Raw genomic sequence first — 144,179 nt, 5'->3', positions numbered from 1 at the left:
CAGGGGGTAAATCTGACACAGGTGGATGGTCACTGGCTTGTGCTTGAGTGAGCCAATCTCAGAAGTAGCACTGGTGGGAGCATGGCAACTGACCTCAGTATCCAGAGGCCATGGGAAAAGGGGGTGCAGTAACTAATATTGTCTCTGGCCCCAATCAGGAGCCTTGCAGCAAAATCTAGTTGCAGGATCATGCTCAGTTGTAACGAACACTCCACCACTGAGAAGTCAGTATGATGTCTTACAACACCAGGTTAAAGTCCAACAGGTTTGTTTCGATGTCACTAGCTTTCGGAGCACTGCTCCTTCCTCAGGTGAATGAAGAGGTATGTTCCAGAAACACATATATAGACAAATTCAAAGATGCCAAACAATGCTTGGAATGCGACCATTAGCAGGTGATTAAATCTTTACAGATCCAGAGATGGGGTAACCCCAGGTTAAAGAGGTGTGAATTGTACCAAGCCAGGACAGTTGGTAGGATTTTGCAGGCCAGATGGTGGGGGATGAATGTAATGCGACATGAATCCCAGGTCCCGGTTGAGGCCGCACTCATGTGTGCGGAACTTGGCTATAAGCTTCTGCTTGGTGATTCTGCGTTGTTGCGCGTCCTGAAGGCCGCCTTGGAGAACGCTTACCCGGAGATCAGAGGCTGAATGCCCTTGACTGCTGAAGTGTTCCCCGACTGGAAGGGAACATTCCTGCCTGGTGATTGTCGCGCGATGTCCGTTCATTCGTTGTCGCAGCGTCTGCATGGTCTCGCCAATGTACCACGCTTCGGGACATCCTTTCCTGCAGCGTATGAGGTAGACAACGTTGGCCGAGTCGCACGAGTATGTACCGCGTATCTTGTGGGTGGGGTTCTCACGTGTAATAGTGGTATCCATGTCGATGATCTGGCACGTCTTGCAGAGATTGCCATGGCAGGGTTGTGGGGTGTCGTGGTCACTGTTCTGAAGACTGGGTAGTTTGCTGCAAACAATGGTTTGTTTGAGGTTGCGCGGTTGTTTGAAGGCAAGTAGTGCGGGTGTGGGGATGACCTTGGCAAGATGTTCATCGTCATCAATAACGTGTTGAAGGCTGTGAAGAAGATGACGTAGTTTCTCCGCTCCGGGGAAGTACTGGACGACGAAGGGTATTCTGTCGGTTGTGTCCCATGTTTGTCTTCTGAGGAGGTTGGTGCGGTTTATCGCCGTGACGTGTTGGAACTGTCGATCGATGAGTCGAGTGCCATCTTTCAACGAGGGCATCTTTCAACGTCTGTAGATGTCTGTTACGCTCCTCCTCGTCTGAGCAGATCCTGTGTATACGGAGCGCTTGTCCATAGGGGATGGCTTCTTTAATGTGTTTAGGATGGAAGCTGGAGAAGTGGAGCATCATGAGATTATCCGTGGGTTTGCGGTAAAGCGAAGTGCTGAGGTGACCGTCCTTGATGGAGACGAGTGAGTCCAAGAATGCAACTGATTTTGGAGAGTAGTCCATGGTGAGTCTGACTCACTGAGAAGTCAGACAGTTCTCTCTGCCGTTAACTCACAAACTAGTTAGAAAGCAAGGATAAGCAGGTGGAGAGTATTGATCATGTATGTTGAACAGACAAAGAGGGACTGTGCCCCTTTAAGGGATTGAACCTTTAATCACGTGTTTCTTGTTTATTAAAAAAAAAACATAAGACTGCTGGGATACTGGGTTGATCTGTAGGAAGCCGACATATGTAATGCTGCATTCTGTAAATAAAGGAACCATCAAGCAAAGAATTGTTATCTAGTTTCGCACTTCATCTGGCTTGGGGTCCATTTTTTTTTTTTAAATTTAGAATACCCAATTCATTTTTTCCAATTAAGGGTCAATTTAGCATGGCCAATCCACCTACCCTGCATATCTGTGTTGTGGGGTTGAAACCCACGCAAACAAGGGGAGAATGTGCAAACTCCACACGGACAGTGCCCCAGAGCCGGGATCGAACCTGGGACCTCAGCGCCGTGAGGCAACAGGGCTAACCCACTGTGCCACCGTGCTACCCTGAGGGTCCATTTATCAGACAGTTACAAATATGGCAGTGTCTCATTATGTTTTACAGTATGTATAAGCACTTAAGATTAAGCTGTCAGAGTACTCAAAAATAATTGGAGGATCACCCTTTGTTACTAAGCAAGCTATTATTGAAAATTACATGTTTCAGAGGCACACATCCATACTCATGTGGGTGAAAGACGGCAAGTGTGGTAGTCTTCCAGTTTATTTTGTTGAAAAAGGAATTCCACCCTTTTGGAAACTACCAATTAAAAAAATCCACTATAATCCTCCTGGCAAATATCTAAAATGTTTAAAATTGGACTAAGTCTTTAAAAAGACAGAAGCGATGTCTGCCTGTGACCCTGAACAAAAGGAACTTTCTGACAGTATCAAGAGAAGCTGACACCTCATTATCTCTTAAGAGACGCTAACGACCCCTGTGACTGCAGGGTTTGGTCAAAGAGAATTATACAAAGACCATCTACATTTCATCAGCCAGGCCTGGCCACCAGAGTCAACTGGTCTGCTAGGCCAAAGGACCTTGCAACCTCCTTTGAAATTCTTAATGGTTAGAACATTAAGAATGTCAGGAACCCACACAAATGAATGTACATCTTTTGTCAAAGCCAAGTGGAGGTGGGAGTCATGGGACATGCTAAGAGAACCAGTTATATGTCTTGCTGTACTGCAAATCAGTCTGCCATCTTCCATCTACCAAGCAGGAGCTTAGAAAAGGAATGCTATCCATTTTGAATGCCTGATCCCCATCCACACCTTTTTAAATTGGAACTTCTATATCATTGCCTATACGGCGAATTAATCTGCATGTGCCTATCTTATCGTGGACAACTCGACTGGAAAAAAGAATAATCAAGTTTTTAGCCTGCCTACTTCTGAAGGATTACACCATTGGACTTTGATTCTGCACTCAGGTGAAACAATAAATGTTTGTTCTGCAGTCCTTCCCTGTAACCCTTTCTTTCTCTATCCCTAGTGTATTGTATCAATGCACAGGGAGCCACAGAGCTACATCCCCTCCCATGTTTAAGTGTGTGTGAATAAACTAACTTCCCTGAATTCATCCCATCTCACTGTTGCTGTGGGGTTAGGAATTGAAATTCAACAATACCAAAACTATGGGGTTGGGAAATATGCCGGTGCTCATAAAGGGGGAAAACAAAATCCCTTTCTGATTAAGGGTAGTGGTGAGAGAATTAATAAGGCATGCTTAAATTAACCCCCCTCCTGTCCATATCACCATTGACATGGTGAAAAGGTTAAAAATGGAACGGGGCAAGTTGTTGATTCCCCAGAGCAGCAAGAGTATTGGAATGGGAAGAAGAATGAAGTGGGGCTGGAATGAAGAATTGTTCCATTTGAATCCGGAGAGGCGAAGGAAGAACTAAAACCATCATCTCACCTGAACCACCTTATACAGGAAAGCAAACACCAGAGACACACACGCATTTTTCTTGGAGGTTGCAACGACTGCAGAGATTACGGTCAAGGCATTAAACTGACTGGCTATAGATTCTTCCTCCCCACTCCACCCCTCTAACCATGTAATTTCCTGGGAGAGACAAAAAAGTGCCAATAGATTGTCTCAGAAATTGAGTTGAAGAAAATAGGAAGAAGAGCATAAGGTTCAATTCTATAACAGAGCACAAAGAAAAGACATTGTAGATCATGGGGATTGGTCTCACTTTGTTGTAGGAGTAGAAAGCTGGAAGGTTCTGTGGTTTTGAGCAAAGCCTAGAGAGCCTTAACGATAAAAATACCTTCAATAACAACTAGGGAGAGATAAGAAAGCGTTTAGTCATAGTGCTGCACCAATAATGGTGTGGGGCAAGGTAAGTGGACCAGCTAGCAGAGGAATTGGCATTTGGAAGCACAATAACTGGAGGTGGGGGGGACCACATATGTTTGGGATGGAACACCTCTGTTTATTAAAGATTCAATGTCAGGATAATTAGCTGCCATTTAGTGACTGATGGATAATTGAGTCATCAAAGTTTGATCTTACACAATTGACAAATTAAGCAAGGTAATATGCAGAATGCAAACAAACGTGAAACATTCTGAGGCTGAGAGGCTGACTAGGGTTGAGGGCTGCTCTCAGGCTGTGAACTTGACTGGTGTTAAACAGCTGTGCAACGAGGTGACATCAGTTTTAGATTTCTCCCAAACTTTTGGAAAGAAAATCAAAGAAGTGAATAAGTGAAATACGGGTAACAAATGTTCCACTGCATTATGAGCTGTCTCTCACTGACATGATGTGGCAGGTGAGACTGGGTCTACAAGTGTAATTGATACAGACTTCCAAAGACATTTTCCAAAGTTTCACATAACGAGACGGTCAACAGAATGAGTGCTGACGGATATTGGAGATAATTTGTCTGCTTGGTTAGGGAATTAATGAGGAGGTGGTAGACAAAGTATATTAATATGCATGCACTCAAATTGGCAGGATGTGACTAGGGGTGTACTCCAGGCATCTGTACCAAGACTGCTACTTTTCATTATATCCATAAACAATTTGAGAGGAGGAATTGGGTTGCATATATAAATTCACTGGCAACACTTAGTGTAGGCCGGGAGCAGAAAGTTGCCAAGGGACATTAGTACATTAGAGGAGTGGAAAAACCGTGGCAATGAGAGAGAATGAGGCAATTCACTATGGATCTAAGAAAGAAAGTTCAGGAGCAGTCTCTAAATGATGAAAAGCTGGAAATTGTGGAGGGGCAGACAGATTTAGGAATTCAACCACAGAAATCACTAAAGGTTAGTGGACGGGTACAAAATGGCTAATGGAATGTTGTCCCTTATCTCAAGAGGGTTAGAACCCAAACAGATAAAATTATTATAGGGTAAAGAGAAAAAACCTCTTTGTCTGGTGGAACATCTCAGAACAAGGGAACATAATATTTAGATTAGAGCCAAGTCATTCATGGATGATATCAAGAAGCACACCATTTTTTAAAAATGGCTTATGTCCATCTATTTTTTCAAAGAAATTTAGAGTACCCACTTCCTTTGTTCCAATTAAGGGGCAATTTAGTGCGGCTAATTCACCTACTCTGCACATCTTTTTAGGTTGTGGGGGTGAGACCCATGCAGACATGGGGAGAATGTTCAAACTCCACATGGGAGCGAACCCGGGTCCTTGGCACCATGAGGCAGCAGTGTTAACCACTGTGCCGCCCGCATCCTTCTATGAATGGGCAGGCACGTTGTAATAATCCATTGGGTGTGACGGCTGAAGAGACCAACCCTCGATGGGCAGATTCTGCCAAAGTGCCACACCAATGATCCAAGTGGTCATCTGACTCCGACTACCTCCCCGTAGAGAAGTCTTTGGGTATGCAATTGTCTTCCACCTTGTTGGCCTGCCTGAGCCAACGAAGCCACCTCAGTCTGATGAGTGCAAACAGGAGAGTTCTACCTTGGAGAAGACTCCAGCATTTGTGATTTTGTCCAGCTAGCTGGCACCCACATTGCGTAACGGATAGCAAAGATGGAAATAGTTGAGCTGCTTTTCTTCTTCTCACAAAGGATAGTCGAAATCTGAAACTCTCCCTTTAAAAAGCCTGTAGTCAATTGAAGCTTTCAGAACGGAGATTTGTGCACAAGGATATTAAGGGTCATAGATTACGGTAAAAGTAGATGGAGAAAAGATACAGATCAGCCGTGATCTAACTAAAAGGTGAAATAGGCTCAGCAGGCTGAACAGCCTTGAGTTCCTATCCTTGCAACTGCCTTTAAATGATAAAGACAAATTAACTGGTGGAGACACAGGATAAAAGAGAGCAGGAAGAATAAAAATGAAGTATATTATCTAACTGTTGAGAGATGGCAGATCTCGGAGATGCAGAGGGATGAGTGTCCTAGCGTATGAATCACAAAAGGCTAGTGTGCAAGTACAGTAAGTAATTAGGAAAGCTAATTGAATGTCATCATTTATTGCGAGGGGTATTGAATACAAAAGTAGACAGGTTTTGCTTCAATTATACAGAGAATTGGTGAGACCACATCTAGAGTATTGCATACAGTACTGGACTCCTTATTTAAGGAAGGATATAAATGCATTAGCAGTTCAGAGGAGTTTTACGAGACTAACACCTGGGCTGGGTCGGTTGGCTTACGAGGAAACGTTAGGCTTGTATGCACTGGAGTTTAGAGGAGTAAGAGGTGACTTGATTGAAACAGAGGTCCCGAGGAGGTATGGACAGGGTGGATGTGGGGAGAATGTTTCCTCTTCTCGAGAATCTAGATCTAGGCGTCACCTTTTAAAAATAAGATGTCGCCCATTTAAGACAAAAATGAAGCAAAAATTCTTCTCTCAGAGTCGAGAGTCTTTGGAACTCTTCCTCAAAAGGGCATGGAGGCAGAATCCTTGAATACTGTTAAGGCAGAGGTAGATAGATTCTTGAACATTGTGATTTGAAACCTATAAAAGCAGAGCTCGCCAAGTGCTGGCTTGTCTGCACTGAAAGTGCTTTTGGAGTTGGGTGGCAACAGGGAGTTAAGTGGAACTGGGAGAAGAGGCTACAAGAGAGAGAGATGATTGGTAAGTAGTGGGCAAGGTCAGTATATGTTTACAACTTCTACCACTTTTATAGTTTGAAAATGTGGTTCATAATCTGTAAGGGCTACAATTGGTAGTTGCAAGGAGGACAAGGAAGGGCCCCAGAGAATTGATATAATCTGATATGAAGAATCTTCTAAAGGTTTCATTTAAAGGGTTACGTCGTGGCAGAAGATCTCAAAGCCTTGGTTTGCTCCTCTTGCTCCATGTGAGAGGCAGGGAACATTTCCAGTGCCCAAGCCCAGCATGTGTGCAGGAACTGTCTCCAGTTGCAGCTCCTGGAAGCCTGGATTTTGGAGCTGGAGAGGCGACTGGTGACACTGTGTCCAATGGGGGATTCATGGCGCTGAGGACCTGGGTTCAATCCCGGCTCCAGATCACTGTTTATGTGAAGTTTGCACATTCTCCCCGTGTCTGCATGGGTTGCAACTGCACAACCCAAAGATGTGCAGGTTAGGTGGATTGGCCACACTAAATTGCCTCTTAATTAGAAAAAAAACAAGGGGGTGAAAGGTTATCAGGATGGGGGGGGGGGTTGCAGAAATGTGGAGTTGAGGTTACAATCAGATCAGCCATGATCTTGTTGAATGGTGGAGTAGGTTTGATGGGCCGAGTGGCCTGCTCCTGCTCCTAAATCATACGCATGTGTGTGTAATTTACATGATGGCTGCTGATAAAAATTCAATAAATCTTCTTCGTGCAATGATTCAGAAAGACTTCATTTGACAGCAAGTCTTCACTGAACAAGAAACTTCAATACTCAAAGAGGTTGAGCCAGTGTAACTAAAACAACATTCTGTATGACTCAATTAAGTAAATCCATCACGGGTGAGGCACAAAATCGAGTAAATATTGTAGAGAAGGCACGACATGCAGTTTAGTTATGATTCAGGGTGCTCTGATTCATTGGGAGCTTTAGTACACTGGGAGCATTTATAAAGAATGTGCCAAAGGTTAAGATGTATCTCGGTTATACTACTCATCACTGAATGCACACAACACAAACATACCTATTGCAAAACAGAGTCTTCACGGACACACAAGAGGCCCACAGTGCCCCAAGGTTTTGGATTTGTGATTAGCTATCTTTCACTTTTGACTTGATGCTCTGCAAGATTTCTGCTATGTGAACCGGGTAGGCCTTCAGTGCTAACAGGACCAAGGTCAAACTGACATGACATTTGAGGCGGGAGGAGGGCTCCCATTCGGGAACAGAATTTTCGGGGTCTTAATGCCCGGTCCCAGGGGCAACAGAGGCTTCAAAAGCTGTAAGAAGGAACAGGGAGGAGAAATGTTCAAGTTGGGGGAAAAAAACGGCCGTGAAAAAAGGGGTTAATGAATGTCCGTCGGAGAGTGGAAAAGTCAGCGCGGGGACTGCAAGGAAAGCGGAGGCTGCGGCACCAGGGAAGGCCGCATTGCTCACGGCAGAAGAAATTACCAAGGTGATGGCCGTGGGACTTGAAAAACAGTTCACAAAGCACATGGAAGCGATGAAGGAGATGGGGGCGGTATTGAAAGTGCTGGTGGAGGAGGCGATTGCCCCGGTGAGGGCGGCGGTATCGAGCGCAGCGGCAGAGGTGCGGGAGCAAGGCGAGGCGCTGAAGGAAGCGAAATGAAAATTGCTTTTTGTCACAAGTAGGCTTCAAATTAAGTTACTGTGAAAAGCCCCTAGTCGCCACATTCCGGCGCCTGTTCGGGAAGACTGGTACAGGAATTGAACCGTGCTGCTGGCCTGCTTTAAAAGCCAGCTATTTAGCACTGTGCTAAACCAGCCCCATAATAATAATCACTTATCGTCACGAGTAGGCTTCAATGAAGTGACTGTGAAAAGCCACCAGTCTCCATATTCCGGCGCCTGTTCAAGGAGGCCGGTACGGGAATTGAACCTGCGCTGTTGGCATTCTTCTGTATTACAAGCCAGCTATTTAGCCCACTGTGCTAAACCAGCCCAGTGGAAGAGGCATTATCGCAGCACAGTTATCAACTCACCTCGATGGGGAAGGAGCTGCGGAGGGTGATAGACACCAACAAGTGTCTGCGAGCCAAAATGTAAGACCTTGAAAACAGATCCAGGCGGCAGAATCTGAGGATCGTGGGTCTGCCCGAAGGGGTGGAAGGCCCGAGGCCGACGGAGCATTTTGCCACGATGTTGGCGGAGCTATTGGGGGGAGGGGGACGATCCCTCTCGATACGAACTGGATCGGGCTCATAGGCCGTGGAGGCCTATACCAAAGGCGGGTGAGCCGCCAAGAGCAGTAACCATTTGTTTCCGTAGGTACAGTGTGAAGGAGAAGGTCCTGTGCTGGGCAAAGCAGAAGCGGGTGGTGCAGTGGGCTGGAGCTGGTATACGTATATACCAGGACTTTACAGTGGAGCTGGCGAGGAGGCGGGCGGCCTTCAGCCAGGTTAAGAAGGCACTGTACAACAGCAAGATGCAGTGCAGCATAGTGTATCCAGCTAAGTTGAAGGTGACCTACAAATCCAAGGACTTTTATTTTGGGATGGCAGAAGCGGCGGAGGGTTTGCGAAGGCAAAAGGACTGTCAGAATTGAGAATTGGGACTGAGAGTGGGTCTTGTACCGATGTAGCCTCATGTAACTTTATTTTTTCACTGCGTGTTAGCGTATGTACTAAATGAGTCGACGGCTGTATATTTGGACAAGGGAAGAGTTGGGACTTTCATTTGCAATGATGGTTCATTAGGGCTTGGGTGGGTATGCGGGGTTGTGCGCTAAAGGGGATTTCTTGGTTTTCCTGGGACCGGGCAAGGTAGAAGGAGACCCGGACGGGGGCCTCCACGCTGGCTGGGTTAAGCTGGCCAGTGAATGGGAGTGAGGTGGGGGGAGGGGCTGCGGCAATCGGAGCCTGGTAGAACACGTTTCGGTGAGTTTAGCCGGGGTGAAAAGTTGGGGGAAGGAACCGAGGCTTGAGGGAGGAGTCTACAACAGGAAGTGGATGGGGGGAATGTGTGCACGGTGGGGGGGGTCTACAATTCATGGATGTCATTCACGGTACTCTTTCAGGGATTGGATGGTGTTGAATATTATAGGGGGGGGATGGACTATATATGTCAATGGTGACCATAGGCGATTCTTGATTCCTTTTTCTTTTTTCCTTTTTTTTTCCTTGGGAGGTTTTGTTTTATTTGATGTTTGTATTGCCAGGCGGGCATGTGAACTGGGTAAAGCTATTATATAAGGAGCCGAGGGCGAGTGTCCGCACAAACAACATCAGCTCGAGATACTTTTTTCTCCACCATGGGACTAGACAGGGATGTCCTATGTCCCCCCTGCTGTTTGCACTCGCGATTGAGCCGATAGCCATCGCATTAAGAAGTTCTGAAGTATGGAAAGGAATAATGGGTCAGAGGGGTTGATTCCCAGTGGGTCAGAATGGAGGAGAGTTTGTGCAGGGGGTCGGGATTGAAAGCACTAGCAACAGCGCCGCCCCCGGGGAAATACTCAGGGAGTCCGGTAATAATAGCTTCATTGAGAATTTGGAGGCCGCTAATCACGTTCCTATGTTTTGGTCCTGTCCATAGCTAGAGGATTACTGGAAGGATTGGGGGGTGGGGGGGGAGAAGAGAGGGGGAGAGAGAGAGAGAGGGAGAGAGAGAGAGAGAGAGAGAGAGAGAGAGAGAGAGAGAGAGAGAGAGAGAGAGAGAGAGAGAGAGAGAGAGAGAGAGAGAGAGAGAGAGGTTGAACTGAGGGGAAGGATGGAGGGGTTCTACAATTCATGGGCATTATTCATTATGCACTTTCAAGAACTGGATAACATTGAACATTAGTTGGGGCGTGTGGGTGGGAGGGTTGCAGGGAGGAGGGCTGTGTGTTAATGGCGACTATGGGTGATCCCGAATTCCTTTTTGTCATTTGTTTGTGTGAACATGCGGGGTAATGTTTGGGGTTTGGTGGGAGGATGGGATCGTTGTTATTGATATAGGGATTGACATATTTGTTACTGATTATTGTTTATTGTTGGTGGGTGTAAATTTGGGAGAAAACGTGCAAAAGGAGAATTTAAAACTTTTTTTTTTAATATTGTCAGGCGGACCATTGCTTGGGGGGTGGTGGGAGAATGGGATCGTTATTGTTGATAAGGGGATTGACATTGTATTCGTTACCGTTTACTGTTTGTTGGTGGGGTGCAAATCTTGAAGAAAATGTGAAAATGGAGAACATTTTTTTTTCTTTTTTTTTTTTTAAATTGACATGACATTTGTAAAGGGTCCAAACCATTTGCTGAATGCTGAAACACTCTTCCCAGGGCGTGACTAGGTTTGCCACTATAGAACCCCACACCTTTCATTTTAAAGAGCAATTACTCGGAAGGATACGATATAGATTATTGTGTTTGATCCACATGAATCGAACCGCTCCATGTGACAGGATGGGCGTCAGTGAACACTCCTCCTCCTTCTCCATCAGAATAGACATAAAGTGTTCAATTTCCGACATTTCCACATCTCCCCGATAATTCCGACAAATCAGGACCTGAGAAACAGAACACACAGATGTTTCATATATAATGCTACAATCTCAAAGTGGGGTGACTGCTTGACTTATGTAAACACAAATGATTCTGAGCCAAAGAACAGTTTCATGAGTGGATATTAACTGTGTCAACAAGCTTAGCACCCTCTAAAGCACGCAATGCTAACTCAAGCAAACTCAAGCACAGCCAGTTGTAGATTAAAGCCCATCCTATCCAGTTTTAACATCAGAGAAGCATCGCATGAGCATGGATCTCGCCATTCATCCAGCAACTTCCAAATGAAATTACCCTTCACATAGAATGTACAATAGCCAATCAGTCCAATTGGTTTATGCTCCACAGAAGACTCTTCTCACTCTAATAACCTCTACCCAACTTGCGCCTCTATCCTTTTATTCTCTTCTCTGCATCAAACCTCCCCTTAAAGACATCAATGCCAACTGCTTCAACCACTCTGGGGCACCAAGGTTCACATCCTCATCCCACTCAGCATAAAGAAATTCCCCCTAAATTCTTTATTTGATTGGCATGTGTCATGCAGAATATAAATCTTCATTGGCTGGTGGAATGTGTTATGAATTGGGAATTTTAAGATTAAAAATGAAATTATGATAAAATAAAATGGGGGATTGATAAGTGCTGCTGTCGGAAGGGATGTTGATATGCAAATTAACATATCCATGAGAAAAGCAAGTGTATGTGCATAGGTGAAAAAAATTGGGATGCAGAAAGAGGTGACTTCAAAGTGGAGAGATAAGGGACTTGACACTTGTGGTCAAACGGCCACCTAAGATAATGTTCTGCAAAGGACGCTGGGAAATCTGGCAAAGTATAAGGACAAGCAGGCTGCAGTGAGATGCAAGCTGCCACCCAGACATAACACACAGGAAAACGACCACCTCCAGGCCATCCCAGGAACAATAGAAACATACTGTCAATCACGAATGTCTACCAGACACAACAGACCCTAATTGGACTTGATCGATCAGGGTGATCGAACCCTGATCAATTGAGTGGTAATGGCCCAGGGACCGTCCAATAGGACACAAAACCAATATGGTACAAAAAGTGCCGCACCACCTTAGAATGGCTCACTCTGCAGCAGCACGCAACAGGAACAGAACAACGGTGATCTTCACCGGCCACCACAAAGAGGACCATCACACCACCAAACAGAAGGAAAACGAGGGCCAGAGCATCAGACCAGACCAAGGACCGAACATCGAGGAGGACAGAAGTTGAATACAGATAAAGGCCTTCATCTGTTTGGGTACCTGCTAGTCAGTCTAAAGTCAAGGTCTAGTATGAACTTTAGTATTCTGTAAAATAACATGTGTTGGATGGTGTGATTGATTAACTGTAACACTGTGAGTGTGAATTAACACTATTTGATTAAACAAAGCCGGCTCGCAGTCATTTGTCCACTGCATATGGGTTAAAGACACACTGTGGTAGCAACACACTTGTTTGCTAAAAGTCAGGTCCACAGAGTGGGTAACATCAAAGGGAAAGAATGACATATCCATAGCATAACTGGAGAAAGGGACAGTCGAAGCAACTACCATCACAACCACACCCAGCTGCAGAAAACAGTCTCCCCTGAAAACAAGTTATTGCCAAAATCTGCTTAAAATCCAAAACTCGAGTCCAAAGTCCAAATCCAGTTCAAAGATGTGCAGGTTAGGTGGATTGGCCATGATAAATTGACCTTGGTGTCCAAAATTGCCCTTAGTGTTGGGTGGGGTTACTGGGTTATGGAAGTGGAGGTGTTGACCTTGGGTAGGGTGCTCTTTCCACAAGCCGGTGCAGACTCGATGGGCCAAATGGCCTCCTTCTGCACTGTAAATTCTATGATAATAGGAGATTCTGCCTTTGCTGAAGCGGAAGACGGTTTTCCCAAACGTGGACAAGTGACCAGTACGTGGTAACTATCTCCGGATTCAGCTCCACGTTATATAATATTGATGTTGTTTGGGAACAAACGACATCTCAAGAGTTGAGGAAACATAGGTACTTGGGAACAAAGGGGTGCCTTCATTTAATACTGTGTGTGTCTTGCCATCAATGTCGTTCAGTGTACTGTTGCAGTGTATTATAGTTCTGTGTGTTTTTCTTTTAAGTTAATAAATATTCTTTATTAATTAATCACAAAACGACTGGACTGTTCCTCCCTGGTTTGCATATATTTTCACAGTATAGCAAATTGAAAATATACACCACGAAGAACCGGTGTTCCAAGTTACCCTTCTGGATTTTGGGATACCTTTGCATTTAACATCAGCAGCATTCTTAACAAGTGTCTTTTGAAAATGGTGGCAAAAATCACCTGGTCACAAATTGGTCAGGTTTCTGGAAGCCTCTGAACATGCATAGGAATTAGGAACAGACGATTTGGCCGATCAAGCATTCAAAGTGAGGGTCACGACCAACGGGTGGGTGTAAAATGGGTCGTGGCGCACCCTGAAATCATAAGTATCCCAACGACTGGGTAAGATCAGCAGGATGGCAAACAGAAAGGATGCCATGAAAATGGCTTTTGTGAGGACATCGGAGAGAATCGATGGCCCAGGAGTGAGAAGCGGAGTGTATTGGCCAGCTGACAGACATCCCAACAGCAAGCCAAACGGTAATTTAGCTGTAATTTAGAACCGTCACACAGGCAACACTGAAGCCGAGTAAAGGGACATCTGATCATCACCAATTAATTAGATTCTTCACTGAATTGAAGTCTTTCAATCAACTAACCTTAAATTGAATAGCTTTTCAGGATCACCCACCAAGAGATTCAGTCCCTATTTCTGTAGAGAAGCGAGCACAGACCCTACACTGCAAGCCTTCCACGTGTACACACTCTCTGTCCTCTCACTGGAAGGAGCGTTTGAGAAGCCAAGATTGGAGAGTTTACGCATCCATTCAAAATGTGTTCAGGAACAATAGGGTTTAGGGAAAACAGTCTACTTTCTTTCTGGGTCTGGGTGTCAACCCTCACCCGCAGCAAAACTGGCAAAGAACAATTACACTGTTGTGGGCAAAATTTTGGAAAGGTTTATAAGAGATAGGATGTATCATCATCTGGAAAGGAATAATTTGATTAGAGATAGTCAACACGGTTTTGTGAAGGGTAGGTCGTGCCTCACAAACCTTATTGAGTTCTTTGAGAAGGTGACCAAACAGGTGGATGAGGGTAAAGCAGTCGATGTGGTGTATATGGATTTCAGTAAAGCGTTTGATAAGGTTCCCCACAGTAGGCTACTGCAGAAAATACAGAGGCATGGGATTCAGGGTGATTTAGCAGTTTGGATCAGAAATTGGCTAGCTGGAAGAAGGCAAAGGGTGCTGGTTGATGGGAAATGTTCAGACTGGAGTCCAGTTACTAGTGGTGTACCACAAGGATCTGTTTTGGGGCCACTGCTGTTTGTCATTTTTATAAATGACCTGGAGGAAGGCGTAGAAGGATGGGTGAGTAAATTTGCAGATGACACTAAAGTCGGTGGAGTTGTGGACAGTGCAGAAGGATGTTACAAGTTACAGAGGGACATAGATAAGCTGTAGCGCTGGGCTGAGAGGTGGCAAATGGAGTTTAATGCAGAAAAGTGTGAGGTGATTCATTTTGGAAGGAATGACAGGAAGACAGAGTACTGGGTTAATGGTAAGATTCTTGGCAGTGTGGATGAGCAGAGAGATCTTGGTGTCCATGTACATAGATCCCTGAAAGTTGCCACCCAGGTTGAGAGGGTTGTTAAGGCGGCGTACGGTGTGTTAGCTTTTATTGGTAATGGGATTGAGTTTCGGAGCCATGAGGTCATGTTGCAGCTGTACAAAACTCTGGTGCGGCCACATTTGGAGTATTGCATGCAATTCTGGTCGCTGCATTATAGGAAGAATGTGGAAGCATTGGAAAGGGTGCAGAGGAGATTTACCAGAATGTTGCCTGGTATGGAGGGAAGATCTTATGAGGAAAGGCTGAGGGAAGGTTAGAGAGAAGAAGGTTAAGAGGGGACTTAATTGAGGCATACAAGATGATCAGAGGATTGGATAGGGTGGACAGTGAGAGCCTTTTTCCTCGGATGGTGATGTCGAGCACGAGGGGACATAGCTTTAAATTGAGGGGAGATAGATATAAGACAGATGTCAGAGGTAGGTTCTTTACTCAGAGAGTAGTAAGGGCGTGGAATGCCCTGCCTGCAACAGTAGTGGACTCGCCAACACTAAGGGCATTCAAATGGTCATTGGATAGACATATGGACGATAAGGGAATAGTGTAGATGGGTTTTAGAGTGGTTTCACAGGTCGGCGCAACATCGGGGGCCGAAGGGCCTGTACTGCGCTGTAATGTTCTATGTTCTATGTTACTCTTTCACAACAGCTACCGAAGGAAAATCCTCCGAATGTTACCAAAACTCGCTGCCTTTGTCTGCGCTGCCCCGTCTCCAAAAGAAATCTTGCATCGTAAATATATCAATCCTAAAAGCAGCCTTTTCAAGTTTAAACCAGTATTGTCTTACTCTCAGGTTTAATTTACAGTAATGTTTTGGATTCATCTTTCCCAACCACTTATTGGCGTACTTTATCTTCTCCTGCAAGATGATCTTTAAGATCAAGGGCTATTAAGCATAAATTTCTGTAGTCTTTCCTCTGTGTTAGTCATAACTCAGTGGGTGATGTGCTTGCATCTACATCAGACCGACAGTTGTGGGTTCACCTCCACATCTAGGCTAAAACCCCAGTATGGGACTGCAGGGGTGATACCTTGTTAGAAATGATTTTTTCCAGGTGACATGTTAAATGAAGGCTCTGCCTCTATCTGGCTAAGAGCAGAGAGTTATCCCAGGTGTCCTAACCACCATTTATCCCTCAATCAACAACACAAAGAAAATGATCTGGTCATTATCACATTGCTGTTTATGGGGGGGTGCATAAATTAGCATTACAGCAATGACTGTACTTCATTGGCTGTAAACCACTTTGTACTCGTGTAGTTGCGAAGGTACTAGCAAAATGCATATCTTGTTTTTTCCCCCCATAATTCAAACATCAACATCAACTTTCTGAACTTGGAATATCTCTCGACTTTCATAGAGTCAGAGAGTTTTACAGTACAGAACGAGGCCCTTCGGCCCACCATGTCTGTGCCGGTCATCACGTGGGTCCCGAAGGCAAAAGTGGGTCCCGGGACAAAATATTTGAAAAACACGGAATTAGATCATAGCTGATTATTAACCTCGGCACCAGTTTCTCCTATCCCTTGATGTCACTAATACCCAGAAATCTATCGATTTTGTATCTTGAACATGCTCAATGATTGAACTTCCACAGCCCTCTGGGGTAAGGAATTTCAAGATTCACTATGCTCTGAAGAAATTCCACCTCTTCTCAGCCTTAAATGGTCTGCTCCTAATTCAGAGACTGTGTCCCCTGGTTCTAGATTCACCAACCAGGGAAACATCCTATTTACATCAACCCTGTTAAACCCTGTAAGAATTTCTATGTTTCAATGAGATCATCTCTTATTCTTTAAAACTCTAGATAAGGCAAGAAGGAAGTCCCCGACGATGGGTGTGTCCAGAACCAGGCGTCACACTCTGAAGATACAGGGTAGACCATTTGGAACAGAGATGAGGAGAAATTACTTCACCCAGAGTGGTCGGCCTGTGGAATTCACTACCACAAAAAGCAGTTGAAGCCAAAACATAAGACGGAGTTAAGATATAGAACTTGAGGTGAAGGGGATCAAAGGATATGGGGGGAAAGACAGGATCAGGCCATTGAGTTGGATGATCACGATGAATGGTGGAGCAGACTCGAAGGGCTGAATGGCCTCCTCCTGCTCCTATTTTCTATGTTTTTATGTACCACAAGTCTAGTCTCCTCAATCTCTCCTCAAAGGACAATCATGCCACCCCAGGCATCAGTTTGATGAACCTCGGTTGAACTCCCTGCATGGCAAGTATATCAGACAGATAAGGGGACCAAAATTGTACACAAGACTCCAAGTGTTCTCTTGTTAAGCTCTAGACAATTGCAGCAAGACATTCTTACATTTTTATTTCAATCCCCTTGCGATCAAGGCCAACATACCAGTTGCCCCCTAATTGCTTCCTGCATCAGTATGCTAGCTTTTGTAGACTCATGAACAAGGACACCAAAGACCTTTTGGAAATCAACACTTCCCAAACTCTCACCACCTGTTTTTTTTCTACCGGTGGATAAATTTACACATTCATAGTATATTCCACCTGCCATGTTCTTGCCCATTCACTTGAAGCCTTTACAAAGAGCATCCAGCCCTTACAAAGAGCATCCTACTCAAGCCTACGCATCTGCCCTATCCCCGTAACCCAGTAACCCCCACTTAACCTTTTTTGGACACTAAGGGCAATTTATCATGGCCAATCCACCTGACCTGCACATCTTTGGACTGTGGGAGGAAACGGGAGCACCCGGAGGAAACCCACGCAGACACAGGGAGAACGTGCAGACTCCGCACAGACAGCGACCCAGCCGGGAATCGAACCTAGGACCCTGGAGCCCTGAAGCGACTGTGCTAACCACTATGTTACCGTGCAGCCCAAACTATTAGTAATAAAGGAACTAGAAGACACATGTGAAAAGGCTTCTATACAGTTAATCGTTAGAACTCTGAACAGCTCGAGAGGTTGGTGGACACAGATTCAATAGTAGCTTTCAAAAGGGAACTGGATAAATACTTGCAAGAAAAAAACTGCAGCAATGAGGAAGGAGGTGAATAGGACCAACTGGATTTCTCTTCAGAAGAGCTATTTCAGACTTGATGGATCAAGTCAACTCCTTCGGTGGTATACTATTCTATCATTCTGCAAAAAACTGGATAACAGACATTCTTTAAAACATCCAATTTGTAATGTTTCAATGGAAGAAATTATGTCAATGGCGTCACTGAACAGGAACTAGCCCACCTCCTGTTTCACCACAAAGGAAATAAACCACTTCTTACTTAAAAACACTAGATGAGGGAAGGATTGCACCTTTTTTGACATTTCTGGAACTATGCTACATGAACCATGGTACATTCTGGAACTATGCTACACGCAAGATCAGATTTCCTGAAGGAATACGCTCACAGGTGGAACAAAGCTCTCAAATGGATCACGATCTGGACAGTTGTTCATTTACCCAAGAGCAGGGCAGTAAGAACATAGAACATTCCAGCGCAGTACAGGCCCTTCGGCCCTCGATGTTGCGCCGACCTGTGAAACCACTCTAAAGCGCATCTACACTATTGCCTTATCGTCCATATGTCTATCCAATGACCATTTGAATGCCCTTAGTTTGGCGAGTCCACTACTGTTGCAGGCAGGGCATTCCACACCCTTACTCCTCACGGAGTAAAGAACCTACCTCTGACATCTGTCCTATATCTATCTCCCCTCAATTTAAAGCTATGTCCCCTCGTGCTAGACATCACCATCCGAGGAAAAAGGCTCTCACTGTCCACCCTATCCAATCCTCTGATCATCTTGTATGCCTCAATTAAGTCACCTCTTAACCTTCTTATCTCTAACGAAAACAGCCTCAAGTCCCTCAGCCTTTCCTCATAAGATCTTCCCTCCATACCAGGCAACATTCTGGTAAATCTCCTCTGCACCCTTTCCAATGCTTCCACATCCTTCCTATAATGCGACGACCAGAATTGCACGCAATACTCCAAATGCAGCCGCACCAGAGTTTTGTACAGCTGCAACATGACCTCATGGCTCCGAAACTCAATCCCTCTACCAATAAAAGCTAACACACCGTACGCCTTCTTAACAACCCTCTCAACCGGAGTGGCAACTTTCAGGGATCTATGTACATGGACACCGAGATCTCTCTGCTCATCCACACTGCCAAGAATCTTACCATTAGCCCAGTACTGTCTTCCTGTTATTCCTTCCAAAATGAATCACCTCACACTTTTCTGCATTAAACTCCATTTGCCACTTCTCAGCCCAGCTCTGCAGCTTATTTATGTCCCTCTGTAACCTGCAACATCCTTCCGCACTGTCCACAACTCCACCGACTTTAGTGTCATCTGCAAATTTACTCATCCATCCTTCTACGCCCTCCTCCAGGTCATTTATAAAAATGACAAACAGCAGTTGTCTTGACTCGCTGCAAGGAAGCTTGATAGCTTGTAAAGCTCAGTCAATACTACTTCCCACAACCAATATCTCCATGGCCTGTGTGATATTGTCAATTTATGGCCTAGTTTATGCTGTGAAACCATGCCCACGGAATCATGGATCATAGAATTTACAGTGAAGGAGGTCATTCAGCCCATCGAGTCTGCACTGGTCTTTGGAAGAGCACCCTCCTTAAGCCCACCTAACCTTTTTTTGGACACCAAGGACAATTTAGCATGGTCACTCCACCTAACCTACACATCTTTGGACTGTGGGAGGAAACCGGAGCACCCGGAGGAAACCCACGCAAACACGAGGAAAACGTGCAGACTCCGCACAGACAGTGACCCAAGCCGGGAATCGAACCTGGGACCCTGGAGCTGTGAAACAAAAGCTAACCACTGTGCTACATGGGACCCAAACTCAGTTAACATGAGCCCCACCCACCCACAAAATAGAGTGTCGCCTTCCATTTCCCCATAGAATCCCTACAGTGCAGAAGCAGTTCATTCATCTCATCAGGTTTGCACACCCCGCCATTTCCTTACAATCCCACACATCTTTGGACTATGGGTGAAACCGGAACACCCAGAGGAAACCCATGCAGGCATGGGGAGAAAGTGCGAACTCCACACAGAGTCACCCCAGGCTGAAATCGAACACGGGTCCCTAGCGCTGCAAGGCAGCATTGCTAACCACCGTGCCGCCCAATGTAACCGGACCCACTGTGCTATTCAATCTCTCATCTCATTTGTAACCTTAATTTCAATGGCAAAGATTATGTGAAATAAATCCCGAGCATGAATTTACATATTCAATTTCCCGAACAAAATACTTGCGTTTCCAAAGCACCTTCCATGGCCTCAGGGCATCCCAAACAACTTCACAATCAATTAAGTATTTTTGACATTGTCGTAATGTGGGGACAGTGACATCCAACTTACAGACAACAAACTGCCACAAACAGCAATCAGAGGAATGACCAAATCACCTGTGCTTTTTGCTGCAAAGATGTTGGATAAGCGGGTATGTGTGTAATGTGATAGAGTCTGTCAGGTAAGTTTATTCAGACCGCAGCTGTGTTCAGCGCGGGAATCATTTAATCTATAATTGAACTAAACCACTAAATAATTAGTATCACACTCCAAATTTAAGTGCAAGACATGTTGAAGCCAGCTATTCCTACACAAGGTTCCCACACAAAAGGTTACTGCACCGGAGCTAATGGGGGCGGCAAGTTGTTTTTCTATTTTGTCCAGGCACGTTGGTTTTTTTAAATTTTACTCACGTAAAATTGATGAAGGTACATTCAGAAAATGTCCAGTTTTCTGAGAACTCCAATTTTTGTAAAAACTGGATTTTTAAAAAAATTTGCTCATGGGATGTGGGCGTCCCTGGGTGGGCCAGCATTTATTGCCCATCCGGAGGGCTTTTAAGAGTCAACCACATTGCTGTGGATCTGGATCACATATAGGCCAGACGAGGCAAGGATGACAGATTTCCTTTATTAGTGGACATTAGTGAACCAGGTGGGTTTGTGAGACAATAGTTTCATGGTCGCCTTTAGTCTTCTAATTCCAGCTTTTTATTGAATTCAAATCGGAGACACTGTACTGTACTAACATTGGAAGCAACTCAAGAAGGTTCATCGGGCTGTTTCATGGATGAAGGGGTTTGTCTGATAAGGAAAGGTTGAGCAGGTTGGGCTCATACCCATTGGAATTTAGAAGAATGAACGGTGATCTTATCGAAACATATAAAATTCTGCAAGGACTTGATAGGATAAATACCGGGAAGATGCTTCCTCTCATGGAGAATCTAGAACCAATGGTCAAGTTAAAGAAACTCCAAATTAAGATGGAGATGAGGAGCAATTACTTCTCCTAAGGGAATATTTAGAATACTGTGAGCAATTTTGGGCCCCACACCTCAGGAAGGACATACTGGCACTGGAGCGGGTCCAGCGGAGATTCACACGGATGATCCCAGGAATGGTAGGCCTAACATACGATGAACGTCTGAGGATCCTGGGATTATATTCATTGGAGTTTAGGAGGTTGAGGGGAGATCTAATAGAAACTTACAAGATAATGAATGGCTTAGATAGGGTGGACGTAGGGAAGTTGTTTCCATTAGCAGGGGAGACTAGGACCCGGGGGCACAGCCTTAGAATAAAAGGGAGTCACTTTAGAACAGAGAGGAGGAGAAATTTCTTCAGCCAGAGAGTGGTGGGTCTGTGGAATTCATTGCCACAGAGGGCGGTGGAGGCCGGGACGTTGAGTGTCTTTAAGACAGAAGTTGATAAATTCTTGATTTCTCGAGGAATTAAGGGCTATGGAGAGAGAGCGGGTAAATGGAGTTGAAATCAGCCATGATTGAATGGTGGAGTGGACTCGATGGGCCGAATGGCCTTACTTCCGCTCCTATGTCTTATGGTCTTTTGGACCGATACAGTCCCAGACATTTCGACGACACTCCCTGTACTAGGGAAGCGTAAACAACAGGGTCAATGACCCAGCCATCAAGGCACCCATCCCTTTATTATAGTGATCAGGAATTACCCAATTAGTTAGTGGGGTCCATTTGCCACCTCTCAGCCCAGCTCTGCAGCTTATCTTTGTCCCTCTGTAACTTGGAACATCCTTCCACACTGTCCACAACTCCACCGACTTTAGTGTCATCCGCAAATGTACTCACCCATCCTTCTACGCCCTCCTCCAGGTCATTTATAAAAATGACAAACAGCAGTGGCCCCAAAACAGATCTTTGTGGTACACCACGAGTAACTGGACTCCAGGCTGAACATTTCCCATCAACCACCACCCTATGTCTTCTTCCAGCTAGCCCATTTCTGTCCAAACTGCTAAATCACCCTGAATCCCATGCCTCCGTATTTTCTGCAGTAGCCTACCGTGGGGAACCTTATCTAAAGCTTTACTGAAATCCATATACACCACATCGACTGCTTTACCCTCATCCACCTGTTTGGTCACCTTCTCAAAGAACTCAATAAGGTTTGTGAGGCACGACCTACCCTTCACAAAACCGTGTTGACTATCTCTAATCAAATTATTCCTTTCCAGATGATGATTCATCCTATCTCTTATAAACCTTTCCAAGACTTTGCCCACAACAGAAGTAAGGCTCACTGGTCTATAGTTACCAGGGTTGTCTGTACTCCCCTTATTGAACAAGGGGACAACATTTGCTATCCTCCAGCCTTCTGGCACTATTCCTGTAGACAATGATGACATCAAGATCAAAGCCAAAGGTTCAACAATCTCCTCCCTAGCTTCCCAGAGAATCCTGGGATAAATTTCATCCGGCCCAGGGGACTTATCTATTTTCACACTTTCCAGAATTGCTAACACCTCCTCCTTATGAACCTCAAGCCCTTCTAGTCTAGTAGCCTGAATCTCAGTATCCCCCTTGACAACATGGTCTTTTTCCTGCGTGAATACTGACGAAAAATATTCATTTAGCACCTCTCCTATCCCCTCGGACTCCACGCACAACTTCCCACTACTGTCCTTGTCGGGCCCTACTGTCACCCTAGTCATTCTTTTATTCCTGACATATCTATAGAATGCTTTAGGGTTATCCTTGATCCTACCTGCCAAAGAATTCTCATGTCCCCTCCTGGCTCTTCTTAGCTCTCTCTTTAGGTCCTTCCTAGCTAACTTGTAACTTTCGAGCGCCCTAACTGAACCTTCACGTCTTTACATCTTGTCCTCTCGACAAGTGATTCAACTACTTTAGTAAACCACGGTTCCCTTGCTCGACCACTTCCTCCCTGCCTGACAGGTACATACTTATCAAGACACGCAGTAGCTGTTCCTTGAACAAACTCCACATTTCAATTGTGCCCATCCCCTGCAGCTTCCCTCCCCATCCGATGCATCCTAAGTCTTGCCTCATCGCATCATAATTGCCTTTCCCCCAGATATAACACTTGCCCTGCGGTATATACCTATCCCTTTCCATCGCTAAAGTAAACGTAATCGAATTGTGGTCACTATCACCAAAGTGCTCACCTACCTCCAAATCTAACACCTGTCCTCGTTCATTACACAGTACCAAATCCAATATGGCCTCGCCTCTCGTTGGCCTATCCACATACTGTGTCAGGAAACCCTCCTGCACACATTGGACAAAAACGGACCCATCTAAAGTACTCAATCTATAACGTTTCCAGTCAATATTTGGAAAGTTAAAGTCCCCCAGAACAACTACTCTGTTACTTTCGCTCCTATCCAGAATCATCTTTGCAATTCTTTCCTCTACACCTCTGGAACTTTTCGGAGGCCTATAGAAAACCCCTAACAGGGTGACCTCTCCTTTCCGGTTTCTAACCTCAGCCCATACTACCTCAGTAGACGAGTCCTCACCAAACGTCCTTTCTGCCACCGTAATACTGTCCTTGACTAACAATGCCACCCCTCCCCCTCTTCTACCACCTTCCCTGAGCTTACTGGAATATCTAAACCCCGGCACCTGCAACAACCATTCCTGTCCCTGCTCTATCCATGTCTCCGAAATGGCCACAACATCGAAGTCCCAGGTCCCAACCCATGCCGCAAGTTCACCCACCTTATTCCGGATGCTCCTGGCATTGAAGTAGACACACTTTAAACCACCTTCCTGCCTGCTGGTACACTCCTGCAACTTTGAAACCTTACTCATGACCTCACTACTCTCAACCTCCTGTATACTGGAGCTACAATTCAGGGTCCCAACCCCCTGCTGAACTAGTTTAAACCCTCCCGAAGAGCATTAGCAAATTTCACCCCCAGGATATTGGTACTCCTCTGGTCCAGGTATAGACCATCCCATTTGTAGAGGTCCCACTTACCCCAGAATGAGCCCCAATTATCCAGGTATCTGAAACCCTCCCACCTGCACCATCCCTGTAGCCACGTGTTCAACTGCTCTCTCTCCCCCTATTCCTCGTCTCGCTGGCACGTGGCACGAGTAACAGCCCAGAGATAATAACTCTGTTTGTTCTAGATCGAAGTTTCCACCCTAGCTCCCTGAATTCCTGCCTTACATTGCTATCCCTTTTCCTACCTACGTCGTTGGTGCCTATGTGGACCACGACTTGGGGCTGCTCCCCCTCCCCCTTAAGAATCCCGAAAACACGATCCGAGACATGGCGGACCCTGGCACCTGGGAGGCAACAACCGCGAGTCTCTCTCGTTCCCACAGAATCTCCATCTAACCCCCTAACTATGGAGTCTCCAATGACTAATGCTCTACTCCTCTCCCCCCTTCCCTTCTGAGCAACAGGGACAGACTCTATGCCAGAGACCTGTACCCCATGGCTTACCCCTGTTGAGTCATCCCCCCCAACAGTATCCAAAGCGATATACTTGTTACTAAGGGGAACGACCACAGGGGATCCCTGCACTGACTGCATCCTCCCAGGCCCTCTCACCGTCACCCATCTATCTTTATTCTTCGGAGTAACTACATCCCTGAAGCTTCCATCTACGACCACCTCTGCCTCCCAAATGATCCGAAGTTCATCCAGCTCCAGTTCCCGAACACGGTTTCTGAGGAGCTGGAGATGGATGCACTTCCCACAGGTGAAATCAGCAGGGACACTGACGGCGTCCCTCACCTCAAACATTCTGCAGGAGGAACAATGCACTGCCTTCCCTGCCATCCCCTCTAGATAAAACAAGAAAAAGAAAGGAAGAGCTTACCTGATATTCACTCAACTCCTTCGGTTAGAGGAGGTGGAAGGGTGTGGGACACTACAAGTGTAGTGTCTCGGGTTTATCAACCGCCCAACTTATATACAGGTACTAACAAATCTTGCCAGAACTCTCCACGGCCGACTTCCTGCAGCTCTGAAGGAAAGTTTTTAAAGAGGTAAACTTACCTTCCCGACAGACCCCTGGCCACTGCTCCCGCCGAAAATCCCCCCAGGACTCGAAAAGGAAAGCACCCGCACCACCAACTGCACAGGCAGCACCCAACCCAATGAACCCCATCACCACGCCACACAGACCAACCCGATTTTGTGTACACCACCTCACTAACCATCACCCAGTTAAGAGATGCCCGTGATAAAATTGAGACTTTTCACCCCACATCAGACCCACACCACTTTTTCGAACGAGTTAGGCAACAGACCCTCATGTACGGTCTGGACGAGCAGGAAGAATTAAAGCTCATAGTGATGAGCCTTGACCAGTCAGTTAGTTCAGGCCTTCCCGACCCACAAAATGTAGGATGAGGCAGCCTCCAAGACATGAAAACAGCCATTTTAGACACCATTGGCTATAATAGAGGAGATCCGGTAGAAGGACTCAACCGGCGTAGACAGAAAAAGGGAGAGCATCCAACAGCATTTGCTGGACGCCTCTGGATCCACTTTACCGCAGTATTCGGTGATTTAGCCCGCGCCCAATTATTGTTAAGACAATACGGCCAAATGGACCCGTATTCTAGTATCCCATGCCACAGAGGCAGGACAAAAGGCATGTGCCAACTACGACCCCTCAGACCTGGCATACAAGTATGGGTACTGAAGCGATTATCGAGAGCTTGGGAACAGTCCCAACAGAGAAAGACAGAGCAAGAAAGAGTAGACGCCACCATGAATCCAGTAAGGAATCCAGTAAACGAAGGCAGAAATAACACAGCACCCTAAAGCGCAGGAATGTTACAACTGTGGACAGAAAGGACATTACGCACAAGAATGCCAAGCCCCCCCGAAACAGCAACGGGATCAGCCCACAAATGCCCCCGCTAGAAACAGTGCCAGACCCATCCACAGCGTTAGCGCCCGAGCAGATAATTTGGCCATAAACGGCACCGATTGACGGTGTTCGGGCTCCCCAACTTGGGTCTGCGATACCCTTTGGAATAAGTCGGAAGACCGGTAGTTGCAGGCACAGTCCGGGGACACCCAATAGAGTTCCTTTGGGACCAGGAGGGTCCCGAACCACGTTAAACTCGTCCACAATGTACCAGCGGGGCTTTTGGCCCCCTACAGACACCATTACCCCGAGTGGCTTTACAGAGCACCTCCAGCAGGGACACATTACAGCCCCTGTGGATGCCCAGATCGGTAACATTAAAACAAAACACTCGGTAGATTTACCCCAGACAGCAGCACACATCTTGGGCATATATTTTAGGAGTGCACACAACCTTTCTTTCGACCCTGTAAATAAATGTGCGTGGAAAATGGCAAGAGCAGCACGAGCCCCCGCCACGCTCACAGTAGGAGACTACGCACACAGGATTAGCTCAGTGGGAAAGTACTGATTTGATCCACAAACCATTACCACAGACAAAACGGTTAGAGAAGTCTTGAAAAGACATAAAGCATAGTTTGTCCAGCACAAGCACAACTGCGGCAAAATCCCAGGAGTGGTTAACATTACAGGTCCCGATCCTAAGCCCCAGAAACAATACAGCTTCCCCCAGAAAGCCGAGGGAGAGATAGCCAAAGTAATCCAGAGTTTATTGAACCAAGGAGTGATTCGTCCCGTAGCATCAACGAACAATGCCCCAATTTGGCCTGTACGGAAACCAGATGGTTCATGGCGACTGACCATCGATTATAGGGAATTAAACAAAGTAACTCAGTTTGCAGCCCCCACCGTTGCCACAAGTCCCAAGACCATGTTAAAACAGGGACTTCAGTCAAATATTTTCACTGTGTTGGACATTAGCAATGGCTTTTGGTCCATTCCATTGGATAAAACGTGATAGTACAAATTTGCGTTCACTTTCCAGGGACAGCAGTACACGTGGTCAGGCATCTGACCACAGACGACCCAGCCCACAGACAAAGCTCTGAAAATTTATGTAGATGGCTCCTCCACAGTTCTTGATGGACAAAGAATCACAGGATGTGGAATCTATGTAGCGGACGCACAGGGACGCGCTTTAGAAGAGATCACATTAAAGTTGCCTGGACATTTAGGTTCGTAGGCAGCCGGGTTAGCAGTCATCGCTTACATTGTCCAGCACCCGAATTCGTTCCCGACCCCATCAGACATATATTCAGACAGTTTGTACATCTGCACCCAGCCTGACAGAACTCCTGCCCCTGTGGGAATCATGGGGATTTATTTCCGCTGACGGAAAACCCCTACCCTCAGTGCCATTACTCAACACATTCTCCAGACAGCGAAAGGTAGAAAATACGGAATAATTAAAGTTAGAAGTCACCATCATTCCTCCCCACCCGGTAACGTGAAAGCAGACGCCCTAGCGAAAGCAGGCTCACGACATGGCCACTTTTGGCAACCACCCCCCCCCCCCACAAAGAGTGTACACGGTTCAGGTCTCACAGACCAACATTTAAGACTTAGCCCAAGCACAGAAAGAAGACAAGACACTAAAGGAAATTTTAAAAGGAAACTTCCCAGCTCCCTACCAAAAGTTTAAAGATACTTTGACGATCCATGAGGGAATCGTTTTAAAGGATGGTATTTATGTAGTCCCCACCCAGGACACGAACAAGATTATTTGCAAATTCCATGACGGACAATACCAAGGGATAGAATCCACCCGTGCCCACCTTAGACCTCTCTGCTGGTGGCCTGATTTAAAAACCGACGTTAACCATTACGTTGAGAATTGTTTGATTTGCGCCCAGGACAACCCGGACAGATATGCGAAGAAAGGCCAGCTAAGACACACCCGCCCTGTAAATGGCCCGTGGACAAACTTGCAGTTAGACTATATTGGTCCCCCTGCAGAAATGGATACAAATATGTGTTGGTCGTCATCGACACATTCATGAAATGGGTAGAAGCTTTCCCTTCACGGACATATACGGCCGAAGCCACGGCAAAAATTCTAACGGAACAGTTTGTCACTAGATGGGGACTCCCCCGTAGTATTGAGTCAGACCAAGGTTTACACTTCACAGGCAGAGTCATGAAAAATGTCATGACGATTTTTGGCATAAAACAGAAGTTTCACATTGTCTATCACCCGCAGTCCAGCGGCATTGTGGAACACATGAATCGGACACTAAAGACCACACTTAGAAAGATGGTACAGCAGCATAATACAACATGGGACAGTGCTCCCATTCGCACTGATGTTTATTAGAAACGCGGTGTAGAGTTTGACTGGTTACATCCCCCATACCCTCATGACCGGACGACCCGTGAAGGGTACCGAGTATTTATTTGGACTTGATTCACCGTCCTGACCCACAAGAAAGCGGTCGAAAACATGTTGGAGAATATTAAAGCAGCACAGCTCGCTGCGGCTGTTCGACTAGACGCTAGACGAAAGCAGAGTAAGGCCTGCTTTGATAAGACAGTACACCCGACAAGTGTATACAGTCGGACAGCAAGTCATGATCTCCCTGTACAATACCAGTTCATTCCTCTCCCCTAAATTCGCAGGACCCTATTTAATTTCTAACAAAGTAAGCCCCTCAGTTTACAAGATCACATATCCTAATTGAAAATCAGGATAGTTCCATATAAACCAGCTTAAGGTTTATGGAATGCAGTGCAGCCACTCGCACCACCTCTCATTGGCAATTGCAGACAACGGAGACCCACCCACTGCCAACCCAATCCCCCCCTCCCACAACAGCGACAGCACGTCCACAGACACGACCTTGACCCCGCCCCCAGAGTCAAATTTCACCCTAACGCTCGATTTGGCTGCTAGCGACAACGATCGCGACAGCTCAATTGACGCCCTTGATAGACCCGAACAATGGAAACGCAGACCAGGCCCCAGTCACTACGGCCCCAGTGACACCGACCACGATATGTTCAGCCCCTTAGAGACAATTTATTTACCGTTACCAGAACCTGACCCACCACTCTACGATAGCGACACCTTGCCCCCACCGCCCTACAGAATATGAGACATTGGCACCACCACAATTCCTGTCGTCTGACACGGAATGACGAGATGGATCCCACATCGGCACACGCCGCATTGGCACTAAAACTCCATTACCGAGTTTGGCACCCGGGAGATGGTGATGACTCAGAGTCTGACTCCCACCATGCTAACCCCTTTGGGACCCTTTTTGGAATGGAACCTTGAGGTGTCCAAATGATGAGACACGAACCTACTCCCTGATGGAACCTGCCCGCTTTATTCTTTAGTTTTTTAATGTTGAATGTTCTCTCTCTTGTACGATTTTGTGTGTCGGCCTCACGAAAAATTTCTTGATACAGTAATGACTACTCTTCTGACGCCACCTGGCAGTTAAAGGCACAAGTTTGCTGAAGTCCATATATCCTCAAATCCTTACCGTTCTTGGAAGGTCACTCAGGCAGTGGAATTAACAGCACTGATCCCCGCCCTGCCTGAGGATCCCCTATACATTTGGTCAGCCAAGCTCGGGTAGTGAAGCAACGGCACTGATCACCGCCCTACCCGGGGATTCCACCCATTCTTGCCCTGCGGATCATACGCACTCCATTCGAAGAATTATTTTCAAAACTCTTGTGCTGTTCTTTTCACAACTGTGATTTAAAGAATGCACTTTGCCACAACGTTTGTCCCCTTTCCAGTGACCCTTCGGTTGCTATTCCCCCACCTGTTACTTACATGTTCAAATCACTTGGTTGAAACAAATTTGCAGAGGACAGAGAAATTGTCCGCCCACTCAGCCCATCAAACACAGGCTGCGAGAGTGCTCGCACTGTTGACAGAATTTCTTCCCGGTGTCTTGTCTCCCAAATGGTTGTTTAAAAAAAAAATTGAGGGAGTCACATATGGTGATGATTCTAAATGGGAAATTGATGATAAGGAGAAACAGACAAACAAGATATTAAGCAACAAGTTAATAACAGATATTATGCTTGTACCCCCAGGAAGATACGGAGATACCTGAAGACAGAGAAAAATACAGACAAAATGAAGACGAAGCTGATGATCTGCATCATGATCGTCGTTGGATCAATACAGTTGCGCGCGTTAGCGGACCCTACACCCCTCACCACATAGGCCCTAAACATGACCACCCAACACTACACCCCCAGCCCGGACACTACACCATGCATAAGACACGGCCACTGACACCCCCACATGGTGTGAGAATATCATAAAATGTTACTCCCTGTCGTACACAGTAGAGGCCCTACTGGCGATAGCTATACTTTGCAGTGTCATCCAGACGATGAGACTTCGGAAACGGCGAAAGAGAGCCTCCCGCCCTCCAGTATACACACTTGGAGCCCCTTTCCTTGGACTCCAGCAAGCCCCACACTCTTTCTGAATCCTTCCTCCCTAATAAATTCCGCGGTTGTTGTATTTTTAATAAAGTTACTTTCTTTGTACATGGACATTCGTGATAAGTAGGAATGTGATGCTGCTATTGTGTATTTTGTATTGCAATATAAGTTCTTTGGTTATTGGATAGCAGCATGAGCGTAGTTTAGTTAGAGACAGTTAGAGGTGCCCCTTTTTGTGTAAAGAGACTGAAGTGTATGTTTGAATGTTAAGTGCCCCCATAGAATTTTGAGAGATATGTGTTGTATTAGGGAAAATGTAGGTAAATATTTTGACCCATAGGACAGAGTAGGATAGAACCTGCCCTTGATTGAGGGTACCCGGCATGCCAGAGAACAGGAGAAGATCCAGTAGTGTGATCCTTCACGCTTCGCGTTGAGGATCAAGAGGACGGAATGTAGTCATCTGGGATGGCCACTTGCAACCAGGAACAGGGAAGGTCGCAAAACATAGCGGGAAAAATGGACAATGCTAGATTCAGGCAGGCTCAGAGTCTGAATGTATATTTGCGAGTAAGGAATCCAGATGGTATCGAAACCCCCAGCCGATTAGCATTTTGATGGCCCATCTCCGCCAGACAAAGGACTGGCACTTGAGCAACCGATACAGTCCCAGACATTTCGGCGCCACACCCTGTACTAGGGGAGCGTAAACAACAGGGTCAATGACCGCTTGGGACACGCCCAGCCATCAAAGCACCCGTCCCTTTATTGGTTCGAATCGAACATCGGTGATCAGGAGTTACCCAATTAGTGGGGTCCAAACTGAAGGACGGCCCAAAAGAGTGCGAAAACCCCCAAGGATAAAAAGAGAGTCCACCATGTGTTCAGCCTCTTTTGGACCTGGCGCTCCGGCAACGTTTGCTTCCAAGCGCAGCACCACCAGAAGCAAGTTCAAGATCAACACCCACTGCCAGACGGATGAGCCCAGCTGAACAGCAGTTACTTCTACAGACCCGCTAGATCTAGAATCGAACAACGGCCACTGTTCCTCTGACCTAAACCGGGTGCGTGAAGTTAAGTACAGGTTGTCATAGTCGATAGGTGTAGTTTAACTAGTAGTGTTTATGTTGCATGACGAATTGTGTGTGTAAATACCTAACTAACTGGTGTTTGGCTCTTTGATCGATAGCCGGTTGAACCTTGTGGTGTATCATTTGATACCTGGCGACTCCGAGCAATATAGTATAGATATCCAAAGTAGGGCAACCTCACTGACTGCCATATTTACAGTAGGTAAGAAAGGCAACAAGGCTGTAGGGAAAGAGCAGGAAACTGGGATTAATTGCTCGCTCTTTCCCTATAGACCAGAAAATCCTTCCCTCCTGGCATAGATTTGGTTGGCAGAATGGCATCCTCCTGTACTGTACGATTCTGTATGTTATTCTCAAAGTGCTACCACTGAAGCCTGTTTGCAAAGAGGTAACTAAAAAATAATCAACCCAAGCATGACATTGTGCTCAATCTGCAGAACGGATGAGCTCACAGCTGAGTGAACACAGAAACCCATCCACATCTATGGAGGGAAACAGGGGAAGTTCCCTCCATAGAATTGACAGAAATCCAACAGCTATGTGCACTTTCTGCTATTGTGGAAACATAACTGCCCGATGTATGTACTGAAAACAAAAAATGCTGGAAAAACTCAGGCTTGGTGGCATCTGTGGAGAGAGGATCGGTGGCAGTGATTAGCACTGTTGCCTCATGGTGCTGAGGACCCAGGTTCAATCCCGGCCCCGGGTCACTGTCGGTGTGGAGTTTGCATTCTCCCAGTGTCTGCGTGGGTCCCACCCCAACAACCCAAAGATGCACAGGGTGGGTGGATTGGCCATATCTTTTTATTAAAACAGTAAAAAATATATACAAGGCCAACAGGCCATGCTAAATTGCCCCTTAATTTTTTTTACAATTATTAAATGATGATATCTAGCACTACAATGCACAACCAACCGCTTGCCATCTCAGCTGGCTCCACTCACAAAGATGAGACAGAAATAAACAAATCCAAACCACTCATGGTTCAAGCACCAATTCATCATTTCTGAGAGCATCGCTGAGCAACACTGCTTCAAATTCATTTGGTAACTTTGGTTATTAAACCAAACGGTTATTCCACTAAAGCTTTACTGTATATACATTTAGCAAAATTCGCCCACTTGGGAGAGTGATGTGCATTAACAGAAGTTCAGAATTAAAAACACAAAGTAACTCCCAGTGATATAGCTCACCACATCATCACGTCTCAATGTGCTTCAAAAAATCAACCGTTTTGAAGCATAGGTGTTGAAATGTCGAAAGAGCCACCTGGACCAGCAATGACCCAGAAATATCCTGGCGTGTGATCAACTGCAGTTAACCAAGTTTAGATGGTGTTGGTTTAGGGAGGAGTGTTGGCCAGGACACTGACAGGACTCTGATCTCGTTTCCTCAGCTCATTAACATCCACCAACACTGCACGAATGGGATTAAGGGCAGGAGCTCCGACAGTGCAGAACTCCCTCAGTTGCCCCTTGCACTGTCATCCTTCCTCCTCGCCCCCCACCCCCCTCCTCAAAGTCCAGGCAAAATGTTCAGTGCATGACCAAAATATGTTGCACATTCTTTCATAAAAGAGACAGCGAACTTTGAGATTTAAAACATAACCAATTTCAGTTCAATAACTGTACGATACAGAGCTGTCAATTTATCACTTAATTATAAACAGATCGTCATACATTCAACGGGTTTAAGACAGCAAAACATCCGCTGAAGCATCGCTTGCAATGCGCTAAAGGATGACTAAAATGTGCCAGGATTGTCCCAGTTTCACAAGATTCATAATTTAAATATAGATTTAAACCAAAATGATCAACTGACGGATCTGGCCATGTGCAATAAGTCAGATTGCTGTAAAAGTGGAATAATATTAATTTGAAGAGGGTTAAAGGTAAAAGGTTTAACCCATCAGCGTTACTCCTTGCACAGTGTACAATCAATCTCTCCATTCAAGGATGCTGCTTCAGTGCACCCCCCACCCCCCCCCCAAAGAGTCACACAACCCTCAGAACACACCCACACTCCCAGCTTGGTCCCATCTCAGACATTGCCACAGCCCCAAAAGAGGAACCACAACCCCTGGAATGCAAGCTGGCACTTGTGCCCTGCAAATTTCCCCTTCGATAGATCAATATTCAATTCCTTAACGGGTCCAGGCAGCAGAATCTGTAGATTTCTGGGGCTGCCAGAGGGTGGGGTAGGAATGAGCGCTACGAAATATGTGGCAAGGATGCTGGCCAGATAGGTGGAGGGGGTGCTGGAAGGGTGGCATGGTAGCACAGTGGTTAACGCTGTTGCTTCACAGCGCCAGGGACCCAGGTTGGGTCACTGTCCGTGCGGAGTCTGCAAGTTCTCCCCGGAGTCTGCAAGTTCTCCCCGTGTCTGGGTGGGTTTCTTCTGGGTGCTCCACTTTCCTCCCACAAGTCCCGAAAGACGTGCTGTTAGGTAATTTGGACATACTGAATTCTCCCTCAGTGTACCTGAACAGGCGCCGGTGAGGCGACATGGGGATTTTTACAGTAACTTCATTGCAGTGTCAAGGTAAGCCTACTTGTGATTAATAAAGATTATTATAAAAAGGCCCCAGAGGTGGACATGGCCCACAGTTCTCTAAGACAGAAGCCGAGAGCGGGGGAACCACCGCGAGTGATGATTGCGCGGTTGCACAAACTTGCTGAGAAAGAATTACGGTGGGCCAGGGAGAAGCGAGACTATAAATGAGAGAGTAATCATGTCCGGATATATCAAAATATTGGTGCGGAGCTGGCGAAGAGGTGTGCAGGGTTCAACAGGGCCAAGGAGGTGTTGTCCCGAAGGAAGATTCAGTTTGGGGTGCTGTACCCAGTGAAACTGTGGGTCACTTTTGAAGGCTGGGAGTACCATGTTGAAATGCCAGAAGAGGTCAATGATTTTATATGGGATCATAAACTGGGGGAGAACAGAGAGTCGGTGTGAGATGCAAAAGTTGGAGGTTATGGCTATTGTGTGTTGCCGGAGGATGTTTTTTTTCTTTTCCTTTAGGGAGTTATAAGTTTGTAAATTTGTCAGGGGGTAACCACCCACCCCGCACTCCCACCGGTAAGAATTGTAATGTGGAACGTCCGGGAGCTAAACGAGCCAGTTAAGAAGTCGAGATTTTGCGCACCTGAGGAGTTTGACCAGGTTGAGGAAGGGATGGGTTGGACAGGTATTCCACTTGGAGCTTGACTCGAAGTCGAGAGGGGGGGGGATCTGGATACGCACCAATTGATTATGGGTGGAGATTTAACTGCATGATGGAACCGAGGTGGACAGACCGAGTCCCAAGTCAATGGGAAGGGTGAGGATGGTAAAGGAGTTTGGAGGGTTTTTGGAGCGTATGGGAACGGCTGATCCATGGAGGTTTAGGAACGGGGGGGGGGAGGGGCAGGTAAAGAGTGTACTCTTCCTTTTCACACATGTATACGGTGCACGCAGGAATTGATTTCTTTGTAGTGAACAGAGTGGTGTTGTTGGGGGTGGTGCGGGCGGCACATGCAGGGATTGAGATATCTGATCATGCACCGCATTGGCTGGAGGTGAGACTTCGTGCGGGGGCCGGGATGGAGGCAAGATTCAGGTCTGTTGGCGGACAAGGGGATTTTGAAGGTAATAATAATTATCTTTTTATTGTCACAAGTAGGCTTACATTAACACTGCAATGAAGTTACTGTGAAAAGCCCTTAGCAAGGCTGTTGATTAGGAATTACGTGAAGATTAACCAGAACGGGGAGGTGTTGACAGCCACGTACTAGGAGCCGTTGAAGGCTGTGGTCCAAGGGGAGATTATCTCGTTCAGGGCGCACGGGGACATGAGGAGGGAGGAGCATGGATGGCTGTTGGGTGAGATAGTCGGGTGAGGGGCCCCCACCAAAGAGTTGTTGGCAGAGAGGAAGAGATTGCACGGGCAGTCCGATAGGTTGATGATGGGAAGGGCAGTGGGACAGCTACGAACGGCAAGGGGGTGGTGCAATATGAATATGGGGAGAAGGCCAGCTGTATGCTGGTCCACCAGATGAGGAGGCAGGACGCATCCAGGGAAATTTTAACAGTGCAACAGAGAAGAGGGATTAGTGTCAGAGCGGGAAGGATAAACGGAGGTTCAGGGGGTACTACGAGAAGTTGTACAGGACGGAGCTGGCTGTAGAGGAAGGGGATATGGGACAGTTTTTGGATGGGTTGGAGTTTCCAAGGTTGGAGGAAGAGAGGAGGCAGGCATTGGAGGAGCCACTGGGGCTGAGGGAGGTGATTGACAGTATTAGGGGGATGAAGTCAGGGAAAGCTCCAGGGCTGGACAGCATTCCGATGGAGTTTTATGAGATGTTTGCGACAGAGTTGGCACCGCATTTGTTGGGGATGTTTAGTGACGCGCAGGAGAATGGGGGAGCTGCCAGAGACACTGATACAGGCGTCGATTGCCTTCTCTGGGTATAAGTTAAATATAGGGGAATGGGGGAGCTGCCAGAGACACTGATACAGGCGTCGATTGCCTTCTCTGGGTATAAGTTAAATATAGGGATGAGCAAAGTGTTTCCGGTGAATGAGGCAGGGCAGGAGGACAACTTGGGGATATTGCTATTTAAGATAGCTAGGGAAAGGTTCAGGTACTTGGGAATTCTATGATGGACAGATGGAATTTGATAATGATGGTGGAGGAGTTTAGGGGGAATTATAAATGATGGGATACATTACACCCGACACGGGGGGAATGGGTCACGGTGGAGGAGGAGTCCTGTAGGAGTTCCAGTCTGAGGGCTCTGGTGACAGCTTCACTGCCGCTAGCTCCAGGGAAGTATACAGGGAGCCTGGTGGTACAGTCGACAGTTAGGGTGAGGAATCAGCTGTGGAGACACTAAGTTGGAGGGGATGTCGGTGTTGACACCACTGTGCTGGAATCACAGCTTTAAGCCAGGGGAGATGTATGGGAAGTAAAGGGAGGCGGGGCGGGTGAGGGACTTGTGTTTGGAAGGGTAATTTGCAGGTCTGGATGAGTTGCGGGAGTGGTTTGAGTTGCCGAGGGGGAGTGAATTTAGATACATGCTGGAGAGAAACTTGAAAGAAAGGAGTGGAGGACGTTTCCCAGGTTAACGGAGTGCACCCAACTGGAGCAACTGCTGCTCCCGGATGAGTCGGGAGAGGGTAGGGTTGGGGAGTGAGTGGTTGGGGAGCAGAGGGGTGCAAGTGGTGAGGATCAAAAACAATAGGGAAGAGGAGTTGGGGGTGGGGGAGAAGAGAAATTGTCTGGAGACCGTGGTACGAGGCAATGAGTGGGATGAATTCAACCTCCTCCTGCGCAAGGATGTGCTTGATTCAGTTCAAGGTGGTGCACAGGTACATATGACCCGGGCGAGGATGAGTGGGTTCTTCCAAGGGGTGGATGACGAGTGGAAGAAGTATGGGTGAGGGTCGGCGAATCATGTGCACGTGTTCTGAGGTTGCGAGAATCTGAGATGTTATCTAAAATTGTGGGAGTGGAGGTCAGGCTGGACCCAATGGTGGCAGTCTTTGGGGTATCGCAAATGCCGGAGCTGATGGAGGGGAAGGGGGCCGATGTTGTGGCCTTCACCTCTCCAATTGCCCGGTGAAGGATCTTGCTAAATTGGTGGTCGGATTCGCTGCTGGGGGCGGTGGCCTATATGGGTAAATTGCACGGCTTTCTTCGTTTGGAAGAGATCAAATTTGAGTTGAGGAGATCGGGAGAGGGCTTCGAGACACGGTGAGGTTGTTTCATGACAATGTTTCAGGAACTGCTTGTCGTCGGGGTGGGGAGGAGGGGGAGGGTACAGGTAAAAGGGTAAAAATTGTACAAACTGAAGACTGTGAGGTTGTGGAGTGTGTTGTTGCATATGTTATTGCATTTTACACATGTCTGGAATCAAATACATTTTTTAAAATTATTCAATTCCCTTTTGAAGGCCATTACATGAACCTGTCTCCACCACACATTCATAGTTGCCTTGGGTGGGCAGGGGGAGAGACCAGTGCACATTCACCAGAATAATACCTGGGTCAATAATAATAATCGCTTATTGTCACAAGTAGGCTTCAATGAAGTTAGTCTGAAAAGCCGGTACAGCAATTGAACCTGCGCTGCTGCCTTGTTCTGCATTACAAGCCAGCTATGTAGCACACTGCTAAACAAGGTTTACTTACAAGGACCAGCTGCATAGACAAGATTGGCAACCCTTTGTTTATTGGTAATTCCAGGGTTATCCAAGATGCTTAAAAGATAAGGAGATAAGGTAGATGGAGAGTAATTATTTTCCCTGGTGTACTCCAGGAAAAAGGAGACAAAACCTTTAAATTAAATCTGAGGCCTTGGTGGGGGTGATGCCACCAGTTTGCTCAGTATAATAGTGAGGGAGCACCACATTGCTGGAGGTGTCTTTAAGTAGTGCCTCCTTGTTGGCCACACTAAATCAGATGTGAAACCAGGTTCCAATCTGCCAGCAGGGGAGACAGGAAAAGTCCAGCTCTGAGGTAAGATCACAGATGTGAATGACTCCTCTCAAGACGCTGCCTGGTCCAAAAGCAGCATTTGGAGAACAGCAGGGAATTTACAGCAACTCTCCACATCTCATCAATCAGCCCTGTCCCAAACTAGTTCACAATTCATCTCTCAGTGCACAAACTGGCTGTTTTCTTTCCCTACAAAAGCAGAACAATTGTACGGTCATTCATTAACTTTGTATGCCTTTGAGACAGCACGGTGCAGTGATTAGCACTGTTGCCTCAAGGCACCAAGGTCCCAGGTTCGATCCTGGCTCTGGGTCACTGTCCGTGTGGAGTTTGCACATTCTACTGTGTTTGCGTTGGTTTCACACGCACAACCCATCTTTGCAGGTAAGGTGAATTGGCCATGTAAATTGCCCCTTAATTGGAAAAAATTAAGTGGGTACTCTTAAATTTTTATTTTTTTTAAATCTTTGTATGCCTTTCAGGGTATTAAGAGAACAGGGGCAAACTGGTCATCTAAGAAAGATGGGCCTAAATTTATATAGCCCCTTTCACAACCTCAGGGTGTGGTAAAGCACTACAGAACATACAGTGACATGTAAGGACCGGTTTATCTGTCAGCTAGACAGCTAGTTTGTAATGCTGAACAAGACCAGCAGGGCGGGTTCAATTCCTGTACCGGCTTACCCGAACAGGCGCTGGAATGTGGCGACGAGGGGCTTTTCACAGTAACTTCATACTTGTGACAATAAAAGACTATATTATTATGTCATCATTGTTGTGATGTTGGGAACATAGCGACCAATTTAAGCACAGCATGATCACACAAATAGCAATGTGACAAAAGCCAGATCATTTGATTTTGTAACATCGATTGAGAACTCCCCTGCGCCTATTCAGGACAGCACCACAGGATCTTCAACAACCGCCTGAGAGGTGTCGGTGAGGAGCACTCAACCTTTCACATGCTGGTGCAGATTCAATGTGTCAGCACGGTAGCACAATGGTGTTAGCACAGTTGCTTCACAGCTCCAGGGTCCCAGGTTCGATTCCCGGCTTGGGTCACGGTCTGTATGGAGTCTGCACGTTCTCCCAGTGTCTGAATGGGTTTCCACCGGGTGCTCTGGTTTCCTCCCACAGTCCAAAGATGTTCAGGTTAGGTGGATTGGCCATGATAAATTGCCCTTAGTGTCCAAAATGGTTTGCTGGGGTTACTGGGATAGGGTGGAGACGTGGGCTTAAGTAGGGTGCTCTTTCCAAGAGCTGGTGCAGACTCGCTGGTAATAGCCTCCTTCTGCACTGTAAATTCTACAATTCTATATGTCGAAAAGCCATTTCTGCATTGCGTGAGATTCTCAGGCTTGACAGTGACCGTCTCTACTTGCACTTACAGCCTGCAATCCCAGTCCTAAGGAGATCTCGGTCCAACTATATTACATGGAGATGATTGGCTTAAGAATCAACAAGGTTTTTTTATAACCAGGATGTCTGGTCAACCTTAGAAATGAATTATGCAAACAGCTGTTGCATGTGAGCCCCACAGTACGGACACTGGAGAACAGTCCGTACACTTGAGGTCGGCAACTCGACAGCAGCACGGTACTCGACTACGGGCAGCACGGTAGCCTTGTGGATAGCACAATTGCTTCACAGCTCCAGGGTCCCAGGTTCGATTCCGGCTTGGGTCACAGTCTGTGCGGAGTCTGCACGTCCTCCCCGTGTGTGCGTGGGTTTCCTCCGGGTGCTCCAGTTTCCTCCCACAGTCCAAAGATGTGCAGGTTAGGTGCATTGGCCATGATAAATTGCCCTTAGTGTCCAAAATTGCCCTTAGTGTTGGGTGGGGTTAGTGGCTTATGGGGATAGGGTGGAGGTGTTGACCTTGGGTAGGGTGCTCTTTCCAAGAGCCGGTGCAGACTCGATGGGCCGAATGGCCTCCTTCTGCACTGTAAATTCTATGACATTCTATGACACCCACCATTGCCTCTCTCCCCCGCCCAGGGGGGGGGGGGGTAATTGCTGCACCTGCCCCCCACCCATCGAGGGGGGGGGGGGCTAATTGCTGCCCCTGCACCACAGGGGGGTAATTGCTGCCCCTGCACCACAGGGGGGCAATTGCTGCCCCTGCACCACAGGGGGGCAATTGCTGCCCCCGCACACGGGGGGGGGGGGGAATTGCTGCCCCTGCACACACGGGGGGGGAGGGGGGCAATTGCTGCCCCTGCACACACGGGGGGGAGGGGGGCAATTGCTGCCCCTGCACACACGGGGGGGAGGGGGGCAATTGCTGCCCCTGCACACACGGGGGGGAGGGGGGCAATTGCTGCCCCTGCACACACGGGGGGGAGGGGGGCAATTGCTGCCCCTGCACACACGGGGGGGGGGAGGGGGGCAATTGCTGCCCCTGCACACACGGGGGGGGGCTATTTGCTGCCCCTGCACACGGGGGGGGGGGGGGGGGGGCAATTGCTGCCCCTGCACACACGGGGGGGGGGGGCTATTTGCTGCCCCTGCACACGGGGGGGGGGGCAATTGCTGCCCCTGCACACGGGGGGGGGGGGCAATTGCTGCCCCTGCACACGGGAGGTGGGCAATTGCTGCCCCTGCACACACGGGGGGGGGGGGGCAATTGCTGCCCCTGCACACGGGGGGGGGGGGGGGCAATTGCTGCCCCTGCACACACGGGGGGGGGGGGGGGGGAATTGCTGCCCCTGCACACGGGGGGGGGGGGGCAATTGCTGCCCCGCACACGAGGGGGGGGGGGGGGGCTATTGCTGCTGCTCTCTCTCCCCCAAACCCCGCGCATGCTCCTCACCTTCCCCTTCAGATCCAGCACATACACTGCCGAGGCCGACATCTTCCAGCCTTCCCCTCCGGGCTGCCGCTGCCTCAATCCCGGGCCCAACCCACACGGGGAACAGAAACAGCAATGGAAACCCGCTATTCGGCCCGCAGCGTCACCATAACAGTAGCGTCACTTCCGGGCACCCGGCAACACCATGCGCACTGATAGGCTGCTACCCCATGAAGCCAGAGTAGAGCTGGGAGCCTATGTCACGTGACGGGTACCTGAGTCTTAAAGGAACAGGCCACCCACAATGGACCAATCTAATTTTCCTTATTCAAATAACATAACAGCCCTCCCAGAAGGAACAAAATACTTTGACAAAGGGTCATCTGGACTCGAAACGTTAGCTCTCTCTCCCTACGGATGCTGCCACACCTGCTGAGATTTTCCAGCATTTTCTCTTTGGTTTCAGGAGCAAAATACTGCAGGTGCTGGAGATCTGAATTAAAAACAGAAAATGCTGGAAATATTCAGACAGACAGACAGCATCCTGCGGACTGAGCAAAGGTATTCCGGAAAGCGGTCACCCAGTCTGTGTTTAGCCTTCACAGTGTAGAGAAGACAAAGACTTATTGGGAGCAGCGAATACAATAGATCAAATTGAAGTGGGTGCAAGTGAAATGCTGCTTCACCTGAAAAGACTGGGACCTTGAATGGCGAGGAGGGAGGAGGTAAAGAGACAGGTGTTACACCTTCTGTGATTGCAAGGGAAGGAGCCGTGCAAAGGGTGATGGGGAGTTGTACATGGTAGAAGAGTGGACCAGGGAATCCCAGAGAGAACGGTCCCTGCGGTATGCTCACAGGGGTGGTGAGGGGAAGATGTGTTTAGTAGTAGCATCATGTTGGAGTTGCGGGAAATGGGGGAGGTTGATTCTTTGAATGGGGAGGCTGGTGGTGTGAAAAATGAGGATAAGATGTACCCTATCATGATTCTGGGAGGGAGGGGAAGGGGTGAAGGCAAAGGCAACCGGTTGAACCCAGTTGAAATCCCTGTCAACCACAATGGAGTGAGGGGAGGAACCTTGGTTAAGGAAAAAGGCAGACACGTCAGAAATGCTGTTTTCAAAGGTGGCATCATCAAAACAGTTGTAACAGAGCTGGAGCAACTGGGAGAATGTGATGGAGTCCTTACAGGGGATGTAGTGTGAGTACATAGAACATATAGTGTAGAAGGAGGCCATTCGGCCAATCAAGTCTGCCCCGACCCACTTAAGTCCTCACCTCCACCCTATCCCCATAACCCGATAACCCCTCCTAACCTTTTTGGTCACTGAAGGCAATTTATCATAGCCAATCCACACCTCTTTGAACTGTAGGAGGAAACCCACACAGACAAGGGGAGAAAGTGCGGGAGAACGTGCAGACTCTGCACAGACAGTGACCCAACGGGGAATCGAACCTGGGACCCTGGCGCTGTGAAGTGCTATCCACTTGTGCTACCGTGCTGCCAACTGCCCAGAGTAGCTGTAGTTAAGGTAGTTGTGGAGGTTGGTAGCTTTGTAATGAATATTGATGGTCAGTCTGTCACTGGAAATGGAGACAGAGAGGTCAAGGTAGGGAAGTGAAGTGTCAGAGATGGACCATGTGAAGGTAAGAAAGGGGTGGAAATTGAAAATAAAATCGCTAACTGTCTGTGTGGCGTTTTTATACTTTCTCCCCGTGTCTGCATGGGTTTCCACGGGGTGCTCCGGTTTCCTCCCACAGTCCAGAGATGTGCAGGTTAGGTGAATTGGCCATCAGCAATTGTCCCTTAGTACCCAAAAGGTTAGGTGGGGTTACTGGGTTACAGGGATGGGGTGGAGGCGTGGGCTTGAGTAGGGTGCTCTTTCCAAGGGCCAGTGCAGACCCGATGGGCCGAATGGCCTCCATCTGCACTGTAAATTCTATGCTGTGAGTGAGAGGAGCAGAGAAATCGAGATGGTTGAGGTTGCGGCAACAGTTCTCAATGAAAAGATAAAGTGCAGGTAGGAGGGGTCCAGGTAGAGGGGATTGAAAGGATCCATTGTCCGGGGGGGGGGGTCCTGGCAAAAGAAGTGAGCACGGAGACAAAAGCGATTGAAAATAATTCAGCATGGTTATGAGCCGGAAGATCATCAAGGTCAGGGCATGAGGGGATGAAACTGAATCCGTTATGAGTACTGAACGTTCCGCATCGGAGAGGGGTAGGTCGGAGGGTATAGTGAATACACAGCAAAGGATGGGATTGGAAGAAGTAGTGGGGTCAAAGGGACGGGAAAATGTGGAGGGTCCCAGGTGGGCATTGGTGTCAGCATATTGCTGGAGCTTGTGTTCCTTAACACCTGAAAGAAAGAGGAAAAGCTTGTTGAGGCGTCGGATGAGACAAAGAATAAAATGGAGCTGGTGTAAGGGTCCTTACTGTTTGTTCCTGTTTATTCCCGGTTTATTCCCTTATTTCCCCTTTCTTTTATTTTTGCCATTACATTTTTGATCCATGGATGATTTATGGACATGTGTCTTTCAGGCAGCCTGCCACTTTAATTCAAGCGGAAGGATGCAGTGGCCTGCACCTCTAATTCAAGCAGAAGCCTGCGCTGGTTTGATCAGGAGACCATAGACTGACTGGCACCAATGACAGAGATTGACTGAGTTTTGGTTTGATTGATTTGGCTGGTGGCCAATGAATTGGCCCAAAAGGCTGTGCTCTGCCCAATAACAGGTGATAGTTGGATCTGATCCCATGTGAAGGTTTTACAGGGCTCCAAGGGTTGAGTTTGGTTTCAGTTTTGATTCTGGAAGCCCGGAGGTAAAAGATCCAGCTAAGTCATCTTCAGAAAACTAATGTTAAGCCTCCCCAAAAAAGATCCAACTAAACCTTCCCCAAAATGCTTGCTGTGAGGGCAGAAGGGCTCTCTCCAGAAGGAACCAGCTGACTCTCTCTCCAATAAGCCTGTGGGTGTTGGATTCCTGAAGGTACAGGGCCTGAAGGCAAACCACAAACTGAAAGCAGGGTTTGAGGAAACAAAGTCTCTGCCTCTCCAGGAAAGCTGTGAATACGGTGTTTTTACAACTTGCAGGAAAACCAGTTCAGGTTGCAACACAAAGACTGATAAATACAAGCTTTCTGTGAAGAAAGCATGCGAGGAACCACAATCTGAAGCAAAGACTCTTTTTCACTTGTGTTGTCTTTCCCCCTTTTCCACCTCTCTATGTTTGTTTGCCTTGCGTGTGTGGGTAGAGGGTGGGACAGTTAAAGCGGGTAGTAAGTATTAGCTTGTTAACCAGTTGTTTTTACTGCATACTTCATGATAGTCCTTGTTATAAATAAAGAGTATATTTAAACGTACACACCTGGTGACTCTAATTATTGGGCAGCCAAGGGCCAAAGACTTTGGGTATTTTATAAGAATTATTGGTTAATTTACTTGTGTTGTGACTCTGGGGTATGTGGGGCTGGAATTGACAGCACACTAGCCCAGGGTGTCCTAAAACTGGGGAAAAGGACAGCTTTCAGAGAGGGTGAGTCTGTGCTGCTGCAAAGAGAGGCCGAGTGTGTAGACATGGCGGAACATGGCACTGAGTGTGGATCTCAGAATACGACGGAAATAACAGTCCGAGGGAAGTTGCATGATCTGGAGATGCCTATAATCCTGGGTGGTTTCAAAATATGAGGAATGGTACTTCAGTTGGAATCCACATGGTGTGTCGGAGACAGAGACAGTCACTGAGGAATGAAATGTGGCTGAAACTGAGTTTTGGGAAACACCTTGTCCAACACCAAGAAGGAAATGAAAAGTAATGAAGGTGGACATGGTAAAAGAGACAAATGGAAATGCCATTGGAGAGATTCAAGGTAGGCATTCCTGTTAGAGAAATGGCAGTGAATTGAACACTAAAATAAGCAAAATACTGCAGATGCTGCAATCTGAAGCAACCTGGGTTCGAATCCCATCATGGCAGGTGATCAAATGTGAATTCAATAAAAATCTGGAATTAAAAGTCTGATGATGACCATGAAACCTTTGTCAATTGTTGTAAAAACACATTTGGTTCACTAATGTCCTTTAGGGAAGGAAATATGCCATCCTTATCTGATCATGTGACCCCCCCCCCCCCTTCGACCCACAGAATGTGTTGACTCTTCACTGCCCTCTGAAATGGCCCAGCAAACCACTCAGTTCATGGGCAACTAAGGATGGACAACAAATGTTGGCTTTGCCCAGTGTTATGGGCGAGGCGTTTTCAGAACCCCAAAATGTATCATGGAGTTCAACCAACCTCCCCCTTTAATGCTATTGTTGCTTTTCCCAGCACACGGCTTGTTCCCTAGGTGTGGGATTACAATTATAGACACGTGGGTTTTTAAACACAAAACAAAGTTTATTCCATGAACTCAACATAACCTCTTAAAAAAACATTGGATCTCTTAACACCCCTTACTTCAAAGATAACCCTGAAAATATTACAACGCTAAATAATCCTTCAGTTATTCCTTTCAACATCCATGAGACTTAACACCTTTAAACAGAAACACATCAGGTTAAAGGTTTTACTATTATGAGTTTAAATCACCCAAATGATCCAGAGATAGTCTTTCATGGCAGAGATCGCAGCAGATCCAGCTCACTGCAAACACAGACAAACGCCCAAGCTCTTTTTCAAACTGAAACTCAAAACTGCAAAATGGCTGAACTAAAACCAAGCTCCACCCACACTCTGACATCACTGCATTTCTTAAAGGTACATTGCTTAAACATCCATTTCTTAAAGGTGCCCTCACATGACACCAGCGACTTCCGCATTCCATGAAAGAATAACTTTTTTTTAAATCCAGGACTGTTGCCGTTCAAAATGAGTAAATTCCAAATGCAATGCAGCATTTTGGGACAGGGTGTGAAAGGCTGTATGTAAATCTATATTTCTTGGTGTGTGTTTCCGCAGTGATTCTGGGTGTTTAGCTAACAACATGAAGGCTGCACATGGAAAACTGTGACAAACGAAATTATAGGGCCATAAATAGATTGTTATGAATAAATCCATTGGTGATTTTCAAAGAAACATCTTTACCCAGAATGGTAAGAATATGGAATTTCCCGACCATATGTGCAGATGAGACAAATGGCATTTAATAGGTGGCTGGATAAGTGAACGAGGGTCAAAAGGAACAAAAGGCTTTTCTAATAAGGTGAGACGAAGTAAGGCGGGGGTGGGGGGGGGGGGGGGGGGATTCATGCAGGGTATAAGTATCAGCAGAGACCTTTTGAGCCACAGGGAACACTTTTTTTTTTTAAAATTTTTTATTGTCCTTTTTCACATTTTCTCCCAGATTTACACCCACCAACAATAAACAATAATCAGTAACACATATGTCAATCCCCATATCAATAACAACGATCCCATCCTCCCACCAAACCCCAAACTTTTGCCCGCATGTTCACACAAACAAATGACAAAAAGGAATTAGGGATCACCCATAGTCGCCATGAACACACTCAGCCCCCTCCCTCCAACCCTCCCACCCACCCCCCCAACTAATGTTTGATGTTATCCAGTTCTTGAAAGTGCATAATGAATAGTGTCCATGAATTGTAGAACCCCTCCATCCTTCCCCTCAGTTCAAACATAACCTTCTCAAGAGTCAAGAATTCCAACATGTCCCCCCACCACGCCAGGGCACAGGGTGGAGAGGTTGCTCTCCAACCTATCAGGATCCGCCTTCGGGCGATCAACGAGGCGAAGGCTACAACATCTGCCTTGCACCCATTTCCAACCCTGGCTGGTCCGACACCCCGAATATGGCCTCCCAGGGGCCCGGGTCCAGTTTCACGTGCACCACTTTAGAAATTACCCTTAAAACCTCCTTCCAGTAATCCTCTAGCTCTGGACAGGACCAAAACATATGAACGTGATTAGCGCTCCCCCCCCACCCCCCCCGCAACGTTCACACACATATTCTACTCCTTCACACGGAACAATTCTACGCTGTAATGTTGACGTAAAATCATAAATAAGTGTCCCCCATCTCCATTAGTTCTTGGCATGAGTGGACTAAGCTCAGAGCCTGACAGCACAGGACAGCAAAGTATACTTGTGGCATCTACAGCCATCAATCTAAAGTCACAACTGTAACCTGGGAGCAACTGTACATGGATCAGATTGTGCAGGTTCAGTCACTTCAAAGAAACCTCTGGGCCAAACAGCATGTTGTATGCTACGGTCATCTTGACCTCAGGGCAAATTTCCAACACTAGCAATTCCATCAGGCGCAATCCAAATCTAATCAACAACTTCTGCAAGTTTGCAAACGCAAATGCTTGCAGGAAAAGTAGGACTTCTGTAGAGGGTGCCATCTCCGCTACTCCACTACTGGGCCGATATCTGGGGTTTGAATATCTGTGTGTGTCTCTCTCCAGCTGGCACTGAAACTTCAGAGGCCAGGGGATGTCGCACTGGGACACTTCCACTGAAGAGAGCACTGATTCAAGCCTGCCGTTTATTCCTAACCGACAGCCTGAGACTTATATCACACAGATCTCCAGACCCCTACCAATACCCAGGTGATTCTCTCTCTTGCCGGTGGTGCAACACCCACCCGGTTCCTACTCCACTAGAGTAGCTTTCCCAAGAGAGAGAATAGGACACTGCTGTTTATTTCCTAACCAGCAGTCTGTCCTGAGTGAATCGCTCAAGATGACCCTCGATTCTTGAACCCGGAATTAAGGTGAGGAGTATTTTAACAATGACTTGGTCAGAGATCGCTGGTGAAAGATTGAAGAATTTAACCGACTCCAATTATCATCAAATCAAGGTTTATTGCAAAACCCAGGTCAAAATCATCAACAGAAGAAACACAATAAAATCTTATGCTCTAATACAAACTAAGTCTATTCAAAAGTAATATAGCGGACACAACGAAAATTCTTATGATTACACAGTTTTTAGCAATATCACAAGGCACAAAACAAGTTCCCTTCCCCAAAGCCTCAACCACTATTAAAGTCAAGGGAGTTTCGCAAGCTGCTGCAGGGTACTTACGGTCACAGGCTGCAGAGATCAAGTCAGGGGTGCAGAGGTCGAGCCAAGAACGAAGAGCCCCCCAATCGAAAACACAGTCCCTTTTATATTGTTTTACCTGGCTTTGTTCTGTGATCGGCCAGCCCCTTTTGCATTGAAAAAGGTAAGTTTTAAAGTTCCCGCTGGTCCTGCCCCCGTTGAGCCTGTCAGACCTGTCAAGATAGGAGTACCTCCCCTAGGTCCGCCTCCAGTCTGCTTTTTGAGATAACGAGGTTGAGCTCCCTTGTGAAGAAGTTCAAAGTCTTCCATCTGCTCTGGAGATCGCTGCTATGTTGATGGGGTGTTGATTGGATTCTGCTCTGGTGGAGGCAAAGTCATTTACATTTGCATGGGGCTATGACCATCCCATTGTCCTGCTTGCAGGCGAGCCTCCTGTGTATTCCCGTGCCCCTTTGTCTGTGTTTTGATGTTATCTCGTTGTCTGGCTCCTTCTTCCTTGTAGCTCCTAGGGGGGGTTTGTAAATACTTATGTACTTATGTCCCTACTCAGCTCAGTGGACCAAGCCTGCTGGGAAAACTGGTTCCGTTCTCTTGGCTGAAAAGTCAGTTTACAGTCTCTGAGTTTTATTCTTGGGCAGTCCAAAAAGGGCCGAATTGCCCGAAAACCTTACAGATGCCCCTTCGATACGTCCCTACCTGCTTGGACCGTATCGACACAGGTGAAGGGCAATCATTTCCTTTTGTGTGGACCGTAGGCCCCCCCTCAACAACATGCGAAACTACAAGTCCCAAGACAGTTCCCTTAATCTAGGCTACCCCTGATTTCAATGAAAGGGAAAGACAAGACCATACTTAATTCAAACACACAGTAACATATACACATTTCACCGGAACCCCAAACGTAGGGGTCCCTGTACATATATCACAATCAAGTACACATTTCACCGTAACCCCAAACGTAAGGGTCCCTGTACATATATAACAATCAAGTAACTGAAACCCGCGAATCCATACAACTATTTACAATTGCATCTCTTTATTTCACCAAGGATCCTCCTTTCTTGGCTGCACTTCGCTTCTTCCCGTTGAAGGCTCTTCATTTTTCCTCCATCGTCGATACCTGCAGCTGAGAGGTTTAGTCCAACTGAGGCGACAGCATAATGTACCCCCTGTACAACATTTTCTTTGTGGGGGCAAACACTAAACCATTCTCAGGCCCCCCCCTGGTGGTGATCGGACAGTTGTGAGGGTCGATCGGTTGGGCTGTGGGCAGGGGTCGCTTTACCTGAACCAGCAGTTCGGTAGCTTTTACAGTCATCCCTTCCCTGGGCGTTACACATCCCTCCCCAGTGCGGTCAATTTATCCCGTTCCCTGGGTTCTGCCACCACCTTACAAAAGTGATTAGTGCCCCTTGTGGACATGCCTTGGTAGATCCCCATGAACACAAATAAATGCCCTGGTCAGAAGCCCACCCCTTATCCCCGCAAACGGTGATCCTACCCGGTGACCCCGTGATGGTCCGTTAGGTGTTGGTGTCCAGGCGTTCCCAGTCCGAGGACCGATCCCTCATGTCCAGCCTCAGCTTCCTGGGCCACCACCATCTCCCCAAAGGAACGTCCCCCTCACAGGTTAAACACACCCGCCTGCCCTCAGTCACCCTAACCCGGTCAGTCGAAGGACTCTTCTGTCTCGCCTCTGCGGAGTTCTCCCGGTCCCACCATCGCCAAGATCATCAAACTCCACATCGTCGGGTGCCCCATCTGTAAAAAACAAAACACATCCTTGCCTCTACAGCCCTACCTACCTTAAAGTGCATGGGTTCTATCCAGCGGCAGCATCAGCTCCCGCTTTGAAGTTGCCGCAGCCTGTCTGTGATTCTGTGTCCACAGCCCGGCTCCCCAGGGTCCTAGTGCCTGCTGCTATCCGGCGGCAGCAGCAGCTCCCGCTTTGAAGTTGCCGCAGCCTGTCTGTGATTCTGTGTTTACAGCCCGGCTGCACCAGGGTCCTAGTGCCTGGTGCTTCATCATTTTACCATTGCACCAGGCGCTTCTGTGTTCCCACGATCCTAAATACTTCACACACAACTACACACTAATTAGAACTAGCAGGGGGAAAGAAAAAGGAATATGATATATACAATGCCACCCGTCTCCGGGTGGCCAAATTAAAACTGTGCCCCGCTAAACTGGGGCAGTTCACCTGTTTGGTCCAACGGCTCGGGCCAGACCGTTCCCTCCCGGGGGTTCGGGCTGCCCCTTGCCTCTCCTTCCCCAACAGGGTTCGGGGATCCCTCAGCGTTCCCTTCTACTCGGGCCCCCTTACTGCGGGACCGGGTTCTAGGGAGGTGTGATGGGGACCATCTTACCGGGGGCTTGGAGACCCGATTGCTCCCTCGTCCCCCGACTGGTTCCCACGCCCAAGGTGATACCTCCACTTCCTCCGCCTCCTTAGCCTCTATACTAAGGCAGGCTACCTGACCCACAGGTAAGGGCTTGGGAATCGTTACTGTCCCTGGGCTGGGTGCTTGCAGCACGGTCGGTTTCTTTGGGACTGCCCCTTCGGGACAGCACCTTGTCACCGGTTGTGTGACCGTGGAGTCAGGGACCTCCCCCACCGTCGTTAATTCTACGGGGGGTTTCTCCACTACCACCCCCAGTCTTCCCCCCACCTTGCTCTTTCTTGCCCTTATGGGGTGGAACAATTTAAATTGACTGATGTGGCGTTCGCATGGGTCCCACCTTAAGGGATTTAAACTGCAAATAGCCGCTGAGGCAGCCTCCAGAATGGGACCCTGCACCTGGACCGGACCAGGGTCTGGGGCTAGAACTACCCCTGCGCTCCCTTTTTCCTGAGGCTGCTCCCTGGGTAGTCATACGGGTTCTTGTGGTGTGGGTGCGGGCAGGCCCTGGCCCGTTGCCATTGCCACCTGTCCCGACCCAGCTGCTAGGCTCTGCAAAAAGGCTAAAAGTTTCTTTACCTCGAAGGTTTCCGGGGCAGCTGCTCCTGCCGCCGGGGTCTGACTCTCTACTGCGGGAGCCCTCTCCTGCTTGCTAGGGTTTTTACATTCCCTCTTGAAATGCCCGGCCTTCCCACACCCGTAGCATACCGGTTTCTCGTCGGAGGTCCGGGTGCCCTCATGCTTCCACTCTCTCTTAGGGGCTGCTGGCGCGATTTCATGCACCCTACCCTTAAGGGGCTTGTCCTCACCCCTCTCCCCATTACGATATGCGAGGGTAAGTTTCCTAAGGACCTCTTCCTCATTAAGGTCCGGACTCTGCGGGTCGAACCAGTGTTCGGCTTTTGCCCTAACGTTAGGGAGACAGTTGGCAACTAGGGTCTTCAGCCAGTGGGCGGTTCTTTCCCCTAAATTCCGTCTATCCGCGGGAACCCCGCATGCCTCCATATAGACAGTCCACAGTCTGTCTGCGAACATGGTGGGAGATTCCCCTGGTTGCTGCTTGGTTTCCCCCACCCTCATGAAAGGGCTCCCCAGATTCAAGCCCATCGCCTCCAGAACAGCAGTCTGTGCGGCCGCCCATGTGTCAGGTCTTCCCCCATTCCCAGAGGTCACTGTCCTGCATAGCTGTGCATCTAGGGTCATCAGGAGCATCCTTATTTGCTCCCCCTCGTCGCAGTCATTAATGCTGGCTGCCTGCTCCACCTCCATAAAATGAAGCGACGGATCCCCTTTTGGAGTTAGCCTGGGAACGTGGGCCACCATCCCCCTGAGCGCGGATGCCCCATGAGGAATGATAATGTCGCCCTCAACCGGTCCCCTATTCGCCAGCCCCGCCGGGGGACCATACCTTCTTTGTCTGACAGGGCACATCCGCCCTACCTGGGGTTCCTGCTCCTCCTCCCCACTGTCCAGCTCTCCTGCCCCGTTGGGTAGCCCCCCTGTCCCCGGGCTAACTACCCATATAGGAGACGCTGCTATCTGGGGATACACCACTGACCCCCCTTGGACCTGCCCCTGACCGGGCGGTCCAAACCCTACCTGCTGACCCGGCCCCATCACCGGCATCCCAGGCAGCGGTCTGTCCCCATCCCATGGGGACCCACATACGAAACCAGGCGGACACGCCGCCAGCTGGGGGTACCCTGCCAACCCCCCTTGGACTTGCCCCTGAACGTGCAGTCCGATCCCCCCCTGCCGGCCCGGACACAATCCCGGTGCCTCAGGAGGCGGTCTATTCCCCTTGGCCTTTGGGGAATCATCCGCTGCGAGGAGCACCTTGCCCCTAGGGAACCCCCCCGGACCTACCAGGTGTATCTGTCCCCTGAACCTGGACAAGGTCTCCTCCAACTCCGTTATTCGTGCCTGGCACGGCCCGTGGGCACAGTCCCCTACTTCCTCGCGAGCCACCCGGTACGCTGCCTGGATGTCCCGGAACTTCCCCTCCAGCTTCCTACACTGCTCTGTACTCCGAGCATAGAGTTCCTGGAGCCTCCGTTCCTTTTCTTTACCCTCCACTATCTGGCAGTGGAGATAGTCCTTCTCACACCGGTTAGACTCGCTTTCCTGTTTCATTTCTGCCATTTCTTCCCGCAGTCGTTCCGCTGCGCTAGCGCTGTCCCCTGCGCTGGCCCTCACTTCTCTCAACTCCTGCTCTAACTCTTCGACCCTATCCTCAGTTTTGACTACCTGCTCGGACAGGCAAACCAGCCAAACTGCCTTCTCCAAGTGCTTTTTGTGCGCCTTACTGTCTGTCCATGCAGCCGCTGCCATTACCGGTTGCTCCGCATTGATTAATTCTGAGACCCAAGGTTTGGTGAGGTTGACCTTTTGCCACAAATACGAGGATATTCTCTCCTCCATTTTGCTTCGTTCCCTCACCCCCTCTGCCAAGTCACATACTCCAAACCACCGGGCTCCTGCCTGACTCGCCATTGTAGAGGGTGCCATCTCTGCTACTCCACTACTGGGCCGATATCTGGGGTTTGAGTACCTGTGTGTGTCTCTCTCCAGCTGGCACTGAAACTTCAGAGGCCAGGGGATGCCGCACTGGGACACTTCCACTGAAGAGAGCACTGAATCAAGCCTGCCGTTTATCCCTAACCGGCAGCCTGAGGCTTATATCACACAGATCTTCAGACCCCTACCAATACCCAGGTGATTCTCTCTCTTGCCGGTGGTGCAACACCCACCCGGTTCCTACTTCGCTAGAGTAGCTTTCCCAAGAGAGAGAATAGGACACTGCTGTTTATTACCTAACCAGCAGTCTGTCCTGAGTGAATCGCTCAAGATGACCCTTGATTCTTGAACCCGGAATTAAGGTGAGGAATATTTTAACAATGACTTGGTCAGAGATCGCTGGTGAAAGATTGAAGAATTTAAACGACTCCAATTATCAGCAAATCAAGGTTTATTGCAAAACCCAGGTCAAAATCATCAACAGAAGAAAATATAATAAAATCTTAAACTCTAACACAAACTAAGTCTATTCAAAAGTACTATAACGGACACAACGAAAAATCTTATGGTTACACAGTTTTAGCAATAGCACAAAACACAAATCAAGTTCCCTTCCCCAAAGCCTCAACCACTATTAAAGTCAAGGGAGTTTCGCAAGCTGCTGCAGGGTACTTACGGTCACAGGCTGCAGAGGTCAAGTCAAAGGTGCAGAGGTCGAGCCAAGAGCCAAGAGACCCTCAATCGAAACACAGCCCCTTTTATATCCGTTTTACCTGGCTTTTTCCTGTGTTCGGCCAGCCCCTTTTGCATTGAATCCATAAGGTTTAAAGTTCCCGCTGGTCCTGCCCCCGTTGAGCCTGTCAGACCTGTCAAGATAGGAGTACCTCCCCTAGGTCCGCCTCCAGTCTGCTTTTTGAGATAACGAGGTTGAGCTCCCTTGTGAAGAAGTTCAAAGTCTTCCATCTGCTCTGGAGATCGCTGCTATGTTGATGGGGTGTTGATTGGATTCTGCTCTGGTGGAGGCAAAGTCATTTACATTTGCATGGGGCTATGACCATCCCATTGTCCTGCTTGCAGGCGAGCCTCCTGTGTATTCCCGTGCCCCTTTGTCTGTGTTTTGATGTTATCTCGTTGTCTGGCTCCTTCTTCCTTGTAGCTCCTAGGGGGGGTTTGTAAATACTTATGTACTTATGTCCCTACTCAGCTCAGTGGACCAAGCCTGCTGGGAAAACTGGTTCCGTTCTCTTGGCTGAAAAGTCAGTTTACAGTCTCTGAGTTTTATTCTTGGGCAGTCCAAAAAGGGCCGAATTGCCCGAAAACCTTACACTTCATTCTAATCACATGGCAGCCTTCTGCTCTGAGGAGCCAAGCACATATTATGTTAATTGTCATCTGACATTATTAGCAGAGCTTCCTGCACTTAAAGGCAGGATAACATGTTGGCTTGGTATTAAACTGCGCTGAGCCACATAAAGTGGAACATTTAAAGTTCCTCCGAGATGACCAGGAGCTGGGCAACAGTTGAGCTATTAACCTGGAGCCAAGACCTCACTCTATATTTATATAGTAAGAAGTCTTACAACACCAGGTTAAAGTCCAACAGGTTTGTTTCGATGTCACTAGCTTTCGGAGCGCTGCTCCTTCCTCAGGTGAATGAAGAGGTATGTTCCAGAAACATATATATAGACAGATTCGAAGATGCCAGACAATGCTAGGAATGCGAGCATTAGCAGGTGATTAAATCTTTACAGATCCAGAGATGGGGTAACCCCAGTTTAAAGAGGTGTGAATTGTGTCAAGCCAGGACAGTTGGTAGGATTTCGCAGGCCAGATGGTGGGGGATGAATGTAATGCGACATGAATCCCAGGTCCCGGTTGAGGCCGCACTCATGTGTGCGGAACTTGGCTATAAGCGTCTGCTCGGCGATTCTGCGTTGTTGCGCGTCCTGAAGGCCGCCTTGGAGAACGCTTACCCGGAGATCAGAGGCTGAATGCCCTTGAATGCTGAAGTGTTCCCCGACTGGAAGGGAACATTCCTGCCTGGTGATTGTCACGCGATGTCCATTCATTCGTTGTCGCGGCGTCTGCATGGTCTCTCCAATGTACCACGCTTCGGGACATCCTTTCCTGCAGCATATGAGGTAGACAACGTTGGCCGAGTCACACAAGTATTTACCGTGTACCTGGTGGATGGTGTGCTCACGTGTAATGGTGGCATCCATGTCGATGATCTGGCACGTCTTGCAGAGATTGCCATGGCAGTGTTGTGTGGTGTCGTGGTCACTGTTCTGAAGGCTGGGTAGTTTGCTGCAAACAATGGTTTGTTAGAGGTTGCGCGGTTGTTTGAAGGCAAGTAGTGGCGGTGTGGGGATGACCTTGGCAAGATGTTCATCTTCATCGATATTTATATAGTACATAAATATACATCCTCCTGGTTAATTTATATATATATTTTAAAAACTGGACAAAAGGTGGTGCAGTGGTTAGCACTGCTGCCTATGGCGCTGAGAACCCGGGTTCAATCCCGGCCCCGGGTCACTCTCTGTGTGGAATTTGCACATTCTCCCTGTGTCTGCGTGGGTTTCACCGCACAACCAAAGATGTGCAGATTAGCTTGGCCTTCGCCTCTCTGATTGCACGGCGGCAAATTTTGCTGGAGTGGCGGTCGGCATCATCATCGGGCGTAGCGGCTTGGTTGGGTGACCTGTATGACTTCCTGCGATTAAAGAAGATAAAGTATGAGTTAAGGGGCTCTTCAGGGGGGTTTGAGGAGAGGTGGGGGTGTTTGAGGGGCTGTTCATCACGGGGGAGGGGGGTTGAAAAAGGGGAAAAATCTGGACAGACTGTGTGATTAATTGTTGGGAAGTATGTTTCCCGGGTGTTTATTCGCTGTAACCTGTTTTGATACATTTTTTAAAAAAGATGTGCAGGTTAGGTGGATTAGCCACAATAAATTGCCCCTTAACTGGAAAAAAAATGATTGGGCACACTAAATTTATTTTTTAAAAACAGGAGAAAGCTTTAACATGCCTAAAGCCACGACTGGAAGTGACTCAAAACAAAAAGAACTTCCTGACATTCCGACCAGCTTCTGCCACGCTATCTCAAAATGAAAGTGCCAAATGCCCCCTGTGACTGCAGAGATCAAATCCCCAAAGAATTGTACAAAGGCCACTTACATTCCTAAGGTCAGGCCCTGGTCAATGGGGAGGATCAGCCTGCGAGGGGAAATGACCCTGAAACCCTCTTTTGAACATATTAATAGTTGAAACATTAAGCATCTCAAGCATCCAGACAAAGGAATACCCATTTGTCCAACACAAGGTGAAGAAGTGGGAGTGATGGCACATGACAACTCTCCCCGCACACCACCCCCCACCCCCACCCCCTCACACCTCCAGCCCCCACACTAGCTGCTAGAACCTGTAAGATTGACTTTTGGAGCTGGAAAGCTCAGACTGCCATCTTCCATCAACTAAGCAGCAGCAGAACCAGAGTTCTGTCCAGGTTTAAAATTGTCTGGCTCCCATCTCCACTACTTCTACTGTGTAGCCCTGGCCGTAAGCCTACTGGGAAATATGGCCAAGTTAAAAGAGACACCACGGCCTGCTGGGTATTTGTAAAGGCACCAGCACAGTGAAGACACGAGTAGAGACTGATGGTTAAAAAGGGTAACTCTGTATCAGCATAAGCAACATAAACAGTGGGGGGGGGGGGGGGGGGGGGGGATCTGCAGTGAAGAACAGGATGTGCCCTCAGGGTCTAAGCACAGGAGCTCATTGAACAATTGGCTGTTGCTATGCCTTGGACAGACAGTGATTAAATGCAGACTCCTGCATGTCATGCTCCTGAGAAGAAATACGACCCCTGAGTGAGTAATGACTCTTTGAACATTCGAGACCAGAAAATACATTGATTGATTAGTGCTGTCCTGTGAGCACATGACTGGAAGCATGAGGTCAGTGCCAATGAGATCTACATAAGAAGGAGAGACAAAATGTTTCATCAGCAAAACCGCAAGGAACAATATCATAGAAGGAAGACGCCTCAAGGCTCCAACTTGAAGATGGAGTCTGATCCCCGCTTGTGTCCAGCCAGTGTAGCAGGGTGGTGACATCCTCCACAAGTCCACTACTAGAAGTTAGATAAGTATTAACAGTTTAGCCTATGCTTGCGAACCTGTCATGGTAGCAAAGAGATGTGGAATCACTTATGTGTTTTCGGTGCAATGTATGATCGAACCTCTCTTATAGCAATGATAAGCATTGGGATTTTATATTGTATTCAATAAAGATGTGATTTGAATCAAAGTTAAAGGTGTTGTGTCTATCAATCAACTGGAGCGAGGGCTCCGGTCAACAACTGGAACTTCTGTACTAGTGCCCTCAAGACCATTACATCCCTATGTGTCCAGCAGTTTTTGGTCTGCTGATTCTGAAAGAATACCCCATTGAACATTGATTCTGGACTCACATGAAACAATCATTCTTATCTTCTCTGTGGTCTTTGCCCTGTACCTCTTTCCGTATCCCTTTTATTGTATGAATGTACCGACGGCTGAACATTAACACACCAATCCCGCATTTTGAGTGTGTGTAGAATAAACTAACCCTGTGATTTTGCTGTGGAATTGTTCATCAAAATTGGATCACTCCAAAATTGAGGGATTGGGGAAAACATGCCACTACTTATAAAGACCATAAGACATAGGAGCAGAATTAGGCCACTCGGCCCATTGAGTCTGCTCCGCCATTCAATCATGGCTGATATTTGCTCATCCCCATTCCCCTGCCTTCTCTCCATAACTCCTGGTCCCCTTATTAATCAAGAACCTATCTATCTCTGTCTTAAAGACATTCAGTGAATTGGCCACCACAGCCTTCCGTGGCAAAGAGTTCCACAGATTCACCACCCTCTGGCTGAAGAAATTCCTCCTCATTTCTGTTTTAAAGGATCGTCCCTTTAATCTGAGATGGTGTCCTCTGGTTCTAGTTTTTTCTACAGTGGAAACATCCTCTCCACGTCCACTCTATCCAGGCCTCGCAGTATCTTGTATGTTTCAATAAGATCCCCTCTCATCCTTCTAAACTCCAACGAGTACAGACCCAGAGTCTTCAAATGTTCCTCATACGACAAGTTCTTCATTCCAGGGATCATTCTTATGAACCTCCTCTGGACCCTTTCCAAGGCCGGCACATCATTCCTTAGATATGCGGCCCAAAACTGCTCACAATACTCCAAATGAGATCTGACCAGTGCCTTATACAGCCTCAGAAGTACATCACTGGTCTTGTATTCTAAAGGGGGAAAATCAAAACATCTTTCTGTTTACGGATGCACGTGTGGTGAGAGGAGAGATCAGGGCTGTTTAAATTCAAATCCCTCCGGACCGTGACAGTATAATCAGCCTCAGTGCCCTGATTTGGGAGGGCCCATCAGCTAGTGTATCTCCTGGAGATTTCAACCTAGTGACTCCAGCAGTACTATTCCCATCTAAGGGTCACTGGAGAGGCTTTCACTGCGGACTCGCAGATATTTCCAAAATAAAGTTGCTTGCAAGGAGTTACGTGTCATGGCCAGGACTCGATTGCAACATCAAGCGAATGGTACAGCAATGTGCGGCTTGCCAGGAACACCAGGGCCTCCCTCCATCAGCCTCGCTGCACCCTTGGGAGTGGCCTGGATGCCCCTGGGTGCACCTGCACACCATCTTCACTGGGTCCTTCATGGGGGTCAGTGTCTCTGCTCCTGATCGACTCTCACTCAAAGTGGGTGGCCTTGCACCGAATGTCTTCCACCACCTCGCGGATCACCATTGAGAAGTTGCACCAATCCTTCAGCACCCATGGGATCCTAGAGGTGCTTGTAACAGACTGTGGTACCCCATTTACCAGCGAGGAATTCCAGACGTTTAAGTGCAACAGTGGGGTGAAACACTTCCAAATCGCCCCATATCACCCATCCTCTAATGGTCTAAGCAGGCAGTCCAGACGCTTAAACAGGGCCTGAAGAAACAGACCTCACATTGCATCGAAATGAAGCTGGCATTAGTTTTTGTTCAATTATCAAACAATGCCGCACATCATAACCGAGGTAGCGCGGCAGAATAACTGATGGGTCACCTCCTCCGGACCCGCCTGAGATTAGCATCCCTGAGGCTTGGCAGGAATGTGGAAAGGAAGCAGGACTTCCGGGAGAGGGATCATGATCACCGGACAAGCGACAGAGGTTTTCGACCAGGGGATGCTGTTCCCATTCGGAATTTTGAGGACGGCGCCCTGTGGATTCCAGGAACTATAGTGGAGAATATGGGACCAGTGTCATACACGGTCAGGACTAGAGAACGGTCAGTGTGAAAGCACATAGACCGCCTCCAGAGCAGGGAGCCCGCCCCAGTGGAAACCACACCGGCAACAGATGTAGGCACAGATTCCTCAGTGCTCTCGGAGGACATTGTGGTCAGAGACAAACCCCCAACAGGGCCCTTTGGAGTTCTGCATGAAAAAGTTGCTCCCCAACTTCCGGTGGCGGCCATGGAGCGGGTAGTTGCACATTTGGCAGCTCCCGCTCGTGACGTTTCTTTCGGTCCTTTTCCTCGGTTGCCAGGCAGATGCTTTGGAGAAAAAAGGTTTAGAGGCGGTGAAGGAAAGTTATACTCCACTGGTGAGGTCGGTGGATGGATTTGTGGACCAGAAGTGGGTCTAGAAGAAAGGAGCTGCAAGAGCAAGAAACTCTTTGTGCGACACAGAGGAGGAGGGTAGAGGGTCAGCCCTCACAGCCCAATGGTCAACGGAGCAGTTGGTGGACTTTCTGAATGAAAAGTTCAGTCAGCAGAGGAGTGAGGCTCTGGAGGACCCAGTGAAGGTGGAAGACCCACTGAAAGCAGGGATCGACCGTGTGGAGCTGAGGCTGGAGACCCAGAGCCAAGCGATCCAGAAGGTGGAGGAGGTGGTGGGGAAGCACCAGGAACAGCTTACCTCGTTGGCGGCCGAAATTGGGATGTTGAGGGAGACCCAGAAGTTGTTCAAGAATTTGCTCTCGGAGGCAAAATTTGAGAATTATGGGGATATCAGAGGGCATCGAAGGAGCAGATGTAGGCTCTTACGTGGTCAAGGTGTTGGAGAAGCTAATGGGGGAGGGAGCCTTCGACCAGCCCCTGGAGGTCGATCGTGCGCATAGGGCGCTGATGAGGAAGCCGCAGACAAATGAGCCGCCGAGGGTAATGGTGATGTGGCTACATCGGTTCTTAGACAAAGAGAAGATCTTGCGGGTGGGCCAGGCAGACGAGGAGATGTACCTGGGAAGGTAGTGCGCTCCGGGTATACCAGGACCTGGGTGCAGAACTGGCAAAGAGGGGAGCTGGATTCAACTGAGTCAAGACTGCCCTCTTTGAGGGCAGCACGGTGACGCAGTGCGTTAGCCCTGTTGCCCCACGGCGCCGAGGTCCCAGGTTCGATCCCGGATCTGGGTCACTGTCCGTGTGGAGTTTGCACATTCTCCCCGTGTTTGCGTGGGTTTCGCCCCCACAGCCCAAAGATGTGCAGGGTAGGTGTATTGGCCATGCTAAATTGCCCCTTAATTGGAAAAAATGAATTGGGCACTCTAAATTTATATTAAAAAAAGGCTGCCCTCTTTAAGAAGGGGGTGCAGTTCGGGAGGCTGTACCCGGCCCGCCTCTGGGTGCCGCACAACAGCTGCGAGTATTATTTTGGAACACCGGAGGAGGCAATGGAGTTCTTGAGAGGCAATGAACTGGTAGGAGAGGGAGGACATTGAACTTTGGAGGAAGTGTGAGAAGATGTTGGTTCTCTCTGCCTTTTTCGTTTTATTGTTTTGCTTCTTTTTGGGTGATGGCCAGGGGAGAACCTCTCTTCTCACAGGGGCCGTTTAACGTTTTTGTGGGTTCTTTGGTGGGATGCTGCAAGACCGTGGAGGGTGAGTGCACCATTTTTCTTATTGTTATTGCTGTTTGCACGATGGAAGCGTGCGAACTGGGGGTGAGGGAGGGGAACCAGTGGGGGGTAGGATGCATGGCGCCATGGGCGGAGGCTGCCAGGCTAGCTGGGCGAGCTAGTTCACAGAAGCGCAGTAGGGGGTGAGAAGATGTTTAGAGTATTAGAGGGGGATGGGATAGTTGGTTTGTTTAATGGTGGGGAGACTGCTGATGGGGGTGGGGCTGTCAATGTGCAATAAGGAGGGAGTTGGTGATGGTGGACATCTGAGGGCAGGCCTGAAGGGTCGCATGACGTGGGCTGGGGACTGGTCCAATAAGGGCTATGGTTTATCAGCAGGGGAGGGGGTGGGGTGTCCCCCGACCAGGCTGGTTACATTGAATGTGAGAGGGTTGAACGGGCCGGTCAAATGGTCATGTGTGTTTGCGCACCTGAGGAGCTGAAAGGCGAATGTGGCATTTTTACAGGAAATGCATTTGAAGGTCAGGGACCAGACTAGATGAAGGAAAGGGTGGGGAATGCAGGTCTTTCACCCAGGATTAAATATAAAGAAGCGGTAGGGGTGCCGTGTTGATAAATAGGCGGGTAGTGTTTGAGGTGGGGAATATAGTAGCAGACGCAGGGGAAAGGTTTTTTATGGTGAACTGGAAATTGGAAGGGATGCCAGTGATCCTGGTGAACGTTTAGGGCCCAAATTGGGATGATATCGAATTCATAAGGCAGGTGTTGGGGAAGATCCTGGACCTTGACTCTCACCGGCTAATTATTGGTGGGGTGGCTTTAATACGGTTATCGAATCGAGATAGGACCGGTCGAGTCCGCGTCGGGGAGGGTGTCGGCAGTGACGAGGGAGCTGAAGGGGATCATGAGGGATGGAGGGTGGATCCATGGGTTTTGGTAGGCCGAGGGGGAAGGAATTTGCGTACTTCTCACATGTGCACAGGGTGTACCCGTGAATCGATTACTTTGTGGTGGATAAGACTCTGCTGGTGGGGGTGGCGGACTCAGGGTATTTGGCGATTGTGGTCGCTGATCACGTGCCACACTGGGTGGACTTGCAAGTGGATCGGGGGGGGCAGCGCCCGCAGTGGAGATTAGATGTTGGGTTGCTAGCAGATGAGGAGGTGTGTGAACGGGCGAAGGCTGCTATTCGGGGGTATGTGGAACTGAATGAAACGCTGAGCTTTTGACCACCAGATTATAGGAGGCGCTTAAGGCAGTGATCAGGGGGGGAGTTTATATCGATCTGGGCGCATAGGGATAGGGCGGAGCAGGCAGAGGTGGCTAGGCTGGTGGATGAGAGCCTGTGGGTGGATGACGGAACTCAGAGGCCCCAGAGGCTGGGTTGTTGGAGGAGTTGGAGAAGCTCCAGATGGAGTTCAGGTTGATGCCTGTGGGGAAGGCAGTGGGGCAGTTACTGAGGGCCAGGGGGTGGTGTATGAATATGGGGAGAAGGCGAATAGGATGCTGGCTCACCAACTTAGGAAGCAGGAGGCGGCAAGGGAGATCGGAAAGGTGAAGGGTGGGAGGGGAAGGGTGGTTTTGTACGCGGTGGGGTTAAATGGGGCTTTTGAGGTATTTTATAAGAGGTTATATGAATCGGAGCCCCTGACCGGGGGGATGGAATGCGGCGATTTCTGGATGGGTTGGAGTTCCCCAAGGTGGAGGAGGACTTGGTAGAGGGGCTGGGGCGCCCATTGGACTGGTGGAGGTGCTGGAGGCTAAGGGGCCGATGCAGGCACAGAAGGCCCAGATGGATTCCCGGTAGAATTTTATAAATTTTTTTGGGGGGGATCGGGTTCTCCTGCTGGTAGGGGCATACAATGAGGCGAGGTAGAAGGGGAGCTTCCCCCTATGTTATCGCAGGCTTCTATATCCTTAGGTTTGAAGAAGGTTAAGGACCCGGAGCAGTGTGGGTCCATGCCCGATATCGCTACTGAATGTGGATGCCAAACTGCTGGCAAAGATCTTGGCCTCGCCGATGCAGGACTGTGTGCCAGGGGATGATGAGAGAAGTCAGACGGGGTTTGTAAAGGGGAGGCACCTGTCGGTGAATGTTAGGCGCTTATTGAATGTGATAAAATGTGCAGGTGGCGGTCGCTGTGGACGCGGAGAATGCCTTTGATTGGGTAGAATAGGGATATCTGTGGGAAGCACTGGGATGGTTTGGGTTCGTACAAGGGTTTGTGAATTAGGTCCAGTTGTTGAATAGGGCACCGGTAGCAAGTATAAGGACGAATCGGGTGAGTTTGGGGTATTTCGGACTACATCATGGGACTATTACTGGGCAGCAAATATAGCCATGGTTAGTATGTGGGTAGTGGGAGAGGGGATGGCGTGGGTGCAGATGGAGGCAGCCTCTTGTAAGGACACAAGTTTAGGGTTGTTAAGTAATGGGTTAAGAGACATTCCAATTAGTTGTCTGATTTATGTTAAGTATCCAATAATTGACACTGATAAGTAAAGGGGCTTCAGGTGGCCTTTGTGTCAGGTGATGTGATGATAGTTTTGTGCAGTGTCTGTTAAAGTGTAATAAAGGTGTTTGTGGAAAAGGAGCAGAACCTTTGACTCTTTATACAACAACAGCTAAACATCTATCAAGGGTCACTGTTTTGTTTAAAATAAATTTAGAGTACCCAATTATTTTCCTCCAATTAAGGGGCAATTCGGCATGGCCAATCCACCCAACCTGCACATTCCTGGTCCATGGGGGCGACACCATGCAGATATTGGGAGAATGCGCAAACTCCACATGGACATCGACCCTGGGCCAACCACCACGACGCCCGCTTAGGGGCACTGTTGACAGCGCTTCTGCCATTCTTGCCGTCCAGGTACTCCACGAGCTTGGTGATGATAGCGGCCCTGAGGATGTGGGGACAGTGGCGGCACCATATGAGTTTGCAGGGTGCCTCAATCTGGGCACCGATCTGTGGGAATCATAGATTTGGACCCGGGCTTGGACACAGTGTTTCGGGAGTGGCAGCAGGTGGTGATCGAACGGTTTGGGGGCCTATTTGTGGGGGGCAGCTTTTTGAGTCCAGAGGAATTGGAAGAGGAGTATGAGCTGCCCAGTGGGAATGGCCTTTGGTATCTACAGGTTCGGGATCATGTTAGTAAGCAGGCAGGGTGGCGCAGTGGTTAGCACTGCTGCCTATGGCGCTGAGGACTCGGGTTCGATCCCGGCCCTGGGTCACTGTTTGAGTGGAGCGTGCATATTCTCCCCATGTCTGCATGGGCTTCACCCCCACAACCCAAAGATGTGCAGGTTAGGTGGATTGGCCACGCTAAATTGCCACTTATTTTGAAAAAGATAATTGGGTACATTAAATTTATTTTAAAAAAGAAAGCAGGTGCCGTCCTTTCCTGACCTGCCGCCCCCGAGCGGCAGGACAAGGTGGTGTTGAAAGCAGGAGCTGGCGAGGGGAGGGTGTTGGAGATTTATACGGAGTTAACGGATTGGGAGGGATCCCCAATAGGATAAGTTAAACGGAATTGGGAGGAGGAGCTGAGAGGGGGGCGGGGGGGGGAATGGAGGCTGGGTTGTGGGAGGAGGCTCTGAGGAGAGTAAATGCATCCTCTTTGTGTGCTAGGCTAAGCCTTATTCAATTCAAAGTAGTCCATACGACGCATATGAGAGTGGCCAGGATGATCAGGTTCTTTGAGGCCAGACAGCTGGGGCTGGTAAATCCGTCAAATAAAATCCAGCCCGGACTGGGTCCGGCGTAATCGGTAGACCTGGTTGGGACTTTTGAACTGTGAGCCACATTGGGCCTTTCTGATTATCTTACCTCCTTGGGCCTCTTGAATTTTCTCAAATGAATGACCAGCTTCCGGCAGTGCTGGTTGAAGATTGAATTTTGGCAATGATATTCAATCGAGGCACTCAAAAGGGAATTGGATCATTATCTGAAAAGGGAAAGAACATGCAGGGGTTACAGGAAAAAGGTGGGAGAATGGTACGAGGGGAATTGCTCTTGTAGAGGGGGCCAGCATGGACCAGGCAGGCCAAATGGCCTCCATTTGTGCTGTGGAGAAGAACTGGAAGAGCTTCCCTACTACTCTGTGAAGTAATGCCATTGGATCCTGTACGTCCACCTCAGCCAGCCTCGGGTCACGTTCAAGAAAAATAACCTGTTTCTCCTGATTCAAGATTAAAGTCAAATGACTTCCCAGCCCTGTGAAAGGTTTTACATATCATGTGGATAATCTGGCTCAGGACGATTGGCTGGATGGTGGCAGGCGTGGCCGTTTAAGATTCCAGAACTTTCCAGAGGGAAATTAAATTCCGTAACACAAGATCCCCTTGTTTGAAGAAATCTTCAACTAACCAAAGCCAAACCTCAGTCTCACTCATATTTCAGGGAGCTGAATATTTGAAACCATGATTGAACATCGCCCGTTAAACTCTGCCAGCAGATAGATCCCTTGCTAAAAACTTCCTATTTTCATATAAACAGCTTGAATAAACGGCATCATCGGTCAGATTAATGGGATGTTGCTGACGAGACTACACTATTTGAATAAGACATCATCGTGTGATTGAACCGGGTTTGTTTCTTGTCTAATTAAACAAGGATCCATTATTTACTGAAGTAAAAATTGAGGAGTTACTACAGACTAGGAAAAGGGGATCTCCAGTGCCTGATGTGGTTTCTGTTGGCCTCACAGCAACACGAGGCTGTCCAGTCCTCTGAGCCTGCGCTGCAATATCATGGCTATCTTCTAATTCAACTCATTTTCTTGCATTATCTCATTTTCCCTCAATTTCTTTCCCACCCAGAAAGTCTCTCACCTGTGTCGTGAATATTCTCAATGACTGAGCATCCTCAGTCCTCTCCGGCACAGATTTACAGCCCTCTGAAGTCAATTCTCCTGATTTCAGCACCAAGTCGCGGCCCCCTTATTCTGAGGCAGTGACACCTGGCTTTAGAATCTCCACACAAAGATGTCAGCACATAATAACTACACAACAAAAGAGGGACTGCCGGTGGCAGTCATGGAGTGAGTGGTCGCACATTTGGTGGCTCCCGCTCAAGGTGGATTTTTTCGGTCCTTCCCCACACGAATGGGATGTTATTTGAGGGCAAAAAGTGTGTGAGTGCCCAGGGAAGGTAATACTTCTCTGGTGAGGCTGGTGTATTGATCAGCGGACGGGAAATGCCGCGAGAAAGAGAAAGCAGCCGGAGAAGGACAGTTTTCGTGGTGCGTCACAGAGAGTAAGGGGGCAGCACTGCCCACCCAGTGGTTGACAGAGCAGCTGGTGGAGTTTTTGAACAACAAATTCCAGCATTAGAGGAAAGAGGCTTTGTAGGATTTGGCCAAGGTGGTGGAGCCTCTCAGGCCGGCGATTGAGCGAGTGGAGCAGAGACAGGAGGCTCAGGGCCTGGCGGTCCTGAAGGTGGAGGAGTCAGTGGGGGAGCATGAGGAATAGTTGGCCTCGCTGGAGACAGAGCTGGGGATGGTGTAAACAGCCAGAAGAGTCTAAGAGAGAAATTGAAGGCAGAATTTGAGAATTGGCAGGATGCCTGAGGGCATTCAGGGAGCGGAGGCTGCCAAGTATGTGGTGAGCATGCTGGAGAGGTTGATGGGGGAGGGAGGCCTCGACCGGCCCATCAAGGTGGATCAGACACATAGGGCGCTGAGGAGGAGGCGACATGTGGGGGAGCCGCGAGGGCGATGGTTGTGAGGCTGCATCGATTTTTGGACAAGGAAAAAATTCTGAAGTGGTCAAAGCAGACCAAGAAATGCACCTGGGGAGGGGCACGGTGGCGCAGTTGTTAGCACTGCTACCTCACAACGCTGAGACCTGGGTTCGATATCGGGCGGTACGACCCACACTGTTCCAGGTCCTTATCTTTCTTTAAATCCTTATCTTTCTTTAAATCTCTTGATAGAATCCTGCGACATTCTGTGGGGGAGGTTCTCCCTTCCCTTGCCTCATTATACGTCCTCACCAGCAGTGACCCCAGCTCCGCGCCAAACCTTTTAGAAAACTCTGCTGGGAACCTGTCTGGACCCGGGGCCTTCCCTACCTGCATCGCACCCATGCCATCCATCACCTCCCTCAGCCCAATCGAAGCCCACAGGCCCTGAACCTCTCCCCCTCCAACTCATCCAGGGACCACCGCATCCCCTCTTCCCCGATTGGGCACTCCGACTGGTACAGCCTCCTATAGAAGGCGTCAAATGCCCCATTCACCCCCTCAGGGTCCCTCACCCTGCCAATCTCTCTCACCGTTGCTTGCTTGCTCAATTGGTGGACCAGCATCCTACTCACCTCACTCCGCAACTGCCCTCCCCGTAGACACTAACGCAAACTCTATCTGGAGCCTCTGTCTCTCCCTCAACAATCCCTCCTCCGGCGCCACCGAGTACCTACGGTCCACCCTAGAATCTCGTCCACCAGCCTTGCACTCTGCTCCTGCTCCACCCTCTCCCTGTGTTCATGGATCAAAATAAATACCCCCTGACTACCGCCTTGGGTGCCTTCCACAACATGGCGGCTATGACCTCCCCCATATCATTCAACTTCACATAGTACCAATTGGCAGCCCTCACACGCTCACATACCCCCTCATCTGCCAAAAGCCCCACATTCAGCCTCCACTACAGTCACAGGGCCTCCCCCTGAACCACCGGCAAGTCCACCCAATGCGGCGCGTGGTCAGAAACCACAATCGCTGAATACTCCGAGTTGGCCACCCCGTCAGCAGCACCTTGTCCATCACAAATAAATCAATCCAGGAGTGCATCCGGTGCACGTGGGAGAAGTATGAAAACTCCTTTGCCCTTGACCATCCAAACCTCCACGGGTCCGCCCCCCGCATGTGCTCCATGAGCCCCCTCAACCTCCGATCCACCGCTGACACCCTCTACGCTTAGGTCTCGACCGGTCCAGATTCGGGTCCAGGACCGGAATGAAATCACCCACCCACAATCGGCCGATGCATGTCTAGGTCCGGGGAATCATCCCGAACACCCACCTCATAAAGTTCACGTTGTCCCAATTTGTGGCATAGACATTTACCAGGCTACCAGCATCCCTTCCAGCTTCCCACTAACCATCACAAATTTACCCCACAATGCTCCCCACCTCGAAAGCCACCCTCTTTTTAAAAAAAATATGTTTAGAGTACACAATTATTTTTTTTCCAATTAAGGGACAGATTAGCGTGGCCAATCCACCTACACTGGGGGTGAGACCCACAGACACGGGGAGAATGTGCAAACTCGACACGGACAGTGACCCCAGGCCGGGATTGAACCCGGGTCCTCATCGCTGTGCGGCAGCAGTGCTAACCACTGCGCCACCATGCTGCCTGACATCGGGCACTACTGTGGGTCTGATAACCAAATAATATACCAGCCTTGGTTCAGTGAAAACACTTCTGCCTCAGGATCAGAGGGGTTCAAACCGCACTCTGGGACTCGAGCATAAAATCTAGGCTGTAACGCAGTACAAAGGGACTTGTGCCGTGTTGGAAGTCCCAGCTTTGGGATGAGATATTAATAACTCATTTTCCTAGTATGGTAGATATGAATACTTAATGGTGTTATTCAAAGGACAGCCCCCACCCCCCATGTCCTGTCCAACATTTATCCCTGAACCAGCGTCATGGGAAGATTATCAAGTGATTTATCTCCTGGCATTTTATGGGATCTTGCTGTTCACAAGTTGGTTTCCATGTTTGCCTGCATGACAGCTGTTGATTGTGAAGGCAAGGTAAAAACAAGTTCTGTCTTTCAAAAATATTACTGGTCAGAAAATGGGTAGAATTTGCTCCAAAGTCGATGATTTCAGCTGGTGATTTAAGTTCATCGATTTTATTTTTATGTATTTAAATTTAGAGTACCCAATTACTTTTTCTCCAATTAAGGGGCAATTTAGCGTGGCCGATCCACCTAACCTGCACATCTTTTGGGTTGTGGTGGTGAAACCCTCGCAGACATGGGGAGAATGTGCAAACTCCACACGGACACTCGGGGAGTCCGGTAATAATAGCTTTATTGAGAATTTGGAGGCAATTTCGCCAACAGGGTCAAGGGAAATGCTGATTCTGGGGAACCACAGATTTGAGCCAGGGAAGTGGGACGGAAATTTTCGGAAATGGGAGGAGAAGGGGATTAAGACATTGAAAGATTTGTTCCTTGGGCGTCGGTTTGCAGGAGCTGGGAGCGAAGTATGGGCTGGAGCAGGGGAAATGTTTAGATACATGCAGGTTCGAGATTTTGCCAGGAAGGAGATACAGAGCCTCCCGGTGGAGCCAGCCTCCACATTGCTGGAGGAGGTGCTGACGACAGGGGGACTGGAGAAAGGGTTTGTGTCGGCGGTTTAAGGAACAATTTTGGAAGAGAAGGCACCACTGGAAGGGATCAAAGCAAAGTGGGAGGAAGAGTTGGGAGAGGGTATGGAGGAGGGGTTCTGATGTGAGGTGCCCCAGAGAGTGAACTCCTCCACCTCGGTGCGAGGTTGGGGCTGATACAGCTGAAGGTGGTATATAGACCGCACCTCACAAGGATGAGGATGGGCTGGCTCTCTGAGGGGGTAGATGATGTGTGTGAACATTGCGAGGGGGGGGGGGGGGCGGCGCCAATCACGTTAATATGTTTTGGTCCTGTCCAAAGCTGGAGGCTGATTGGAAGGTTTTTAGGGTGATCTCCAAAATGGCGCACGTGAAACTGGACTCGGGCCCTCAGGAGACCATATTCGGGTTGTTGGACCAGCCGGGGTTGGAAACAGGTGCGGAGGCAGATGTTGTAGCCTTCGCCTCATTGATCGCCCAAAGGCGGATCCTGCTGGGATGGAGATCAACCTCTCCACCCTGTGCCCTGGCGTGGCGGGGGGGGGGGGGGGGGGGGGACTTGTTGGAATTCTTGACTCTTGAGAAGGTTAAGTTTGAACTGAGGGGAAGGATGGAGGGGTTCTACAATTCATGGGCGTTATTCATTATGCATTTTCAGTGAGGGGGGGAGGTTTGAGGGACTGTATGTGTTAATGGTGACTATGGATGATTCCGGATTCCTTTTTGTTGTTTGTTTATGTTAACATGCGGGCAGTTGTTTGGGGGTTTGTGGAAGGATGGGATTGTTGTTAATATGGGGATTGACATTATATTCGTTAGTGCTTAATGTTTATTGTTGGTGGGTGCAAACTTGGGAGAAAATGTGAAAAAGGAGAATAAAAAATATATATTTTTTAAAACTCCAGACAGTGACCCAGGGCCGAAGTTCATCGATTTAATAAAGTGTCGCGCCAGGCAGCGGGAAGGAGTACTGCTGGAAGAATTTCCAGAAATCCATACTTTACACCAGGATTCCAGATTCCCACAGCGTCATGGACAGATATTTGCAATTTCCCTCCTGTTCCATTCGAACCTTGATATGTATGCACTCCTGATTGTGACAAACCATTCCTCAGTCAACCTCAACAATGAGTTGTAAAGAGTGAGATTGGCAAGTGGTGGCTGTGGGTGCAAGACAGAGTCCTAGATTGTATTCAGTGTTGCGAATAAAGCACAAATGTTTCTGCAGTGGACTGTGTTGAAAGATTTTATTTTGCCTTCAGTATGTCTCAAACATCAGTGGGAATGAGAAAGTCACTGGTGGCAGGGTGTGACAGCTCACCTGACTCAGTCACAGAGCAAAGCTTTACTGAACTGACTGCAGGTATCAACACCACGACATCAGTTTCTACTTCCGACTGTAGAAGGCACAGCAGTTAAAAGGGCAAGGTTCATCATCTGATTGATACACAAGGGGGCTTTTCGATTCCTCCAGGTTCTGGCTGTTATAACTGACACCCCAGTGGTGTTACACCTAGACTCACTTGGTCAGACTCTACTCCTAACAACAGAACGTATATCAAACGGGCTCCTTTGCGAAACCTCACGAGGAATCCCAGATATTCCTCTACCACCTCTTCCCTCCCTCTGCCCGTGAGGCTTCCCTTACAGTCAGGCTTGAAACCAATTTCAAAAGGTAAATTCAGCTGTTGGCTATGCGCAGAAGGATGTGGTGTTAAATACTGTGCCCGTCACTTGCGCAAGGACAGCAGGCTGGCAAGCTTCATATCTGAATGTTGCGATACCTATCTGCAGCAAAATCTAGTTACGTAAATGTTAGAAATAAACAAAGCAACTCTGCCACAGAATAACCCCCTCATCACTCCAGGGCAAATATCTCACTCGGGTGAAGAGAAACAAACAGTCATGAGTTTTTGCATAGCGAACATCACTAAATTTTTCTAGCTCAGGGAACACGCAATCACAAGAGTCAGTTCAACAGGAGATGTATATTTACTAACTGGTACACAATGTCGACAAGAGTTAGCAGCAGTTCAGATCTCTTTCTCACACGCAAGTTGGTAGATAAATCAAGTCTGTCTAAATTTACTGCAGGTGCAAAGAATACAGAAAATAAAAGAAAGTTCCCAACAAAAAGATGTCCAAAAGCTTCCTCCATCTCCTTATTTCGTCCAGCTGACTTTGGGAATATCGTAATGTTCTGTCAGGGTATCCAAGTGTCGGTTAAACTCCTGCAGGAAAAGCAAAGAAAAGTTACAAGGGAGTATTTTGGGCAACAGACTGTCTGCCCAATGGGACCAACCTCAAAATCTGGCTGTGCTTGGGTGGAGATTCAGGTCAGTGATGATGGATTACATTTGGAATATCCCGAGCTTTCCTCAGAAGGGCATCTCTGAAGTTACCGTGTGCCAGACCTTTGTCCAGAGCCCACATTATTTGTGGACTGAGCCATGCTCACAGTTAAGCATCTTGTGCCACCAGCCATGACTAGGAACAGAACAGAGGTTGGCCGTACTTGGAGCATGGGGACCTTTGGAATCAGCAGATAGAGCAGACTCTCATCTTGAGAACCAGACCCACAGCTCAAGAGGTTGAAGATTACTGTATTAACCTACAACAGGACACACTTCTCTTCATTCAAAACATCACATTCTCTCCTCATTCAAAGATGGGCAGGCCCATTTTTGTCAGAAACTCTGGGACATTACAGATTTCCACGACCCCCCTGTTTTGAGTGACAGCACTATTTCCGTTAGCAATAGCAGCTCAACACAAACTGCAGTGAATGCACAGTGTTAAATATGCACACTGCACAAATGACATGTAATTAATCTTATTTAAGTTGACTTTCAGCAGTTGCTTGCTCACAGTGACAAAAGTGGAAAGCAAAAGCTCTAAACAATTCGTCCATAGAACCAAACGGTACATAGCTAACATTGACAGAGGTTTCATTTTGGGAATGCCGGAAGCAACGTTTTGGCAGGAACATTCAATGCTGTTCTTTAAAAATAAAAAGTCAGGGATCACGTGATGTGATCATGGGAGTGGCTGCGTTTTCCCGTGTTCCAACTTTGCTCATCTTTTAATCAGTCTTTTTATCCTTCTGCACATTTCTTCTTTGCTTTTTCCAATTAAGGAGCAATTTAACGTGGCCAATCCACCTACCCTGCACATCTTTGGATTGTGGGGGTGAGACCCCCACAGACATGGGTAGAACGTGAAAACTCCACACAGACAGTGACCCGGGTCTTCAGCGCCTCGAGGCAGCAGTGTTTTTAAAAAATAAATTTAGCGAGTGCCCAATTCATTTTTTCCAATTTAGGGGCAATTTAGCGTGGCCAATCCATCTACCCTGCACATCTTTGGGTTGTGGGGGCGAAACCCACGCAGACACAGGGAGAATGTGCAAACTCCACACGGACAGTGACCCAGAGCAGAGATCGAACCTGGGACCTCGGCGCCGTGAGGCAGCTGTGCTAACCACTGTGCCACCGTACTGCCCGCCTTTTAGTTTTCAAACTAGTTTCTCAGCAATTTTGCTCAGAGGCTGAAATTCAGTGACCTCACCTCATCATCTTGATACTGGAAGACTTACTCAAGCATGCTGTATAAACCAGCCCCTTCCACAGGTACCTCCCTAAATTAACAGGGCTAGTTTTGAAAGTGAGGTGACTGTTTTGATGAAAAATAGAATTCCTACATTGGAGAGAGAGGTCATTCGGCCCATCGAGTTTGCACCGACTCTCTGAAAGAGAACCCTACCTAGGCCTGCTCACCTGCCCCATCCCGTAACCCCACCCAACCTGCACATCTTTGTACACTAAGGGGCAATTTTATCATGGCCAATCCACTTAACCTGCACATCTTTGGACTTTTGAAAATGTACCTACAACATTCAACTCTCTTTTCATTCTCTGACAGACTCTGTATGTCTCATGTGTTTAACAAACAGTTGCTGCTTCTTTGACCTCTCTCTTTGAAAAATTGCATGAGGGCGAGGAGAGGGTTCGGTTGATGGTCGCATGCCTGGAATGAGGTCATTTCCTGCCCTTTTTCACATTCATTGTTTAGTCTCTTATGGCCGACTGGAGGTTGCAGCCCAGTGTTTGATTTAGCTCCGTGTGCAAGTCGCTGACTGGATAATGTGGAAGAGATCAGAGAGGTGTACTATCACAATCACACCACAACGTGGGGCTGTCACGACCAACTGAACAAAGGCTTGGCTGTTGCTACTTCCAGCCGTTGGGGAGCACACTGCCACGCAATTTTAGAAATCAGGCACTGCAACAAATTGCACAGAAATCCAGCAGCAACATCTGGTAAGATTACAAAAGGCCTACAGCACACAACCATTCAGCCCAACTACATTATGATCTACACAAGACTCCACCGACACTGCTTCATCTAATCCTATCAACCTATTCCTTTCTCCCTCGTGTTTAACCAGCTTCCGCTCAGACCCATATATACTGTTCACCTCAATTATTCTTTATGATAACACCTTGGCACCGTTCTTGGCGTAAAGATTTTTTCTTGCATTCCCTGTTGCGTATATTAGTGACTATCACACATGTGTGGCCTGTAGCTTTGGACTCCCACACAAGTGGAAACATTTCTGTTAACCCAATCAAACACAAGCGCAACTCAGCAAACCATTTGGCTCCTCAAGTCTGCTCCGTCATTGACCAAGATTACTGCTGATCGCCACCCCCTTTCCCATTACTTTTCCCACATCCCTCGCTTCACTTTGTGCTCAACATTCTGACGATCTCAGTCGTCAATATCCTCATTAACTGAACATCCACTTCTCTCTCAGGGAGAGAAATGCAAAGTCTCACCACTCACCGAGTGAAGACAATTCTCAACCTGGTCCTAAATGGTCAACTTATGAACTTGGGACTATGACCCCTAGTTCTAGACTTTCCAAGCTAGAAGAAACAGCCTCTCAGCATCGGCCCCACCAAGCTTAAGAATTTCTTATGGTTCAATGAATTATTTCATTATTTTAATCTTCAGACAGCAGAGGGCTTTTCGAATCAATAATTCCATACTTGAATGTCTCTAAAGGCAAGTCTATACTTCCTCAGGTAAAACCAACCAAAACTGTACACAGTATTACAGCTGTGGCCTATATATCTGCAGCAAGATTCCCGTACTCTTGTATTTTTCATAATATCTTTAATGTAATGAAATGTTGCAAGGTACTTCTTGAGAGAGATATAATGCAAAATCTGGCACTAAACCAGTTTTCAAGAAGGAGTTAGACATAGCTCTTGGGGCTAAAGGGATCAAAGGATACAGAAGGAAAGTGGGAACAGGCTAGTGAGTTGGATGATCAGCCATGATCATAATGAATGGCAGAGCGGGCTTGAAGGGTTCAGTGCCCTCCTCCTGCTCCTATTTTCAATGTTTCTACAAGGAAATGTTACGGAAGATGACCAAAAGCTTGGTCATAAAGGTAGATTTTAAAGAGCAGATAAAAGGAGGAAAGAGAGTTTTAAGGAAACAGTTTGGGAGCTTAAAGCCCTGGCAACTGAAGGCACGGTCACCAACGATGCAGCAATTGAAACCATGAATGCTTAAGAGATCAGAATTGGAGGGGTGCAGATATGCACAAGGGTGCCAGGCTGGAGGAAGTTACAAATAAAAGGGAGCGAGTCCATGAAGGATTTGAAAGCAACCATGAGAATTTTAAAATTCCATTATCCTTCCTACCACTGACGCTGAGCTAATTAGTCTATAGTTCCTTGTTCTGTCTCCCTTCGGAAAGATAGAAATCACATTATCTGCTAGTGAGTCCTCTGGAATTATTCCCTTTTCTAATCAGTTTTCTTATATTTGGAACAATATCTCTGCAATCCGAACCAGGGTTTGTATTCCTTTTTAAAATTTGATCAATTTATCATCCATCTCCCTCCTTTCTATCTTATAAGTCTTTGTCTTCTTTGATCTCTTCTTCTCATGCCAGGCCCACCATTGGTAAACACCAAGGCAAAGTAATCACTCAGAATTTCTGCCATGTTACTGTCCTTTCCTTTTTTAAAAATAAATTTAGAGTACCCAATTATTATTTTTTCAAATTAAGGGGCAATTTAGCATGGCCAATCCACCTAACCTGCACATCTTTGGTTTGTGGGGGTGAAACCCATGCAGACACAGGGAGAATGTGCAAACTCCACATGGACAGTGACCCAGGGCCGGGACTCAAACCCGGGTCCTCAGCGCCGTATGCAGAAATGCTAACCACTGTGCCACATGCCACCGTACTGTCATTTCTCAGAGACTGAAAGTCGCTATCATCCCAGAGGATCATATGCTCCTCTCCTCTTTTTTGAAAGAGCTGACTGGTGGTGATTTAACCTGAGGGTCAGCACACCTCAGGCAAGGGGCAAGGTTGAGAAGATGGGGCCTTCAACAATAACCTCAGCCAGTATGGGAATTGAACCCGCGCTGTTGGCATTGCCCCTCAACATGAACCAGCTGTCCAGCCAATTGAGCTCAACCAGCCCCCTGAAATTAAACAGGGTGCAACGTTGGCAGCAGTCGAATTCAAAGACAGACCTCCATAGAGACTAGAAGTTGAACCCAGTGCCTTAGAACACTTGGCCACAGTATAACACTCAAGAGGATACCACATATATCACTTAGTGGTCCTATCTTACTCCTGGTTTTTCATTAGTTAATAAGTCTGTGGAATTTTTTTTCTATTTCCTTTTTGTATACCTTTACTGATTTTTTATAATTCCTCTATGCTTTCATAATTATTTCTATTCTAGTTTCTTCATTTTTTGTCATTCTTTTCTTTATCATCTAGTTAGTGTAGTACTCTTCCTTTAATTTCAGGTCTGAACTTGCCTCTTTATTCCCCCCTGGTGTGTCTAACCTGTTCTTTTTGAGTGGAATTTGTTTTCTCCTGGGCACTATTGATCATCTTTTTAATATCTCCGGCTGCTGTTCTCCATGTTGATTTATTTTCCAGTTTGTTCTTCCCTCAGTTAGCCTTTTCCAATGTATTACTTAGGTCTTTGACCGACACAACACAGGATTGTTATAGCACAGGAGGCAATTATTCGGTCTGTTATTATTATTTTAACCCTTTTAACACTGTAATTACTATTATCAAGATGTTCCCCGAAGCTTAATTCTCTTAATTGTTCTGCTTAATTTCCCATTACTAAGCTCAGAATTGATTCCTCTCTTGTTGGAGATTATCAAAATCTGTTTTGTCTCTTTCCAAGATTTCAGAAATATATTCAAGTTAAAATGAATTTCAGAATTTTAAATATCATTAAGGTATTTGCATGTAAGCCAAAGAAGATTACCTCAACACTCTGTTTGTGAGTTTTTGATGCCTTCTTCAGAATTCTTTCAATTTGCTGCAAGAAATTAAAAAGCAGGATGAGTGTGTGAAGGACTGGACTGTAGTCTCTACAAAGTTAAGTGGGGGAGACAGAAGCTGCAGCTCTGAGCATTGAGAAAGGACCAGAACAAGACACGGGAGGTTGGCGAGAACGCACACAAACAACCTGCAAATGGCAGGCGCGGTATCAACATTTCTCACGTCATCATTCTGTCACTATTTCTTGTTCTCCACATAAGCAATTTACGTCTCAGCACATGCACAAGGTAGAGAGGGAGAACGACATTGACCCTTTCCCTTGTTCGGTTTCTTTTTAAATGTCTTTCGTCCACAATTTCTTCCCATTCTAACCGATGGTGCACACCTAAAATATTACTTAATCTGTCCTCTCTAGATGTTGCCTGATCTATTGAGTATATGCAGTATTTTCTGGATTTGTTTCACATTTCCAGGACCTGCAGAACTTTGCTAATCTTTGGAGCCCTGAGCTGCTCAGGACCTTGGTGATTGATCATGCTCCAAGACCTCGGGTGTCTCATGTGTTCAGTTCAAAAAAAGTACGAGTGTGTTCCTTTGGTCGGGACTAGTCGTGTCTTATCTAACGGACTGTTTACCTCAGAGATTAGACACATGCTCGATACGAAGATTGTTAAAATCCCAGGAATTACATTCCCTTTCATATTCCACCTGTGAAGCGTTTAAAACAGTACCCTGGGCACCCCACTCTCCAATACAAATACTTCAAAGCATAACTCATGTCACTCATTTTGTCAGGGCAAAGAACAAAGTGGAAGTGGACAAGGCAGCCATGGGGTAGATTCCATGGACACATTTGGGAGAATTTTACCCAATGTCTTCCCTCCACCATCGTGTTGCATTTTCGGATCTCCAGTTTTAAGCTCTGATGAAGGGTCCCCACACCCGAAACATTTACAAACACAGACTTTAGATTTCCAGAAATCTCTGGATTTCCTTTTACTCGCAGATGTAACAGCTCACCCGCTTCTCTTGCATTTTATCAAATGCCTTCTGTGCTAGAGTTCTTTTGTCCACCGGTACTCTCTTGTGCTCTCCAGCCTCCTCCATCACAGTATGCTGCTTCTGATTCGAGGTGATCTGCTCCAGCATTTTCTTGCTTTCCTTATTCTTCTTTTTCTTCCTTTTTCAGAAAAACACAAAGGATCCCAGTTTTAGCATTCGTCTTGAAAAGCTGAGCTTGTGTGGGAAACGAGGTGCACACACCAGTGGAGACCTGGGATTATCGTGAGGGCAGATGGGCAGAGAAGGAGGAAGAGAGTGGGAAAAAAAGGGGCTTCACCATTCAGGCTAGGTTGCAGAGATGGACACAAATATTTATTTTTTTGGTCAGCACACAAATGCATTTATGTAAAATACTGAACTAAAGGAATATACTTAAGTGGTCCCAAAAAATTTATATGAAATCAGAGCACCTAAATTCATTCAACAATCACGTGAAAATCTTTTTTTTTAAATTTAAAGTAGCCAATTATTTTTTTCCAATTAAGGGGCAATTTAGCATGGCCAATCCACCTACTGTTGCTAACTTTTGTTTGGTTCAATTGGCTCTGTTTTATAACCTTTGCTCAAGAGTCGCCAGGTATCTTTATGATACCGCCACGAGGTTCAAGCTCAAGTAATGATCAATAACTCAACACACCAATTAGTAAGATTCAAATCAAAACACATTTATTATACACAGTAAATCGCTACTCATACATAAACTCTACTTTCTAGGCTATTTCTATAACTAACAGGCCTATACTTAGCTTCGGACTGGCCCACCAGGTCAGGGGAACAAATGGCCTTTTGTTCGGGTTCGGAGTCTGCGGGATTCAAAAGCTGGTAAGGACTGGTAGCTAAGAGCGCCTATCTCGTAGCGAGCGTTGACTTGAGACTTATGTTCTTTGGGGCCGCTGGACAGGTCACTGTCAAGGGTTGGTTCGCGTTGCTGAGGGACCCTGTCAAGAAGGACGATTTGAACTTGGGGGCTTTACTTTATAGTCCCCAGGGGCTTCCCGCCTTTCGGGGCGGACCCCGTACCTGGTTTCAAGTGATTGGACTTCATTCCAATTGCTTGGTTCGATTTCTCCAATACTGGAGCGGTTCCCTGATCGATGGGCGGTCTTTAGGTGTCCGTTAACCTCTTTTGTGTTGGCTCCTGCTGGCGCCGAGGAGTCTGGCTTGGCCTTGTTTACCTTAAATGTTTTGATTGTTCCCGGGGATCGCTCATTAGTATGTAGATGGCTGCTACATTATTATGCCGATGGCTACTGGTATCGATGCTGTCTGGGCTTTTGCAGAGTTTAATACACAGTAACTTGCACCTGCTAGTTTTTGCCTGTGTTGGCTGAATTTCCCTTCAGCCTTTGCTGTTCTCCATTTTAAGTCGGAAAGTGGCCAACTCAGGTGGCTACACTACCCTGCACATCTGTTTAGGTTGTGGGGCTGAGACCCACGCTGACACGGGAGAATATGCAAACTCCACATGGACAGTGATCCGGAGCCTGGATCGAACCCAGGTCCTTGGCGCTGTGAGGCAGCAGTGCTACCCCCTGCGCCACTGTGCTTAGATGGACACAAATATTACAGAAAGCGCAAGGGTAAAGACCTATGACTTAAAGCAGAGCACAGGAGAGTATACAGTCAGCTACTGATTTCAGGGGCGTCACGGTGGTACAGCAGTGAGGTTAGCACTTCTGCCTCACTGCGCCAGAGACCTGGGTCCAATTCTGACCTTGAGTGACTGCCTATGTTCAGCTTGTACATTCTCCCTGTATCTGCGTGGGTTTCCGCCGGGTGCTCCGGTTTCATCCCACACGCCAAGATGTGCAGGTTAGGTGGATTGGCCATGCTAAATTGCCCCTCATGTCCTAGGATGTGCAGGTTAGGTGGGGTTACGGGGATGGGGTGGATGAGCAGGGACGGTTCTCTTTCAGAGGGTCGGTGCAGACTCCATGGGCCGAATGGCCTCCTTCTGCAATGTAATAATTCTATGATTCTATGTACTCATGGTTCTGTCACTGCCCCAGCAGATTTCCTACAGACACAGTGATCCTGAACGTGTACTTTGGGAAGACTCAAAAGAATTTTGTAATAACTGTAATGCTGAATTTGTCTGTCTCACCACCAGAAATTTAATATTTAGACATAATACCAGATAGACTTCCGGGTGCAGCTATGCTGAGCTAAGTCGCACGTTCGGCAGCTCCCGCCAGAAACGGACTTTTGGGCTCTTTTGAGGGGCCCCAGCGGCATTTGTTCGATGGTTCCCAGTGTGGGAAGGTGACAGTACGATTTCCCCGGCACTGTGTGGATTGGACCAGGAGTGGAGCGGTGAAAAAAGTAATTCTGGTGCAGCGAAAAGTGCGAGGGAGGAAAGCCAAGATGGCGGCGGGTGGAGACCAGGCAGCGTGGGCGCAAGAGCAGCAGGAGTTTCTCAAGCGCTGCTTCACGGAACTGAAAGCAGAGCTGCTGGAGCCGATGAAGACTTCAATCGACAAGCTGGTTGAGACCCAGAAGGCCCAAGGGGCGGCGATCCGGGAGGTGCGGCAGAAGGCCTCGGAGAATGAGGACGAGATATTGGGCCTGGCGGTGAAGGTGGAGGCGCAGCATAAGAAATGGCAGGAGAAGTTAGAGGACATGAAGAATCGGTCGAGGAGGAAGAATCTGCGGATTCTGGGTCTCCCGGAGGGAGTGGAGGGGTCGGATGCTGGAGCATATGTGGTCACGATGCTGAACACGTTGATGGGCGCGGGTGCCTTCCCGAGGCCCCTGGAGCTGGATGGGGCCCACCGAGTCCTGGCGAGGAGGCCCAAGTCTAACGAGGCCCAAGTCTAACGAGCCGCCACGGACGGTATTGGTGCGGTTCCACCGCTTGGTGGATAGGGTGTGTCCTAAGATGGGCAAAAAAGGAGCGGAGCAGTAGGTGGGAGAATGCAGAGGTCCGTATATACCAGGACTGGAGCGCGGAGGTGGCCAAGAAGAGGGCCGGGTACAACCGGGCTGAGGCGGTTCTGCATCGGAAGGGGGTGAACTTCGGGATGCTGCAGCCGGTGCGACTGTGGGTCACGTTTAAGGACCGGCACCATTACTTTGAGATGCTCGGAGGCGTGAACCTTTATTCAGGCCGAAAAGTTGGACACGGACTGAGGGTCGGTTGTGAGGGGAGCTAATGTGGTTACTGTGCTTTGGGGGATGTTGTGTTCTGTATTGTTTCCTTGGGTGCTGGGTGGGGTAGGGTGAATTGGTTCGAAGGGGGGGTTTTGTGAGAGTGTGGGCGTCGATGGTTGGAAGGACGGGGCCCCGTTGGGGGGAGGGGAAATGGGAGGCCCGAGGTGGGGGAGCTGGGATTAGGCCACCAAAGAGAGATGCTTCAGAGAGGGCGGGGCCGGTCTGATGGAAAGCGTGGGCTTTTTCCCGCACTAGGGAAGGAAGGGGGCAGGGCCCGGGAGGGGGGGGTGGGGGGGGGGGTGTTGGAGAGGAGCGCCCGCTGATGGACAGGGGGGGGGGGGGGGGGGAAAGAGAGAGAGACTACCACACTGGGGGGGTCGATGGAGTGGCGGGAGTCAGTAGGAGTCTGACTTACGGGAGTTCTATGGGGGAAGCAACGCAGCTAGCGGGGGAACTAGGTTGCTGCTGCATTGGCCAAAGGTAAGCTGGAGCTCAGCGAGAGAGTCGCGACGGGGGTCTGCCGCTGGGGGGAATGGGGAATGCAGGAGGCGCGGGCACGTGGCTGGCCTAGAAAAGGGGATGGCTAGTCGGCGGGGGGGGGGGGGGGGGGGGAGAAGCCCCCTGATCTGGCTGATAACTTGGAATGTGAGAGGCCTGAACGGGCCGGTCAAGAGGGCCCGTGTGTTGGCGCACCTGAAGGGACTGAAGGCAGATGTGGTTATGCTCCAGGAGACACATTTGAGGGTGGCAGATCAGGTTAGGCTGAGAAAGGGGTGGGTAGGGCAGATTTTCCACTCGGGGTTGGACGCAAAGAATCGAAGGGTGGCGATTTTGGTGGGGAAGCGGGTGTCGTTTGAAGCACTGAACATCGTGGCAGACAATGGAGGTAGGTATGTGATGGTGAGTGGTACGGGGGGGGGGGGGGGGGGGGGGGGGGGGGACGACTGAAACACGGTACTGGATCCAACATTGGACCGCTCCAGGATGGGTAAGAGGCCGGCGGCGGCCAAGGTGCTGAGGGGGTTTATGGACCAGATGGCAGGAGTGGACCCACGGAGGTTTGTCAGGCCGGGGGCAAGGGAATTTTCTTTTTTTTCCCCCACGTCCATAAAGCCTACTCCTGGATAGACTTCTTTGTTATGAGCAGGGCACTAATTCCGAGGGTGGAGGGCACGGAGTATTTGGTCATAGCCATCTCAGACCATGCCCCGCATTGGGTGGAGCTGGAGCTAGGGGAGGAGAGGGACCAGCGCCCGCTGTGGTGCCTGGATGTGGGCTTGCTGGCAGATGAGGTAGTGAGCGGGCGGATCCGGGGGTGTATTGAAAGCTATCTAGAGGCTAACGATAATGGGGAGGTGCAGGTGGGGGTGGTCTGGGAGGCGCTGAAGGCAGTGATTAGGGGAGAGCTAATCTCCACTAGGGCCCACAAGGAGAAGAAGAAGAGGAGAGAGAGGGAGAGATTGGTGGGGGAGATTTTAAGGGTGGATAGGAGGTATGCAGAGGTCCCTGAGGAGGGACTACTCAAGGAGCGACGAAGCCTCCAGGCCGAGTTCGACCTGTTGACCACCAAGAAGGCAGAGGTGCAGTGGAGGAAAACGCATGGGGCGGTCTACGAGTACGGGGAGAAGGCTAGCCAGATGTTGGCACACCAGCTTTGGAAGCGGGAGGCAGCGAGGGAGATTGGGGGAGTTAGGGATAAAGGGGGGAACACGGTGCGGAGTGCGGTGGGAATAAATGGGGTATTTAGAGACTTTTACGAGGGGCTGTATAGGTCTGAGCCCCCGACGGTGGAGGGGGGGGATGCGTTGATTTTTGGATCGACTGAGGTTCCCGAGGGTGGATGAGGAGCAGGTGGCTGGGCTTGGGGCACCGGTAGGGCTGGAGGAGCTGACTAAGGGGCTGGAGAGTATGCAGGCGGGAAAGGCACCGGGGCCAGATGGGTTCCCGGTGGAATTTTACCGGAAGTACATGGACCTCTGGGCCCTCTATTAGTGAGGACTTTCAATGAGGCGAGGGAGGGGCCCAACCCCCGACGATGTCCAGGGCGCTGATCTCGCTGATCTTGAAGCGGGACAAGGACCCAGTACAGTGTGGGTCGTATAGGCCAATCTCACTCCTCAACATGGACGCGAAGCTGTTAGCGAAGGTGTTGGCTACCAGAATTCAGGACTGTGTCCCGGGGGTGATTCATGAGGACCAGACAGGTTTTGTTAAGGAAAGGCAGCTGAATACCAATGTGCGGAGGCTCCTTAACGCAATCATGATGCCTACAGTGGAGGGGGAGGCGGCGATGGACGCGGAGAAGGCCTTCGATAGGGTGGAGTGGGGGTACCTCTGGGAAATGTTGAGGAGGTTTGGGTTCAGGGAGGGGTTCATTAGTTGGGTTAGGCTACTTTACGAAGCCCCGGTGGCGAGTGTGGCCACGAATCGGAGGAGGTCGGAATACTTTCGGCTGTACCGGGGGACGAGGCAGGGGTGCTCCCTATCACCCTTGCTATTTGCATTGGCAATTGAGCCTTTGGCTATGGCTCTAAGGGAGTCCAGGAACTGGAGGGGGCTGGTCGGGGGACACACCGGGTATCGTTGTATGCCGATGACCTGTTACTGTATGTGGCGGACCCAGTGGGGGGGGGGGGGGGGGGGTGATGTGGATCCTCAGGGAGTTTGGGTACTTTTCCGGGTATAAGCTCAATGTGGGGACGTGAGCTCTTCGTGGTACACCCAGGGGACCAGGGAAGGGGGATAGACGAGCTTCCACTGAAAGAGTTTTCAGTATCTGGGGATCCAGGTGGCCAGGAGCTGGGGGGCCCTACTGAAGCTTAACTTGACGAGGCTGGTGGAGCAGATGGAGGAGGAGTTTAAAAGGTGGGATATGTTGCCACTCTCCTTGGCGGGTAGGGTACAGTCGGTAAAGATGACGGTGCTCCCGAGGTTCCTTTTTATATTCCAGTGCCTCCCCATCCTGATCCCTAAGGCCTTTTTTTAAGAGGGTCAGTAGGACCATCATGGGATTCGTGTGGGCGAAAAAGACCCCGAGGGTGAGAAGGGTGTTTCTGGAGCAGAGTAGGGACAGAGGAAGGTTAGCGTTACCTAATCTGTGTGGATATTACTGAGCTGCCAATGTGGCGATGATACGCAAGTGGGTAATGGAGGGGGAAGGGGCGGCGTGGAAGAGGCTGGAGATGGCGTCCTGTGTGGGCACGAGTCTGGGAGCACTGGTGACAGCACCGCTGCCGCTCCCACCAACTAGGTACACCACGAGTCTGGTGGTGGCGGCGACTTTGAAAATTTGGGGGCAGTGGAGGTGCCACAGGGGTGAGGTAGAGGCTTCGGTTTGGTCCCCGATCCGGGAGAACCATCGGTTCGTCCCGGGGAGAATGGATGGAGGATTCCTGAGCTGGCACAGGGCAGGAATTAGAAGGATGGGGGACCTGTTTTTAGATGGGACGTTTGCGAGCCTTGGGGCACTGGAGGAAAAATTTGGGCTTCCCCCCGGAAATGCCTTCAGGTACATGCAGGTAAGGGCGTTTGTAAGACGGCAGGTGAGGTTGTTCCCGCTGCTTCCAGCACTCAGGATAGGGTGCTCTCGGGGGTGTGGGTTGGAGAGGGCAGGGTCTCGGCGATCTACCAGGAAATGCAAGAGGAGGAGGAGACCTCGGTGGAGGAGCTAAAGGGTAAATGGGAGGAGGAGCTTGGGGAGGAGATAGACGAGGGTACATGGGCGGACACCCTGGTTAGGGTTAATTCTTCCTCCTCTTGCGCAAAGCTTAGCCTGATACAATTTAAGGTTCTTCACAGAGCGCATATGACAGGGGCGAGGCTGAGCAGGTTCTTTGGGGTGGAAGACAGGTGCGGGAAGTCCTCGGGAGCCCAGCAAATCATACCCATATGTTCTGGGCGCGCCCGGCGCTGGATGGGTTTTGGAGGGGTATTGCGAGGACGGTGTCCAAGGTGGTGAACACCCAGGTTAAGCCAAGCTGGGGGTGAGCACTATTTGGGGTATTGGACGAGCCGTGAGTGCAGGAGGCGAAAGAGGCCGGTATTCTGGCCTTTGCGTCCCTGGTAGCCCGGCGGAGGATTCTGCTACAGTGGAAGGATGCGAGGCCCCCGAGCGTGGAAGCCTGGATCAGCGACAAGGCAGGGTTCATTAAATTGGAGAGGGTAAAATTTGCCTAGAGGGTCTGTGTAAGGGTTATTCAGGCGGTGGCAACCGTTCCTAGACTTTCTAGTGGGGTGTTAGGTGGTCAGCAGCAGCAGCATCCCGGGGTGGGGGGGTACTGTGTTTTCTACTGTGTTTATTATTGCTTAATGGGGGGTTTGTATATTGGGGGAATTTGTGATGTAGTCGTAAGATGTTTATTTGTGTTCTTTGTTTTTCGTTTTTCTGTAAGGGGTTTGTTGAAAATATGTAAAAATTTGAATAAAAATATTTCTAAATAAAAAGACATAATACCAGATAGAACCTCAAACCTGTAAAATCTCAGTAATGATATACTTACACAACCCAGAGAAATGAGGGGACAACACATAACGGGCCAAATTTTGTTGTCAAAATAATGGCAGGGTGAGTCCCGATCGTTGTTACATAGGCACAAGATCAGGCATGAGATAGATATGCAGTTAGGCCCAACTATCAAAAAGGTGTCCCACATTGGTTAGCTTTGCAAAAATGGTATCTTCAAAAGAGCATATTTTAAAAAATATTTCTCCTCTGTTCCTTTTATTCTCTCTTTCTGTCAATCTAATCTTCCACTCCATCTTTATTAATCTACACCTCATCTAGCGTTGGTTTCAGCTGCTCGGGTTCATCTTCCCCTCAGTCCTTGCACTGTTAGTTTCATCCTGCAATCTGACTGAAGGAGATATACTGCGACTTGTCCTGTTCACTCAGATGCCCCAATGTCCCTTCCTGCTCCACGATCAGATAACATTTTCGGCAACCTGTCTTGCAAACAAATACAAAATCTAGACGTACAAAGGCAGCTCTAATAACCAAATCATTGGAGGTCCTGCCACAGAAGAATCCGGCCATTACTCTTAAATAGTCAAACTAATGGCTCCACCCGCTTGGCACATGGCCTTGTGTGCCAAAGGCCTATGGGTTATGTTGGGCACTGCAGTGCAAAACTGCCTGTGCATGAAGAGCAATGAATGAACATCAGCACACATAATAGCCTCATGAAAGGTACTGGTCTCGCTGAGGTTGAAACTGAATTCTTCGTTCCACAGTTCTGATGAAAGCTGACCTAACTGTTTTCCTCTCTTCACAGTTGCTGGATGTAAAAACATAATAAGTGTTATTCTCATCTGAGTCAGGAGGTTCTGATTTAAATGGAACAAGGAGTCAAGTCAGTTTGGATCGAAGAAACGGCTTGAAGACAGGAAATGGCGAGTGCTGGGAAATGGGTGTTTCTCAGGCTGAAGAATGGTAGACAGCGGTGTCCCTTAGGATGCTGAGGGCTGTTTAGCACAGGGCTAAAGAGCTGGCTTTGAAAGCAGCCAGCAGCACGGTTCAATTCCCGTACCAGCCTCCCTCCCCAAACAGGCGCCGGAATGTGGCTTCATTTGAAGCCTACTTGCGACAATAAGCGATTTTCATTTCATTTTCAGGATTCAATAATAATAGTAATCGCTTATTGTCACAAGTAGGCTTCAATGAAGTTACTGTGAAAAGTCCCCAGTCGCCACATTCCGGCGCCTGTTCGGGGAGGCCGGTATGGGAATTGAACCCGCGCTGCTGGTCTGGTTCTGCATTACAAGCCAGCTGTTTAGCCCACTGTACGAAACCAGCCCCAATTAGTGATAGGATCACAGCTTTTCTTGAAATATATAAATGACTTGGATCTTGGAATACCGAGTAAAATTTCACAATTTGCTGATGATACCAAAATTGGAGGTGTGGCAAACAGTGAGGATAATCTGAATTAACTGCATCAGGACATGGATATGGCAGAATGGGCCGGCGAGTGACAGATAGAATTTAAGCGTGATGTGATACATTTTGGCTGAAGGGATGCGGAGAGGCAACAACAACTGATGGCACAGTACTAAAGAGCGTACAGGAATAGAGGAACCAGGCTACATGTGCATCAAGCATCATCAAAAGGAGATGTACCTCTAGGTGTACAGGTCATATGTCACTGAAAGGGGCAACACAGGTGGAGAAGGTAGTCAAGAAGGCATACGGCATGCTTGCCATCATTGGCCGGGGCATTGAGTATAAGAATTGGCAAGTCATGTTGCAGCTGTATAGAACCTTAGTTAGGCCACACTTGGAGTATAGTGTTCAATTCTGGTCGCCACACTACCAGAAGGATGTGGAGGCTTTAGAGAGGGTGCAGAAGAGATTTACCAGAATGTTGCCTTGTATGGAGGGCATTAGCTATGAGGAGCGGTTGAATAAACTCGGTTTGTTCTCACTGGAACGAAGGAGGTTGAGGGGCGACCTGATAGAGGTCTACAAAATTATGAGGGGCATAGACAGAGTGGATAGTCAGAGGCTTTTCCCAGGGTAGAGGGGTCAATTACTAGGGGGCATAGGTTTAAGGTGTGAGGGGCAAGGTTTAGAGGAGATGTACGAGGCAAGTTTTTTTTCACACAGAGGGTAGTGGGTGCCTGGAACTCGCTGCCGGAGGTGGTGGTGGAAGCAGGGACGAGTGACATTTAAGGGGCATCTTGACAAATACATGAATAGGATGGGAATAGAGGAATCCGGACCCAGGAAGTGTAGAAGATTGTAGTTAGTCGGACAGCATGGTTGGCACGGGCTTGGAGTGCCGAAGGGCCTGTTCCGGTGCTGTACTTTTCTTTGTTCTTTGAGACAAGACAGGATGGGGGATATGTTTATAGAGGGGAGCTTTCAGAGTATGACGGCGCTGGGGGAGACGTTTGGGTGGCGAGGGGAATCAAATTCAAGTATCTGCAGGTGCGGGACTTCCTACGTAAACAGGTGTCAACCTTCCTGCTCCTACCGCTAAGGGGGATTCAAGACAGGGTAGTTTCCAGAGGGTGGGTAGGAGAAGGGAGCGTCTCTGACATTTACCAGGAACCTATGGGGTCAGAGGAGACACGGACCGAGGAGCTGAAGCGCAAGTGGGAGGAGGGGCTGTGAGGAGAGATAGAGCATGGTCTATGGGTGGACGCGTTGAGTAGAGTCAACGCGTCCGCAACATGTGCCAGGCTCAGCCTGATACAATTCAAAGTCGTTCATCGGGCTCACATGACAGTGGCCCGGATGAGCAGATTCTTTGGGGTGAAAGACAGGTGTGCAAAATGTTCGGGAGCACCAGCGAACCATGTCCACATGTTCTGGACATGTCCGAAGCTTAGGGGATTTTGGCAGGGGTTTGCAGATGTCATGTCCACGGTGTTAAAAACAAGGTTAAACAAGGTTAAACATGTTAAAAACACTGAGTCCAGAGGTGGCGATTTTTGGGGTGTTGGAAGACCCGGGAATCCAGGAGGAGAACGAGACAGACGTTCTCGCCTTTGCTTCTCTGGTAGCCCAGAGACAGATACTATTAGCTTGGAGGGACTCAAAGCCTCCCAAGTCAGAGACCTGTCTATCGGACATGGCTAGTTTTCTCTGTTTGGAGAAAATCAAGTTCATCTGGAAAGGGTCACTGTTAGGGTTCGCCTGGAGGTGGCAACCGTTCGTAGACTTCTTCGCGGAAAATTAATCGTCAGCAGAAGGGGTTAGCTTAGCTTAAATTGGGGGTGAATAAAATTGGGACCTGTAAGGAAGGGAGATGGCTTTTGCACTATGTTTATAGTTTCATGTACGTTGTTTATTTTGTTGTTGTTACGATATCAAAAAAACCTCTATAAAATGTTTATTTAAAAAAAAAAGGGAGACAGGACATATTGAGAGAATGGTTAGCAAAGCAGGTAAGATTTGGGCTTCATAAACAGAGGCATTTGAGTACAAAAACAAGGGGGTTATGATGAATCTGTATAAAGTTCTGGTCACCACACTTGATGAAGGTTGCGAGGTTCCTGAAGAGGATGCAGAGAGTTTTTTAAAAAGAAAGATTCAAGGAAAGGGGGATTTCAGCTGCAATGTTGGAGAAGTTGGGGTTATTCTCCTTGGAGCAAAGGCTACTGACAGAAGAATTGATAGAGGTATTACAAAATCCTGACAAGTTTGGATTAGGTAGTCAAGGGAAAAAGTTTCATTAGCTGATGGGACAAGGACAAATGAACAAAGGTTTAAGGTTTGGGCAAGAAGTGTGGGACAGATGCGAGGAGGGACCTTTCTTCTGCAGTGAATGGTAGTGACCAGGAACATGCTTTGTGGGAGGGTGGGAGAAGCAGAAACAATCAATGTCAAAATGAAATTGGATGGGTGCTTAAAAATAGATTTGAAGAGCGAGGAAGATAGAACAGGAGAATGAGACTGACTGAATTTCTCTATCGAAAGTCATCATGGATTCAAAAGGCCAAATGGCCACCTTCTGTGCCGTAATGGCTCAATGACCTCACTCAGAGCACCAAGGACAAAACTGAAGCTGACGCTCTGCGTGCAACACAAAGGGAGCACACCACTGTCGGAGTTGCTCTACATTGAAGTGGACAATAAACCGATTTACCATTTGATAAAAAAAAAAAAAAAAAAAAAAAAAAAAAAAAAAAATCGCACAGAGGGGCTCTCGCTCAATACCAATTCTCTGACAGAGCAGTGCTCCCTGAATAATGACCCTCCGACAGCACGGCACAGCTTTGGCCCCAAACCTCTGACAGGGAGGCGCTCCCACTGCACAGATCAACTGACCGGGCGGCATTCCCTCCGCACAGAACACCCAACAGTGTTGCGCTCCCTCCGCACAGACCGCCCGACCATGCGTGGCAGCTTTGGCCCCAATCCTCAGCCATTGCGACCCTCCCTCAGCAGTGACCCACCGACAGCACTACCTTGGTACTGACCATCAAACAGGGCGGCGCAGCTCTCCTTCAGTACTGACCCTCTGACAGTGTAGCACTCCCTCAGTACTGACCCTCTGACAGCTCAGCTCTCCCTCAGTACTGACCCTCTGACAGCTCAGCTCTCCCTCAGTACTGACCCTCTGACAGTGCAGCACTCCCTCAGTACTGACCCTCTGACAGTGCAACACTCCCTCAGTACTGACCCTCTGACAGTACAGCACTCCCTCAGTACTGACCCTCTGACAGTACAGCATTCCCTCAGTACTGACCCTCTGACAGTGCAACACTCCCTCAGTACTGACCCTCTGACAGTGCAACACTCCCTCAGTACTGACCCCCTGACAGTACAGCACTCCCTCAGTACTGACCCTCTGACAGTACAGCACTCCCTCAGCACTGACCCTCTGACAGTGCAGCACTCCCTCAGCACTGACCCTCTGATAGTGCAGCACTGTCAGTACTGAACCTCTGACAGCGTAGTTTACAGATGCTGGAATACAGGAATCATTCGGTTTACAGCAGCCACCCGCCTCAATTCCACGCCCGAGATTCAGATTCTTACTTTTTAACCCCGATTTGCGCGACTCCTTTCAGTTTCAGAGCCCCGCTCTGCACAGACTCATATTCCGCCATCTTGTCGGAACCGGAAACAGCAGTCCCCTCCCACCAACAACTGACCGAAGCCCCGCCCCACACAAGACCGAACCACTGCTCCGCCCGCTCCCAACAACACCAGCAGGAGGCCCTGCCCTGCCCCCCCCCCAACACCAAAACGTCACCACAGCCCCGCCCACTCACCAACACCTGACCACAGCCCCGCCCCCGCAACACCACCAGACCACAGCCCCGCCCCCTCATAACTGATAACAGCCCCGCCCCCGCAACTGCCACACCAGCACCCGACCACCGTCCCCTCCCAACACATGACCACAGCCCCCCCTCCCAACACATGACCACAGGCCCCCCTCCCAACACCAACACCTGACCACAGCCCCCCCTCCCAACACCAACACCTGACCACAGCCCCCCCCTCCCAACACCAACACCTGACCACAGCCCCCCCCTCCCAACACCAACACCTGACCACAGCCCCCCCCTCCCAACACCTGACCACAGCCCCCCTCCCAACACCAACACCTGACCACAGCCCCCCTCCCAACACCAACACCTGACCACAGCCCCCCCTCCCAACACCAACACCTGACCACAGCCCCCCCCTCCCAACACCAACACCTGACCACAGCCCCCCCTCCCAACACCAACACCTGACCACAGCCCCCCCCTCCCAACACCAACACCTGACCACAGCCCCCCCCTCCCAACACCAACACCTGACCACAGCCCCCCCTCCCAACACCAACACCTGAACACAGCCCCCCCTCCCAACACCAACACCTGACCACAGCCCCCCTCCCAACACCAACACCTGAACACAGCCCCCCCTCCCAACACCAACACCTGACCACAGCCCCCCCCTCCCAACACCAACACCTGACCACAGCCCCCCCCTCCCAACACCTGACCACAGCCCCCCCCTCCCAACAACACCAACACCTAACCACAGCCCCCCCTCCCAACACCAACACCTGACCACAGCCCCCCTCCCAACAACCTGACCACCGCCCCCCTCCCAACAACCTGACCACAGGCACCCCTCCCAACACCAACACCTGACCACAGCCCCCCCTCCCAACACCAACACCTGACCACAGCCCCCCCTCCCAACACCAACACCTGAACACAGCCCCCCCTACCAACACCTGAACACAGCCCCCCCTCCCAACACCAACACCTGACCACAGCCCCCCCTCCCAACACCAACACCTGACCACAGCCCCCCCTCCCAACACCAACACCTGACCACAGCCCCCCCTCCCAACACCTGACCACAGCCCCCCCCCCTCCCAACACCAACACCTGACCACAGCCCCCCCTCCCAACAACACCAACACCTAACCACAGCCCCCCCTCCCAACACCAACACCTGACCACAGCCCCCCTCCCAACAACCTGACCACAGCCCCCCTCCCAACACCAACACCTGACCACAGGCCCCCCTCCCAACACCAACACCTGACCACAGCCCCCCCTCCCAACACCAACACCTGACCACAGCCCCCCTCCCAACACCAACACCTGACCACAGCCCCCCCTCCCAACACCAACACCTGACCACAGCCCCCCCCTCCCAACACCAACACCTGACCACAGCCCCCCCTCCCAACACCAACACCTGACCACAGCCCCCCCTCCCAACAACACCAACACATGACCACAGCCCCCCCTCCCAACACCAACACCTGACCACAGCCCCCCCTCCCAACACCAACACCTGACCACAGCCCCCCCCTCCCAACAACACCAACACCTGACCACAGCCCCCCCTCCCAACAACACCAACACCTGAACACAGCCCCCCCCTCCCAACAACACCAACACCTGACCACAGCCCCCCCTCCCAACACCAACACCTGACCACAGCCCCCCCTCCCAACAACACCAACACATGACCACAGCCCCCCCCTCCCAACACCAACACCTGACCACAGCCCCCCCCCTCCCAACACCAACACCTGACCACAGCCCCCCTCCCAACACCAACACCTGACCACAGGTCTCCCTCCCAACAACAGCTGACCACAGCCCCCCTCCCAACAGCTGACCACAGCCCCCCTCCCAACACCAACACCTGACCACAGACCCCCCCCTCCCAACACCAACACCTGACCACAGACCCCCCTCCCAACACCAACACCTGACCACAGACCCCCCCTCCCAACACCAACACCTGACCACAGACCCCCCCTCCCAACACCAACACCTGACCACAGACCCCCCCTCCCAACACCAACACCTGACCACAGACCCCCCCTCCCAACACCAACACCTGACCACAGCCCCCCTCCCAACAACCTGACTACAGCCCCCCTCCCAACACCAACACCTGACCACAGCCCCCCTCCCAACACCAACACCTGACCACAGCCCCCCTCCCAACACCAACACCTGACCACAGCCCCCCCTCCCAACAACCTGACCACAGCCCCCCCTCCCAACACCAACACCTGACCACAGCCCCCCCTCCCAACACCATCACCTGACCACAGCCCCACCCTCCCAACACCATCACCTGACCACAGCCCCCCCTCCCAACACCAACACCTGACCACAGCCCCCCTCCCAACAACCTGACCACAGCCCCCCCTCCCAACACCAACACCTGACCACAGCCCCCCCTCCCAACACCATCACCTGACCACAGCCCCCCCTCCCAACACCAACACCTGACCACAGCCCCCCTCTCCCAACACCTGACCACAGCCCCCCTCCCAACAACTGACCACAGCCCCCCCTCCCAACAACTGACCACAGCCCCCCTCCCAACACCTGACCACAGCCCCCCTCCCAACACCTGACCACAGCCCCCCTCCCAACACCTGACCACAGCCCCCCCCTCCCAACACCTGACCACAGCCCCCCCCTCCCAACACCAACACCTGACCACAGCCCCCCTCCCAACAACCTGACCACAGCCCCCCTCCCAACACCAACACCTGACCACAGCCCCCCTCCCAACACCAACACCTGACCACAGCCCCCCTCCCAACAACCTGACCACAGCCCCCCCCTCCCAACACCAACACCTGACCACAGCCCCCCTCCCAACACCAACACCTGACCACAGCCCCCCCCTCCCAACACCAACACCTGACCACAGCCCCCCTCCCAACAACCTGACCACAGCCCCCCTCCCAACACCAACACCTGACCACAGCCCCCCTCCCAACACCAACACCTGACCACAGCCCCCCTCCCAACAACCTGACCACAGCCCCCCCCCTCCCAACACCAACACCTGACCACAGCCCCCCTCCCAACACCAACACCTGACCACAGCCCCCCTCCCAACACCTGACCACAGCCCCCCCTCCCAACACCTGACCACAGCCCCCCCTCCCAACACCTGACCACAGCCCCCCCTCCCAACACCTGACCACAGCCCCCCCTCCCAACACCTGACCACAGCCCCCCCTCCCAACACCTGACCACAGCCCCCCCTCCCAACACCTGACCACAGCCCCCCCTCCCAACACCTGACCACAGCCCCCCCTCCCAACACCAACACCTGACCACAGCCCCCCCCCTCCCAACAACCTGACCACAGCCCCCCTCCCAACACCAACACCTGACCACAGCCCCCCTCCCAACACCAACACCTGACCACAGCCCCCCCTCCCAACACCAACACCTGACCACAGCCCCCCTCCCAACACCAACACCTGACCACAGCCCCCCTCCCAACACCAACACCTGACCACAGCCCCCCTCCCAACACCAACACCTGACCACAGCCCCCCTCCCAACACCAACACCTGACCACAGCCCCCCTCCCAACACCAACACCTGACCACAGCCCCCCTCCCAACACCAACACCTGACCACAGCCCCCCCTCCCAACACCAACACCTGACCACAGCCCCCCCCTCCCAACACCAACACCTGACCACAGCCCCCCCTCCCTACAGCAACACCTGACCACAGCCCCCCTCCCAACACCAACACCTGACCACAGGCCCCCCTCCCAACACCAACACCTGACCACAGCCCCCCTCCCAACAACCTGACCACAGCCCCCCTCCCAACACCAACACCTGACCACAGCCCCCCTCCCAACACCAACACCTGACCACAGCCCCCCTCCCAACAACCTGACCACAGCCCCCCCTCCCAACACCAACACCTGACCACAGCCCCCCTCCCAACAACCTGACCACAGCCCCCCCTCCCAACACCAACACCTGACCACAGCCCCTCCCCCTCACAACAACACCAACACCTGACCACAGCCCCCCCCCCCCTCCCAACACCAACACCTGACCACAGCCCCCCCTCCCAACACCAACACCTGACCACAGCCCCCCTCCCAACAACCTGACCACAGCCCCCCTCCCAACACCAACACCTGACCACAGCCCCCCTCCCAACAACCTGACCACAGCCCCCCCTCCCAACACCAACAACCTGACCACAGCCCCCCCTCCCAACACCAACACCTGACCACAGCCCCCCCTCCCAACAACCTGACCACAGCCCCCCCTCCCAACACCAACACCTGACCACAGCCCCTCCCCCTCACAACAACACCAACACCTGACCACAGCCCCCCCTCCCAACACCAACACCTGACCACAGGCCCCCCCTCCCAACACCAACACCTGACCACAGGCCCCCCTCCCAACAACCTGACCACAGCCCCCCTCCCAACACCAACACCTGACCACAGGCCCCCCTCCCAACAACCTGACCACAGCCCCCCTCCCAACACCAACACCTGACCACAGGCCCCCCCCTCCCAACACCAACACCTGACCACAGGCCCCCCTCCCAACAACCTGACCACAGCCCCCCTCCCAACACCAACACCTGACCACAGGCCCCCCCTCCCAACACCAACACCTGACCACAGGCCCCCCCTCCCAACACCAACACCTGACCACAGGCCCCCCTCCCAACAACCTGACCACAGCCCCCCTCCCAACACCAACACCTGACCACAGGCCCCCCCCTCCCAACACCAACACCTGACCACAGGCCCCCCCCTCCCAACACCAACACCTGACCACAGGCCCCCCCTCCCAACACCAACACCTGACCACAGGCCCCCCCTCCCAACACCAACACCTGACCACAGGCCCCCCCTCCCAACACCAACACCTGACCACAGGCCCCCCCTCCCAACACCAACACCTGACCACAGACCCCCCCTCCCAACAACACCTGACCACAGCCCCCCCTCCCAACACCTGACCACAGCCCCCCTCTCCCAACAACACCAACACCTGACCACAGTCCCCCCTCCCAACACCAACACCTGACCACAGGCCCCCCCTCCCAACACCAACACCTGACCACAGCCCCCCTCCCAACACCAACACCTGACCACAGCCCCCCTCTCCCAACAACACCAACACCTGACCACAGCCCCCCCCTCCCAACACCAACACCTGACCACAGCCCCCCTCCCAACACCAACACCTGACCACAGCCCCCCTCCCAACACCAACACCTGACCACAGGCCCCCCTCCCAACACCAACACCTGACCACAGCCCCCCCCCCCCAACACTAACACCTGACCACAGCCCCGCCCAACAACAACATCACCTGACCACAGCCCCACCCCCTCACTACACCCAACACCTGATTACAGCCCCGCCCCCGCAACAACACCTGACCACAGCCCTACCCCTCACTCACCAACATCTGGTCACAGCCCCACCCCTCACAACAATACCAACACCTGACCACTGACCTGCCCCTCACAGCACCAACACCACCTGACCACAGCTCTGACCCAGAGAACACCAACACCTGACCACAGCTCTGACCCAGAGAACACCAACACCTGACCACAGCTCTGACCCAGAGAACACCAACACCTGACCACAGCTCTGACCCAGAGAACACCAACACCTGACCACAGCTCTGCCCCTCACACCAACACCTGACCACAGCCCCATCCCCTTTCAACAACAACACCTGACCAGAGCCCCGCCCCTCAACACCAACACCTGACCACAGCCCCCCCTCCCAACAACATCAACACCTGACCACAGCCCCCTCCAACAACACCAACACCTGACCACAGCGCCGCCCCCTCACAATAACTCCAACATCTGACCAGAGCCCGCCCCTTACAACACCAACACCCGGCCACAGCCCCACCCCCTCACACCAACACCTGACCACAGCCCCACCCCTCACAGCACCAACACCTGACCACAGCCCCACCCCCTCACACCAATACCTGACCATAGCCCCGCCCCTCACAACACCAACACCTGACCACAGCCCCACCCCTCACAACTCCAACACCTGAATCCCTGCCCTGCCCCTCACAACACCAACACCTGACCACAGCCTCGCCCCCTCACAATAACTCCAACATCTGATCACAGCCCCGCCCCTCACAGCACCAACACCTGACCACAGCCCCACCCCCTCACCAATACCTGATCACAGCCCCGCCCCTCACAGCAACACCAACACCTGACCACAGCCCCGCCCCCTCACAACTCCAACATCTGACCAGAGCCCCGCCCCTCACAACACCAACTCCTGTCCAAAGCCCCGCCCACTCACAGCACCAACACCTGTCCACAGCCCCGCCCCCTCACAGCACCAACACCTGTCCACAGCCCCGCCCCTCACAACACCAACACCTGACCACTGCCCCGCCCCTCAGAACAACACCTGCCCACAGTCCCACCCCTCACAACATCAACACCTGACCACTGCCCCGCCCCTCACAACACCTGGCCACAGCCGTGCCCCTCAGAACACCAACACCTGACCACAGCCCCACCCCTCACTCACCAACATCTGGCCACAGCCCCACCCCTCACTCACCAACATCTGGCCACAGCCCCACCACCACCCCTCACAACAATGCCAACACCTGACCACTGACCTGGCCCTCACAGCACCAACACCACCTGACCACAGCTCTGCCCCACAGAACAACACCAACACCTGACCACAGCCCCACCCTTCACAACACATGGCCACAGCTGTGCTCCTCACACCAACACCTGACCACAGCCCCACCCCTCACAGCAACACCTTACCATAGCCCTGCCCCTCACAACACCAACACCTGACCACAGTCCCACCCCTCACAGCAACTCCTGACCACAGCCCCGCCCCCACAACTCCAACACCTGAACCACAGCCTTGCCCCTCACAACAACTCTAACACCTGCTGACAGCCCCGACCCTCACAGCAACACCCGACCACAGCCCCTCCCCCTCACAACAACACCAACACCTGACCACAGCTCCTCCCCCTCACAACAACACCAACACCTGACCACAGCTCCTCCCCCTCACAACAACACCAACATCTGACCACAGCCTTGCCCCCTCACAACACCAACACCTGACCACAGCTCCTCCCCCTCACAACAACACCAACACCTGACCATAGACCCTCCCCCTCACACCAATACCTGACCATAGCTCCGCCCCTCACAACACCAACACCTGACCACAGCCCCACCCCTCACAACTCCAACACCTGAATCCCTGCCCCGCCCCTCACATCACCAACACCTGACCACAGCCTTGCCCCCTCACAATAACTCCAACACCTCACCACAGCCCCACCCCTCACAGCAGCACCAACACCTGACCACAGCTCCTCCCCCTCACAACACCAACATCTGACCACAGCCTTGCCCCCTCACACCAATACCTGACCATAGCTCCGCCCCTCACAACTCCAACACCTGAATCCCTGCCCCGCCCCTCACAACACCAACACCTGACCACAGCCCCGCCCCCTCACAATAACTCCAACATCTGACCACAGCCCCACCCCTCACAGCAGCACCAACACCTGACCACAGCCCCGCCCCCTCACAATAACTCCAACATCTGACCACAGCCCCGCCCCTCACAACTCCAAAACATGAATCCCTGCCCCGCCCCTCACAACACCAACACCTGGCCACAGCCCAGCCCCCTGACAACAAACACCTCACCACAGCCCCACCCCTCACAGCAACACCAACACCTGACCACAGCCCCGCCCCTCACAGCAACACCAACACCTGACCACAGCGCCGCCCCCTCACAATAACTCCAACATCTGACCAGAGCCCCGCCCCTCACACCAACACCTGACTAGAGCCCCGCCCCTCACAACACCAACACCTGACCAGAGCCCCACCCCTCACAACACCAACACCTGTCCACAGCCACACCCCCTCACAACACCAACACCTGACCACAGCCCCGCCCCCTCACAATACCAACACCTGACCACAGCCCCGCCCCCTCACAATACCAACACCTGACCACAGCCCCACACCCTCACTTCTGATCACAGCCTCGCCCCCTTACAACAATACCAACACTTAACCACAGCCCCACCCCCCCAACAACAACAAAATGTCTGCAGTTTTCCACAGGGTTCATCCTCCTTGGCTTGATGAGTTTTCCCAGTCCCATGCCCTGTGCCCACATCAGGTTTTTGCTCTTCTCATTATCTTGGCTCCCATATTGCATCAAAAATGATGTTATGTCTCACTGCCTTACCTCTGAATTCCATTGCTCAGATGCAGGATTGTTAGCCCTCTTGCAACCTTTTCCCACCTCCAGTTCCACGTGTGTACCAGTTCATTGGTTGTGTTTTGGGAACTTGCTTTCCAAGTTTGTGCAGCTTTTTAAAAAAAGCTGATATAATTCACAATCAAACTCACATGTTCTCAAGTTTCACTTCAGCCATGATGCTCGTTATTAAATGTTTCGGTAGCTTCTGAGTCGGTAGGTCATGTATTCAAACCCCATTCTAAAGACTGCTGATTTGTTTGCTTCCAAATCCACTTGCTAAATGCTGAAATGGAACCCCTTTCTAGTAGGACCTTTAAATCCAAAATAATTATAACTGATAATTGTTTGCTCGTACTGACTTTAGAGTATTGCTGAAAAGTGACACATGCTGTCAAGCTTTTCATCTTGCCCTCATCATTTCCCGTAACAGCCTCCCCGAACAGGCGCCGGAATGTGGCGACTAGGGGCTTTTCACAGTAACTTCAATTGAAGCCTACTTGTGACAATAAGCGATTTTCTTCTTTCTTTCTCAAGACAGATTCACAAGAACGCCAAACTATTTGTACTAAAGAGAAGTGTGCTGATTGGCAAGTGGACACTTGAGTGGTGGAGTTGTCATACAGGCTTGAAACATCTCTCCACAGATGCTGCCAGGCCTGCTGATTGTTCCAGGGTTTTCTGTTTTTACTCGGGGAACAACTTTGCCTGGTGCAATTTCTGTCTGTATTTCACATTTCCGGCACCTGCAGTATTTTGCTTTTAGTTATTCCCCCAAGCTTTTGCTTAAATTCAAACCAGGTAAATTGACTCATACTTGTTTAGTTGGAAAATATGCAAAGGGCAGGGCCCTCCATATGCATGTACGCACATATAAATCTGCCAAATTGACTGATAATCCTAAATTGGTTGTTCGTGTAATGCACAGTCAGGATTGTTCAGTAAATGTTGTCAAATTGTGGAATCACATCTAATTTAGACATGGGGCGAAATTCTCCCGAAACGGCGCTATGTCCACTGGCGACCAAAACGGCGCCAATCAGACGGGCATCGCGCCGCCCCAAAGGTGCGGAATGCTCCGCATCTTTGGGGGCCGAGCCCCAACATTGAGGGGCTAGGCCGACGCCGGAGGAATTTCCGCCCCGCCAGCTGCCGGAAACGGCCTTTGTTGCCCCGCCAGCTAGCGCGGAAATGACATCCCCGGGCGGCGCATGCGCGGGAGCGTCAGCGGCCGCTGACAGTTTCCCACGCATGCGCAGTGGAGGGAGTCTCTTCCGCCTCCGCCATGGTGGAGACCGTGGCGGAGGTGGAAGGGAAAGAGTGCCCCCACGGCACAGGCCCGCCCACGTATCGGTGGGCCCCGATCGCGGGCCAGGCCACCGTGGGGGCACCCCCCGGGGCCAGATCGTCCCGCGCCCCCCCCCAGAACCCCGGAGCCCGCCCACGCCGCCTTGTCCCGCTGTTCAAAAGGTGGTTTAATCCACGCCGGCGGGACAGGCAATTTATCGGCGGGACTTCGGCCCATCCGGGCCAGAGAATCGAGCGGGGGGGCCCGCCAGCCGGCGTGGCCCGATTCCCGCCCCCGCCAAATATCCGGTACCGGAGACTTCGGCAACCGGCGGGGGCGGGATTCGCAGCAGCCCCCGGCGATTCTCCAACCCGGCGGGGGGTCGGAGAATGACGCCCATGATGTCCTAAGTTTTGCAAGCACAGGCTGGTTGTGCATGGTCAGTACACTGCCTTTTGTGAACCGCCACAGCAATGACTGTTTGATCTAATTCACCGGATCTTGAGATGTACAGCCCACATACCTGGCATCACAGGATCACTTTTCCTTGGCTTGATGGCAACATTCTATTAGTGGAAAAGGCTCAGATCTTTAAGAATTTGAACATGAAGCTCTCTGTTTCATGCTGTTACTAAACAGTGGCAATGTGACCAGACTGCTCTGTCCTATATTCTGCCATTTGAATGAGGCATAAAACAAAAACCCTTCAAAGAAGCATAGGCAAATTCTCTCTAGTTTCTTTGCCATTCTCTTAACCAACACCACTAAATACTGATCTCACTGCTGCTATTTCATTGGCAGTGGGGCACCTCGGTATGTGCATGAAAGCTCTGCGTATGGAAGTGAAACCTTCCAATTCAAACATTTCATTACCAGATTTGGATCCAATTTTCATCCCCATGCAGAATTATATCACATTTTTGTCTCCTGTTCAGTTTTCTCCACTGAAGGTGTAAGACCCTCTTACTGGGTACATAGAACATAGAACGTAGAACAATACAGCGCAGTACAGGCCCTTCGGCCCACGATGTTGCACCGAAACAAAAGCCATCTAACCTACACTATGCCATTATCATCCATATGTTTATCCAATAAACTTTTAAATGCCCTCAATGTTGGCGAGTTCACTATTGTAGCAGGTAGGGCATTCCACGGCCTCACTACTCTTTGCGTAAAGAACCTACCTCTGACCTCTGTCCTATATCTATTACCCCTCAGTTTAAAGTTATGTCCCCTCGTGCCAGCCATATCCATCCGCGGGAGAAGGCTCTCACTGTCCACCCTATCTAACCCCCTGATCATTTTGTATGCCTCTATTAAGTCTCCTCTTAACCTTCTTCTCTCCAACGAAAACAACCTCAAGTCCATCAGCCTTTCCTCATAAGATTTTCCCTCCATACCAGGCAACATCCTGGTAAATCTCCTCTGCACCCGCTCCAAAGCCTCCACGTCCTTCCTATAATGCGGTGACCAGAACTGTACGCAATACTCCAAATGCGGCCGTACCAGAGTTCTGTACAGCTGCAACATGACCTCCTGACTCCGGAACTCAATCCCTCTACCAATAAAGGCCAACACTCCATAGGCCTTCTTCACAACCCTATCAACCTGGGTGGCAACTTTCAGGGATCTATGTACATGGACACCTAGATCCCTCTGCTCATCCACACTTTCAAGAACTTTACCATTAGCCAAATATTCCGCATTCCTGTTATTCCTTCCAAAGTGAATCACCTCACACTTCTCTACATTAAACTCCATTTGCCACCTCTCAGCCCAGCTCTGCAGCTTATCTATATCCCTCTGTAACCTGCTACATCCTTCCACACTATCGACAACACCACCGACTTTAGTATCGTCTGCAAATTTACTCACCCACCCTTCTGCGCCTTCCTCTAGGTCATTGATAAAAATGACAAACAGCAACGGCCCCAGAACAGATCCTTGTGGTACTCCACTTGTGACTGTACTCCATTCTGAACATTTCCCATCAACCACTACCCTCTGTCTTCTTTCAGCTAGCCAATTTCTGATCCACATCTCTAAATCACCCTCAATCCCCAGCCTCCGTATTTTTTGCAATAGCCTACCGTGGGGAACCTTATCAAACGCTTTGCTGAAATCCATATACACCACATCAACTGCTCTACCCTCGTCTACCTGTTCAGTCACCTTCTCAAAGAACTCAATAAGGTTTGTGAGGCATGACCTACCCTTCACAAAGCCATGCTGACTATCCCTGATCATATTATTCCTATCTAGATGATTATAAATCTTGTCTCTTATACTCCCCTCCAAGACTTTACCCACTACAGACGTGAGGCTCACCAGTCTATAGTTGCCGGGGTTGTCTCTGCTCCCCTTTTTGAACAAAGGGACCACATTTGCTGTCCTCCAGTCCTCTGGCACTATTCCTGTAGCCAATGATGACATAAAAATCAAAGCCAAAGGTCCAGCAATCTCTTCCCTGGCCTCCCAGAGAATCCTTGGATAAATCCCATCAGGTCCCGGGGACTTATCCATTTTCAGCCTGTCCAGAATTGCCAACACCTCTTCCCTACGTACCTCAATGCCATCTATTCTATTAGCCTGGGGCTCAGCATTCTCCTCCACAACATTATCTTTTTCCTGAGTGAATACTGACGAAAAATATTCATTTAGTATCTCGCCTATCTCTTCAGACTCCACACACAATTTCCCATCCCTGTCCTTGACTGGTCCTACTCTTTCCCTAGTCATTCGCTTATTCCTGACATACCTATAGAAAGCTTTTGGGTTTTCCTTGATCCTTCCTGCCAAATACTTCTCATGTCCCCTCGAATTTCCCCTACATTTCCTCTGTGAACAGTCAGGCTCTGGTAACCTGATCTAAATTCCAATTATTATACCAGCTTCTGACAGGAAGGTGACTGGGGTGGTCACTGATGGAGACCAAGACACATCCCGCAGTCTGCCTACACCGACGCACGCAAACATAGTTACCAGCTGAAGGCCTCTCGATATTAAAACAAGCATGCCATGGAAAACTGCTGCAAAAGTGATGAATGGAAGTTATATTTATCAATAATAACAGTATTAATAACTAATATATGCAGTATAACTAATATCTACTAATAGCTAGCTAATAACAATATCAATTTAAAACAAATGTAGAACCCACGGAAACCTCCACTCAATGAGGGAAATTCTTCAGCATCTCCAATGTGGTGGGTCAGTCTTCGGTTGACTAAGGAAAGGATTTTTGAAGACCAGGATCTCAGACCCAAGCCTAGGGTCATGCTTTACTGGTCAGCAGAGATCCCAGTGCTCAAAATGCTACAGGGATGTGGACAACCTACAACTGGCACCTCAAAACACCAGAGAAATACCATCAGCGATGCCTTCATAAGATCCTTCAAATCTGGTGGCAAGAAACGTGGCCTAGCAGCAGTGCCCACTCCCAAGCCAACATGAGGCGGGGGACTGGGGCTCCAGATGGAGTCATGGGGGGGGGGGGGGGGGGGGGGGGGGGGGGTGGACTTCTCCAAATCAACCATTGCGACTTCAGCAGAAAATTGATGGTAACCCCGGAGAGACGGTGTGAATGGCAGGGACTGAGGGTGAGCTTCCCACTGGAAAACCAAGGGTGAGTATTTTACCTTCCAACTTTCCAGTTGGTTCTTTTCGTGACTATCATAAGCTGCACACACTTGTTACTGTCTCATCGGACAGGGAGGGTTGCATGCTCAGTGGCATATCGTCCGCGGTGCACCGGGCAAATCTTTGGGCTGCACTTCGTGGGGATTCCATTTGAAACAATTGACATTGCACCAATGTTAAACAGAAACACCAGCCCAGGATCTTGAAGGGGGTATTTTTAGACATTATATTTAAATAGTTTAAAGATCTAGTTAATTTTTATCACACCATCTATTTACTGGAGAGGTTAAAATCTTCAGTTTGGTCTATGAGAGACAAGCTGTTAGCTGTAAGAAGACACCCAAAGGGCACAATCTGCTTGGGGCTAGTTCTCAGGCAGTAACTCCACAGGTGTTAGGTCTCAAGGCCTGTACTAACAATGTGGGATCTTCTACCATTTGCTCTGGTGCTGGAGTGTATGGAGATAACGGAAGGGAGGCGAGGATCACATAGAGCTGTTTGTCTATTGTAGCATCCATACCTTGAGAGGAGCCATTAAACAGCAGGGCTACCTGACAGGGAGGGTTATTGATAGGCACAAGCCAGATAACGGACCATCAATATAAATGGTTGGATATTGTAATTAAGTCAGTGCGCACTTGCTGTAATTGTTTCTTTCCTAATCGATAGTCATGATTGGACATAGATTGGTATATGCTAATTTCTTGTAACGGATTCTGAAGTATAACTCTGTACAATCCTTGAATCAGGGCTCTCTGGCGTGATAGCTTTGAATGTTATTCGCCTGCGCATTACTCCAAGAGCCTTCATCTGGTTTCTCGTGAATGGGAGCGAAGTACACTCTAGTCAAATAGCTATAATTTCCCCTCAACAATCTCAATGAGTAAAATGGATCATAAACTTTGTTTATAATGATCCAGTTGTGGCTCAGTCAGAATCAAGAGATGATGGAGTCACACTCCAGAATTCTGACCACATAATCTATGCTAAAACTCCAGTGGAGATGTTGCACTGGGGGCATGCTGTGTGTGTGAGGCCACATCTGCAGAAAATTGAAATTATCCCTGGTGTCATGACACCATATATCTCTCAATCAACATCACTAAAACAGATTATCTGCTCATTCTCTCACTTCTGTTTGTGGGTTCTCTCTGTGTGCAAATTGCTTGTCACATCTCCAGCATTATAACAATGACTATGATTCAAGAGCACTTAACTGGCTGCTCATTGCTTTGGGACGTTCCAAGGTGCTGTAAATGCAAGCCTTTCAGAAATGTTGACAAATCAAACTTCAAAATACCACAGAAGCTTTATGTTTCAAATTTGCAAAATGTTTACCATTTCAGCAGCTTCTTAGTTCATTAGCAACAATACCCGAGATTACTGTTGCCATTCAGGCCATTCCGTAACAGAATAAGCATGTAACAGGCACCAACACTGCAATCAGAGGAATTGCTGTAACAAACTGTTGCACAGGCACTGAGAGATTACAGAATGTATAGTCATCATTTTTAGATTCCAGCACACAATTAGCAGCCAAAAGATATCAGCTTTGCAATTAAAGAAAGCCACAACAGATGTATACAGAACTGTACGGTAAATGAAAAAGCCCTGGGGAAAATTGATGTACAGAGAGATCTGGGTGTTCAGGTCCATTGTATCCTGAAGGTGGCTGCGCAGGTCGATAGAGTGGTCAAGAAGGCATACGGCATGATTTCCTTCATCGGAAGTAGTGAGTACAAGAATTGGCAGGTCATGTTACAGTTGTATAAGACTTTGGTTCGGCCACATTTGGAATACTGCGTACAGTTCTGGTCGCCACATTACCAAAAGGATGTGGATGCTTTGGAGAGGGTGCAGAGGAGGTTCACCAGGATGTTGCCTGGTGTGGAGGGCGCTAGCTATGAAGAGAGGATGAGTAGATTAGGATTATTTTCATTAGAAAGACGGAGGTTGAGGGGGGGGGGAACTCATTGAGGTCTCCAAAATCATGAGAGGTATAGACAGGGTGGGTAGCAAGAAGCTTGTTCCCAGAGTGGGGACTCAATTACTAGGGGCCACGAGTTCAAGGTGAGAGGGGAAAAGTTTAATGGAGATTTGCGTGGAAAGTTCTTTACGCAGAGGGTGGTGGGTGCCTGGAACGCATTGCCTGGTGGAGGTGGTGGAGGCGGGCACGATAGCGTCATTTAAGATGTATCTAGACAGATACATGAATGGGCAGGGAGCAGAGGGATACAGATCCTTAGAAAATAGGCAACAGTTTTAGATAGAGGATCTGGATCGGTGCAGGCTTGGAGGGCCGAAGGGCCTGTTCCTGTGCTGTAATTTTTCTTTGTTCTTTGTACGGTGCAGAGCCCTGAGTGGCACCCGTCACAACCAAAGCAAAATGGTCAAGGTGTTAAATAGCAGGGTTGGGTTGGAGTGGGTGAGGGGTGGTCAACCAGAGAAGGAAAGTTAGAACTGTATGGAATAGGACAATTGGGAGGACGCAGGATTGGATTTCCCTTCAGCATGTGGTTAGCCATGAGGCATGTCCCCTGCCCACGCCTGTGGCAGCTTCTGTAGCCCATCGCTGTGTAGTCTGAGGCTCCTAATTGGGTGGATGGAGCAGCGGCTCCAATGATGCTGGGAAGCGAGCGTGAAATTGTTTCCTCAATTAATGAAAGGGAAGCCTTGATTTTTCTGGAGGCCCAGAACCACGACAATGGAATGATGAGCCGCTTCAGAGGAGATGGGAGATGTGAGAGTGGGATAAGCAGTAGGAAGCAATCTCACATACATCTATGGATGTTCCCCCGACAGAAGTGACACCCTTGAGCGTGGTTCTGGATGTCTGGGGACCTCCACCATCCCAAGAATTGGAACAGAGGGCAGTGGGGAGTGAAAATGACTTCACAAGGGCGACCGGGGCACATCAAAGCTCTGTTGTAAAACCACATCCTTTGCTAATCACACACTCACCTCCTTACATCTTGTATTCTTTTTCTTGTCAGAACTGCAGAGAGCGACCCCTGACATTTACAAAGCACAAGCTGAACTCACAACACTAGGCCTGTCACAGATCCACTGCTCGTCTTGAGGGACACTTAGTTAACAGGATGATGCATTCACACCTCTCACCAAAGTACTTTATATGGAAACGAAAGCAGTAAATAAATATATCAGTACCCAGGTTCAACAGTAACCTTCAAAAGGGAGTTGGATAAATACTTGAAGGGGGAAAATGTACTGAGCTATGGTGCAAGAGAAAGGGGGTGGGATTAATTGGATAGCACATTCAGAGGGCCAGCATAGGCCAAATGGCTAATGTAACACCCCTGGTTAAGAGGGAAGAGAGGCTGAAGACGGGAAATTATAGGCTGGTTAGCCTGACTTCGGTCCTTGGTAAGACTCTTTAGAGTCCATTATTAAAGATGGGATTGCGGAGTACTTGAAAGTGCATGGTAGAATAGGACTGAGTCAGCACGGCTTCGTCAAGGGGAGGTCATGTCTGACAAATCTGTTAGCAGTCTTTGAGGAGGTAACAAGGAAGTTAGATAAAGGAGAACCAGTGAACGTGATTTATTTAGATTTCCAGAAGGCCTTTGACAATGTGCCGTGCAGGAGACTGTTAAATAAGTTAAGAGCCCATGGTGTTAAGGATAAGATCCTGGCATGGATAGAGGAACCTGGCAGGATAGAGGATAGGTTGACTGGCAGAAGGCAGAGAGTGGGGATAAAGGTGTCTTTTTCAAGATGGCTGCCTGTGACCAGTGGTGTTCTGCAGGGATCAGTGTTGGGACCACATCTTTTCACAATATACATTAACGATCTGGAAGAAGGAACTGAGGGCACTGTTGCTAAGTTTACAGACGATACAGAAACCTGTGGAGGGACAGGTAGTCTTGAGGAAGCAGGGGGGCTGCAGAAGGACTTGGACAGGCAGGAAGACTGGGCAAAGAAGTGGCAGATGGAGTACAATGCGGAAAAGTGTGAGGTTATGCATTTTGGTAGAAAGAATGGGGGCAGAGACTATTTTCTAAATGGGAAGATGCTTAGGAAATCAGAAGCACAAAGGGACTTGGGAGTCCTTGTTCACGATTCTCTTAAGGTTAATGAGCAGGTTCAATCGGAAGTTAGGAAGGCAAATGCAAGAGAGGGCTAGAATAAAAGAGCAGAGCTGTACTTCTGAGGCTGTAAAAGGTTCTGGTCAGACCCCATTTGGAGTATTGTGAGCAGTTTTGGGTCCCGTATCTAAGGAAAGATGTGCTGGCCTTGGAAAGGGTCCAGAGGAGGTTCACAAGAATGATCCCTGGAATGAAGAGCTTGTCATATGAGGAACAGTTGAGGACTCTACGTCTGTATTCATTGGAGTTTAGGAGGATGTGGAGGGATCTTATTGAAACTTGCAGGACACTGCGAGGCCTGGATAGAGTGAATGTGGAGAGGATGTTTCCATGAGTAGGGAAAGCTAGGACCCGAGCGCACAGCCTCAGACTGAAGGGACAATCCTTTAAAACTGAGATCAGGAGGAATTTCTTCAGCCAGAGGTGGTGAATCTGTGGAACTCTTTGCTGCAGAAAACTGTGGAGGCCAAATCACTGAGTGTCTTTAAGACAGAGATAGATAGGTTCTTGATTAATAAGGGAATCAGGGGTTATGGGGAGAAGGCAGGGGAATGGGGATGAGAAAAATATCAGCCATGATTGAATGATGGAGCGGACATGATGGGCCGAATGGCCTAATTCTGCTCCTATGTTTTATGGTATAATGGTCTGAATGGTCTCTTTCCAATCTTTCTGTGCGGTTCTATGATTGGAAATTATTTGAGTGCACATAGGTTCAGTGAAGTGGTAAAGTCACCAATCTGCAGGGCAGGATAGAGAGCCTCAGTAAATGTTTGCTCCTGGAAGGTGTGTACCAGGGTGAGCTTCCTGTCAGACACACTGTAAAACAAAATTGTTCCAGCCTCAAAATCCACGTACACTCCCACCCTGGAAATATCCCCCACAGTCAGCTTGGTGTCGTTGTCATCATGAAGGGCCAATACAGGGCCCACCAGCGAGTAGAGACACCATGACTTGCGGTTCCTCCCCAGTAAACACTCGGTCCCCTTGCCCCTGCGGCTGATGCTCCTGTAACAAAGCCCGACTTTCCACACTCCGCTGTCTCCCACTACTTCCACCTCCCAGTAGGAGCGGCCGGCCTTCACTCCCTCTGTACACAGTAGCTGCTGGCAGCAATCAAATCGCTCCGTGTTCTTGGATAGCGGCTGCCTCTTGGGTGATAGAGTCAGAGTCCTATTACCGTCAGACAGGATGAACTGGGCATGGGCCGTGTCCAGATCCGGGGTCAGCCTCTGTCCGTCTGTGAATAGAAGGAAATGTGTTACTACTTTCTGCCGTTCTGTCTCTGGGAGACCGTGGATATGTTTTTTTTTATTTGTTCATGGGACGCGGGTTTCGCCGGCTGTGCCAGCATTTATTGCCCATCCCTAATTGCACTTGGGGGGGGGGGGCAGTTAAGAGTCAACTACATTGCTGTGGATCTGGAGTCACATGTAGGCCAGACCAGGTAAGGATGGCAGATTTCCCTCCCTAAAGGACACTAGTGAACCAGATGGGTTTTTACGAAAATCAACAATGGTTTCATGGTTATCATTAGACTTTTAATTCCAGATATGTTATTGAGTTTTTAAATTCTATCACCTACCATTGTGGGATTCGAACTCTGGTCTCCAGATCATCACCCTGATTACTAGTCCAGTGACAATGCCACTATGCCAGTGCCTACCCTCAAACAAGCTGGAGTAAACTAATCCTGCACTACGATGGGATAATTCAATCATATTTATCTAATTTCTTTTGCACTTCTTCATCAAAATGAATTTAAAGTGTGAGATGAAATAAGATTTTGGTATTACATAAGATATACAGCACAAAACAGGCCAATCGGCCCTAGCAGTCCATGCTGGTATTTATATTCCTCCTGAGCCTCTTCCCTTCCTTCCTCATCCCAATCTATCAGCGTAATAGGTCTCAGCAAGCCTCTCCTTAAATGCGTCTATACTGCTCGCCTTGTGGTAATGTGTTCCACATTCCCGCCATATTCTGGCAAAAGACGTGTCTTCTGAATTTCCCATAGGGTTTCTTCGGGTCTATCTTATATCGATGGCCTCTCATTATGCTCTTCCACCAGAAGAGAAAACATTCTCTATGTACCCACTCTATCAAAACATTTAATCATTTCATAGACCTCAATTATACTGGGGGCTGGCTTAGCTCAGCTGGCTGGACAGCTGGTTCATGACGCAGAGCGAGGCCAGCAGCACGGGCTCAATTCCCGGCTGAGGTTATTCATGAAGTGAAGCCTTCTCAACCTTGCCCCTCGCCTGAGTTGAGGTGATCCTCAGGTTAAATCACCACCAGTCAGCTCTCCTCCTCAAAGGGGAAAGCAGCCTATGGTCATTCTGGGGCTATGGTGACTCCACTATTTCATCACCCCACAGCCTTCATTTTTCAAGAGAACAGAGATCCAGCCTGCCAAACTTTTCCTGGTCGATATAACCTTCCACACTCTGGTAGATCCTTTCTGCACCCTCTCCAGTTTTGCTATACCTTCCTTCTAAATTTTTAAAAACATATTTGTTCAGATATGGCTGTCACTGACTGGGCCAGCATTTATTGCCCATCCCTAATTGCCGTTGAGAAGGTGGTGTTGAGCTGCCTTCTTGATCCGCAATAGTCCACATGGTGTAGGCACATCCACAGTGCTGTTAGGGGGGGGGGATTCCAGAGAGACCAGAATCATATACACTGCTCTAACTGTAGTCAAATTAAGTCTCAACAAAATTTTTGTTTAACTCCTTCACTTTTGTATCCCTCTCGAAACAAGTTCTAGTGCTTGTTTTTTATGCCCTTATCAACCTATGTCACTTTTACTGTATTTTTGAATTTCCAGATCCTATTGCCACTTTTGAAATCATGTTGACTGTTCATTATTGTATACTTAGATAGTTTTCTATTGTCTCTTTTATAGGGAATGCATTATTTTCCCTGCCAGCTGTCATAGATGGACTGTATGCAGAACACTACTTTTCACTGTACCTTGGTACAGATTAATAATAACAATCTTTATTATTGCCACAAGTAGGCTAACATTAACACTACAATGAAGTTACTATGAAGGTCCCCTCGTTGCCACACTCCGGTGCCTGTTCGGGTACACCGAGGGAGAATTCAGAATGTCCAATTCACCAAACAAGCAGGTCTGTTGAGACTTGTGGGAGGAAACCGGAACAATACGTCTAAATCTAATCTAAATCAAATCATCAGCTTATTTAGTTTATAATTCTCTGTGTTTTAGCAACTCCAACCAATATAATTCCTTGCAGGAAATGAATAATCACAGATGAAATTTGTTTGTCTCCACAAATTCAGCGATTTTGATAAAGGACAATTTGCTCATCCAGGTGTCTTCATTTTGTGTGGAGCTTCCACTCTGGGTGAGTGCGATCGACCGGCCGTGTCGCACCACCATTTGCAACGGGGGCGCAACGTGATCGGTAGATGACGGGAGATCCCTTTTCCGGATTTATTTGGCCTGCCATGCCTCGTGAGATCTAACGGGATATTGCGAGACGTCGTGAAATGAATCCCACCCTTTCTGCGGGATCAGTATTTGGCATATCTGCATATTAGATTGAGTAGCTAGTCCCACTCTAATATGCAGCTCACCTGATCTACCCGAGGCGTTAGGATCTAACCCCTTTGCCTCAGCGACCTTAGGCGAGCACCATTCAGTACTGGTCCCAACAAATGGGGACCAGGCGGAATGGCACGGGGGGGGGGGGTCTCATAGGGGGATTGGAGGTCCCCCAGGTGGTTACCCTCAGAAGGGTGGCACCCTAGCACTGCCGGTGCCACCTGGGCACCTTGGCACTGCCAGCCTGTCACCCTGGTAGTGCCACCTGGGCACTGCCATGATGCCCAGATGGGTTGGCAAGGCCAATTCCAGACTGGCAGTGCCAATGTACCAGGTTATAATCATGACCATGCTGGGGATTGGCGCTCCCCTGCCCTTATTCGGTTGGATACGGGGAGGCCCCAGGATCCCCTTATAGGTGAGTTGGGGCTTTGGGGCATCTAGAGGATACCTCAGGGGGATCGAGAGATCGGGTGTTCCTCAGGGCAGACAACGGGACTAAGTGTGGCCTCGGCAGGTCGTTCCCCACGAAAGCCCTGGATTGCAACCAGGTCCCGTTCAATGCCATGGTATTTCTCGGTGCTTACAATTAAGTTAGATTGCGCCTTTAGCTCAACATACCATTCCTACAAGGAGCTTGCAGATCATGTTGCCATGTTACATTCACATTCTGAATATTGGGCAGTATCACTCTTTCTTTTTCTCTTGTTGTTTTACTTAATATAGTTTTCTGGATTCATTTTTTGCTTTAGATTCCTTCTTTCCAGGTGCACAAATAAAAGTCTCACCAATCTTTCTCTTCCCCACACTAGGGATCAGTCTCATCTCTCTACCTTGCATTGCTGCCAATGATTCAATGTCTTCCTTGTGTCTTGGTGAACAGAACTGGACACAATTGAGGTCCCACCAGAGCACTGTGGATTTTGATTATAAATTCAAATCTTACAGGACAGAAGGGGGTCATTTGGCCCATTGTGGCCTGCCCACTCTTTGAAAATACTATCCAATTATTTCCATTCGCCTGGTCAATCCCTGCAGCTCTGCAGATGTTTGTGCACTTCAAGAGTCCACTGCCTTTGGTGATTGTTGCTCTGTAACAGTCGGTCATGTTTAACAACAATGTGATCATGACGTCTGGGTATCTTAAATCTATTTCAAAGGCATAGGTAAAGGATTTAGCCCCTAGAGTCTGATGGATTAGACAGCTTCCTCCTGTGCCCCAGTGATTCTATGTTTGTAACTCATATGGATCGATATTAGCATCATTGTTCATTTTGACATATTAATGACATGGACTTGGGTATAGGCAGCATACATTCAAAGTCAGCAGGTGGGATGGGTCTGGTAAACGCTAAAGTGAATAGTGTCAAAAGGAATTGGATATAGACTTGAAACGGATACATTTGCAGGGCTCTGGAGAATGGGACTAAGTGAATGGCATGAAGAGCTAGCATAGGCATGATGGGTTGAATGGCCTCATGAAGCTCCCGTTGTTACAAAAACAAGGCATCGCATGACCACTCATTTCGTCCTACTTACACAAAGAGATCAACCTATCTCTGTCCCTCTTCACCTTGGAAACCAGCTCGAAATTTTTCTGTGTGTGATTCTTTATCCTATCCAGTTTTATTTTATCCAGGCAAGGCCCGGGATGAGAGGACGCCAATGGTTCCGATGCATTCTTTATCCTGAAACATAAACACAACTTATTCAAATGAATAATGATCAACAAGAAAAGACCTACTGGTCCAAGAGACCTATACCACAGGTATGATGTGTTTTACATCACAATATATAATCTCACAGGAGAGGTGAAAAAACAGATTAAAAACCAATGTGGGGGTGAAAATATAGGAAAATGCAATTTGTCCCTATTGTAGTCAATGAGGAACCCCAAAAAGGTGAGTCAAAAATAGTTTATTTCCTACTCACAGCTGGGAAATACAGCAACTAAGCAACAGTCCAAGTCCCAGTTGGGACCATCCTAGATGTCGGCTCTGTCCTGGGGCATCTTTTATCTTGGGGAATTAACAAGCCCGCAGTTGGGCCTCCGCCCCTCAGGGGGGGAGCTCTTACTCCACGAGCCCCACGGGGAGATCGATCAGGTTGTCCCCTTGAGTCTCGTGAGGGTTATACCAATCCCCTTAGGTTACTCATGAAGGCCCACCTTTTCAACCTTGCCCCTCGTCTGAGGTGTGGTGATCCTCAGGTTAAATCACCACCAGTCAGCTCTCCCTCTCAATGGGGAAAGAGGCCTCTGGTCATCTGGACTATGGCGACTTTATACTTTTACAATACCAATACTCCTTGGGCAAATGAACATAGTTCAGGAGATCACTCTGGTCATGATAGTTTTCTGCTGTGCCTACCTTTTATTGGCGATATGGTGCACTGGCAAGTGGGTGAAGCCTGGATTATCAGGTATTGTTCTTCCTTTTCTCATTACTGACTTTTGTATAGTGGCTTCAATGGAGTTAGAAATATTCCAAAGAGCTCCATGGAAGTTCATTGGAGACACAGGGAGGGGCGGCACGGTGGTGCAGTGGTTAGCACTGCTACCTACGGCGCTGAGGACCCGGGTTTGATCCCAGCCCCGGGTCACTGAATGTGTGGAGTTTGCACATTCTACCCGTGTCTGTGTGGGTTTCACCTCCACAACCCAAAGATGTGCAGGTTAGGTGAATTGGCCACGCTAAATTGCCCCTTAATTAGGGAAAAAAGTGATTGGGCACTCTAAATGTATTTTTAAAAAAGGAAATACAAGGTGAGGTGACAAAATGCTGGTCAAAGATATAGGTTTTAACAAGCTTCCTTAAGGAGCAGAGTGAGGAAGAAAGGATGAGAGAGGGAATTCCCATGCTTAGGTTGGGGCAGCTGAAGATAAGGGTCACCAATAATGAGGTGAAGGAAACTGAGGAAGAAGCTAGAATTGGAGAAACGCAGAGAGAGCCAGGAGAATTTTAGGATTGACGGAGCTTACAGAGATAGGGAGGACTGAGATGAAGGAATTTGAACTCAAGGCCAATAAATCTAAATCTGATGCATCATCTAAGTGACGGGCAGCAAGGTGATGAAGATGTTCCAGGGAGCCGGATGGTTGGGGTGACAGTACTGGGGATGTGGTGTGTTGGTGGAGTGTGGTTAGTCAATGATGGTCCTTGGATTTGGAGCATATGAAATAGAAAGTAGGAAGCACGGAGGAATGTCAGGATTTGGAAATACTGAAACAGCAGGATCAGAATGATGCCTTTGGAGTGTGGAAATGGTGGAAGAGGAGTGAATGATGGTGTTATGATGGAGACCCTGCCCACCTTACACAGGAGGGCTTTACAGAGCTTCCTGCTCCTCTGGATGATCAATGGAGTGCCGTGCTATGCCGCGACAAACTATTCCCAAGGACTTGGCGGCACGGTAGCACAATGGTTAGCACTGCTGCTTCACAATGCCAGGGTCCCAGGTTCGATTCCCGGCTTGGGTCACTGTCTGTGCGGAGTCTGCACGTTCTCCATGTGTCTGCGTGGGTTTCCTCCGGGTGCTCCGGTTTCCTCCCACAAGGCGTGTTGTTAGACAATTTGGACATTTTGAATTCTCCCTCCGTGTACCCGAACAGGCGCCGGAATGTGGCGACTAGGGACTTTACACAGTAACTTCATTGCAGTGTTAATGTAAGCCTACCTGTGACTATAAAGATTATTATTAAAATCTGACTGAATGATGTAACAGGCTGGAGGGGCTGAATGGTGCACTCCCGTTCTTTTGTTCTGATGCCACCTATCCCTAAATCACTGCGCGATTGGTGGGTGGATCAACTTGAGGTGTGACAGCATTAGGTGGGGACGTCATTGTGACGGGTGCCACTGGGTGTGGGAGTATAGGGAGTGGGAGACATGTATGAAAATCAGTTCACTCTGTTTAAAAGGCACAAGTGGACTCGGTGTAGGCAGATTTTAAACAATCATTCCCTTTAATGGCTGTAGGTGGTAGACTGTAATAGATGAGATCATGTGATCTGATCTAAAGCAGCGCATTGCCAAAGTGCTGACTATATTTCTGTTGCTAGGTAACCGCAGACCCTGCGAACATATTTCATAACAGCTCACTAGAAACCTTCTGTGCATTACACCGTCTCCTTACTGAGATATGAAACCCTAAGGGATGCCATGTAACACACCATGGCCAGAACTTGACACACTTTTCACTCCCCCTATCCCTCAGCCTTTTCTGGACAGTTGGAGTTGGGGGGGGGGGGGCGGGGGCATGATATTGCATGGACGGGATTCTCTCTGGCTTTCTACCCACCCCAACCTGGTAGAGATTTTATGCTGGGACTCAGGCAGAAAGTCCTCCCTTGCCCCAATTAATGCCCTCAAATGATCACTTAAGGGCCATTTCCTGCCTAGCCTCAATTATGAGACTGGCGGGTGGATGACAGCTCAGGGTGGGTATTTGGATCTTGGGGAGGTAGGGGAGGATGGATGCCTTCACCAAAAGTTCTCTTCTGACTGAGAGCACCCTCCCTTTCAGGCCTGGTGATCTCCCACCTCCACTCCCTAGCTTATCCCCCAAGACCCCAATCATGCCCCCTCGTGGGGGCATTCCAGGTGTTCCCTACCCTCCCTGCCCTGGGAATCCTGCTACTTACCTTGTCCTCCAGTTGCTGGGACTTAGTGCCGGACAGCTCCCTGTAGTGCCTCTTCCGGCCACTGCAGTGCTATGCCTGGGGGGGACTGGAGAGCTGCCAGCCAATCTGATTGACGAGCAACTCTCCTGGATGAGGGACGGAGGTCCTGTCTTATGCCAATCAACACTCGTAGTATGGCATGAGGCTGCTGGAGCCAGTGGGGATGTGTCCCCTGCCAACCCTCCAGATAACGGAGGTCCGGCCCAGCCCAGCTCTCCAGCATCCTGAAAATTCAGGCCCATGTGTTACATAGCCAAAGCACTCTTTTGCACGATTATATAGAACGGTCTATCCTGAATCCCAGTAGCTTAATTTCCTGAAGTATTGGCCAGTAAAGGAATGAGCAATACAGATAAGGAGTAAGGAATCTCCCCCAAGATATATGTTGGGAGTCAGAACAAACATGAACAGAAAAGGATTTGAATAGGGTTGCCAACTATGATTAAATGTATTCCTAGAGGTTTCATAACTTGACTTGCTCTCCACACTCCAGTCATCAGTCGGCCACACATCCAACCCTTGCGATGTACGGTGTTCCTTCGTCAATCGGAAAGCAAAAAGACTCTTTACCCAATTGGATGATGCTTGACTGTCAGCCAAACAGCCTTTTATTCTCCATTTTAAATCTGTTTTTATCTGATAAAGAGAAATGTTCAAAGACAATAACAAAAGAAAAAATTCAAGTCCAGCTGATTTTTCTCCAGGTTTGCACACATCAGTGTCCTGGAGATTGATGTTAAATCCCAGGAGACCCCAGGCCAATCTGGCAGGTTTGGTAAATCATCTGAATAATGGATAAGAATTCCCATTAAATATAGGAATTTGTTCCATTTTAAAGCACAGCAAGAGCATTGTAACATTTTAAACATTAATTTATGGATCTATTGAGTCATTTAACACGCAATGGCCTGAAGAATTCAAGAAACCTACTGCAGCTGTCTCAGAAAATCTTGCAGTGGACTAGGCCTCAATGCGATCTTATTGGCCCCTTATTTCCCTATCCAGAGAGGGCCGAATGCTTGTTTCAGGTGTGAACTTGACAGTCGACACATCAATATTATTGTTTTTGCCAGTATGATGGGCCTGTCATTTCCAATTAATGTATGCTTCCTGCCTGCCATATAGGCCATTTTAGTAGCTGATGTACCAGGCCCTGCATGGACAGATCTCCAGATTCGAGACTAAATCCAGGCATGAATAGACCCCAGACTGTCAATGAAGAAGCTAAAGTAGAACTGTGATTAAGAATTAAAAAATTGATCATCACACAGAGGAGAGCTTTGATTCTCAAGTAGTGGTGTGTATGTATTTAACACCGAATATGTGAAAAGAAGAAATCAAACCCAATAATGACTCAATTATTCAGAACTGGGACTGGCTAAGTGCCAGAGCCAAATCAAAGATGAATATTGTCAGCCTATTAATGTCAGGCATTGTCTGCATATTTAAATAAATTATGTTAATATTATTGCCACTTACTTGGTTACCATTGAATTGAAGCCCTGTAAAAAAATAAGACTGAATATGTAAATTTACAGGTTATAAAATCAGGGGCTGCAATCCTTGTAAACACATCAAAAATTCATGCAAGCAAGCAGATAAGTTATTATTTATGATGAATATGTCCTCTATCACAGAATGCAAGATGCAGATCAGAACTGCATTTCTCCCATGAACCTGTCTTCTTACAACAGAAACATTTACTCTATTCCAAGTATACATTACAGTTCTGTTGTGACACGTTAATTCCTCCTGTGAGGGGACTGAGTCTGCAGAACTGGCCTTTTACAATAGCAGACTTGGTTGAGCATTCTACAGTAAGACATGATTTCGCAACTGAATTACTAATAGTCAAACACCCACGGTTGATGGGTCCGCCACTTAGAATGGCAGTAATATACTTATTCTGAGTATTTCAGAAATATCCTCATCAACATCTTCTCCATTGATCTACCCTCTCTAGCCTTGTATCCCAGTTCCTTTCTGAAGAGACGCTAATGATAGAATCCCAACAGTGCAGAAGGAGGCCATTCGGACCTTCGAGTCTGCACCGGCCCTCTGAAAGAGTATCCTATCTTGGCCCACTCCTCGCCCTATCCCTGTAACCCCATAATCTCACGTACATTTTGGACACTAAGCGGCAATATTAGCATGGCCAATCCAACCAAATTCACTACCTATAAGAAAATAAATTCTTCCTCACCTGTGTCTTAAATGCACGACCCCTTTGTCATGGGAGTGTCCCTTTAAGAAATGTTTTGTCTTATCACATGGCTTCAGTGATGTCATTGTGTGGGTGGAGCTGGGCTGTGGCTCTGAGTTCTACTTTCGCTTTGGTTTGGGGCTTGTTTGTGGCTCTGAGTTTTGCTTTCGTTTTCACATTTGGCTGCTGGATTCACAAAGAGAAGTCTTGTCCTGTCTCTCTATCCTCACTTTAATAGCTGTTTCCAGATTGCTTGATAACTTGAAAAGAAATAATAGCTTTCTAAAAGGAATTCAAACCTGCTGTTTTGGAAAGAAAACAAGAGCATCCAGGTCTTGAGTGCTGTGTGCTGGGCCACACCTTTGAAAAGGGGGCACTAGTTTATGGGATCTTGTTATTAAATTGGAACAACTGAAGGGGGAAATTTATTAAGGGTGATACATAAATTACTGTAACTGTGTGGGGTATTTATGTTTGCAGTTGATAAAAATGCTTATTGTGTGTGTTTATAAAAATATTAACTGAATATGTAGAATAAACCTTGTTTTTTATTAAAAGTGCTTAAGGCCTCTGCTGAATAACAGCTGAAAGACAGCCCCATGTGCTCATCGTAACCGAAATCTATAAACCGTTGTAGGTCAGGAGAATTTCATAGATTTCATAGAATTTACAGTGCAGAAGGAGGCCATTCGGCCCATCGAGTCTGCACCGGCTCTTGGAAAGAGCACCCTATCCGAGGTCCACACCTCTACCCTATCCCCATAACCCAGTAACCCCATCCAACACTACTGGCAATTTTGGACACTAAGGGCAATTTATCATGGCCAATCCACCTAACCTGCACATCTTTGGACTGTGGGAGGAAACCGGAGCACCCGGAGGAAACCCACGCACACACGGGGAGGATGTGCAGACTCCGCACAGACAGTGACCCAAGCCGGAATCGAACCTGGGACCCTGGAGCTGTGAAGCAATTGTGCTATCCACAAGGCTACCGTGCTGCCCCAATTCTATGATAGACTTTGGAGTTTTCTAAACCCTGGCCCATAACACCTTACTTTGACATTATACCCTCTGGTCCCAGACTCTCCCACAAGGAGAAACAATCTCTCAGCGTCTAGCCTGTCAAGTCCCCCGAGAATCCATATGTCTCAATAAGGTCGCTTCTCATTCATCTAAACTCCAATGAGTACAGGTCCAACTTTCTCAACCTCCCCTCATAAGAAAATCCCTCCATCCCCAGGATCAATTTGTGAACCTTCTCTGGACTGCCTCCAATGTCAGTCTATCTTTCCTTAGATAAGGCAGGTTTTATAAGCTTCAGCTGACCAGGGCTGGGTCAGATAGTGTTGCATCCTTGCATTGAGCGTGAATCCCGCCCCCGTCGGCCGCCGAATTCTCCGGCACCAAAAATTTGGCGGGGGCGGGAATCACGCCGCGGCAGTCGGTGCCCCCCCCGGCGATTCTCCGGCCTGCGAAGGGCCGAAGTCCCGTTGCTTTCATGCCAGTCCCGCCGGCGTGAATCAAACCATCTACCTTACCGGTGGGACTGGCAGCGCAGGTGGGCTCCGGGGTCCTGGGAGGGGCGCGGGGCGATCTGGCCCCGGGGGGTGCCCCCACGGTGGCCTGGCCCACGATCGGGGCCCACCGATCCACGGGCGGGCCTGTGCCGTGGGGGCACTCTTTTCCTTCCGCCTTGGCCATAGCCTCCGCGATGGCCAATGCGGAAGTGACCCCCCCCCTGTGCTTGCACGGGGATGACGTCAGCAGCCGCTGACGCTCCCGCACATGTGCGGACTTCCGCCGACCGGCTGGCCTGGCGACAAAGGCCTTTCCCGTCGGCCGGCAGCGCGCCAACCACTCTGGCGCGGGCCTAGCCCCTCAAGGTGAGGGCTTGGCCCCTAAAGGTGCGGAGAAATCACACCACTCCATCCCGCCGGGTAGGGGAGAATCCCGGCCCATGTCTCCAGAGCATTGCCTGGGTCTCTGAATTACTAGACCAGCGACAATCTCAATCAGTCGCCACCATCCCCATAAATGTGGCAAAATAGAGACAACAATGGTTTACACAATGTGATAGAAAGATGTGGCGAACTTGGTTGACCAATGTCTCAGAGGAGACATGATAGAAGGGGAAGAGTGAAGAATGAAACCCTCCTTGGCTGTTACATTTAGGAATTAGATTTAGATTTATTTCCACATGTACCGAGGTACAGTGAAAAGTATTGTTCTTCGTACAGTCCAGGCAGATTGTTCCATGCATGAAAAAACATAAGACATTCAATAAATATACTTTATGTGGCAATTATGTGACACAAAGATTAACCCCACCAAAATCAAAATTGGATCACTCATATAATGAATGAGTGGACCTGTACGTTCTGGCAATTTCCTATGGCAATTATAACAAACCTCATTGATTGACACCATATGCATGGACAGTTCAAAATTAAGATTTGGTTTTATTTATCCATCAGTATGAGGTGGACAAAGGGATAGCAAAGGAAGTATAATCAATGAGGTAATACAGGTCATGCAGAATGGTGGCACAGTGGTTAGCATTGCTGGCTCACAGCGCCAAGTTTGAATCCAGCCTTGGGTCACTGTCTGTATGGAGTTTGCACATTCTTCCCATGTCGGTGTGGGTTTCCTCTGGGTGCACCGGTTTCATCCCACAGTTCAAAGATGTGCAGGTTAGGTGGATTGGCCATGCTAAATTGCCCCAAGGTGTCCCAAAGGCTAGGTGGGGTTACACAGATAGGGCGGGGGATTGGGCCTAGTTCGGGTGCTCTTTCGGAGGTTCGGTGAAAACTGGATGGGCCGAATGGCCTCTTTCTGCACTGTAGTTGTTCTACCTAGGTGTTTATAATATGATAAATACAAAGAGACCAGAGGCAGTATCCCGATTGTGTGGCTTTGGCATCCTGCATTGCTTCGGAAAACATTCCCATTTGTATTATAATATGTTTTTATACTGTCAAAGAAAATTCAAGTGTAGTCAAATTCTCATAATTAACAATCCCCACTTCCCAAATCTTCCAGCCTATAAACCGCAAGGGACTGTGAATTATCCTAATTGATTTAATTAGTGTCTATGTTTAGCTAATTAGGAACTTCAAAAATGTTAACCTAGAAATTGTGAGTGTCGTACCCTCGTTATCCATGACTTTGCTGTTCTCCTGGCCAGTCTTATCCCATGGGCAAGGTTGCTCAGAGACAACTGGAAATGTCTAGTTGGGCTGGAGGCCTCCCTCAGAGTTGGGAGCAGTGCAACTACCTGGAGGTGGCCTCAGGACAAGAGGGCCATAGTGCTCCGGAGGGGTTTTGGAGCCCTCCTGAATCTGGTTACAGCTGCTGGCTGACCTGGCGGGAGTGGCCTTTTATTATTCCAAGGGCTGGATATTAAATGGGGGAGGGAGGGGGTGGGGAAGGATTGTATTGCTCCCCCACCCACCCAGTAAAAAGGTTGGTTTCAAAGTGGCTGACTCAATAAACTAGACGAGTGGAGGACATTAGTGCCGGAGGCAAAGGAAGCCTGGCCCTCATGAGCTGCCGACCAATCTCACTGCAGCATCGGAGGCAAGTCATGGGCATTACTGGGCCTATAAGGGAGGCCCCATGAAGGAGTGTCATGGATAGCAGGCTAAGGAAAGTCATGGTCTTGTGTGGGAATGAATGAAATTAAATTAAATTAAAATCGCTTATTGTCACAAGTAGGCTTCAAATGAAGTTACTGTGAAAAACCCCTAGTTGCCACATTCCGGCGCCTGTTCGGGGAGGCTGGTAAGGGAATTGAACCATGCTGCTAGCCTGCCTTGGTCTGCTTCCAATGCCAGTTCGTTAGCCCTGTGCTAAAATCGGGGACCTTATGGAAGAGGCGTTGAGTTTTGGGTGCTAAGGGAAAACACAGAGGTGTGGAGGTGTGGGGTGGGTGGCGGTATGAGCCTGGGTGGGAGGTGTCCTGATGTACAGGGGTGCTCTTTTGGAGGGTTAATGCAGACCTGATGGGCCGAATGGCCTCCTTCTGCATTGTAGGAGTTCTATGATTCTATGAAATGACCTGGAAATATATATATATATTTTTAATTTAGAGTGTCCAATTCTTTTTTTTTCCAACTAAGGGGCAATTTAGTGTGGCCAATTCACCTAGCCTGCACACCTTTGGGTTGTGGAGGTGAAACCCACGTAGACACAGGCAGAATGTGCAAACTCCATATGGACAATGACCTGGGGCTGGGATTGAACCCGGGTCCTCAGCGCCGTGAGGCAGCAATGCTAACCACCGCGCCACCGTGCTGCCCTGTGACCCAGAAATCATGACTGACACCACAGTGTCACTGTCATCTTCTCAGCAGGAAGCCACGACTAGATCAGGAATCTGTGCTCCATTGTTGTGACCCAATTGCCTTGTAGGTGTGGTATCCACGTTGGGATCGTGGGGCTGTGTGGTCATCCCTGTAATGCCATCCTATTAAATGACCGTCACATGAAGCACACTGGAGCTGAGGAACATCACCGTGTGTCTGTGCAGTGGAGATATGTGGGCGGCTGAGGCAACAGTTCTCTTCTGTTCCTTTCTTCCAGTTTGGAATGAAGGATGATCAGCAAGCAATTCTGCAGCTCTCAACTGACTGTGTCATCAGCAGCACATCAGCCAAGCAGCAGCTTGCAGGATGTAAATAGTGAGGTTAAGGAGGTAGCAGAGGGTTGACTCACTGTCTTGTTGGTATAAAGAAGTGAGTGGTGTTCGCTGATCAGAGACAGGCACTTAACTGGCAGGGGGTCCTGCTGCAGTGCTGAGGTATTCTGACCCCACCAGGACCTGTTCACAGTCAGAGAATGCTGGCTGAGCCGACTTTAACCTCACTCATCCATGCAAATACATTGCTAGGTCTTGGGAAGACAAAAAAACAATCCACGACCCAGATTTACTTGGTATAGGATGAACAGTTATCCACGCTGCTCAATGGAGAAAGACTGCAGTAAACTGCAACGCAGAGGGATTTAGGGATCCTTGTATATAAATCACAAAAATCCAACAAGCAAGTTCAGCAGGTAATAGGGAAGGCAAATGGAATGTTGGCCTTTATTTCAAAGGGAATGGAGTATAAACGTAGGGAGGTCTACACGACGCTAGTTAGACCATACCTGGGACACTGGAAACCGATTTGGTCCTGTTATCTAAGGAAAGATAGACTGACATTGGATTGGATTGGGTTTGTTTATTGTCATGTGTACCGAGGTACAGTGAAAAGTATTTTTCTGCGAGCAGCTCAACAGATCATTAAGTACATGAGAAGAAAAGGGAATAAAATAAAATACATTATAGGGCAACACAACATACACAATGTAACTACTTAAGCACTGGCATTGGATGAAGCATACAGGGTGTAGCATTAATGAGGTCAGTCCTAAGAGGGTCATTTAGGAGTCTGGTGACAGTGGGGTAGAAGCTATTTTTGAGTCTGTTCGTGCATGTTCTCAGACTTCTGTATCTCCTGCTCGATGAAAGAAGTTGGAAGAGTGAGTAAGCCGGGTGGGAGGGATCTTTGATTATGCTGCCCGCTTTCCCCAGGCAGCGGGAGGTGTAGATGGAGTCAATAGATGGGAGGCAGGTTCGTGTGATGGACTGGGTGGTGTTCACGACTCTCTGAAGTTTCTTGCGGTCCTGGGCCGGGCAGTTGCCATACCAGGCTGTGATGCAGCCCGATAGGATGCTTTCTATGGTGCATCTGTAAAAGTTGATAAGGGTTATTTGGAGTTATTTTAATTGGAGGCAGACCAGAGAAGGTTAACTAGGTTGATCCCGGGTATGGAGGGAATTTCTTATGAGGAGAGGTTGAGTTGGTTGGGTCTGTACTCATTGGGGTTTAGAAGAATCAGAGGTGACCTTATTGAGACATACAGGATTCTCAGGGTGCTTGACAGGATTGATGCTGAGAGGATGTTTCCTCTTACGGGAGAGTCTAGGACCAGATGGCATAATCTCATAGTAAGGGGTCGTGCATTTAAGACAGAGATGAGGAGGAATTTCTTCTCTCAGAGGGTAGGGAATCTGTGGAATTCTTTACCACAGAGAGCTGTAGAGACTGGATCATTAAGTATGATCAAGGTTGAAATAGACAGATTTTTAATCAGTAAGGGAATCAAGGGTTATGGGGATAAGGCGGGAAAGTGGAGTTTAGGGTTATAACAGATCAGTCGTGATCTAACTGAATGGCGGAGCAGACCCGATGGGCCGAGTGGCCTATTTTTGCTCCTACGTCTTATGGTCTTGTGGTTGACTACCCTCAGGATTGTCTTATACACTCCCTAAGTTACAAATTAATCACACAGACATTCCTGTGAACAATCCATGAGAAAAATCATTGGGACGTTTTCTCCTCTTTCACTTGGCCGGACATCGCGACAAACAACGGGGCTGAATAGCTACAAGGTTGAAATGTACCCCTGGTAATGTACTCTCCACCAATATTGCAGAATGGATAGGGTAGGATATTGACCAGAGAGGACTTTGCATATTGCAATGGAGATACAATGTAATTAAATTTCATAGCCAGAGTCACCACGGAGTGTGTGGCCACTCCATGGAACCTGCAGCCCATGCTGACAAGAGTCATGGTCACAGCATCCTACAGAGATACTTGGACTGCTCTAGTAGAGGCTGCGACCTTTGGACTGGTTGGAGATTGGTTACAGACAACCTTGAGCCAGGGGTTATAGAATTAAATTCCATACGTGGTGACTTGTCACCATCACATTCGAGAGAAAAATAGCACAATGGTAATGTTACTAGCGAGTAATGGTTTAGGGACAGGAGTTAAAATCCTACCACTGTAGCTGGGGGAGAGGGTGGATTTAAATGCAATTAATTAAATAAGCAGAGAATAAAAAGTCGATCTCAGTAATGATATAAGTACTGTTGTCAAAACCCATTTAGTTCACTAAAGTCCTTCAAGGAAGGAGATCTGCCATCCTTGCCTGGTCTGGCCTACATGTGACTCCAGACCTACATGTGGTTGACTCTTATCTGCCCTCTGAAATGGCCTAGCAAGCTACTCAGTTCCATCAAATAGCTACAGAAAAATCATTTAAGAGTAAAACCAGATAGAATACTTAGCATTAGTCTAGGAGCCAGAAATGGCAAAGACACATCCTGCCCAGTTGATCCTGCAAAATACTCCTCACTAACATCTGCGGACGTTTGCTAAGATGATGGGCCTTGGCAACATCACATCTCTAGTGCTTAAAACAGGTGCTCAGGAATTAGCCATACCATCCAGCACAAACTAGCATGTACCCAAACATGTGGAAAATTGTCCAGGTATTCCTTGTCTCCAAATCAAATCCAACTTGGCCAATTACAGCCCCACCAGTCTACTCTTGATCATTAGTAAAGTGACAGAAGGTGTTGTCAATGGTGTTGTCAAGCAGCACTTACCTGCTGGTGTCATGGTTAACACAAAAGAATATTGTGGTTGATGCAGACTACAAGGGCACGTCATTGCAGGAGTTCATCAGGGTAGTGTCCTAGGCCCAACCAGCTTGAGCTGCTTCACCAATGATCTTTCCTCCATCATAAGGTGAGAAGTAGGGATGTTTGCTGATAATTGCATAATGTTCAGTACAATTTGTGACTCGTCAGACACTGAAGCAGTCCAAGTCCAAATGCAGCAAGACCTGGACAATATCCAGGATTGGGCTGATAAGTGGCAAGTAATATTTGCGCCACACAAGTGCTAGACAATGACCCTCTCCGCAAGAGAGAATCAAACCATCTCCCTATAACATTCAACAGCATTACCATCCCAGAATCCCCCACTATCACCATCCCAGGGCTACTACTGACCAGAAACTGAACTCGACTCGCCATATACATACTGTGGCTACAAGAGCAGTTCAGAGGCTAGGAATCCTGCGGCGAATAACTCACCTCCTGACTCCCAAAGCCTGTCCATCACCTTCAAGACGTAGGTCAGGAGTGTGATGGAATACTCGCATGGAAACACCACTACCTCCAAGGTCCTCTCCAAGTTACTGACTATCCTGGCCTGGAAATATATCACCATTCCTTCATCGTTGCTGGGTAAACTTTCCTGGAACTCCCTCCCTAACAACACTGTGGATGTACCCACACTACATGGACTGTCGCGGTTCAAGAAGGCATATCACGATAACATTCTCAAGGGAAATTAGGGATGGGTAATAAAGGTTGGCCTCCCTTGCCAACGATGCCCAGATCCCATAAATGAAAAAATATATCACTTACATCGCATAACACCTGAAGCACCTGCTTCAATGGACGCTTAAAAAAAAATATTTCACATTTTCATCCAAATTTACACCCATCAACAATCAACGGTAACAAATACAAAGTCAATCCCCTGGCCAACAATTCCTTCATCCCACCAACCCCCAAACAACCATCAACAATTTTGATACAAACATCAAAGAAAAAGAATCAGGAACCCACCATCACCCCATACATAGTCACCAACAACGTACACAGTCCAAACCCCCCACCCCACCCCACCACCGCCCCCACAATGTTCAATGTCATCCAATTCTTGAAAATGCATAATAACAAAGCCCACGAATTGTAGAACCCTTCCATCCTTCCCCTCAACTCGAACTTCACTTTCTCGAGTGTTAAGAATTCCAGCAGATCCTTCCGCCACGCCAGGGCACAGGGAGGGGAAGCTGACCTCCACCCCTACAGGACCTGCCTTTGGGCGATCAACGAGGCGAAGGCTAAGACATCTGCTGCCGCACCCGCTTACAACCCCGGCTGATCCGATACCATGAATTGGCCTCCAGAGGACCCGGTTCGAGTTTCTTATGCACCACGTTCGAAGACCTCCCTCCAAACCGCCCAGTTTTGGACAGGACCAAAACATATGAACGTGGTTTGTGGGGCCTCCGCCGCAATGCTCACAAGTATCATTTACCCCCTCAAAGAGTCGGCTCATCCTCGCTTTTGTGAGGTGCAACCTCTTCACCACCTTCAGCTGTATCAGCCCCAACCTTGCACATGAGGTTGAAGCATTCACCCTCTGGAGCACTTCACACCACAACCCCTCATCCATGCCCTCCCCCAACTCTTCCCCCAACTTTGTCTCAATCCCCTCCAGCGATACCTTCTCTTCTCCCAGAATCACCCCATAAATCGCTGACACCACACCCCACACTCCCCCTGTTGTCAGCACCTCTTCCAACTAGAGAACCCCAAAGTGTATCATGGAGTTCACCTGACCCACAACTTTTAATAGATTGTGGTATGGGGAACACACGGCCCACTCTACAGGTGTGGTACAGCAGAAATGGAAAAGTATTTTTTAAAGCAAAACAATGTTTAGTCTATGAACTCAAGTTCACCTTTTTAAGACATAAAGTGAACATCTTTGCAAACATTAATTCAAATACAGCCCCCAAAGAATACAACACTAAGTAATCTTTACTTTCCTTTTAACATCCATAAGACTTTTAAAAAAACTTTTAACAGAAGCACATCAGGTTTAAATTCACTACTGAGAACAGTTATAACTCTGAATTCACCAAATGATCAAGAGATGGTCTTTATATGGCAGAGAGATCAACATTACACATTCCGTTGCTGACTGCAGCTCCAACACTGAAACGAAACCAAAAAAACACACACACACAATCTTTTCTCAAAGTGAAACTAAAAGCTGACAGACAGCCCAGCTCCACCCACACTCTGACATCACTGCAGTAATAAACACCCATTTCTTAAAGGTACACCCACTACAGTTATTCTATAAAAACACCCATTTTGTAAAGGTACTCTCACATGCCAGGTGCTTCAATGTAAGTTTGATAATTATTCTACTGGCCTTGCTGTATCTTCACTTCTGCCCATGGGTCAAGTTTTCATTTCCCAGGAATCTTTCTCCCTTCAAATAAAGACGACAATGATGACTGCCTTAAAATCAGGCATTGTAGATGCTTGGGAAGCAAACATTGATCTGTGCCATTATGGGCTGCTAGTGCCTATCAGTGACATATTGCTGGTCAAAGGCCTACCTTGTCAATAAAGGGCATTGTAATGTGCACATAGACCCAAAAGGACTCTTGGAGACCAAGCAAATGATCTATCATACCCTTGCTGATGAGCAGTTATGTGGGGGAGTTGTTGGCTGTGGGTAATTCATCTGTGAGTTCTTTCCACATTTATAGATAGCAAACTTGTTGATGCTGCAGATATCAGCAATACGAGACTAGGGAACCCTGGACACCATGACAGCTAGTGGCAATGACTTTGGGCAAGTGTTATTGTGCTTGCAGGTCTGTAAAGCACATCTCTGACACACCTTCGTCACTTAGACCTAGCCTCCTATAGTGTGAACACAGCACAGCTAGAAATACATTGACAACTTATCCTGCGCAAATTCAATACAAAGAACGACTTGCACAGGAGTAAAGCTGATTGTGTATCTTTTATAACATAAAGATTAGCCTGTAAACATGTTGTATGAGGTGTTTAAACATTACCCAAATATAAATCGCACATTACCTGTATAAACGCAAGCTTTTCTTTCTTCTGTGAAAGGCCAGTGAGATTGACCAGACACATCTCAAAGAATTTAATTTCCTTTTCCAGTTTTTGGATGTGGGTGTCAATTGCTGTTGTCACACGGTTCTGCTCCTTATCCAGACATAGGTAAACATCTCGCTCTTCATTTTCAATATGTTTCTTCAATGCATCATATTTTTCCTTCACTTCTCTCTTCGTCTCTGTTATCAGATTCTTAGGAGATGGGTTAGCTTTGGTTATTCATTATTTAAGCATGCCTTGTACATGTCACATTACACACCACTATAACAGTAAAACTAAAATTGAGATCACTAGACTATTGAAAGAATGAAGTGTATATACTGGGTTTTATCCTTTCCTCTTCAAAAATAAACAACATGCCGGCATACTCTATTGCCATGTTCAGATAGCGACTGTTGGTGGACAATTTGACTTTCACGGTCATCACAATCAAACCAAATCCAATACAGTCATTGTTTGAGTTAATGCACCAGTTCTCAGGATGAATTATCAAGTAGAATTTGCTACAATATGACTAATTAAAAATATAATTTTGGCAGCATTGGTGTTGAGGACAACAGCATCCATTTTGTGTCTTTGACACAGTGTAACGTCCAGAGCGCACTTTACAGGGGCAGAAGGAAAAATAAGCAGTGAGCCAAATTAGGAGCGGTAAGGAAGGAGAAGCAAAATCCTGGCCAAAAGAGGTGGGTCACAAAGGAGGTGGGAGGGGAAGGGGCTTCGGGAGGGAATTTCACCAAAGAGTGATCGTGGTGTCAAAATGCATGCTCTCACTTCTGAGGTGAAAGGTGGGGAGGATGTACTGAGGTCAGAGGCAGGGGAATGGAGGATTTAGGGTGGGTAATGGGGTTAGGAGAGAGGGAAGAGGCAGGACCTTTTTCAGATTTAAACTCAAAGAGGAGATTTGAAAATCTTATGCATTATTTGAGGTTGGCAAAATGAGATGAGTGAGATTTGGTATAAGATAGGATAGGAGGAAGCGGTCGTGGGTAGGAGAGGAAGTCGGAGCACAGGAATAATCCATGGAGTCCCTCAAGTACAGAAGGAGGCCCATTGAGTCTACACTAACCCTCTCAAAGAACACCGTACCTAGGCCCAATCCTCTGCCCTATCTCTGTAACCCCACCTAACCGTAACCCCACCTAACCTTTTGGACACTATTTTGGCATGGCCAATCCGTCTTTGGACTGTGGGAGGAAACCGGAGCACCCAGAGGAAACCCACGCAGACACGGGGAGAAAGTGCAAACTCCACACAGTCACCCAAGGCCAGAATTGAACCTAGATCCCTGGTGCTGTGAGGCAGCAGTGCTAACCACTGTGCCACCGTGCTGCCCTATGAGGAAGGGCTAACGGTCTGGATATCTGATAGGAGGAGGTGAATGTGGAGGGTGAGTGATGTTATGGAGGGTAGAACTAGACAGTCTTTGTGATGGAGAAGAAATAGGGCAGGAAAGCTCCTGTTTGGGCTGAACGTCAAGCTGATGTTGCTGATTCAAACCCAGAAGGGGGTACAGTCAATGGCAATGGTTTCGGGTCTTGCATCAAGGGTTTGAATCTTCTTTATATTTGCCTGACTGACTCTCCAGCTCCTCCAGATGTGGGACTTTCAGGAATGTTTTGACTGGATGGCGAGGCCAAGGGATCGAGCATCAGAACAAACGATCTCCACAGAAAAAACAAAATGAGTGAGATCCTCACACTTGTTGAGAGGTGATAACGGAGGGGGGTCTTTAGGGAAGTGGGAAGGGGCAGGGAGGTTATTTTTGTCAATTAACTGAGCTGAAGTGAATGACAATGAGAGGGGTTTATCTGAGAAACTGGAGAATTCAAACCCACCTGAGTGTTTCTCTTCCGGGTGTGAAGATCACGGAGAGAAACCTGAATTGAGGCAACATTTTGCTGTATGGTCTTTAGCTGGTCTTGTAAATTAGCCTAGCATAACAGACATGGAACCACCGTTAGTTAGTCTGACTGACCAAGGGAAAGCAATGCAGGGCTCGAGCCAGGTTACTGACACACACTTACCCTCAGCTCCCTCTCCCCTTCACTGATGCTGCCACAGCGGTGGCCCTGGTGTTTCCCGGTCAGAGTGCAGAGGGTGCACACACACACTTTATCGTCCTTGCAGTAAATGTCCAGCAGCCTCTCGTGTTCCGAGCAGCGCCACGCAGAGGGGTCTGTGGACGTGTCCACCAGGGGGTGGTTTTTGAAGACCCCGTTGCCCGTGTGCAGCCTCAGGTGGAGGGGGCACATGGAGGCTTCACATTTCAGGCAGGTCTTCACGGCTGCCTGCTGTGTGCGGATGCAGTAGCTGCACAGGACCCCAGTCTGAGCCCTCTCCAGGACCAGGTAGCCGCCAGCCACTTGGAAGTGTCTCTGCACAGGGGGCTGGGTCCGCTCCCTTGCTCGACACTCGGGGCAGCTGGGAGGGTCAGAGCCCGGCCCCGATTCCTCAAGGCAGGAGCGGCAGAAGCTGTGCTTGCAGGCGAGGGTCACTGGATCGCTGTACAACTGCAGACAGATGGAGCAGGTGAACTCCTCGTCTAACCATTGCTGAGAGGCAGCAGTTGCCATGGCTGAGCCCGGAATAGCAAAGGGGAAAGTGTCACCCACAATGTTACACAGCGCCTCGGTCACATTGAAACATCAGCGCCGGCTTGAATCTGAGCAATGTGTTCGAGGGCAAGGCAGGGATTGGCTTCTTGCGCTGATGAATAATAAATGCAAGCAACCTTTCAAAAAAAAGAGCAACTTTCAGATGGAGGAAAACACTTTCATAGCCATTCACTTGCAGATTTCCTCTCTTAGCTTGCTGATGCGCAGAAGCAGGGTTAACTCCTCCCAGACCAAATCCTGAGCAATCTATTCCTGCCCCTGTTTTTTCCCCGGGATAGAAAGGGTGCATTTGTTCCCTGTGTGCACACCCACCACTTACGCGAGGGCAGAACTCCCCGGAATGGGCAGGAAGAGAGACAGACCAGTGTCTCTGGCTCCAGAGGAGCCTCCTCCCACTCTAATGGTCTCCTCCCACCCTCACTCTCTTCCACCTCCTCAAATACTAGTTCTCTGCTTCAGTCACTCCCTGTGGCAGCGGCCACTTCCACATTCTCTCCTAGATCGTGGGCCATGGAACACCCATTTCACATGCACTGTTCCTCCAAGGCAGCAGGTTGGAGTTTCAAGCCCATCAATTCTGGCTGAGCCCTGGAGGAGGCAACCCTGGTCCCCCCCGAGGGTGGATAGAAAAAGACCCCGTGGCGCAATTTTAAAAATCAAGCAGGAGACATCTCCCCAGCATCTTAGCCAATCCCTCAATCAACAGGATCAAAAAACCAGATTATCTGAGCTTTGCGATTCTGCTGCTGAGTTTCCTCAGGTGAAGGGGGCACACCTATGCATTGGCTGCAGAGTGTGATTTGGCCCCGAAAAATGCCATACAAATGCATATGTGTCTTTCTCCACAACCATCTTATCAAAAGTCTTCACTGTTTGATAGACCTCTCTCAAGAGCTCCAGCCTTAGACTCTTTCTTAATTGTTACTTTGCTAATTGTAACAGCCATTCTAACACTCACAAAATCCAACCCATCCAGGACAAAGCAGCCCACTTGATTGGCACCCCACCAACCACCTTCAGCATCCAATCCTTCCACCACCAGTGCACAGTGGCCGCCATGTGTCCCATCTGCAAGACACACTGCAGAAACTCACCATTCCTGAGGCTAAGTGCCGGCTCGAATGGAAAATCTGTGAGAGTGTCACGATAGGAAAATCAGCACGAACTCCTCACTGATTCCGGTGAGGGGCCAGCACCGGCGCCGTGTTAAAAGCCCATTGACCGGGCTGAAAATAGCCAGAGAATGGCCATTCCCAGGCCGTGCATGCGCAGGGCTGGGAACTGCACCGGGCGCACCGGAAAACATGGCACTGGCAGTGCCGAACCCTAAATTGCCCACCACGACCCCACAGCCCATCCCCTGGCCACCCCCCAGCCCTAGCAGAAGTCTCCCCCCCACCCCGCCCCCAGCCAGTGACACGGATCCTGGATGAGTGTGGCGGCACGTGACACTGTTCGTAGCCAGCACACCGCTGGGACCACATGTGGTTTGCATCGTCGGGAACACGGTCCATCAGGGGAGGAGCATCGCAGGTGGACCTGCCAATGAGGCGCCAATGGCATTGCAACGGCGCGCGTCCCGATGATTCCGGTTTGGAGGGGGAGGAGCATAGCGGCGGCCCCGGTTCCAGCATCGGAATCCATACTCCCCCCTCACCCCCCCCCCCCAATTGCCGATGCCGATTTCTACGTCGGGGCACGGAGAATCCCGCCTCTGATCTTTGAACTGTGCCCCCAAATTCTAGATTTCTCCAGGTGAGGAAACATCTGCTCAACATCTAACCTGTCAAGCTCCCTCAGGATCCTGTGTTTCAATAAGATGACCTCTCATTCTTCCAAACTCCAATGAATATTGACCCAATCTGTTCAAACTTCCCTCATAAGACAGCCCCCTCATCTCAGGAATGTCTAAAATAGGTGGGTAACAGACAGTGAAGAAGAGATAAAGGTTTTACAGACATATATAAATAGACTAGGAGATTAGGTCAACATTTGGCAGAAGGAGTATAATGTAGTTAGGTGTGAGGTCATTCATTTTGGCCGAAAAAAAAGAGCAAATTATTACCTAAATGGAAAGCAGATTGAAAATGCGCCTGGGCAGAGGAATCAGGGTGTTTTTGTTCATGAATCACAGAAAGTCAGTCTGCAGGTTCAGCATGTAATTAAAAAGGCAAATGTTATGTTAGCGTTTATTGCAAAAGGACTGGAGTATAAAAGTAAAGAATTGTTGTTGCAATTGTATAGGGTGTTGGTGAGATTACATCTGGAGTATTGTGTCCAGTTTTGGTCTCCTTATTTGAGGAAGGATGTGGTGTCATTGGAAGCGGTTCAGAGGAGGTTCACCAGATTTATTCAGGGGATGAAAGGGTTGATGAATGAGGAGAGATTAAACAGTTTGGGCTTATACTTGCTGGAGTTTAGCAGGATGAGAGGGGATCTGATCGAGGTATATAAAATATTTGATAAAGTAAATATAGACCAAATGTTCCCCCTTGTGGGGCAATCTAGAATAAGAGGTCACAGGAATAGGTTGAGAGGCGGTAGATTTAAAACTGAGTTGAGGAGGCACTATTCCTCATAGAGGTTGGTGAATTTGTGGAACACGTTGCCCCATAGTGCGGTGAAATCTGAGTCAGTAAATGGTTTCAAGAATGAGATTCATATATTTCTGATTTTAAAAATGGGTTAAAGGGATATGGGGAATAGGCAGCGAGGTGGATTTGAGACCAGGAAGAGGTCAGCCATGATCTGATTGAATGGCAGAGCAGACTCAAATGGCTGAATTGCCTATTGTTAGACGTTTTAGTTGCTGTGATAAGAAGAGTCTAAAGTTCTGTTCCTTTTTCACAAACACACATTTATTTAATTCCAACAGCCTTTGCACAAAACTCTAACTATACGTCACCTGACAGAGGTCACCTGAAGCCCCTTTACATATCAGTGTCAATTAATGGATACTTAACATAAATGAGACAACTAATTGCAATGTCTCTTAACCCATTACTTAACAGTCTCCCCTTCCTTGGAGAAAAAAAAAAATTAGGTGAAAACAAAATTTCAAGAAACACAAAAACAACACATATGATTTCCCCTCCCTTTTTTCTTGGACGAGAAAGAAAAAAAACAGTCACAGAAACAAGCGCCCTTCATTAACAATATACAAAAGTTTCTGTGAACTCGCCCCTCTTTTCGTAAAACAGTCTGACAGTTGATAGCTCCTGGCGACCCATTTAATTTTTGTTATTTCCCCTCTGTCCAACATCTGCTTCAAACTTGCGATGTCTATCCGTAACCTCTTTTCATTGATACTTTTTGTAGAGTGCACATTTTCCCACAGGGATTTATTGTCAATGTGACAGTAAATAGGTATATTACCCAAATCCTCTAATCCCAAAATTTCTGTCAATATCATACTTATATAAAAGGCCATATTCACCGCCTCTACAAAGCTTAATGTCTCAGCAGCCAAAGTGGTTTTTACCACTCTCCTTATTTTCTTTGTTTCCCACACAAGCAGGCAACATTTACCATTGTTCCCCAAAAGGAAAATTATAAAACCTCCTGCGCTTGAAACCCCATCACATAAATTTGCATAGGACGCATCACTATAAACTATGAGTTTCAAGTGCCTAAGGTCACCTAAATCGGGAACTTCAAAACACACTCCTACATTTTTAGTTTGGTCAACGCTTTATTTGCTCTTATTATGTCTTCCACTTTGGGATCATTCATTTTTGTACTCAACGCTAAGACATCAAAACTCACGTCCGGTCTAGCCTGCCTACCTAACCAGTTCAGTTGCACAATTAAACTTTGCAGTTGCTCTTTTTCTATCTTTGAAACCATTGTGTCTTTTTGTGAAACTCGGCCACGACTAATTGCTATTGGGCTGATGCTTTCCAAATAAGATTGCTGACGTAAAGTTGCCCCTAACTTAGTCTGTCCAATTTCCAGTCCAATATATTTAAATGCACCGGAAGCCTGACTTCCAACCCTGAATTCTTTCCTCAAACCAGAGATTACAATAGCTTCAAAATCACTAGTCCCACCCCACAAAAAATCATCGACACGCATCATAAAAATGCCAGAAAGATTTCCTTTATAGTGCCAGTAAAACATTGCAGGATCTGCTTTCAACTGGCAACAGCCTAACTTTAACAAAACTGACCTTACTGAAAAATACCAGACTCTAGATGCATCATTTAATCCATATTCACATTTGTTCAACTTCCAAAGTAATCCCTTCTCTGTTAGCTGCTTCTTTAGGAAGACGGAGAAAAATGTCTCTCTGGAGTTGATGCCCCTGCAAAAAGGCAGCTTTTATATCTATAGATTTGCATTCCCATGCTTTTGTGGTTAATAGAGCCAAGAAGATCTTTAAAATAACCATTCCTGCAAAATCCTTTCATGAATCTACCCTTAAATCCTGATCTTCGCAAGTTGGGGGGAAGGGAAATGTAAAGCTATGGACAGGATAATGGTTAATGGAGATCAAGGCAGCAGGTTACCTGACAGGTTATTATGTAGAGATATGGGTTCAAAGACAAGGAAAATTAGGAGAAAGGGTAAGAGGAAAAATATATTGCGAAAAGTTACTGATCAAGGTGTTAGGATTCATAACAAAGACATAAAAAACAGCATAAGTGTACTTTACCTGAATGCTCGTAGTATACGAAATAAGGTAAATGAGTTGATGGCGCAAATCATCGTGAATGACTATGATTTAGTGGCCCATACTGAAACATGGTTAAAAGGTGGACACGACTGGGAGTTAAATATCCAAGGGTATCAGACTATATGAAAGGATAGAATGGACGGTAAGGGCGGTGGTGTAGCTTTGTTGTTTAAGGATGGCATCCGGGCAATAGTAAGGGATGATATTGGTGCTATGGAGGACAAGGTTGAATCAATTTGGGTGGAAATCAGGAATAGTAAGGCGAAAAGGTCACTGATAGGAGTAGTCTATAGGCCACCAAATAGTAACAGGATGGTAGGGCAGGCAATAAGCAAAGAAATAACGGATGCATGTAGAAATGGTACAGCGGTTATCATGGGAGATTTTAATCTGCATATCGATTGGTTTAACCAGGTTGGTAAAGGCAGCCTTGAGGAGGAGTTTATAGAATGTGCCCGGGATAATTTCCTGGAACAGTATGTAATGGAACCTACAAGGGAACAATCGGTCCTAGATCTGGTCCTGTGTAATGAGGCAGGATTGATTAATGACCTCATAGTTCGGGATCCTCTTGGAAGGAGCGACCACAATATGGTGGAATTTAAAATACAGTTGGAGGTAGACTGGGAGCAAAGACTTCATGGTGAAGCAGTTGAGGAACAGTGGAGAACCTTCCGAGCGATCTTTCACAGTGTTCAGAAAAGGTTCATACCGACAAAAAAGAAAGACGGTAGAAAGGGGAAAAATCGACCGTGGATATCTAAGGAGCTGAGGGAGAGTATCAAATTGAAGGAAAAAACATACAAAGTGGCAAAAAATTAGTGGGAGTCTAGAGGACTGGGAAGTCTTTAGGGGACAACAGAAAGCTACTAAAAAAGCCATAAAGATGAGTAAGGTAGACTATGAAAGTAAACTGGCTAAGAACATAAAAGCAGATAGTAAAAGCTTCTAGACAAAAAAGAGTGGCTAAGGTAAATATTGGTCCTTTGGAAGATGAGAAGGGAGATTTAATAATAGGAGACGGGGAAATGGCTGAGGAGCTGAACAGGGTTTTTGGGTCAGTCTTCACAGTGGAGGACACAAATAACATGCCAGTGACTGATGGAAATAAAGATATGATAGGTGAGGACCTTGAGATGATTGTAATCACTAAGGAGGCAGTATTGGGCAAACTAATGGGGCTAAAGGTAGACAAGTCTCTGGGCCTGATGGGATGCATCCCAGAGTGATAAAAGAGATGGCTAGGGAAATTGTAAACGCACTAGTGATAATTTATCAACATTCACTAGACTCTGGGGTGGTCCCAGAGGATTGGGAAGTAGCAAACGTGACACCACTGTTTAAAAAAGGAGGTCGGCAGAAAGCGGGTAATTATAGGCCGATAAGCTTAACTTCGGTTGTAGGGAAAATGCTGGAATCTATCATTAAGGAGGAAATAGCGGGGCACCTGGAGGGAAATTGTCCCATTGGGCAGATGCAGCATGGGTTCACAAAGGGTAGGTCGTGTCTGACTAATTTGGTGGAATTTTTTGAGGCCGTTACCAGTGCAGTAGATAACGGGGAGCCAATGGATGTGGTATATCTGGATTTCCAGAAAGCTTTTGACAAGGTGCCACACAAAAGGTTGCTGCATAAACTAAAGATGCATGGCATTGAGGGTAAAGTGATAGCATGGGTAGAGGATTGGTTAACTAACAGAAAGCAGAGAGTGGGGATAAATGGGTGTTTCTTTGGTTGGCAACCTGTAACTAGTGGGGTCCCTCAAGGATCAGTGTTGGGCCCGCAGTTGTTCACAATTTACATAGACGATTTGGAGTTGGGGACCAAGTGCAATGTGTCAAAGTTTGCAGACGACACTAAGATGAGTGGTAAAGCAAAAAGTGCAGAGGATACCGGAAGTCTGCAGAAGGATTTGGATAGGTTAGGTGAATGGGCTAGGGTCTGGCAGATGGAATTCAATGTTGCCAAGTGTGAGGCTATCCATTTTGGGAGGAATAACAGCAGAATGGATTATTATTTAAACGGTAAGATGTTAAAACATGCTGCTGTGCAGAGGGACCTGGGTGTGCTGGTGCACGAGTCGCAAAACGTTGGTGTGCAGGTGCAACAGGTGATTAAGAAGGCTAATCGAGTTTTGTCTTTCATTGCTAGAGGGATGGAGTTCAAGACTAGTGAGGTTATGCTGCAATTGTATAGGGTGTTAGTGAGGCCACATCTGGAGTATTGTGTTCAGTTTTGGTCTCCTTACCTGAGAAAGGACATATTGGCACTGGAGGGAGTGCAGAGGAGATTCACTCGGTTGATCCCAGAGTTGAGGGGATTAGATTATGACGAGAGGTTGTGTAGACTGTGACTGTACTCATTGAAGTTTAGAAGGATGCGGGGGGGATCTTAGTGAGACATATAAAATTATGAAGGGAATAGATAGGATAGATGCGGGCAGGTTGTTTCCACTGGTCGGGGAAAGCAGAACTAGGGGGCATAGCTTCAAAATAAGGGGAGGTAGATTTAGGACGGAGTGTAGGAGGAACTTCTTCACCCAAAGTGTTGTGAATCTCTGGAATTCTTTGCCCAGTGAAGCAGTTGAGGCTCCTTTAAACGTTTTTAAGAAAAAGATAGATGCCTTTCTAAAGAATAAAGGGATTCGGGGATATGGTGTACTGGCCGGAGAGTGGAGCTGAGTCCACAAAGATCAGCCATGATCTCATTAAATGGCGGAGCAGGCTCGAGGGGCCAGGTGGCCTACTCCTGTTCCTAGTTCTTATGTTCTTATGTTCTTATTATCATCCCCAAACCTGAAACTTGTGGAACTTTCAAATTCCTTAGCCTTGTTACGATTTTCAGCATTCAAAGAGTCCAGGTAACATTCTAACCAGTCAATTCCACATTCAGTAGATGTGCAGCCACTGTCCAATACAGCACAGTTGAAGGATTCTGCAACCAACACCCTCATTACCGGCGTAAAACTGCTTGTCAATAGGGCAATGCCTTCTTTCTGGTCACTATGATTTTCCTCTTCTGACTCTTCCGTGTCATGTGTCGCTTCAAACACTCTATCATAACGGGTTGGACAGTTGAATGCATAATGGTATTGAGAGCCACATCGAAAACATCGATTTATCATGCCTCGTGCATTTCTGGGGTTCATCTTCCGATTGTAGGTTCTAACTGGGTTTCTGTCTTCATAATTTCCTTGTCTCGGTCTCCTTCTATAGTCTTGAGCACTGTTCGTAGCCATACGATTTCGCCATCCTGTTAGTAATGTATCTTCCATATTCTGTCTTATTGCAGGCTGACCTATTTGGGTCATCAGTGCCATTGGAATCAAATGTTTCCCCAGAAACTTTTGTAAAGCTTTTGTCATCTGTTCGAATAAGGTATCCTTATCAGTAAACTGAACTCCTGTCAAAACCAGGAGCCTATCCATGTTGCTCACTCCAGCACAGTCAAGTAATTTAAAGGCCAACACAGACTGTGGAAATTCCAAATTGTGTTTCTGCAGCCTTTTATATAGTCTGCCAAATTCCATTATATAGTCTTCCATGGAGATATCCACCATTTTCCGGAACTTATCAAAATCCGACCATGCTTCATACGCACAAGTCATCTTTCTTATAAATCTTATCCATATAATGTAATAAAGTCTCCAGACCTTCTTCTGAGTCTAACTCTTCCAATTCCAGCTCAGAAAGCACTTTGTTTCGGATTTTACTGCCATATGGTAGAGAAAGAGCCAATGCCATACCTAGTTTTCTCTTTCCCAAAGCGGTTACTTTAGTCCACATAACTACTGCACTTCTCCATTGGTCGTACGATTCCCTTTCAGAAAATAAGGGATGTTAGTCATATCCAGCCATCTTTATCCTCGGTTCAGCCATATATCCCTTTTTTTTTTTCTTTTCTCACTCACTCCTTGGTTTGATCTGGAAAAGTTGTATCTTTCAACCCTTCACATTTACACAGCAACCATCCTCTGCTACCAATTGTTAGACGTTTTAGATGCTGTGATATGAAGAGTCTAAAGTTCTGTTCCTTTTTCACAAACACACATTTATTTCATTCCAACAGCCTTTGCACAAAACTCTAACTATATATCACCTGACAGAGGTCACCTGAAGCCCCTTTACATATCAGTGTCAATTAATGGATACTTAACATAAATGAGACAACTAATTGCAATATCTCTTAACCCATTACTTAACACCTATTTCTGCTCTTCCTTGACAGGCTCGAATGCCAAGAGAGAATCGAAAAAAAAGTTGATTTAGCTGAAGCAAGGCTCTAAGGAAATGCACAGCGAGCTGCTGGAGTTTAGCTGCTTATATTAGTCAAAAGCAGTCTGCTGTTTATCTAGCGAAGAGCTACGATTCTCCATTAGGGCACTGGTTGTATATGCTTATATTAAGCCAAGTGGAAAGAATTCCAGCTGATCCCATCAATGGCACTAATTAACTAGACAGCCACGAATTGTGTGCTGGATGACTATACCTGCTGCCTGAGATCCTACACTTTTACTGCAATTGTATAGGGCATTAGTTATACTGCAATTGTATAGGGCATTGGTGACGCCACTGTTGCTAACTTTTGGTTGGCTTTTAAATGTTGCTCGTTGTGTCTTTACTTAATTTGCTCTGTTTCTATAACCTTTGCTCTAGAGTTGCCAAGTATCTTTATGATACCACCACGAGGTTCAAGTTCAAGTGCTGATCAATAACTCAATACACCAGTTAGTAAGCTTCAAATCAAAACACATTTATTATGCACAGCCAATCACTACTCATGCATAAAACTCTACTTACTAGACTATCTCTAACACTAAGAAGCCTATACTTAGCTTTGGAACTGGCCCACCAGGTTAGGGGAACAAATGGCCTTTCGTTCGATTCTGAGTCTGCAGGCTTCAAAGCTGGTATAGACTGGTAGCTAGGAGCGCCTATCTCGTAGCGTGCGTTGACTGGAGACTTACTTGCTTGATGCAGCTACTAGGCAGGTCACTGTCAAGGGTTGTTTCGAGCTGCTGAGAGACCCTGCCAAGAAGGACGAATTGAACTTGGCGACTCTATTTTATAGTCCCCAGGGGCTCCGCGCTATTCGGGGTGGACCCCGTACCTGGTTCCAAGTGATTGGACTAAGTTCTGATCACTTGGATCAATTTCTCCAATACTGGAGCTGTTCCCTGATCGCTGGGCGTTTTCTAAGTGTGCGTTGGCCTTCCTTTGTCTTGGCTCCTGCTGGTGCCGAGGAGTTTGGCTTGGTCTTGTTTACCTTAACTGTTTCCAATTGTTCCCGGGGATCGCTCATTAATATGTAGATGGTTGTTAGTTTCAGTGCCGTCTGGGTTCCAGCAAGTTCTGATATGCAGGAAACTTTGCACCTGCTGTTTTTCCTGCGTTTGACTGAATTTCCCTGCATTCTTAGCGGATCTCCATTTTAAAGTTGAGAAGTGGCCAACCCAGGTGGCTACACACCCTCCTTGTGGTCCCTAACGCGAAGCGTGAAGGATAACATAACTGCGTCGTCTTCACTCCCTGACCCAGGGAGCACTCTTCCATGGCCTCTACACTGACCATAACTATGTAAGAAATTTTTAACTGACAATTCTAAGTGGCGCTATGTCACAACAGGGACATGCAGTACAACATATTTAAAAATGGTACTTCTAACTATCTTCCATAAACTACACTCACTTAAACATCCAATCATACTAACTTCCGAACAATACAAAAATAATAGCAGCATTCACATTTTCCTCTGGCTTGGCGGTCAAGCTCAGAGTTGTAAAATCTTTCAGTTGCAAATGAGACATATTTCTTCATTTACAAATGACGCAAAACGAATGTCCTTTATTGTGGATCAAGGGGTTCGGGGTCTGGTGAAAACCGAAAATAGGGGATCTTATCCTGTATACCGGGGTGCGAGAGTGATAAGCTCTCCTTCGGCATTTTCTCATGCGGATAATCTGCACGATGCTGCAGAATATCGCCAATGCTAAAAGGGATTCATTTACATATGAAAGGGAGTACCACGTTATAAACCTATCACACCTTGATGGTGCGTTGTTACTTGTCACTGGGCTCTGGGTGCTATGGGGAAGTGAATCATTGACGGCCGGGGGGGTTGGGGTCAGGGGGTTCACGTTCGCGCGTAACCGAATCCAAATTATAATGATAACGAAAAACACGTGTGATGTCTTCATTGTTCTCTTCTTTCTTCTCTTCTCTTCCTTTTCGTCTCTTCTCTCTTCCTGGAGCTTCTGGAATTCTGTGGATCAAGCATAGTTTCTGTTACTATCTTGTTTCATATCTTGTACGTTAGCATGTCTGTCTTTTAGTGCCAGTTTCCCTTTATAATTGGTCACCATGTGTGACTCCCTCATTTTTTTAAAAAACCGAATATTTGGACTAGACATCTAAGAAAATACTGCCGTACTGCGAGCCGTCTCGCAGCCTGTGTGATTTACCATCCCAGTGTTTGAGGATGTAAATAGCATAGGGCAGCAACCTAAGGGTTGCCAAAACCAAACAAAAGAATTTTGAACGTAACGAGCCAAAATGGGGTGCGTATGGGCCACGACGGGTAAGATTTGGATGGAATCCCGGGGTAGGACGGTGATCAATGTCGTATGTGCTCTACCCGAGCGGAGCTGACCAGAGGGGGTCCTCAGGCAGGGGGGACACGAATGCCGTTTCTCCATTGCCTGAGCAACCGGCAAGAACGGGTAAGGATGTGGTCATCATGGGGGGCTGCCTCTCGGATTAGGAGAGCAATTATGAGTCGGGTTCTGTCGACAGACTAGTTCCTCTGAACTATTGTCTGGGACAAACTTGTTCCATTAACAGCCGGAGGGCATTAAAGGAGTGGTGATGTGGGGCCGTGAAAACTTTCGAGTTTACACACAACACTTAACGATAACATTAACCAACAAACATTCAACAAACATGGTGCAGGTTTCATCAGAAAGGACACCGTTTCTCCCCAGCGGTTCCTTTTAAAACATCATCTGGACACCTCAGTTATCAGTTGCGAACAGGGTCGCAAAGGGGTTCTCGTTTTGGGAGTCAGACTCAATGCCATCATCTTCTCCCGGATGCCATACTCTTGAATGGATGAGGGTTGCTAAAGCTGCATGGTTTGACTTAGGGTCCATCTCGTCGTTTCGGGCGAGCCTGTACGAATTGTCACGGTGCCAAATAGTCGTGTCTAATTCTGTGGGGATGGAGTCGGGGTCGTCATCGTAGGGCGGTGGTCTTTGGTGAGGTTTGTTAAAGAATGTGATCAGGAAGGGATCACTCGAATCATGTTCAGATCCGCTGGGTGTGGGGCCTGTTGTATGGAGATAGTAGGGAGGCGTGCTGTGGCTATCGTCTGTGTCACAGTTGCTGTCGCTGCTGCTGCTGTCTGTGCGCGTTCCGGGGCGGAGTCTAGAGTTCGGGCGTGGAGGCGAGTTCGAGTCCGTGGATGGGGTGGGCATGTTGGGGGAGGGTAAAGATACGTTGGCTGTGGGCGGGGCATAGTCTGCTGCTTCGAGCATGATGTGGTGTGCGTGGTTAGACTGCGAGCCATATGCCTTGAGCTTGTTGATATGAAACCACGCGGTCTTCCCGTTGGGGTACTTAATCTTATAAACGGAGGGGCTTACTTTGTCTGCAATGGAGTACGGACCCGAATACTTAGGTGATAGGAACATGCTGGGGTTGTAAATGGAGAGCATGGCCTGCTGTCCTACATCAAACTCAGTCGCATGCACTATCTTGTCGAAACAGGCCTTGCTCTTTTTCTTCCTGGTGCCTAATTTTACTGCGGCTGCTAGCTGAGCCATTTTTACATTCTCTACTAATTGTTTCACTGCGTTCTCGTGTGTGAGGGCCGTCACTTCGGGGCTGGTCAAGTCAAGTCCTAATACAAATTCTGTGCCTTTCATTGGCCGTCCGGTCATGAGAGTGTGTGGGGTGTATCCTGTGGATGTCGAAACAGTGTTACACAAAAACATTAGTGCAAAAGGGAGGACTGAATCCCAAGTGGTGCTGTTTTGTTGGACCATTTTCCTGAGGGTTGCTTTTAGGGTCCGATTCATTCGCTCCACGATACCACTTGACTGGGGGTGGTATGCGATGTGGAACTTTTGGGTAATGCCAAATATCGTGAGGACGTTCTTCATGACACGTCCCGTAAAATGGGAACCTTGGTCGGATTCAATGCTGCGGGGGAGTCCCCATCTCGTAAAGGTGTGGTGGGTTAAAATCTTAGCTGTAGTCTTTGCCGTGTT

The 144,179-nt window shown here is 48.5% G+C and overlaps 3 protein-coding genes across 3 annotated transcripts in view; all 3 read right to left on the bottom strand.

Moving 5' to 3' along the window:
• LOC140395269 (AP-1 complex subunit mu-1) overlaps positions 1-40,959 on the bottom strand; it is a 185,928-nt gene extending 144,969 nt beyond the window's left edge. The window contains exons 1-3 of the mRNA XM_072482834.1: positions 40,789-40,959; positions 10,932-11,088; positions 3,431-3,498 (exon numbers count right to left, since the gene is read on the bottom strand). Coding sequence (XP_072338935.1) covers positions 3,431-3,498; positions 10,932-11,088; positions 40,789-40,830 — 267 coding nt within the window. The 5' untranslated portion in view covers positions 40,831-40,959. The remainder of the gene's footprint in view (positions 1-3,430; positions 3,499-10,931; positions 11,089-40,788) is intronic.
• Positions 40,960-70,197: 29,238 nt separating this feature from the next.
• Positions 70,198-90,132, bottom strand: fam32a (family with sequence similarity 32 member A). The gene is made up of 4 exons (XM_072482832.1): positions 90,003-90,132; positions 77,327-77,486; positions 76,290-76,343; positions 70,198-71,198 (listed from the first exon to the last, which is right to left on the bottom strand). Exons 1-4 carry the CDS (start codon positions 90,071-90,073, stop codon positions 71,130-71,132), a joined length of 354 nt encoding a protein of 117 aa, XP_072338933.1. The 5' UTR covers positions 90,074-90,132; the 3' UTR covers positions 70,198-71,129.
• A 14,635-nt stretch (positions 90,133-104,767) lies between these two features.
• LOC140395267 (E3 ubiquitin/ISG15 ligase TRIM25-like) lies at positions 104,768-131,411 on the bottom strand. Its single transcript, XM_072482831.1, has 6 exons — positions 130,648-131,411; positions 130,459-130,554; positions 128,579-128,812; positions 117,321-117,343; positions 112,700-112,848; positions 104,768-108,823 (listed from the first exon to the last, which is right to left on the bottom strand). Exons 1-6 carry the CDS (start codon positions 131,194-131,196, stop codon positions 108,279-108,281), a joined length of 1,596 nt encoding a protein of 531 aa, XP_072338932.1. The 5' UTR covers positions 131,197-131,411; the 3' UTR covers positions 104,768-108,278.
• Positions 131,412-144,179: the final 12,768 nt, after the last annotated feature.

This window comes from Scyliorhinus torazame, chromosome 18 (genome assembly GCF_047496885.1).
Source record: "Scyliorhinus torazame isolate Kashiwa2021f chromosome 18, sScyTor2.1, whole genome shotgun sequence".
Taxonomy (NCBI): Eukaryota; Metazoa; Chordata; class Chondrichthyes; order Carcharhiniformes; family Scyliorhinidae; genus Scyliorhinus; species Scyliorhinus torazame.
Note: the sequence above shows the minus strand (reverse complement) of the source record. Positions and strands in the feature narration are given on the sequence as shown.

Coding starts and splice junctions, on each gene's coding strand:
- fam32a (XM_072482832.1), bottom strand. CDS start 90,073: ATGGCGGAATATGAGTCTGTGCAGAGCGGGGCTCTGAAACTGAAAGGA. Junction 76,344..77,326: donor ATAAAATGCAAGAGAAGCGG/GTGAGCTGTTAC, acceptor AATTTCTTGCAG/CAAATTGAAAGAATTCTGAA. Junction 71,199..76,289: donor CTCACAAACAGAGTGTTGAG/GTAATCTTCTTT, acceptor CTTTTCCTGCAG/GAGTTTAACCGACACTTGGA.
- LOC140395267 (XM_072482831.1), bottom strand. CDS start 131,196: ATGGCAACTGCTGCCTCTCAGCAATGGTTAGACGAGGAGTTCACCTGC. Junction 117,344..128,578: donor AAAAGCTTGCGTTTATACAG/GTAATGTGCGAT, acceptor ATTTTTTTACAG/GGCTTCAATTCAATGGTAAC. Junction 108,824..112,699: donor AGATAGGTTGATCTCTTTGT/GTAAGTAGGACG, acceptor TTCTATTCACAG/ACGGACAGAGGCTGACCCCG.